Source organism: Sarcophilus harrisii, chromosome 4, assembly GCF_902635505.1.
Source record: "Sarcophilus harrisii chromosome 4, mSarHar1.11, whole genome shotgun sequence".
NCBI lineage: Eukaryota > Metazoa > Chordata > Mammalia > Dasyuromorphia > Dasyuridae > Sarcophilus > Sarcophilus harrisii.
Genome location: NC_045429.1, coordinates 203,922,370 through 204,057,011, shown reverse-complemented (window position 1 = coordinate 204,057,011; position 134,642 = coordinate 203,922,370). Strand labels below are relative to the sequence as shown.

The 134,642-nt window shown below is 34.0% G+C and overlaps 2 protein-coding genes across 6 annotated transcripts; one reads left to right on the top strand and one right to left on the bottom strand.

Annotated features, from left to right (window-relative positions):
• Positions 1-27,708: 27,708 nt before the first annotated feature.
• On the bottom strand, positions 27,709-101,519 carry USP45 (ubiquitin specific peptidase 45). Of its 3 annotated transcripts, none has more exons than XM_031964487.1 (18): positions 101,418-101,519; positions 93,004-93,113; positions 82,068-82,237; positions 80,970-81,073; positions 80,109-80,209; positions 68,150-68,298; positions 67,403-67,498; positions 65,442-65,572; positions 49,845-49,932; positions 43,564-43,645; positions 41,712-41,803; positions 40,343-40,399; positions 39,925-40,068; positions 35,821-36,511; positions 32,263-32,360; positions 30,273-30,359; positions 29,413-29,563; positions 27,709-28,273 (listed from the first exon to the last, which is right to left on the bottom strand). In XM_031964487.1, the coding sequence occupies exons 2-18, from the start codon at positions 93,101-93,103 to the stop codon at positions 28,143-28,145; spliced, it is 2,472 nt and encodes an 823-aa protein (XP_031820347.1). In that variant the 5' UTR covers positions 93,104-93,113; positions 101,418-101,519; the 3' UTR covers positions 27,709-28,142. The 3 variants fall into 3 exon arrangements, with proteins under 3 accessions (XP_031820347.1, XP_031820348.1, XP_003769359.1); XM_031964488.1 differs by having other exon boundaries at positions 82,068-82,234; XM_003769311.4 differs by lacking the exon at positions 101,418-101,519 and adding an exon at positions 94,117-95,353.
• An 8,297-nt stretch (positions 101,520-109,816) lies between these two features.
• Positions 109,817-121,210, top strand: TSTD3 (thiosulfate sulfurtransferase like domain containing 3). Of its 3 annotated transcripts, none has more exons than XM_031964486.1 (4): positions 109,817-109,862; positions 119,653-119,832; positions 120,010-120,169; positions 120,496-121,210. In XM_031964486.1, exons 1-4 carry the CDS (start codon positions 109,832-109,834, stop codon positions 120,560-120,562), a joined length of 438 nt encoding a protein of 145 aa, XP_031820346.1. In that variant the 5' UTR covers positions 109,817-109,831; the 3' UTR covers positions 120,563-121,210. The 3 variants fall into 3 exon arrangements, with proteins under 3 accessions (XP_031820346.1, XP_003769360.1, XP_012404686.1); XM_003769312.4 differs by lacking the exon at positions 109,817-109,862 and adding an exon at positions 114,075-114,364; XM_012549232.3 differs by lacking the exon at positions 109,817-109,862 and adding an exon at positions 114,322-114,555.
• The last annotated feature ends 13,432 nt before the right edge of the window (positions 121,211-134,642 follow it).

The window sequence follows — 134,642 nt, the reverse complement described above, 5'->3', positions numbered from 1 at the left end:
AAACTTTTGGGTTCATGAATTCTTTCACGTTGAACTTGTGCCGACCAAAGAAGAGTTCCTACAACTCTGTGTGCTGCCACTATCCTCATCATTTGGTTCCCTAACCTCATCATTTCCACTAACAAAGTGGTTATAAGATGGTCACCTGCTTGTGTTGAACAAAAGAGAATGGTCCAGAAATACAAAAATAAATTGAAGGATTTTCCATGCAGTTGACTCACCTCCACCACAGTAGGCTTGGTCACTGTGACAAAACAAGGGTGGAGCACCTTTAATTAGTTTCCTATGATTAAGCAAGTGAACTCATAATCTGCAGAGATCACAGCTCTGTGGCCTAACATACAGAATTTATAATCACTGACTCTATAGAATCAATAGGGTTTTGTTTTCTCATCCAGTCCATCACTCTTTTTGTTTTATTGCATTTATTCACATTTAAAGTTATGAGCATTACCTTCATATTCTCTATTTGTGTCTAATGTTGGGATGTTTTCAAGTTCTGTTTTTTTTTTTCCTCCTCTTTTCCTGTAAACATGTTTCTTCAATTACTTTGCTTTTCTTTCCTTCTTCTTTATTTCCTTCCTTTTAAATGGATATAGTTTATGGAGCCCCAAAACAATTTCAATAGTAATATCAAAGATCATTGATCACAGATCACCATAACATATAACAATAAAAAGTTTGAAATATTGTAAGAATTGCCAAAAGAGACATGATGTAAGTACGTGCTTTTAGAAAAATGGCACTGATAGGCATAGATCAGCATCTCACTCTCTATACCAAGACAATGTCAAAAGGAGTTCATGATTTAAAGCTATACTATGAGCAAATTAGGAGAGCAAGATATAGTTTACCTGTCAGATCTCTGGAGAAGGGAGGAATTTATGATCAAAGACATAAAGAACATTATAAAATGTAAAATGGATAATTTTGATTCCAATAAATTAAAAAGGGTTTACACAAACAAAACCAATGCAGCCAAAATGAGAAGGAAAGCAGAAAAGCTGGGAAATAATTTTTATAGCTAGTGTTCCTGATGGAGAACTGACTCAAATGTGTAAGAATACAAATCATTCCCCAACTGACAAATGGCCAGAGAATATGAACAGACAATTTTCAGATGAAGAAATTAAAGCCATCTATAGTCATTTAAAAATGCTCTAAATCACTACTGATGAGAAAAATGCAAATTAAAACAATGATGAAATGCTGAAATACCACCTTACACCTATCTGATTGGCTAAGATGATAGGAAAAAATACTGATGAATGTTGGAGGGGATGTGGGAAATTGAAACACTAATGCATTTTGGGTGGAAGTTGTGAACTGATCCAGTCATTCTGGAGAAAATTTGAAACTATGCTCAAAAGGCTTTTAGACTTGGCATACCCTTCGATCCAGCAGTGTCTGTATCCCAAAGAAATCATAAAAAAAGGGAAAAGGATCCACATGTGCAAAAAATGTTTGTAGCAGTATTTTTGTGATGGCAAGGATTGAAAATTGAATGGATGCCCATCAATTGGGGAATGGCTGAATAAGTTATGGTTTATGAATATCATGGAATATTATTGTATAAGAAATGATGAGCAGACTGATTTTTTTTTATTAAAGCTTTTTATTTACAAAATGTATGCATGAATAATTTTTCAACATTGGCCCTTGCAAAACCTTCTGTTCCAAATTTTCCCCTCCTTCCCACGACCTCCTTCCCTAGATGGTAGGTAGTCTGATACATGTTAAATATGTTAAAATATATGTTAAATCCTATTTAATAGCTAAAAGATTATGACTAGCTGAATGCTCAAAGGATGATTAGCATTTTTAGCAATAATATTTTAATTAAGATATGTATGTGTATAGATGTGTGTGTGTGTGTGTGTGTGTGTATGTGCTTGTGTATGTGGTTTTTATTTTGCTTTTTTGCTGAGGCAATTGGGGTTAAGTGACTTGCTCAGGATCACACAACTAGGAAGTGTTTAAGTGCCTGAGGCCCCATTTGAACTCAGGTCTCCTTACTTCAGAGCTGGTACTCTCTCCACTGCGCCACCTAGCTTCCTGATATGTATATATTTTTAAAGACAATATTATTGCACATTACTTAATGGACTACAGTATAGTACAAACATAACTTTTAAATGCACTAGGAAACCAAAATATTTATGTGACTTGCCATTGCAGTGATCTGGAATGGAACCTGAAATATATCCAAGGCATACTTGTATACATATTTCTCAGCACCATATGGAACTTTTACAAAATAACCAAATAGCCATCTGCATCCAGAGAGGACTGTGAAGACTGAGTGTGGATCACAACATAGTATTTTCACTTTTTTGTTGTTTGCTTGCATTTTGTTTTCTTATTTTTCTCCTTTTTAATCTGCTTTTTCTTGTGCAATATGATAATTGTCGAAATATATGTAGAATTGCCATGTTTAACATATTACTTGCTCTCTAAGGGAGAGGGTAGGGGAAAGGGAGGGAAAAATTTGTTACTCAAGTTTTTGCAAGGGTTAATGTTGAAAATTAACTATGCATATGTTTTGAAAATAAAAAGTTTTAATATAAAATTGACCAAATATTAGGATATAGAAAGATTATAAATATTAAAATTCAGAAATAGTTAATATATCACAGACAATAATGCAATAAAAATAATTATTGATTCAAGGTCTACAAAGAAAAGATAGAGACCCAAATGGAGATTGAACAATAAAATTCTAAATAGTGAATGGGTTAAAGAACAAATCATAGGCACAATAATTATATGAAATAAATGATAATGATGAAAAATGACAAAATTTCTGGATACAGCTAAAGCAAGTCTCAAGGAGAAAATCCCTAATGTGGCTATTGTGATTGTCTTTCACTGATAACTCATTCTTTCAGTCTTATTTATTGAACTGAGATTTGTGTTAGGATAGGTGTATTACATTTGGACACATACAGATATTGGTCCTGGTCTATATTCTATGGACTCTTGCTGCTTCTTTCTCTGGATACTGATTACTTTTTGAAGGATCTCAGTGTTGGCTCAAGCCACAAAACTAAGTGATTTGATCTGGGACATAATCTGATTATTGATCTAGATGGTTAGAAAAGCAGGATTACCTTTGATCCAAATTCCCTAATTTTTTTTCCTTAGCTGCAATCCCCAATTTGGGTTTAAGGGCTGAATTTGAGAGTCTGCTATAGGTTCTGAGTAATAGAGCTCTAGCTTATCTTGTATTCTTAATTCCTGCCCAGTATTCAGCCTTTGGCCCTGGCTATGCTGGAGCCTAACCCCTTCCTTCCCCACTCCCCACCCCCCACCTCCCGCTCTAGGGTTTATCCTTATTCCACAGTGGATCCTTGAATAATTTCTGAAATCAGAATTGGCTTCTATTCTCCCTCCTTCTATGAAGCCTCAGTAGCCGTCCAAGCTGGAATTGTGATCCTACTACTTGCCCTAGCACTAGACCCTAGTCTTATTCACAGCCAGATCCACAATCCTACTCTAAGGTCAGAGTATCTGTCCCTGCCCCTTTCTGGATACACAGCTTTAGGTCCCAGACCAGTTTTTGTAGTAGAAAGCTCTGTGTGAATCTTCCAGGCTGAACCTGTTTCATCTCAGTGCCTGAACATGTCAATCTGTCACCCTTTAAACTTAAGATAAAAATAATTCATTATGTTTTTTCCCTTGGATTTCCCAATCACTGATCAATCTGGTACTTATAAAATTTTAGTTGGAGAAATTGTGGGAGAGATGAGTGGTACTTTTCCTTATACACTATCATCTTTGGCAGACTTGGCCTTTTTTTTTTGTAATTTAATTTTTTTTTCTGTTCCAAATTCTTGACCTTTCTTTCCCCACCAAAAGAAAATGTAATATCAGGGAAACTGAGGAAAGTAGAGATTGATTTAATTTTTAAAATGGAGAGTTTAATAAGCTATCTGACTGATGGGACTATTGTCCAAAGCATCCGGTCCAGAGTAACTGGGGCACAGTGCTTATATAGGATTGTAACTAGCAAAGCAAGTGATAACAGAAGCAAGAAAAATATTTTTCTCACATAAAATGATGGAAATCAGCTTGGAATGTATAAAATGGTGGGAATGGGCTTAGAATATATACAATGGTGGAAATGAAAGCAATAACAGAATGTATAATGGACTTAATGATTCGAATGGGCTTAAGAGGACTTTTTAGGGTCAGTAATTATAGAGAACAATGATTCATTTTATTTTATAAAACTCCTTGCAGGTGTGATAAACCAAACCAGCAGAAAACAGGAATGGGAAGGGGTGTTCTTATACTTTTCATTTTGATCTATAGTGTAAGGAATGTCACAAATTTGGGTTCTCATGAGAAACCAGCAGGGGTCTTTTTTAGGTTCAACAAGCAAAGCAAGGAAACCAAAAGCTGACAATTCTATAATTTCTTATTTAACCAGTCCAGCTCAAGTGGCAGACGGTACTGGTACCTATTGTCTATCACACTATATCCCTTAGTGACAGAGTCCTGAGTATATTCAGGAGCAGAGATGTCAAATATGAGGCCTCCCTAAATAAGTCAATACATAGCCAGAAGAGAAACAGCTCAAATTCCAGCAGTATTAGTGCCTCTGGCAGTCTTCCTGCCCCAGCACAGGGGAACAGTTCTCAGATTCTGGCAAAGAAAGAAAGGTGGTCTCATAGATTGTCAATGTCCAGCTTGCAACAGAGGAAAATGGATCTCATGCCACAATATTGAGGTTCTTGCTGAATGTTTGCTGTTAAAATAATCATAGGCAAGGATTGGAGGGCGGCAGGGAGAGAGGCCAGTGCCACTTGTCAGCAGGACAAGGAGAAGAGAGGTTGGTAACTCCAGACTCCAGGATCCAGGATTCTGCTTGCCGCCTCTTTTACTTTTCCCACTAAAGACCAAGGACTTTAATTTATCCTGACTCTGGCTGACCCCAAGGCCCTCCAAGGAGCTAGCTTGTATTTTACACTTTGCAACCTCTTGCCTGTATTCATTGGGGTTTGTGAATTCTTTCTTGAAACTTGCCCCCGGCCAAGGGGATCCCATTGCTGTTAGGGGATCTTTCAACCCTCAATTCTCATACTCCATCAAGAAGATAAATTTGTAGGAAAAAAGAGAGCAGGTGCTTCATGTCACTGATAGGCTAATTTTATGCTTAGAGGTAGAATTGAAGAGTGGTCTTGAGAGATGGAATTGAAGAGTGATTTGGTGTTGGAATCTTTACAAAGTGTTAAGCCATTGGAGTTGATTTAATCTTAGAAAGAGTTATTTTGGGCCAGAACTTGAACTAGGTACTAAGTACAACTGATGGAAACAATGCTTGTGTTCACACCTTTAGAGAGCTCATAAGTATCTGAGTACTCAATGGAGTTCACATGTGTAGGGCTTAGTCCGAATTCACACCTCCCTTGAAGTTCTTAGGACCAGAGAGCACTCTGGGAGATAACCCAGAATCCCTCTCCCTCCAGAAGGTGGAGTTAACCTTTGGGAGATCACATAAATATAGGGAGCTTTTGAAGTTTGGTTTTAGTTCTTCTTGTGGGACTGACTGGAGTTAGTTACTTGAGAAGTTATTAGAAACTCTGGGAGCTCAAGAGAGTTTTACTTTGAGTCAGAGAGAGCTCTTGGAATCCAGAAGTCCTATCTTCGAGGCAAGAGATTCATTGCATCTTCCAACTTGGTGCTGGCTGGAGGCTGAAGAAAGCAGAGGCAGAAGCCAAGGACAAAGCTGCAAGATCTCTTGGAGCCAGGCAGAGAGATAGGCCTCAACTAACCGAGCTACTTTGGAAGGAGAAATAAATGTTTGCATTTTCGCCCAGCTGGCTGCGATTTTGGAGTAATTATTTATTTCAATAAGGCTGCCTCCAGAAAACCACCACAATTTGGTACATATCTCATTATTATCTTAGAAACTTTTATTACTGACCAACAGATTTGGCAGCTGACATTGGAGAACTACTGCACTTCCAAGGCCAAGTGGCCTTAGGGTTGCTGCCACATCTCCCCTGGAAGCGGCACCCTACCAACTACAATTGCTATGTCTGCATCAGTGCTGCTTCTTGAAGGCAGGGGACATTGGAAATGTTCTCAGGTCCCAGAATAGGGTAAAGGGAGCAGTGCTTAGACCCTGGAATAAAGGAACAGTGTTTACCCTGACAAGAGAGATAGCTGGTATCTGAGGTCTTTTTCCTCCATCCAGAGTTCTATCTCTTCCCCATCCCATTATCCCTTCCTCCTCCTCCCACCTTCAAGATCTAAGCACTGCTTCCTATTTACTAAAATTGTACTGGCTTTTAATATCCACCGGAACACTTTTTTAAAATTGTGTTCTACTCAAAGGAATATTAATTCCAATTTCTGAAACCTCACAAGATATTTTGTTTACAGGTTAGATTTTTTTTCTCTTCCCTACTTATTCTACCATCAAAAATTTTTCTTAATTAACTCTTATGACTTATGTAATTTCATTTATGATTTCTGCAAAAAATCAGGCTTCCATAAAACCTACTTGACCATGCTTTAAACCTAAATCACTCTGGCTCTCACAGATTACCTAACAATAGGTTTCAGCCCAAGTCTCACTTGGTCATAGTTTGGGTTTTGATGGCTCAGAGTGAGTATAAATTGCAATTGTTTCTGTTTTGGCCAGAAATCCAGAGAGAAGAGAGAAGAGAGAAGAGAGAAGAGAGAAGAGAGAAGAGAGAAGAGAGAAGAGAGAAGAGAGAAGAGAGAAGAGAGAAGAGAGAAGAGAGAAGAGAGAAGAGAGAAGAGAGAAGAGAGAAGAGAGAAGAGAGAGAGGCATAGCCCTGCCTCAAGACATCACCTTCCTGAAGTCTGGTCTACTTTGAGAACACAAACCATAAACAAAAGGAACAACATGATCTCATTAAATGACAGGAAGTAAAGGGGTTATGCCACAGTTCCCTTCTAATTGTCCTGCCTGTTTCCCTGAATAGTTCTTTCTCCATCCCCCTGGTTGCAACACTACCCCTCCCTCCTAAATCATCAGGATGTTTGATCCGGATAAGGAGAAAGACTTTCAATCTTAGATATCATGACCCCAGACCTTCCCTACTTATTCTAATGTCCGGTGCATCCCCCAACCCTGTCAGAACCGGATTGATAATCCGTTCCAGCTCTCGGTGCTCTGACTCCGCCCCTGTCTCAGTCTACCCCAGTCCCTTAGAGCCTCAGTTTCTCTGGCATTACAAGGTAAGGAAAGCTATATAGTTGTATGAAGTATAGGAAAGGTGTATCTATAAGCACTTGGTACCTATTTTCTTTTGTTTATTCTTTCCTAGTCTATACAAATGTAGATTCTGAATAGAGAGGATCCAAATGATTATGATATATATCATCAAAAGTCTCAATACACAAAAATTAATAGCCAACAAGAAAGAAAAGTGCCTGCAGATGCCACCCAAGGATGACAGCATTTCATGGATTCTGGCTTTCTGTGATGTAGAGAAGTGTTGGCTATAGACTCCAGAAAGACATCAGTCCTCTAAGCCTAGTAGATACTCCAAAAGGAAACCTTTCTATAAAGGGAAAACTGCTAGAAATCATAAACATGATTGTCACGTATTCTCTACAAGTGTGTCTCAATATCTTTTTATTTTTCAGTTTGAGTTTTGAGTCTACTTACCATAGCAATCTTATGTAGGGGGGATGGGTGCTAGACCCCCCCTTCCCCAATTAAATCAGAAATATCTTCAGGTACAAAGAGAAAGCATTTATTTAGTCCCTGCAAGTGGAGTCCCAAATATACCTGAGAAACAGCTCAGCTCCCAACATGTCCTGGTTGACCTGACAAGCTGAAAGCAACCTGTTAAATAGTAAAAGACCCAAGTCTTTTCATGGATAGATTAAAAATAACCATCCTTAACCAATGGTCACCAATGTTGTTTGTTTCCTGTGGGTCACATCACTTCCTGTCACTGATCTAGGGTCTCGGTCTTTAGTGATCTCTAGGCCTAGGGATCATGTGACTTGCTGCAACCTGGGCCCAAGACCTGATCTTCCAGTTCTGGGAATAGGGATTACATAATTTAGGCCTAATCTCATAAATTTCTTGAGAAAACTGCACCTGTCTATCTCACTCAGGTGTATAATATTGATTTCCCGTATCCACTGATACCTTTCTCTTCCATTCTGTGGAAATAATGTGATTAGTATCCCTTCCTAGAGTAGACTACAAGGGCAAGCAAGTGTGGGGTCCTGGTTTTGGAAAGAATGATTTTTGTAACTGTTCTGGCATGCTCTCTCAGTAAATCCTATTTGTAAAAGCTGGTAGAAGTCAATTGATTCTGATTGATGAGTATGTGAAGGCTTAAAAACAACTATTTTTGTCTAGAGGAAAGTAGTAGTCATTTAACTTTTGGAACCAAATATGTGAGTTTAAGTTGCAAGAGAACCCAGAAGCATTAATCATTGTTATTTTTCATTTTCTTTTAGAGTTGTTGCCTTTATGGAAAAGGCCATCTGCATCCTGAGGGGGAAATATGGAGACTGAATGCTGATCAAAGTATACAATTTTCATTTTTTTTTTTTTTTTTTTTTTTTTGCTTTTTTGTGTTTTTCCCTTTGGTTCTGATTTTTCTTAACATGACAAATATGGAAATTTGTTTTAAATGATTGTACATGTATAATTTGTATCAGATTGCTTACTGTCTTGGAAAAGGAGGAAATAACAGGGAGGTAGAAAAATTGGGATTCAAAATCTTACAAAAATAAATGAAAAATCATCTTTACAAGTAATTGGAAAAATAAAATACTATTGAGAGGAAAAAAAATTAATTGTTGCCTTGTTTCTCTTCTGCAAAAGCTTTTCTCATTTCTGAAACTTTGTATTCCCAATGTCTCTATGTTTCTACCTCTTAAGAAATTCTCCATTTTGAGTGCTAAATTATGTACTTCCTGTTTGGATGTTTCAATCATGTCCAACTCTTCATGGTCCCATTTGGAATTTTCTTGGAAAAGATACGGAATGATTTGCCACTTCCTTCTCTAACTCATTTTAGCTGTGAGGAACTGAGACAAACAAGTTTGAATGACCAATAGCTAATGAAGCCAGATTTGAACTCAGGAAGATAAGACTTCTCAAGAACTCCAGGCCCAGGATGAATATGCCCACTAGCTGCCTCTAAATTATTATACTGTTATGTTCCTTAATTTTGTATTGAGATATCTGATTTCGAACCTTTTAAAGATTGTGTCTTTCAAATATGTGTGTGTAGATATATACATTTACACATATATTTTGCTATTGTGCATCTTTGTAATAGGTTTTCTACTTTCAAGCAATGCATTTACATTTTTACCTTAGATTTTTGTTCTTCAGCCTCTTATATGCTAGTCACTTCTTTCTCGTCTACTCTCTGCCTCCCCTCTACTGAGGCGATTATGATCTCATGGCTACATTATTGCAATACCCTGCTGGTGGGTCTGTTTGCCTTAAGTCTCCTCCACTGAGCCATTAAAGTCATTTTCCTAAAATTCTGCTCTGATCATATGATTCTGATGAGGTCTTTAATGTCAGATGTGGTTAGCAGAGGAATTGATCCCTGAGGCAGGCAGGAGAAGGCTCTGATTGATATCAGTTTGGTTCCATTGCCCCACCCTCTGGGGAGGTCTTCCAGTCTGAAATCCAAGTTATGTTAAACCCCTGAGACCCAACCTCTGTAGAGGTCTTGAGCAGTCTCACCTTGCCATATTCTGTCAGAAATCCTAATTATGCCTCTAAGGTTAAATTTTCCCTATAAAATCTACTTACAGGCCATCTCATGGCTGCTGCCTTCCTTTGGGTCAGTCCAACACTACTACCCTGTGTTGTCTTTCCCCTTATCTTTCCCCATATCATGTGGTATCTCTCCTCATTTCACTATGCTTCCCAACCCCACTTCTCATAGCTAGCTAACTCTTTTGGAGTGTTATGTCCTTTTCAGGAATTTGTCTTTCATATGCTTTCCCAGTTCTATTTTATATTTACCATTCCTGGTGTCTATCGTATTTCTTCATTTTATCTACAACCTGTTCCCCTAAATAAATGTATCTCTTGACAAAGAGAATGGCCATTGTGAATTCACATAACTGAACCCCAACTTTTGGTGCCTACCATCATCTGGTGCCTACATCACCTACATCATTTTGGTCCTTGAACCACATTATTTGGTGCCAAACCCCACATCACAGACCACATCAATTCTTTCCCCTTATTGATAAACTCCAATAACTAACTCTTTATCACCTCCAACATCAAAGCATTCAAAGCCTTTCATAACCTAACCCCCTCCTACTTTTAGAATTTTCTTATACCTCATTCTCCAACACATATTTTTCTCACCAATGACACTGGCCAGGTATAAAACACTCCATTTCTCAGTTCTGGGCATTCTCTTTTGTTGTTTCATATCTGGAATGCTCTTCCTCAGTTTTACCTATTGGCTTCCTTGAAACCCCAACTTAAGTATCATCTTTTACAGGAAGACTTTCCCAATTCCTCTTAATTATAGTACCTTTCCTCTTAATTATTTCCAAGATAAACTGGAGATAACAGAGGAAAGGACTGGCATTAAGAAGACTGAGATTTGAAGCCAGGGAAACCAGAAGCTCAAGAGGTGGGAGAGAGTTCAAGATATAGGGGACAGCTAAAATCTGGAATGGGGAGAATCTATTTGGTATGAAAATCAGTAAGATCAATGCCATTGGAAATCAGAGGACTAATAAGGACTAAGGAGACTACAAAGTTAGAAAGGAGGTCAGCTGTTGAGGGCCAGCTCTGAGGAGTCAGAGGACTCAGGCCAGACAGCGTTTCCCTATAGCTTATCTGGAATGCAAAGGCTGTGTGACCTCAGGATATTCACCATTTCTCTGTTCCATCTCTTGAAAACCGAATTATCTTTTTTATAATTAGGAATCTAGAAAACAGCCAGGGAAAAGATCTCATGAGAAAGTTGCTTATTATGACTATGTCTAAAGATATAAAAACTCTTACCCTCAGATCAATAAAGGGAGAGTGTTCTTTACCGCTCCCACCTGGCCTGCGTGATTCTTTCTCTTTTCACACTCAGCCATCTTTCTCTTTTCACACTCAGCCAGTATTAAGTCATAGCCAACAGACAGGCATCCCTGGTAAGCCACTCATGGCAAGTGGCACCCGAATAGGGACTTGAAAGGAAGGCTTCCCCTTTGAATGGTTCTGGACGAAAAAAGGAGTTCCAGTCATCTAGAGAAGGTGGCTAAAGCAAAGCATGGTGATAATTTCTTCACATGTAGTTTTAGTTCACCAGGTTAAGTGGGCATTAAAGGAAAACACAAGATGCTTTTTGGTTTCTCCAATTTAAAGTGAAAGTAAGATCCACAAGTTGAGCAGTTCCTATAAAAACTGAGATGGGGTAGAGCTTGTCAACAGAAAAGAAAGACAGAATGTTATTTGAAAGTGTTAAAAACCATTAGTAGGAAGAGACAAGAATTTATTAACCACTTCAAAATAGTTGGTTGAATTTTTAGACATAGTAGAACAATGCTGTCCCCAGTCAAATGGGAAACAGTAGGTAAACAGTTGTTAATATTAACCAAAAACCAGAAGAGGTGCTTTGGGCCATAAAAGTAATTAAGGTAGAAGCTTCCTGTGGCACTACAGATTAGGAAGTAGTGGAAATGTTAAGGAATACAGAAATTAGAAATGAAGTATATGATAAAGAGAAGCTTCAAATTCCCCTTTATACTGCTAGTTCCTGAAAGTAGGGACCTGAGATTTAGGAAGATGGGAAATAATAGGAAAACAGATGGGACTCATCTAGGATTTTTAACTCCTTTCTTGGGGGATCCAAGCAGGTAGCTTTCTGCTTTCTGGTAGCCACAATTTCTGGTGGTTTTCATGTTTGGCTCTGGATTTGGACTTTGCCTTGAAAGAGAGAAGAATCCAAAGACACCTCAGGGTAATAAAATGGAAAGCCCTGACCTACTTTTCCTCTTTCTGAAATTGGTAATGAAGAATCAATATATAAAAGGGAAGAAAACTGGAAGGATGCTTGCAGGACTATTTGAGTATATCAGATGTAAATCTGTATGTAAAAGGTGAAAATAGAGTTCTGCATGTGTCTGTGTGTGTGTGTTTGCTTTGCATTCTGTGTTCTGTGTTAAAAGTTAGCAAGCTTATAAGAGATAAGAATTCAGCCTCTGTGTTGCAGGCTTAGAAAAATATCAGACTGAATTGTTGGAATTGGAATTCATTCAGAGTAGTAATTCTTTCAGAATGGTTCAGAATGTATTGGTCTTTGATCATGGTAAGGTAATTTGGGAGCTAATTTTGGGCTTCTCAAGATTAGGATAGTGCAAGGAAAGAACATTTTTTTTTTCTTTCTCTCCTTCTGCCTCTGGCTGACTGCAGCAGCTTTGCAGGAAAGAGGGAAAGAAGGGGGAAAATATATCTAATATAGTAATGAGAAATTTTAAGCATGTAAGAATGAGAAAAGCATAGATTAAAAGGGATTTGAAAGTTTGGAAACTTTTGAGAAAACAGAAGAGCAGTGTGCTATCACTTTAAAAACTCTTGTAAACAAGGACTCTATAATTGTCATCAGAACTTGAGCTTGTGGAATCATGCCAGGAAGAATCTCAAGGTCGAATGGAATATCTAGGTAGATTTTAGGAAATTTCACAAACTAAAATACTGGTTAATTTTAAAATAATTTTAAGTTTGTATGTGTGTTAAAATTGGAAATCTAACACAATGGTAGCATGTCTAATAAGTTAAATAAATGACATCTCCAACTCATGGCTCTTCCTTGTTAAATCATACACCAACCATATACATTATCCCAAGTAATATCTTCAATTTTTCAGAATGAAAAATGGCAAGGTTTTATTTCTATTTACACTGGTAAAATAATCATAGACCCTCTATAAAATTTCTTACCTTTTTTGAAAAATATCTATGGATATTCCCAGAGATAATAAAGAACTGTCCTATTGATTCTACACTTACTGCATAGAACCGATGGCTCCAGTTCAAGGAAATCAGGATATTATATAGATAAGAAATATGTCATTACAATTCAGCACAAAAGGCTGAAATCTTAGTAATAATTCTCCTCCTTAAAGATGTTATAGAACCCCTCAACATTTTTTGCGGGGGGCAGTAAGTATACAGTATATCTTTTGCCATTGTTTTAAGTGATTCTGAGAATAGTAGTCTATGCCTTTGTCCCTTTGAACATAGTTAATAACTGAACATGTTTTTACTATAGACTATAATTTGGAATTATTTTTATATTTCTAAGCAAAATTATTTGTGTAATGTTGAACTTAAAACCATCTACTCAGACATCAAAATAAGCTGTAAACTTTCAGGGATGAATCTTTTACTGTTATCAATGCAAGATTAAAATTTATGATCCTTGAGAGCTAAATCTACCTGAACCTTTAATTGGCGAAACTTGCAATTTAAAGGAAATTTCTTGAGATTATAACTAATATTGTTTGGAATTTTGATTCAAGTATGATTGCCTGATAGATCATTAAGTCAGCAATACACCATCTTAAGAGGCCTTCATCCATTAGACATATGGCAGATGGATGTCATTATCTGCATTTTGGGCATCTTCACTATATATATGTGATCATCAATACCTTCTCCAGGTTTTACTATGGCTACCTCCCAATCCAGAGAATCTGCCAACCATATTATTGATCATTTATTATTCTGATTTTAGTATTCTTCACATTCTGAGATGCCTTAAAACTTACAATGGTCCTGCCAATATGACTAACTTTATACAATTTTGTCTCACCTAAAATATCACTCATTCTACTGAGATCCTGTATAGTATAAACTATTGTCAAAAGATGCAATAAAAATATTAAGATCCACCTAGACAAACAGAAAAAAGGGGGAATAGAGAATAACATAAGAAGATTCAATCAGGTAATAGATACCATAAATTTTTGGCATTAGATGATCAAGGATTGAATCAAGCCACTCTAACCTCCACTCGCCCTGGAGTTTATTTTGGTCAGTGTTCAGAGATTTGTGGATCCAACCACAGCTTCATGCCCATTGTACTAGAAATGTCGACCCTAAAATATTTTAAAAACTGGTCGCACATAATGCAGGCCGTACATAATGTATGTCGTTACATACTCCTGTACAAAAACATTTTGCAAGACAAAAGAGCAGGTTGTTTGACAAACAACCAGATGTCATAGTAATGTGGAAGGATCCCAAAACAGGTAATTGTGCTGGTCCAGTAAAATTACTAATGTGGGTTTAGGATTATGATTATGTTCTTCCAGTAAATGCAGAACCATTTTCCTGAGAAAAACATTGGCATATGTCAACACATTAGCCATGAGGATGAAGACCCTGAGTAATGTGGAGTGCTTCAAGAAGGGACAGGCAGAAGAGCAAAACAAGACTATGGTGAAGAACAGGTGCTAGTACACTAATTTGTCTCCTCACAATGATATCTATCATGGGGGCTTATGGAATGGAGAAACTATTACACTGGACTTACATGCCTTACCCACCTTGGAGTAAACCTGTCACTTGATATAATTTGGCCCAGGTAACTGTAAATGATATTGATTGCCCTGCAGGTAAAGTGCACAACTTACATATTGTAAATATAAATAAAGATTATGCAGCTTTTTAGCAACAAGAGCCCCTATATGTTTTTCTAGTATTAATTTGACAAGTGATGGGAAACAGAATAACATGGACCATAGTCTTTTTCTTAATAACAAAACTGCAAAATTTTTTGAATATGTGCAGTGGTGGTCAGTGCAGAAATTGTTTTTTATAATATTCACACTTGAAAATCATGTCCATGTCACAGATTCCTAGATCTCCTTATCATATTTGTTCCCTCACCAATAATGTTACATGGCACTATTTTGCACCTTGGGGAAAATGTATTGTTCATCTTAACATAACTATATGTAGGGATGGGGAGGGGGGGAACTACAATGTTTGTATGGTCTGACACTTGAGGTGACGTATCTATAGGTCCTCTTACAGAGAACACAATTATAACAGAATCAGAAAAGATATTTGAAGATCTTTGGGGTATTTGAAGATCTTATGGCAGCACTAGGTTCTATAATTACTCAGAAACAAGTGTGGGAACAGTTATTTAGTTCCAAAGTTCATTATGTATAAGCCTGTATTGAAAATCCTTCAAAGTTTCCTCATGGTAACTTGTCAGTTCAAAAATATTATAATCAAGTTCTTAATATATCTTGCATAACATACTGTATGAACTGCTCTCTATCTAAATGTATAGATCCCACTTCAGGACCTACAAACCACCCAGTCATTCCTTGTTTTCAACAAAAGTGTTACATAAGTGGTATCAGTTTGCAAGAGAAGAAATCTTTGATATGGGAAATGAGTCTTGTAAAACTTAGAAGAAAAAGATTTCTTGCCACTTTAATTGTAGGAATTATAGCCTCAATTTCTATTATTCCTTTACTTTCTAATTACTTTACAAACCTCTATACAAATTGCTGTTTGCTAATAATTTAGTTCAGAATATGTATGAGGCTCTTCGATATCAAATTAAAGTAGATACTATGACGCAACAAGAAATGGATATTAGAACAACCAGTAATAGCAATAGCAAATTCTAAAACAGTAAGAAACTCGCTTCAATTTGAAATGTATCATTATTCTTTTATCTGTATAACTCCTTATGTATATTCAAATTGTACCAATTTAACTATTGAGGAAAATATTGAATAAGCTTCAAAGTGCATGGCATTCTGAAAATATTACATGAGAAATTAGTTGCTAGAATACAACATGAAATAGCTGATTCTCATATTGATGGTATTGACCCTCAAGAGATTGTAAACAATTAAATTGGACAAATCAATCCTTTAAAAAATATATTAAGCTTATCAAACTATATACCTTTGATCCAGCAGTGTCTTTACCTGGTCTTGCATCCCAGAGATCATAAAAAGGGGAAAGGAACCCACATGTGCAAAAATGTTTGTGGCAGCCCTTCTTGTAGTGGCAAGAAATTGGAAGTAGATACCCATCAGCTAGAGAATGGCTAAATAAGTTATGTTGTATGAATGTTATGGAATATTATTGTTCTGTAAGAAACAATCGACAGGATGATTTTAGAGAGGTCTGGAGACACTTATATGAACTGATGATAAGTGAGAGAATCAGGAAATCATTGTACATGGTAACAGTGAGATTATATAATGATCAATTCTGATGGACGTGGCTCTTTCCAACAATGAGATGATTGAGGCCAGTTCCAATAATCTTGTGATGAAGCGAGTTATCTACACCCAGAGAAAATACTGTGGGAACTGAGTATGGATCATGACATAGCATTTTCACTTTTTGTTGTTTGATTGCCTTTGTTTTTTTTTTACTTTTTGATCTGATTTTTGTGTAGTATGATAATTGTGGAAATATGTATTTAAGAATTGCTCATGTTTAACATATATTGGATTACTTGCCCTGTAGGGGAGTAGAAGGAAGGGGAGGGGGGAATTTGGAACACAAGGTTTTACAAGGGTGAATGTTGAAAATTATCTATGCATGTTTTGAAAATTAAAAGCTTTAATAGAAATGTATTAAGCTTGCTGTTGCACTTCATACCTTGAATATGTTTTGTATTAGTTTTGTGTTTTCTTCCCCGTTTTTTAAGATGTGCCCACTACAGCCAGCTTGTTGAGAGATTAAAAACCAAATACAGGTTTTTATAGTTGATCCTGGAGACATTAAAGAACTACTGAAGCTGGTTCATGCCAGGCTGAAGTCAGGAAAAACCTATCTTTCTGAGTTCAAATCTGGTTTTGGATACTTACTAGCTATGTAACAATGGATAATTCATTTAACTTAGTTTCTTCATCTGTAAAAATGACCTGAAGAAAGAAATGGCAAACTACCTCAATATCCCTGCCAAGAAAACCCCAAATGGGGTCACGAAGAATTAGACATGGATGAAAAACTGAACTTGAAATTGATTGAATAAATGGAAGACAGGTCAAACTTAAAATTCTGTGAAGATTTAAGCTAAGTGAAGGATGGACTGGAGTGGGGAGACCAACAGCCTATTGCCTTCACCCACCATCTTGGCTTGGCCCCCAAGTCTGTCATAATACTGCAGGTATGAAGCAATGACAGTCTGGACAAAAGTGGTGACAGTATTATAGAAGGGCCATGGTGGGTGGACAAACTGAGAAATCAAAGATGATACCCAGGTCACAAGCCTAGGTAAACGGGAGGATGCCTCTAGGTAAGGCTGTTTCCTGAACTTCCTATTGATGTGGTCTGTAGAATACTCTTAATAATAAAAAACCTCCACTGAACTTTACCTATGTCTTCTCCTTTATTCCCTGGATTATCTCACCTGAATGTGGTCATGAACCAAATCAGTGATATTTGCATAAGGTTAAATTTATGTCCTGGTATAAGAATGATTATTTCTTACTGTTTGGTATCCCTGCTTTGTGAATTTGTAGACTTTTGAGACCCTGGATTTTTTAATGATTCCTTTCATGGATTGTTAAACTTAAGGTTATTTTAACCACTATTCCTTCCACATTGTAACTACTTAATATCTAGCCTGGTAGATGTATATAGGGAATATTTTTCCTTTCCCTTCCTTTCAATTTAAAAACATTTTTGTTAGCTTCAAAAGACTCCAGGACAAATTCTTAGTAGGCTTTGTTAGGTGGATTCAGTTGCTGTCCAGGAAGCTGTCATTTGAATATTTTAGCCTGTGGAATCAAAATCTTAAAACACCGTTTTAACCAGAGGTTCACTTCTCAAATCTGCTTTTCTCTTTTGCATCCTTTGTCTTTTGACAGATAGCAGTGATACAACTAACACTTATGTCTTAGTGCTAAAATTTTAGCAATGCTCAATGGTCCTTTTTTGCAATTTCATCTATATTCCTGTGAATGAATAAATGGAGATAGTAATCATTTCCTTTTGACAAATCTTGGGCTTTGTTTTGGAAGAAGAAATATATATATTTTTGTACATTTGCAGGGCTCCTTCTGTGACATTTTTGCATCCTCTGATACATAATTTGATTTACATTTTACTTCTATGTCTCCTTGGTCTTTACACTAAAGAGCTTTTATACCCGTATTATTCTAGATAATACAGAATTCATACTCAAGTGAATTACCCTCTTTACTAGTCTGCACCTTAAGCATCAGTAGTGTTTGGTTGTGACAGAAATACAAACTTTCTTTTTGCATGACTTAATCATTATGAGCTTGTTTTCTCAATGGGTGAGGGAGGGGCTGTAAAGAGGCAGATAATTTGGAACTAAATAAAAATTAAGTTTAAAAAAACCCCACAATCTTTTAATTAATTTAATTAATTAATACTTTTAATTTATTACAAAATTCTACCTATTCTTTTTGTTTACTGGAACTGAGATATCAAGCTTTTGATTTCGTTGTAAATTTCCTTTTGAGATTGGCTAGGTCTTGTCCATGATTATAATTCTTTTAAAAAAGAATTTTCTTTATCTTTACTGCTCTGATCCTGTTAATCTCTCTAGTACCTAAAGTTTGAATCTAAGTTCTTTTCTCATCAATTTTCAGTGTAGTCTAGCATTAGCTTTCTCTGCTTTAAACATGCCTCATGTTTGGGACCCTCTACAATCACTCTTTTTTTTACATTATTTATTGAGGGCATGGACAACTTTGTTTTCGATCTGCAATATCTGGCAATCAATAAACTCTTTTAAAATGCTTGTTGATTAGATCAAACAACGAAGGTGAAAAAATCATGATGTGTTTCACTTTCAGACCCCACAGTCCTCTCTCTGAATGCAGACAGCTCTATCACAAATCTATTGGAATTAGCCTGAATCACTTCATTGTTGAAAAGAGCTATGTCCATCACAGTTGATCATCACATATTCTTCTTGTTGCTGTGTATGATTTTTTTTTGTTGTTTGATTTTTTTGGGGGGGGAGAGGGGCAAGGCAATTGGGGTTAAGTGACTTGCCCAGTATCATGCAGCTAGAGGTCTGAAACCAGATTTGAACTCAGGTCCTCCTGATTTCAGGACTATTGCTCTATTCACTGCGCCATCTGTTTCTAATGTTCTCTTTATGCCAAAATTATTTAGAAAGACCTTGATATTGTCTTGTATTCCTCCTTCTGACCACTATGTCGAATGCTTGCTTGTGTGAATTGTCCATAAAATGGCTTAGGCAGGTTTACATTTGACATTCATACAACAAGGCCAGTCCATCAGAGTTGTGCTCTTTGCAATAAACTTTGAATGCCTGGCAGTTCAGCTTAAGAAAGGACTTTAGTATGCTATCTTTCCAGGTTCTTCAGAAGCTTCCTAAGACAATTAAAATAAATGCCATTTAGTTTCTGAGCATGGCACTGGTATAGTGTCCGGGTTTCACTGGGAAACAATGAGGTCAGCACAATAGCTCACCTGTAGAGCTTCAATTTGATAGATAGCATAATACCTCTTCTTCACACATTCTTTTGGAATTTCCAAATGATGTGCTAGCTCTAGAACTATGTGGTAGACATCTAGATGGACATCACTCTCTGCCAAGGTAAATTAATTTATTCAAAATTTATCCATCTGCTGTAACCATGGTTCTACGTATGGCTGGTGTAGTGTTGGCTAACAGAGAACCCATTTTCTTGATGTTTATTGTCAGGGCAACATCTGCACAAGTGGCAGAGAATTACTGCATACTTTTGTTACATCTACAACCACTCTTTCTGAAATCTGCTAGGAATGTTTGCTAGAAATTCCTACTTCTTTTTAAAAAAAAAAATACAGCTTTTTATTGACAGAACATATGCATGGGTCATTTTTTACAACATTGTCCCTTGCACTCACTTCTGTTCTGACTTTTCCTTCCCTCCCTCCCCAAGATGGCAGGCAGTCTTATACATATTAAAGTATATCCTAGATACAATATATGTGTGCAGAACCATACAGTTCTCTTGTTGCACAAGAAGAATTGGATTCAGAAGGTAAAATAAACCTGGAAGAAAAACAAAAATGCAAGTAGTCCACATTCATTTCCCAGTGTTCCTTCTCTGGATGTAGTTGATTCTGTCCAGCATTGATCAATTGGAACTGAATTAGATCTTCTCTTTGTTGAAAATATCCACTTCCATCAGACTACATCCTCATACAGTATTGTTGAAGTGTATAATGATCTCCTAGTTCTGCTCATTTCACTCAGCATCAGTTAATGTAAGTCTCTCCAAGCCTCTCTGTATTCATCCTGCTGGTCATTTCTTACAGAACAATAATATTCATAACATTTGTATACAACAATTTACCGAACCATTCTCCAACTGATGGACATCCATTCGTTTTCCAGTTTCTAGCCACTACAAAAAGGGCTGCCACAAACATTTTGGCACACCTAAGTCCCTTTCCCTTCTTTAAAATCTTTGGGATATAAGCCCAGTAGTAACACTGCTGAATCAAAGGGTATGCACAGTTTGATAATTTTTTGAGCATAATTCCAAATTGCTCTCCAGAATGGCTGGATGTATTCACAACTCCACCAACAATGCATCAGTGACCCAGTTTTCCTGCATCCCCTCCAACATTCATCATTATCTTTTCCTATCATCTTAGCCAATCTGAGAGGTGTGTAGTGCTATCTCAGAGTTGTCTTAATTTGCAATTCTCTGATTAATAGTGATTTGGAACATCCTTTCATATGAGTAGAAATAGTTTCAATTTCATCATCTGAAAATTGTGTGTTCATATCCTTTGACCACTTATCAATTGGAGAATGGCTTGGAAAGTCCTACTTATTATAAAACTTCACTAACTGAATGAAATCCTACTGGTTACAATATGAGGTTAAAAAACCCAATTAGGTATGCCTTGTGAAACTCTGGTTAATACAAAATGTGACCAAGTCACATTGGGGAAAGAAAATCGAGCCTATTATATATAACATGTGTCATGTAAGAGAAGTCCCTTTCAAAGGATCATTGTTTTTCCCCTTTCTGCCATGATCTCAAGATCACTGTACTCAAGGCTCCAGATTATCCCTGCTTCCTTTGGATTCTGTCTATATCCTCATCTCATTGGTTTCCAGGATCTTGTGCTTTTTTCAAATCTAACTGTGAAGAAAGAGTCACTTACAGGGCAGTTAAAAAAGCCTAGGTGAGGAAGTAGTAAGGCACCCTGAGGGAGTGATAGGAGGAAGCATTTGCTACACAAGTTAAACCACCACTACCATCTTCATCACTTATCTCCCTTCAGATCTTCAGATAGCTCAGGGTTCTGAACCCAAAGGTCCTGAGAAAAACAAAGGTTCCAGTGTTGAGGCCTCAGCCATTACTCTGGGAAGCACCTCCTGTGGAGAAATAGCTTGGCAACTATGATACTGTTAAGTGCCATAAAATCTCATTTATTGAAGACCCAGAAAAGTTTTGTCCTTGGAACTGTCAAATTATTCAACATCAGAAATTGCCATCATTTTCAGTAGTTAAATCTGCTTTATTATTGCATTTTAAAGAACATGGGACCTTTCCATCTGACTTGTAGCCGAAACTTTCCATATGCATTTGCCCTACCATTACAATGTGAGTTTCTTGAGAATAGGGACTGTCATTTTAATATTTATATTCTCAGTACTTTGCACAAATTAAGTACTTAATAAAGAGTTTTTTTTTTCACTTACTAATTCTTCATGGCCTTGGTTGTCTCATTTCAAGCCACAAGATTTCTTTTGTATATAAAAATGCACCCATATTAAAGATCTATTGCTTTCCATAAAGGTATTATTCTTTTTCTTCTGTTCAAATTCAGTTTCAGCCATAGACTGAAGTACCTGACTTTACAAGTATGTTCTTGGCTCTTCTTTCAGGCTATCTTTTTTTTTCCTTTCAGCTTTAGTTTTTCTCCTCCTCAGGTTTCTCTTCTTAAATCCCTTTTGAATTTATCATTCTCCCTTAATTTTTCAGTTCCTTCTGAATTTCTTTAGTCAAGTCCAGTCTCTGGTTTTTACGATTTCAAAGTCTTCCAAAATGAGGGGCAGAGGCTAGATGGCAGAGAAAAGCCAGGAAGTTGTCTGAGCTCTTTTCAATTTCCCTTGGAAAGAGTATTAAATCAAGCTTCTAAACAGATTCTAGAGCAAAAGAACGCACAAAAGGACAGAGTGAAACAATTTTCCAGTTTAAGATAACTTAAAAGAACTTCAGGAAAAAAAAAAAGTCTCACTTAAGTAAAAGGTAAGCACAGCCTGTTGCAAACAACAGTCCAGGCAAGCTGGTGGGAGGCTCTTAACCATAGCATAGATTAGCAACAGAGGCCCTTCAATCCTGGTTCAGTAGGCCAGCTATGAGGCCCTTAGTCTTGTGCAGAAGGCAAACTCTCAGGCCTATAATCCTGGCATTACAGGAACAATTAGGCCAGGCCACCCCAGCATGGTGGGCAAGTTGCCGGCACCTGAAGCCCCATCTTGGAAAACCAGTCATCGGGTGCTGGCCCCCAGTAAACAAACTTGAGACAGTGCCCCCTATGTTCCAGAATCAGAGCTCAAATTTTAAAAATGAGCAAAAAAACAAAAAGAATCTAACCACAGAAAGCTATTATGACAACAGGGAAGATTTAAAACACAAACTCAAATCAATGCTAAAAGCAAGAAGTAGAATGAATGGAACACATAGTAATGATGGGCTGAAACTAAAATGCTGCAAATTAATACAAATGAAGTACTGAATTTAGGTTTCAAAATTAATTGCACCAATATAGATTGGGGAAGACCTGACTTAATTTATGTGTGAAGGACCTACTAAATTCAACTGATGACAAACATTATGAAAAAATATGCATTCTCATATTGCAGTATTAAAAGCATAGTGTCAAGCTGAAAAATATTAACTGTCACTCTGAACCCATCAAACCATATCTAGATGATGATAGCCACATGCCAGCATCACATTTTTTGAATGACACTGGCAAATCTGAAAACAACTGCATAGTTAAAGGAACTGAGGATGATTTATCTTAAAAAGAGAAGACTTATGGATTTTTCCAACAATCACAGATAATGTGATTGTTAAAAATGGCTACCTAAAGGTGCGAGTGAATGCTTTATCATTATAAAGACTTGAACACTAGATGATCATTTCTTAGGGATATGTTAGAGGGGATACCTGTACCATGTGAGAAATGGAACTAAATGACCTCTAAGATTTATTCTAGATTATTTCAGGGTAGGCTAAGTATTTCCATAGGTTTTTGAAGGAAAAAAAAAAAAAAAGGTTAAGTGAAAGGCCTATAATATAGTCCTGGATGGACACTACTAGAGAGGATTTATTTAAAGATAAGAACCAGAATTACACATAATGAAGAATAATGTTTTTGGGCTTGTGATCATAGTAGACAAGAAAATGTCCACAGTGATGAAATTAGGGATCCACCAAAGTAGTAAAAGCTTCCTTTGTAACAAATATGAAACACTGGTAGCCAAAAATATTTCCAACAATGTTCTTTGCAAAGCCAAATATGTTCCATCAGTCTTAAAACATATCAAATTAACCAATATTTATTAAGAATGTACATGTTTTTCCCAATAAAATCATTATGTTAAATCAGATGCATGATCACCTTTTATAAAACGCTGCAGAATGTTTTAAATTACAAGTATAATGAAAGATATGAATTTATAACTAATCTAAAATATTTTTGAAAATTAAAAATATATTCTCATTTCACCTGTCTGTTGTATTATAAATACATTTCCTCTTGGCAACTTTACAATAACAATAAGCATTTCAAATAACTAAAAATACAATCAATTTGATGATGTATTAAGTATTAAACTGAAGGCTCAGTTTTATTGCACATAAAATACAAATTCTGCTAAGATTATTCAATAACAGATCATGCAGAAGAGATTATTTGTGTGAAAAGGAACTTAAAAAAAGGCCGAACACTTAAGGATACTATTAAAAAATTCAGAAATTAGCTCAATTTTTACTTCTCACATTAAGATATATATTGAAGCTATATTCAGCATATATGTATTTGAGTCCTGATATCAATAATCACAGATAGGATGCAAGCTATCAAATATACAACTAAATAATTGTTTTCAAATCCAAATTCACAGAAAACTTATCCTTTGTGTGTATGGTTTATCACAATCCATCTTCTAACTCACACCTGTTTCTGGTCATCTAAAAAAATAATGTCTGAAGAAAATATCTTTTAAGTTTTATTTTAAAATGGTAAAATCTTGAATACAGTAAGCAATACTGTTTTTTTCTAGCAAATATATGTAATTGATACTGTCATAATTTTACCACTGAAATACTAAAAAAAATTAGGTTAGGGTGATAAAAGCACAGTCAAGCATATATTATAAACTAATTTTTAACCCCAGTTACTGAGGCTTTCATTCAGCTAAGGGCAGAATTCTGGACTATGGCAGGTGAGTCAAGTATCTCTAAAATTTCCAATTACTTGTCCTGCCTTTTGGAAGGGGGGGGAGGTACAGGAAGGGATGTCCTTATCATAATGTCCTTCCACTTTTACTTAAGTATCCTTGAAGGTAAATATCTTTTAATTGCTAAGACCGCATGGAATAAACTTTGGCAAAATTTAAAAGAAAAATTACATTTAAAAATGTACTATTTATGATAAATAGAATAAATACATGCTTTCTCTGTATAAAAGCCATTACCAGCATATTATATTCTTAATAAAATAAGATCTTTTCTATTCAGAAGATGAATATTCTGGACACTGCATAATAAGAAAAGAAAGTTCCTAAACTCAAGGTTACACAGACTAAAGACTTCATAATCAGTTAAAAGTTAAGAAAATTAAAAGTGAACTGCTATTCCATGTTATTTCTGGAATAATAAATAAAACCCACTCAGGCTTTTGCATACTAAAATATCTGCTAAGTCAACTATAAAAAAAACTAGTTCAGTTTTCAGAATATTGAGGTAAAATGTCAAACCCAGAATACATGGGTAAATATGCAGCAGGGTTGAGTAGAAAGGATCACAGGGAATTCAAGTCATGAGAATTAGGTCCTGGTTCCAGCTCTCCCACTATAAAAGTAACCCAGAACAAATCAATTAAAATCAGTTAATTTCTCATCTCTGTCTCTCTCTCTCTCTCTTTTTTTTTTGTCTGTAAAGTTAAGTAGACTGGACTACATCAGGGATCAATACCCTTTTAAGGGAAAAGACCCTTTTTTATTTTTAGAAAATAACTTTTTAAAAATATTTGATGTCAAAGATTTTACACCAACTTCATGTTCAATTTACACATTTTTAAATGGAAGATGGGCACTGGAGAACTCCTAAAACTTCTTCCCATTAGCATATATGTACAAATTTCTTAAAGTAGCTGTCAAAGGCAGAGATCACCTGGCTCTGAGGGAATGAGGTATAAGACAGGAGGAATTACAGATAGTGTCAAGCCAAAAACAAATCCTACCCATTCCATTCCTATGTTGAATGAGAGCCTGACTGAGAGTAGCTCCTTAGAGTAACCCCTCCTTTTGGGACACTATGATTCCACAATCTCTCCCCTCAAGGGCTATGGAATATAAAAGTTCTTAAGTTCAGTAATTCATTATTCCTAATAATTAAAGCTTTTGCCTATTAATGAGTCAAAACACTAAAAGCTGCATAAAAGTAAATATCTATGATGGCCTTGGCAACCCATGGATCAAATCATTAAAGCCTCTTTTAGCTCTAAAATTCTATGATTATAAAATGTATGCAATAGTAATCAAATCAATGCTTGAACGATGAATTTGATGAATTAATCACTAATACTAAGTAGGAGCTGGAAATTTTTTATTCTCTGTACTTACTTTGCTTCATCTGGCTGGGAAGAATTCTTCATTTCTTTAAGCTTTTGACCTTGCTGAGATAATCCATTACTATCTTGGGCTTCATTTGTATAAGTGAATAGATATAAAGTAAGAAAGGTTGCCTCTGGTTTTCTTTAAAAAATTCAACCTAACATAGTAGGAAATAACTTTTCAACAGAAATTCTATAGTTACTTATCTCTTGAGAAATGTGCAATTGCTAGTAATGGTCTGGTAGGTTTAGAAATAGAGATAATTGATACTTAGCATCATCAAAAAGAAAGCTATGTCAGCAAATAGATAACATACTAATAATTAAACTAAATAAACCCACTACACTTTCTTAGTATCTCCTTGTATTAGGATGTATTTTACTGGATCATAATTTTGATAATTAAAAAAAACTTAGCTTTTCCAGATTATGCATGCAGCCTTCTCTCCCATCCCCCAACCAAATATTACATGTGTATATCTACCTCTCAAATGACTAAAAATTCAGAACATAAAGATGCAATTGAAATGTAAATGTTAATGCTTTATAAGAAAAAACAAATTGTTAAAAGTCTGTACTATTCAAGCCCTATATCTTGGATTCTATCAAAAGCTTAAAAATTAACCATAACTTTAGCAGTCAGTAAGTTACTAAAAGGTCTATTTCATATTTCTTTGTCAGAGTCATGGTCTAAAGAGGTAGCAGCCCAATTCACAACTATAACTTTTTAACTCATATTTTTCTCAATATTTCCTACCTTTCTTCTCATAAAGAGAAATGTTTTAGAAGATGAACATTTAACAGATTATCTGGATAGTGACAGCTATTAATTCCTTATGTATTTGATTAGGGTACTCTAATCTTATATAATTGGCATCAATGACATACCATTAAAATGGCTGTGTACAGCAAAGGGAATTTAAAAGAAAACACTACCTTAACTTACTTCTATTATTAGGCAAAGTAAAATTTTGACTTGTCAGGTGCTATATGAATGTTTTTTTTGGTGACAAATCATTTTATTGGAAATTAATGCCTTCTAGTTATTGAATTTTTAAAAGTAAGAGTGAAATCAAATTTTTATAATTAAATGACGATTATGGGCTCATTTGTAATAAAGAAAATTGTGTACAGCATTCCTGTGGTTGGTTAAAAAAAAAAAAAAAGTATCCTGAATACCTTAAAAAAAAAAAAAAAAAAAAAAAAACTAACCCTGAGAAGTAATTTTAATACTTTTCAGGTCAAGGATACAATAAATAGATTTAGTTTTACTTATATTTTCTTTTTGACATAGCTATTATTTGCATTTATAAAAAAGAAGAAAAAATGCAGTACTTCCCAGTAGTCACAAGGTCAAAGAAAAAACTATTCCCAAAATACTTGTATATAAGAAACAATCAGAAAAGCTAACATTAAATTTAATTAAATTAAAGTTAGCCCAACTTGAATGTATATGATATACTGAGTAAAGAAAGGAATTATGATCTCATAACTCCTCTTGCTAAAAGCCTAAGTCAATATTTATTAAAATATAAGACTACAAAATTTTTGTAGAGAATACTATAAAGAATACAATTTTGATAACTTTAAAATGTAACCTAGCAATTTTCCTGTGGTACTAAATGAATTGACAACTATCCACTGGGAATCCATTACAAGTTGATGACATATAAAATTTTGCTTGGTGATCCAAGTATAGGATATTCTTCAAAATCTATCACATGTTGGCTGAGAACATAAACTTGGACAAATTTTTTTTCTATACTTTTAGTTCTCAAAAAAATCAAAGCAGTAAGCCAAGTACTTGTTAATAAACCTACTACTAAAAAAAAGTTGAAACCATATACAAGATTTGGCAAAAATGAAGGCATCTAAACTTCATGTTATGTTTGTTAGATTTTACTGTTAGTAGTTGTGTTATAGGATATAGTAATTTCAAAAAATCTAAATCTATGTAATAATGAAACAAATTCTAGTATCATTAAATTATACTATCCAAGAACTCAAGGGCTGCAGGTACCAAGGATAATTGATTTTTTTTTTTTAACATAACTTTAGAAAAAGCAGCTATTATGGATTTGATTTAAGGAATTGGAACAATAAAGTTTTGAGGGGAAAAAAAAAAACTTGTTTTAAAAGGGAATAAATGGCAAACTTTTTAGAAGTTCAGGTCTATCTAAGGGATGCAATAAATTATATGAAAGAAAAAACATAATAAAAATACACTACATATTCAGTTTACCCCTGCAGCATTTAAATAAATGTGGTCTAAATAATCATTAACTTTTTTTTTTTAAACAATTATGAACAATGATCACTATAATATCCTTTCATAAAAAAGAAGGTACGCCTGTGCATTAAGTGCTCTGGATTCTGGAACCATTTGCACATGAGTATCACTAACATGCACCCACTGTCCTGTTGATGCTCCCGTTGTTTCTTTTAAACCTATAATACAAAAATAAATAATATTTAAAACATTTAAATTCTTTTTTTTTCTGTCAGCTCAAAGAACAATTCAAATTTTGGACTAAGATATCTACAAAGATTTTTTTTTTAATAATACATATATAGGAGAAAAGGAAGAGAATATTATTTTGATAGTTTCAATAAAAACCACAAAACATTAAGAAAAACACATGATTTTAAGTTGCATTCAACATTTTAAATGACCAGTATTTGACCTCTACTCTAATATCTTCTTGTTTATAATAATTAAAAAAAAAACAACTGTAAAGTTTACAATAGGAATCCACTATTGTAAGGAATAAATTCTTGTATATAAACTACTGTCTTCTAAAAATGACAACCAGGTATTATTTTACACATTTACTAAAGTTTTTAAAATTCAAAGTTGACAAAAATAGGAATCTTGAACTCACAGTATGACATAATGTTTTTGGGATATAATAATTTGAGATACTTTTGTTCCTAATCCAACAGGTTATATTCTAAAACCATTAGCATAGAGATATCCCTTTACTTTGAGCTACATTCATGCTTAGACTATTATTGAAATAGGAGTCTCTCTTTTCTTTCTTAAAATTTCTAACAGGTGATGCTACAATTTCTCTTACTGAGTCAAGAAACTTTTCCTAACATTTATCTTTTTTCATTCATACCAAAGATGATTAATATATTTTGATTACTATAACATAATTAAATAAGAACTCTGTGCACCACCACCACCACCTATCTCTATTTATTTCTATATATAAACAAGTTCCTTCCTAGGTATGGCATCTTCCAAAGTTGTACTTTTTCAAGACATTATGGTAACTGTAATAAGATGGTTATCTGTGTAATAAGGTAGACATATTATACACTCTTAAAAAAGATTTGTGTCATCAAGTCCAGCATTATTTCAATCCAAGAAATATACCTTTAATTACCAAGGATATTTAAGTAGAAGGACACTGTCCATTATTTTTAACAAAGACTATTATCTAGCTACAAATTTTCCCATTTAAAGGAGTATTTTTACTTAGTAGTAAAGGGAAGAAATTAGATTTCAATTTATTTGATATACATATGAAGCAGTAATTTTAACATCTGATGGATAGAAGAAGCAAGTAATTATAGCATACCGTGGATATTTTTATTTCCAACAACATGGTCCAGTGATTTCTTGGAAGTTCTGACTTTCACAAAAGCTGTATAATGGCCTCCTCTCATTGAGCCACTATGTTCCACTATTCCATAAAGACCATAGAGAACTCTCTCCCCACTGGTTACATTCTTTTATTCAAAGAAACAACAACAAAAAAAATCCAAATTAGTATTTTGTAGTAGTAAAGGATGCTGAAGAAAGTTCTAAAGGATGATTAAATTCCTAATAAGTCACTAAATATATAATAAAATTTGACTATTGTAGAATTTATGTAAAACAGGGACTAAATCTACTCCTTTAACAAAACTGGCAAGAAATATATAATATGGAAAATCCTAATTTATTTATTATCTAACAGCTTGTCCTTTTAGGATATACAAAGAATTGTACCAAGATTAGACCCAAGTGTCAATGCTATGTAAACCAATTTTGGGGATAGGATCATTAAATTTAAGTTCATTGCTTAATATGAACTTCTCTGTGGCTTTACTTATAATCCTGAAGGTTTTATAGTCATCATGTGATACAAAGGAAAGAAGATTAAAACCTTGTTTTAACAATAATTGGGTGGCTTGATTCTTTGTGGACCTGTGGACCTTCACCAGTGTCTTTTACTTTTGGAGATGCTGTGAATATTTATGTCATGAATAATAATTACTCAAAGATAAAGATGGGAGGATAGAAAACAATATTATTGATATGTTGATTTAATTAAGTAGTTATGTATTTGCTTCAGGGGTTTAATACACCTTTTTAAAAAAGTGTACAAACACAGTGTACAGAGTATACTTGACAGCTATTATCATAAAAGAAAATAGTTCATTTTATATACTATACCTTGCAGGTAACAGAACAAAAAGGTGCTAAATCTAGCACAAGTGGGAAATCCACATGTCTGTTGACTTTTCGGAGACTCAAACCAGCCTTCAAAAAAAAAAAGTATAAAAAATGTTGAAGTCTATAGAATGAGATTTTGCAGATTTGCAGCCTTAACTCAACTGCTTTTTATCCTACAACTTCTCTTAGTATCTGGGATCGCACCTGGGACTATCCCTCTGCCAGGCTGGCCCCTCCTCCTACTGCTGAGGTTCCTTCTAGAGCTACCATTCTGGAGATAGGTCAGGCCAGGCCCAATTCATTGTTCTTCCACTGTTTTGAATCTGTCATCTTTATTGCCCTACATTGGCAACTCACGCTACAGCCCCTGCCTTTTATATGTTCATCCCCATTAGTATGAAAGCTCCTTGAGGGCATGGATTGTATTTCCCTAACTAGGAACAATGGCATGTAGTAAGGCTTAATAAAAGCTTGTCACTGACCTTAATCACAGTACTTTTACATAAAATCCAAAAAGTGAAAAAAAGTAAAATTATACAAAACTCATTTCCTACAGAATGCAAAAAATGTAGAAAGGCAAGATGGAGAGGTGGATAAAGGCCCAATCTTTATGTCTGAAAGATAGATTTCAGTTACAACTCTTGATAAATGGCTCAGTGATCCTGAATAAATCTTGAATATCTTAAGTTTCCTAGGCAACACTCAAGACTATAAGTTGTGCAGTTGTTATTCATTAGCATAGGGAGTTTCCCCATTGGGAGGTCCCCTATAATGAAATTAGAGGCCAGAGCAAAAAACAGAAAAGTAAAAAAGGTAAGGTGAACTTATAAAACATTCTAGAACTGGCATCTGATTAACTTAATATCTATACTTGAAGATGCTACTGCAAAGATATTTATACAGATTAGTGAGTTTTTAAAAAAATGAATATGAATAAGCATGTGATTTTGTCACTTTAAAAATAAAATTTAAAGAAAAAATTTTAAATCCATATTATTACATAGTAAAAAGAACACTGGAATTTTAATCAGAAGACCCAGGGTTCTAGTTTACTTGTGTGACCTTGGCCAAATTTGTAAACAACTAAATTTCTTCTGTAAAATAGCTGAGATACTTCACAGGATGATTAAGCCCCTCTTCAACTGTACAATTCTCTATTTAATGTCTTATTATAAATAGAGAAAAAAAAAATTCTCAATAAAGTGCCAAGAATAAGGAAGTTATGTGTCTAGTATAATCAAGATTTGAAAGAAATAAGGATGCATCTATTTAATGGTCTCTATCTCTTATTTTGATATTAGGCTTCCATGGGATGGCCAAAGGGGGAAAAACTATATTGGGACCTCCAAATTTGTCTCTAACTTTTGCTGTTTTTTTAATGGGAAAAGCACTAAATTATAACAAGAGTTCAAGACAGATGTAGTCTTTATTTCTGATTTATGTTTTCAAAAACAGGTTTTGTCTTCAGTTCTTCCTGTTAACCATTTCTCCTAATTAGAGCGAACTTCAATTTTTTTGGTCTGGGCTTCAGGTATGTGGGGGAAAGAGAGAGAGAGGCATTTACATGTGAAATTTAAAATGTAAAATATTTTTACTGGAAAGGTTTATTTAAAGATATTTTAAAGCAATTTTCTATTATAAAAAGATTATTATTTTTTTTTTTTGTCATGCAAGTATATGATTTTATTGCAGAATCTCTAGCAGTAACACATGGGATTTGAGGTTCCACTTAAAAATTCACTATTTCATTCATTCAATTGAAATTTTTTTTTTCAAAGTACTGTGCTAGACATGGGGAGAGAATAATGATCTGCCTTCATGAAATTTATAATCTGTAGGACATGCAAGAGAAATACCACTATCAAAGAGCAGTAAGAAAGGTACAAAATGTTTTGTGGATTTTACAAAGTTTAGATTATGACCATAAGCTATTTTTCAGTTTAATTTTTCTATCTGTAGTGGAATTAATTACATTGATGTGTACTTTTACCTGATGAAATCTTTTAAGATGGAGAATAAGAATGGCTGGAACAGCAGAAATGAGCAACTGTTTCCTTGCATTGGTATATACACCTTCTGGCTTCTTTTCTGCATGACATACAATTTTTGAAACATATTTAAAGTAAAATTACATCAAACTATATAACATAATTACTACTGCACTGGTTGTATAGTATGTTACATTAACAAAAATTTTAAATGGGAACTGGAAAGATACAAGTGTTACGAACCAAAAGAGTAAAATTCATAATGAACAAAAGGTAAATTAAGAAAACAATAAAAGACAACAGAATACAGGTGAAATACAACAGCCTGTCTTAGTCCCAGATTAACTGAGATTAAAATACTTTTTTTTAAGAAATGATGAACTCATGATGATCAACTCTGATAGATGTGGTTCCTTTCAACAATAAGGTGATTCAGGCCAATTCCAATGGATTTGTGATAGAGAATACAATTCACATCTAGAAAGAGTACTGGAGGGACTGAATGTAGGTCATAACATAATATTTTCACCTTTTTTCTTGTTCTCTTGCTTTTTATTTTTCTTCCTCATTTATTTCCCTTTTTGATTTGATTTTGCTTGTGCAGTATGATAATTGTGGAAATGAGTATAAAACAACTGCACATGTTAAACATACTTGGATTGTTTGCTGTCTAGGGAAGAGAGATGGGGAAAAGGGAAGGAGAAAAATTTGGAACACAAGGTTTTGCAAGGGGGAATGCTGAAATGTATTTTGAAGATAAAATGCTATTATAAAAAATAAGAAATGATGAACTCTAAGAACAGAAAGTGTTATCAATAAAAACTGCTCTATTAGATAACTTTGTTTAACTTTTTTATGGGAAGGAAATATGGGAGTATTGTTCCTTCTGAAATGAATGTTAACAAAATAAAATACATAAAAAAAATTAGAAAAATACAAACACAAGAGAAGAATTAAGTAACATCAGCAAGAAACGCTTAAAATCAAGTTCTACAAATATCCAACTGTTTCACTCTGACTCATGGTATGAAAACTATTCACAGAACATTTTATAAATTTCACTTTTAATTTCTCTTAAAACAAAGCAATATTTAATTTTATCTTTAAATAGCAAAAATATCACTCATTGTTTAACACATTTTCAGAAATGTAATATTTCTTACCTGAACTCCACCGTCTCCTGAAAATTCCACCTTTTGTGCTATTCAATATGAAACTAAATACATCTATACAAAACTCTAATCAATATCAGTTCATTCTAGTACCCAAAAAAGATCAGTAAAAATTTAACTATGGCTACAGTCTTAAGGTCCAAAACTACTACCTCCCTGGAAAACAGAGACCAAGTATAAAGATCAAAGGACCCTGGTGCAAGGTTCAAACATCTAGTACCAGGATCAACAAACTATAATGTAAGGGCTTTGTTTAAATGTTTAAAATACCCTTATTTTGAAAAACAAAGTTTCATTTCATTGTTACATTCTTAACTCATAGGCCTACACATTCTTAACTCAAAAGGCCTACAAAAATAAGTAACGTTGGATGTGGTTCTTAGGCCACAGTTTGCCAACCACTGATCTAGTACAGCTTAGAACTACACCAAGATATTTGTGTATTCTTACCAATACTTAAAAAGATTGTGATCTCTTATGTCCACTGGAGACCTTGAACATGCAACTATAATATATACTGCTTGATTTATCTCAAACTATCTAAATGTTAATGTTATGCAACACAAAATTCTCTGGCTTGAAAATACTGTATATTTTAACACAGCAAAATATCTGGCACATATTTGTTACTTAATAAATAAAAAATATTAAGAACTCTTGCTTTCAGAAAAATTTGTAAAGACTTACATGAACTGATGCAAAATGGAAGTGAGCAGAAACAGCAGAGAATTGTATACAGTAAAAGCAATATTATATAACCAACCATGAATAATGATTCAGCTAGTCTCTTCAATACAATGATGCAAGACAATTTCAAAAGACTCAATGACGAAAAATGCTATCCACTTCTAGAGAAAGATCTGATGAAGTCTAAATGTAGATCAAAGGATACTTTATAAAAAATTTTTCTTTAATTTGAATCTGTTTTCTTTTATAACATGATTAATGTGGAAATGGCATGACTACACATATATAATCTATACCAAATTGCTTGCTTTCTCCTTGTGGGAGAGGGAAGGGAGGGAGAAAGAAAATTTAGAACTCAAATTTAAAAAAAAAATGTTAAAAGTTTTTACATACAATAGGAAAATAATTTGAAGATAAAATAAATAAAATTGTGAACTGAAAACATTCCTTTTTGAGATTCCTTTTACACAGTAAATAGTTAATAAAATCTGTACTACAGAAGACCCATCTCTTTCAAAATGGCTGGACAGAGCCCAAGGTTTATCAACAGAAAAATCATAAAGAAATTGTAGTGGAAATTGATTTTTGTGTTCAGGTTATACAAACACAAATGTGTTTAAAAGGGATTGTTTAATGTGTTTAGAGGATGATGTTATACTAGTAATTGCAATGTACATTTTAGCCTGCACTTCAATAGAACAGCTGTACACCCTGGGACCTGCTACTTAATAATCCACGTTTATAAATTTATTTTTTAAGCAACCGAGACAAGAGTTCTTAGATTCTTCACAGACTGATTCACGTTAACTAACCTCGTAAGAGATTTATTAGAAGAACGGCCAATTCCAGTTATCCTATTTTGCAGTCACCTAATCCTCTTATCAATAATGCACTATCATTTGCATGAGGCATCTCCAAATTTTTGGTAAACTGATCCAATCAGAAAATCCAATCACAAAATTTAGAAAGATATTTATATTTTAAAATATAAGTGCCAGTTAATTAGAATCAGAACAGTTTCCTTACTCAGTGATGAAAATATAATGCATATTCTTAATTTTCAAATTCTTATTTAATTTTTTTTGGTGTTCACTAAAATATTTGGTTATTACTTAATTTGACTTGTACTTTTCAGATTTGTTGTGATTTATGGATTTAAAGTTTTCTTATGTTGGTTTATATATTAAAAGGGTCACAGAATCTAGAAATGGAATGTCATCTAGTCCCAAATCTTCATTTTGCAAATGAGAACAATGACACCCAAAGACAAAAAATTGCTTGTCAACAAGAAGCAAAGCCAGGATTTAAACCTGCGTGTTCGAATTTCGAATATAGGGCTCTTTCCATTCATTATATCTATTATCTTAATAAGATTTGGTAGGCACCTTAAGGTGATCATTTATATATTTCCCTATAAATATCTTCCCAAAAGTAGACAGCTAACTCTACTGTATATACAGATTCTTATCTTTTAATATATACTATATTTTCTGACTCGGAATACAAGTCTTCAGGTTCATTCTCTTTGATGAAAGTAATTCAGTTAATTTGTTTCAAAAATTATTAACAACTGCTAATTATAGAGTGAAGGCGTGATAAATGTAAAAAAAAATAACGATGTTGTTTTTTCCTTCAAGGAGTTTATCATCTAGTACAGGGAGGAGACAATAACGTTAAGAAATAATTAGATCAAGAGTTTACCTGTAGAATTGATTTTCTTTTGGTACATCTGTTTCTTTTCGGTACAATTCTCACATAAAAGCTTGTTGTTTCCCATTAGTAATTCCACAGATGTAAACTGGTAGAGACAGGACTGAATTGAACATTCTTTGGAAGAAGGTGTATAGCTCTGAGAAAGGGTTTGGAAAGCATTCTGGGGACCATGGGATAATGTATACTTCTCCACTGAACATAATGAATTACTTGAAAAATTTAATGGCTGATGCTCATTGTTAAGTTCTGTACCTCTAGTTACAGAGTCAGTTAAGCTGAGTTTGGCAATGGCTTCAGTGATCATTTCCTTACCACTCTCATTGGCAACTGCAAATGGAAGTTCAGGGACTATTGATGAATGGGTAGGTATACCTTCATGCAAAAAAGATAAACTATTGGGTCTAACAGAAATGGTTTGTTTTGAAGTACTTTCACATTCTGAAGCCTCACTGTCAGCATCAACACTGCTTTCTGAATGGCTGACTTCTTTCTCACTTCCATCAGTCTGACTTGCATTTGCTGTAGTCTCAGACACCCTACTTGTGTCTCCTATGGACAAAATTGAAGAATTCCCATTTATTTCAAGGTTTCCATTTTTCTGATGCATGATAACAGGAATTTTCTCTTCTTCCCCAGATGATGATTTTCTTACAAGTCTTCTTTCATAATTTAGCTGATTCTAAAAATTGATATGATGTTTTCAGAGAGAGAAAGGAAAAAATGGACTTAAAAATTAGGTTCCAGTACTAGTTAAACTTTCTAAAATTATCTGCTAACATCTTAGTATTCTCCAACAAATACCATTTGCAGCAACTGAAATTTCTAAATTTGAATTCCCTGATTTTTTAGAAGCTCAATATTATCATTTTAAGATATATATGAACTTACCAAGCATAAGTCAGCAAAATGTGATATAAAACAATTTAGTTCCAATCCAAAAGTGAAAAAAAGAACATCACAAATCTTGCTGACTACCTGACAGAATTCAGAGAGAAATCTGTATGTTTCAAGTTTTGCTAATGAATTACTAATGTGGCCCAGAATATGAAAAACAATTTTGTTTATTGTAGCAGTGAGTGACAGGAATAGAAGAAGCAAAATCTACCTCAAAATTCAAAATGTATTTAACCAAAGGCTTTACCCATTTCAGTGACTTTTTCTCCTTTTTTTTTCCCCAGATCTAATCTATGACTATGCATTGTGACATATAAAAAAACAAACAAAAAATTTCACAACGAAAGGATGAAGAAAATCTACAAACTGAATATATCATTCTAATTTGGATATTTCAGTATAGTACTTTTTCCTCTATAATGTTGTACTCATAATTATGCACTTCCTTTTAATATTTATGCATTCTAGTTAATAAATACATCTAGAAAGAGTTTTCAGTACACTAAACAATAATAATAAACTGATGATAAGGATTTTTTTTTTTCTCCATAAAAAAGGGGGAAAGTGAATGGGAAGAAACCACAATTGTGATAAATGTTTAATGTAGGCCTCAATGTTTATTTCTCTATCTCTTATTCTGTATTAATAATTTTTTGCCTTACACCATTTTCCAATTTAAAAAATGTGCATTTAAATGGTATTCCTTTGCTATTTTTGCATTTATTTCTTATCCTGGAAGTACTTCTTCCTTTCTTTCAATTACCTTTCCACTTGCTTTTTTTCCTCCCTTACCCTCTCTCCTTCCTTCTTTATACATTTACATTTCTAGCTTAGCTTCATTTATTCTTATGTATTTCTTTAGTGATGCTTCTTTGTCATTTTTCATATTAGATTTCATAGGATTTTAAAAGAAAAAGCTGTAGTGAAATTTAGGAGGTTAAAAAAAAAAAAACTCTGGAAAAAAAAATCTAACCATGAAAAATATTTGTCCTGTTTATTAATTTTTTTAAGTTGCTAGGAAAAAATTCTTGCCAAGTAATTAAATAAGAAGTCTGATATCAACAAGTATTTGAAATCTATGAAGTTAACAAAAAAATGAATAAAAGACAACAAGAAATTTAATTCTTTCCTATTATTAGGTGGATTTTTTTTTAGGCATTACAGAGAAAGTATCATCAACTATCAGTCTAGAGATAACAAAAATAAATATTCTTTCTTACCAGAATTATATAATTTGTTAAAGACAGAAGAAATAGTTATTGGTCAATTAAAATAATGAGGCATATTTAAATGATTTAATTTGAAATTAATATCCCTTTAAATATTGATAGTTTATAATTCTGCCAGAGATTTCACAGGTAATTACAGATTATCAAGTAGACTAAAAGGTAAAAATGTGATTTCATTAGTGTAGTAAATTCCTAGTGAGGAAACTTACTCTACCAATACAAAATAACAACTGATCTACAACTAAAAGTGTATTAAGAGAATTATCTGTGGCATAAAGAAATCAAGGACCTTGCCCGGAAACACAGAAAAGAAAGTATGTGTCAGAAGTGGATATGATAAGCAGTGTATCCACTAGGCCACTTCTTTTTATTATCATCTTCTACAATAATAGAGAGGCACTAAGGTTCAGAACATAATCCCTCATACAGAAGACATGCAGTAAAAACTTAATTAAGTCAGTAAGCCACAGTCAAAAAAACCAAAACCAAAATTCTTATGGGATGATGTAATTTAATCAGATTTCTGAGTTTCTAGGAAATTCTATAAGAAAGATTTTTCCGCTGATTACTTATATTTGCAGAGTTCTTCTTTGTTTGACTTCTTCACTCCTACTTAAGTTGTAGTCAATTTTCTTAAAAGCTTTGGGTTAAGAGGTAATCGTTTAGAAATTAATTTTTTCCCCTTATTTTTAAACTCTGTGAGGTTTTATTAGAATTGTGGTTTATCTTTGCTGATTTAATTGAGAATGCTCTCTTTATGTTACTTTACTTGTTTTTCTATTATACAGTCATAGATCAAGTGCTAGAAGTGACTTCATAGATCACATGGTCCAACTCTATTCCCTCATTTTGCATGTGAAGAAACTGAAGTCCAGGGTAGTTAAGTGAATTATCCTGAGGTCAGTAATAGTAGCAAACAAAAAAGGCAGTGTCTGACTATCAATCCTGACTCTAGAACCAGTACTATTTCTGCCGTAGGATACTGCCTCCCAGTAAATTATTATATTGGAGGAAATTTATGAAAAAGAATCTTTTTTCTATTTACATGAACTTTAATTAAATGTGTTAACTTTGTACTTTAATTGGAAATACTCTGAAGTTAGATATATTTTAAAATGTGTATGTATATGTGTGTGTGTGTATACATACACACAAATGAAAGTTTTTACAATATCAGGCAAATTAACAATAATCAGCTGATCAACATCACAAAGATAACACGTATAAATACAAAATACTGATTTTAACCACTATCTGTGGCCCTCTACAACTAAATAGTGCTGCCTCTTTTAGCTAACACCATATCACCTATAATTAAATCATGAATAAAACTTGGAGGGCTAAGAAGTAGCACTAGTTATCAAATTATTAATCTATATGGAGTAACTGTTAAGCATATCTAAATATACAGAACTTTCCTATAATTAACATTTTAACTACTATATTTCACATACTATAAAGATATCAATGACAATTTCAATAAGAGGTCAATAAGGGTTGGTTTTTTGTTTTTGTCTTTTTAAGAAAAAAGATAACTTTGAAGTCCATGCATGTTACATTAAAGAGATGTGGGGAGGGAGAGGATCTAAGATTTCATCAGTATAGGGAACTCCGCGATCTTCAAAAATATTCCAACAATACAAACTCATTAGTAATTGCTCATCTTAAAGAGATGCTTGAGGGGACTGAGAAGCTAAGGGTCTTGCTTAGAGTCAACCAGGCCTTCCTGAAACCTGCACAGCACCAAGTGCCTTATTGTTATGAGTGAGCTGGAATGAAGGAGAATGCTGTGGATCCCTCCTCCAGCCCTGAAGAGTTAGTACCATGAAATTATGACTAGATAAAAATCCAATAATATGCATGCTTAGCAAAATTAATAAAAATAACTTCCTCTAAAATACCTTAATTCAGGTAGATTTTAAGTGAACAATAAAAATCTACATATTAAATGCACATAACCTCAGCTTACCTTATCTTTAGTTAAGGAGTGTTTCCTAGTACTTTTTAGATGATTATTCATTGTAGTAGCAGTAGTACAGTTGTACTGATCTAGGTCTGCCTCTTGTAAACTCTTACATTTATTCGTTCTCCCCAATGGAACAGGTTTTGACACCTATGTAGATCCACATATAAACAAATTCTATAGCAAATAACTTTTTAAAATACTCATTTTCTTCTTATACTAACTTGAAACAAAATTATCCCTTTTCTTACACACCAACTCCAATCATTTAAATAACAAGCATAGTGGTTTTTTAAAAAAAAATCCTTAGCTATTAGACATTAAAGTTTTTTTTAAAAATACCTTCCATTTTACTATTATTTCCGTTAGGCAATTCAATAACAAAATGTTACTTAGGAAATCTAATAATTTTCTTTTTTCTTACCCTTTCTTCTATTATAGGAAGTGAAAGATCAATGAAAGGCTCTTTCATGGCTGAGATCTTTGAGAAAAGAAAAGCAAGAGAAGACTAAACAAAGTATAAATATGGTAAAATTACTTAGCAGTTACTATGAGGTTTAAAGAAATTTAACTTAAAATTATGTCATTCATTTGAAATGAATTAAAATAAAAAAAAAATTATCTTTATATGTTCAGAATGCTAGATCAGAAACATAACAGAAAAACTTTTCCAAATGATGCAAAGAGTTTAAAATGTATGGCACCATAAAGTTTTAATGATATCTAAAGCTATTTCAAAGGAAATAACATTTAATAAAATTGATTATGTGGGAAAATTCAAAATGCCCTTGATTAAAATTGTAGCAAAGAGAAATGTATTTGGAATCAAAGAAAATATAGCCAAAAAAAATTTACTTCAGACAATTTGCTTTTTCTTTCAAGAATATTCATAAAATATATACTAAAAATTTAGAATGATACCATAATAACACATTAGACCTAACTGTGACAGAATATCACAGGATAAAAAATATAATACCTTTTAAGAAGTAGGTAGAGAGAAAACACATTGGAAAATATGCCAGCATTTTTGGCCTATTCTGCCACTATAAATCCATACCAATTCAAACCTCTAATTTTTCAAAGTTACACAATAACAATAAAATAGATCTAGATATTAAAATAAGAATTGGCAAGCACTAGGAAAATTATGAGATGATTTAATAAAAATTTCCCCAGATGAAAAACTAAATAAGATATTTGAAATAAAAATGCATACCAAATCCAAGTGATGGAATTCAATGGAAAAAAAAAATCAGTTAAGGTGGATTGAAATAATAAACAATTTTTTATGTCAGTAACAAGTGCTTATTACAGGTTAATAGAATTTTATACTTCAATGGAAGGACATCAATACATTATACTTTAAAATTAATGTTTTATATTAATATTACTATTTTAAATTAATATTTTATTTTAGGTTATTACAATAGTACCAGATCTATCTTCATGAAATATTCTCCCCACTCCAATTCAACAAATAAGTTAATAGTATTTCCTTTCCCTACCCTTATAGGTTTGTGAGGATCAAATGAAAATAACATATAAAGTTATATAACAGTAAGGAAAAAGCAAGTATTTCTATGGGTTTAAAATGATTTTTATCCTCTAGAAAATAAGATAAGACGTAGGAGTGGATAATACCACATTTTAGAAGAAACTAAACTATTATTATAAAGTTATTCTTGTTTTAATACATTCTGCCAAGTTATATTTTAAAACAAAACAATGATAAAACCATTATGTAATTGTGAGCTATTATTCCATATTGAATTGCATTCCAAAATACCTACGTTTTCACATTCCTCACACATGACTGTGCTAGTCAATTCACCAACAAAGATCCTATCTATGAAGTTCATCTTCACACCCTCTCTTCCATATGCTGCAAAAACAGTGCTTTTTTAATTTGAAAACATGTAACATTAATAATAAAAATGAAACATATAACTTCATTTAAATATAATCAGAACAGTATATTTACTTTATATACTAAATACATATGATATACTTTCTTCTCCCATATTTATTCTCTCCTCTCAATTATGAGAGAATCCTAAACCTTTGGAGGGTTAGTTACAACAGACAAAAGATTACAAACTATATTTAATTAAATTTATTTGCTGAAAATGATGTCACATTATTTACTATCCACATCTAACTCACTATTCCCCAAATTTCTGAATTTATTTTCCAGTTTAAGCAGTAAAATATTCAAGTACAATTACAATAGTAAATAAAATATTATTAGGCACCACACATTAAAAAAATTTATTATAGGCAAATTTCTCTACCTATGTTTCTATTTTTCCAGGACTCATGCCTTCCATAGTTCACATAAACCTTTAAAACAGTATTATATCACGAAAATAAACTTACTTTTAGGATAATTCTTTGAGAACTCTTAGAATAAAGAAGACAGTTTATGTGTGCTACATGAGAAACTTATCTAAAAATGGATGTCTCATATATACATGTTTTATGTAGACAGACATACAAAGAAACATACATGTAACTTTAGAGACAAAGAGAAACAGATATATAGAGACAGATATACAAAAATACAAGTTGATAGAGATTTGATTTGGATCTGCAATTTCATTAGTATAAGCTGAATCCTGGTATGCAGATTCTTTCCAATGATACATATTAAAAATTTTCCTCTAACTTTGAGTCTTATAAAAAGTTCTTTGGGGGTATTGAGAGGTTAAATGATATGGAAAAGATTACATATAAATAGTATGTTCAGCAACCAAAAATGTGAATTCAGGTAGTTCCAATTACGAGGACAGCCTCTCTTTTACCCGCTAGGCATTAAAATGCAAGGGCCACAAAAAATGATCCCATTCTCCAATGTACTCTGAACCATATTAAAACATAACTGAGAAACATTAATAAAATAAAGTTTTAAAAACTACCAACAGCAATAATGTTAATTTGTGGTTTTCTAAGTGAATACACAATTTGTAGGGATCCGTTTCTATTTGAGTTTGATAGTATCACATTCACTTGCTTTTTATATACACAAGTCATTTTATTTAGGAAATATATTAGTACTAAAGAAGTGATAAATGTTTGGAAAACAACCAAACTGGGCAGCTAGATGGCACAGTGGATAGAGCACCAGCCTTGAAGTCAGGAGGACCTGAGTTCAAATCTGATCTCAGATACTTAACACGTCCTAGCTGTGTGATCCTGGGCAAGTCACTTAACTTACCCCAATTACCTCAGGGGAAAAAAAAAAGAAAGAAAAAGAAAACCAAATTACCAACAGTAGAAGATTCATAAATTAGCATCTAAAATTACTTGAACAATTATCTCAAAACTTGTAAAATTCATCTCAATTAAATTTCAAATATGAAGGTGATGATATTATGGGTTTATAAAGGTGTAACAAAAGATTTCAGAAAAAATCATTAAGAATTCAAAAATTTTTCAGCAAAAAAATGAACTAAAAAAAATTAGTCTGTTATTCTATTCATACACCAGATGGCACTATTCTAACACAAGTCAGATAATATGGAGATTTAGTCATTACAATAATTTTAAAAGGAAATTAAAAAAAAAAAGAAATTCTGAGGAATGAATTGTTTTCAAATTAAAGCTATAGATTATATAAATCTGTCAGTAGAAAAATGAACATACCTTTGATTTTTTTCCTAGTTTCCTCATCTGCAGTTTTAGTAGTTGGATTATTAAATGCTTTTAAAATGCCAGTCTGTATTCTCTGTAAAACAAATTCAATAAGTATTTTAATAAGATGATAAAATGTAAGGCTTGAATTTTCTGAAATAAGATACAATTTAGTTTATTGTACTACAGTATTCTTTCTTCTGAATAAAAATATATTTCTCCACAGGGGCATCATTGTATGTCAAATCTGTCAGAGATCCATAAGCTCTTTAAACTTTTCACCCATCCAGTAAAAGGAGTCTCAAAAGACAAGTCATAACGTCTCAGAACTTCAATTTCTTTATATGCAAAATAGAAAAGTTACATTGTGATCTCTAAAGTGAATCTTGAGTTCTAAATTCCATGAACCCCAATTTTTTCAGACCCCCAAAACAACATAATTAAGTTTCCTTCTGGTTTAAAAATGTCAGGGTGGTTCCACAAAGTTATAAACACATTCTCTTATTAATTTAAAACTTTTGGGCTCAGTATTTAAAGTGAGTTATCATTTGTCAATAATGGCTAAAAAAGTTTATGTACATGTGTCTATATACATACATACATACATATATATATGTATGTATGTATACATATATATGATGAAAAAAAATTTTAAATTCAATTTGAGACAAGTTATTTTACAATTTCTTCACTTTGATTCCTAGCTATATAAATTCTTCTAAAACAATGTTCAAACTATTATGCTGATTAGTGTAAGTGAAAAACAGGATATCAACTGTCTATAAAAAGAAAGAACAATTAAAAGTTTCACTAATAAGGATTTAGTGTATGCTTAACAATCATGAATAATTACTTATTGGTGTTGAGATGTACTACTTAAATCTATTGCTGGCCATCAAATAAAAACAATAATGTTTAAATTTCTACACATTTCACATTTTCCACACTAATATATCAATTTCACGCATGAAAAACTCTATATATGGGGGGGAGTAGGGGGGAGAGGGAGAGGGAGAGATATGAAGCTCTACAGGAGTTTCTAGGACAGGGTTCAAGTGAGAAGAAAGCTCTCAGGATAAGGCATTTGGCTGACTTATGGACAAAGGAGTTCTTAAACTGACCAAAAACTTCCCTGACTGAATGAGATTCATAGGACTCTTTCCCTCCTAGAACAGCCTATTTCTTTAATCCCTTTGCTGATCTATAATACACTTACAAATTGGCCCTTGGATCAAGTCCCAGCAGTACCATCAATTTACATAATTATGACTCTGCTAATTCCTAGACCAGATATTAATGTGAAAATACTGGAAGGGTTTGATGTAAATATAAATTTGTGAAAAAACATTTTTATTTAATTAGTTTAGTTATTCCATCTCTGATCTGACACTCAAAACTCCTGCCTCAGAAACCTGGTCTGATTAGTTCATTTCTATTACGTTACCTAGCTTGAATCCAAATTAATCATCTTTATGCTGCCATATTATTGCACTCTGGCCTCCAACCTTACCTACACAGGCATTCCAACCTCCCTCCTTGTCACTCTGAGCTTTTGATAGCTGAGTGCTTGCTCAATTATCATATGTAGTTTACATCTGAGTCACCATGATTCTTTCCAATCATATTTATGTTTCTATGTTCTACTACAGACTTTGCCTTATGTGTTGTTTCCGCTATTGCAATGTAAGCTCTGAAGAAAAAAATTGTTTGCTTACTTATATTTGTATCTTCTGCATCTAGCAGTAGATGCTTAATAAATGGTTTTCTAACCCATTCTCCTCAACTAATGAATGCAATTCACTAGCAATTCATAACTACTACTCTTTATCCTGGGCAATTTGGACCATGTTTTCTCATACAGAAGTTATTCAATATATTGAAGGGTTTCTTCTTATTGTGAAATTGATTTTCATTTATGAATTGCAGTCAATAACCTAAAACAAGACTCTATATAAATCTCAGTTAATAGTTTCCCTAGAACTATCTTGAAGATCATAACTTTTTTTTTTTGATGAGGCAATTGGGGTTAAGTGATTTTGCTCAGGGTCACAGAGCTAGGAAGTGTTAAGTGTCTGAGATCACATTTGAACTCAGATCCTCCTGACTTCAGGACTGGTTCTCTATCCACTGTACCAATTAGCTGCCCTTGCTCATAACTATTTTAAGGCCTATTTAAACACAATTCTGAATATATTAATATACTACCTGGAGAGAAGTCCCTATGTCAAAGAAATTTTTGACATAGTAAAAACTTCACTTAAAAATACTTTTTAAAATTTAAACTACTCATTAACTTTTCAGAATGTCCAGTATATAAATTATCAAGAACTAGTTAAGATCTTATAATTTGATCAAGCTATTTAGCTATGTAAAAATAAAAATAATCTAAGGTTTGAAATAATTTCAAATTAAATACATTTATCCCTTGAGCATGAAACAATTACTACTCTCTTCTCTGATCTTTAAAAATCAATTATACACAAAAAATACTAATCAATAGGAAATTCACTAAGCTGGATGTTATAATTACGTTCGCAGGGCTATAAGCAACCCTTTTTGTTGGGAATCTGTGCTTTTGAAAGTTAAGTTAAAAAAGGACATAGTATTTGATCAAAGTATTCCTGACAACTCTAACATATTGATCTGTTAGCAACAGTATTCAAATTATTTTAAAGCCTTGAATTTAAACAGTATTCAAGTAACAGAATAACTGCTAAATATAATTTCAACTGAGTAACTGTCAGTTCCTGACTACAAAATATTCATTTGGAGAAATACATACTTTCAGAAAATATAGAACTATTGAAACAATGCTGGTAAAGAAATTACATCTATAATCAAAAAACAAATGGAAAATTTAAATTCCTATTGAAAGAAAAATTTTAACATGAAACCCTGACAATTTCAAATATAAGAAAACATTAAAAAGATAGCAGGTAAAATTTTTCAATAAACGTCAATATGCTCCAATCTACTACTAATTTTAAAGGAGTCACTTTTAAAGCCATAAATGATTTCCTTCAATTATACAGTTCATATATTAGGGTTTTTAGAAGTATTGAGCCAAAGAGAGCCTTTGCTCTCCATGAATATGATTAGATTGTTCTGTGCAACTGTTTTCCAAAAAATTCTTCCTACAATGCAGGAACATTCACTTTAACTTGGTATTCAACAGGATTACTCTCCTAAACTTTACATTTACTAGAAAACATTTTATAAAAATAGCCTGAAAGAAGGCCAGTAGCTGTAATTATTTCTAAAGGATTCTGGTGGCAGACATATTGCTGTAGGCTTTCTTCAATCAAAAAACACATGGTAGTGACACTCTATAACAATAGTGCGATTAACAGCTGTGGAGTTCCCAGGCTAGACAATGCTACTACTGCTTGGGTACTCACTGTATCTGACTGGCACAACTGTCATTGCTCACAAGGCTGAATAGATACTCAGACTTGACACTCCAATTTTGTCACACTAGCTAAAGGCCCGAAAAGATGGGAAAAAAAAGCTTTTTTTTTAGTCATCTTACTGAACTGTTTGAGGTGATTAAGTCACACACACCATTCATACATATATCATTAATAATAAAAGAGTAATTGTTTAACTGCAGGAGATTGGACCAAAGTTCATTAACCCAGTAATACAAAGGACAGAAATAAGTATCTGTATTTTTATATTTGTATTAGAGACAGGCATTAAAAATTAAAAGTAAATCAGCTATTGTAATTTAAAATGAAATACGTGAAGTAAATGTGCATTACAAAACCAAAAACAACAGTTCCTTCTGTCAGTATTAATTAATGATATTTTAACCAACAATTTCATTATCTATGGGGAAGTAGACAATACATTATTTTGACTATCTGATATGTAACTTTCATAATGTCTCATTCAGCTATCCTTCCTCCAATATTAGTTACAATGATTACAAAATATCGTACAGTACTATAGTAATTTTACTCTGACAGACTTCATGCTTTATTAGATAATTTCTTAAAATTGTTGGTTGCTAACTTCTGTGTAATAAAATATTAATAATAAAGTTCTATACTAACAATAACTGCACATTTTAATTTTTTGTTTTTATTTTCAAAATATGTTAATATATAGTTTTCAACATTCATCCTTGTAAAACGTTTTCCAAATTTTTTTCTCTTCCTTTCTCCACCCCCACCTCCCTTAGACAGCAAGTAATCCAATGTATGTTAAACATTCTGCACAGTTTAAAAATTTCACTCAGTAGGATTGAAAAATGGCTTAAAAAGAAGAGAATAGTTACTGTGTGGAAAAAGCACAGTGAGAATCAACTTGAAGACCTATTTACTGCTGCTCATCTCACTTTGAAATATGTGGATGATAAGAGTAGTAGTAACTGATGCTTTTCTAGTGCCTTACGGTTTGCAAAAGCATGTTAGACAAATTATCTCATTTGAACCTCATAAAAACAGATAAGTTAGCTTACTATAGGTATTATCTCCATTTAGTAGAAGTAACTGAGGTTTAGATGTATAATCCTGGATTTGAATCCAGTTCTTCTGCCTTCAATATTATTGAAGCCAGTACTTGTGACTTAGTGCTATTTCTACTACATTATGCTGTCTCTCACATAATGACTCGCTAACATCTTAAAAGTTTTCAAAGCACTTCCATTAACATTAGGAGATATGAATTTCAGTCACCCTATTTTATAAATAAGAACACAGGGGCTCATAGAGATTAATGACTTACCCAAGGACACTATTAATACTCTGTATAGGTCAGTGCCTTGACTCTAAATTTATTTGATTTTTCCACTCATGAAGGAACTAGCACACATGCCAAATCTTGAAGAAAAGGACTTTAAAAAAATTTTTTTTCCTATTGAATTTCATTTTCCAAATGAATTATATTTCATTTTTGCAATTATGTGTAAAGATAGTTTTCAACATTTATTTTTACAATATTTTGATGTCCATTTTTTTCTACCTTCCTCCCTAAGATGGCAAACAATCTGATACAAGTGCAATCATAGTAAAAATATTTACATGAGTCATGTTGTGAAAAAAGAATCAGAACAGAAGGGAAAAAAAACCACAAGAAAGGAAAAAAAGTAAAAAGAAAAAAACTTCAATCTGCATTTAGACCCTATAATTCTTATTTCTACATATGCATAATATTTTCTAACAAAAGTCTTTTGGAATTTACTTACAATAGCATATTACTGAGAAGAATTAGGTTTATCAAAGTTCATCATTGCACAATGTTACTGTTACTGTGTACAATGTTCTCCTGATTCTGCTCACTTCAGCATCAGTTCATGAAAGTCTTCCAAGATTTTGAAGAAAAGGACTTTAATAAGGAGAAATATGAGATGAATTTGATTCAGTGTAGGAAGTGTTGTGTAAGTGTATGATAAGCACGGGGTGTGGGTATGTAGAGAGTGAGGTCAGAATAAAACCACAAAAGAGCTAATAGGTCAGGGACAGTTGGAATGCTAGGATACTCCAAGATTTTGAGAGTGATTAACTGGGAGGATGTGATACCATCAATGTTGTGTTGTTTCTCAACTGTTTCAGTTTAATTCTTCATGATCCTCCCCCCCCCCCCCTTTTTTTTTGGCAAAGATACTGGTGTGATCTCCAATTTATTTTACAGGTGAAAAAATAGACAAACAGAAGCCCAAGATCGTACAGCTAGTAAATGTTTGAAGTCAAATTTAAACTCATGAAGCTGAGTTTTTTTTAACTTCAGGAATGAGCTCAACTGTGCCAGCTAGCTGCCTTGACACTATCAACAGAAAACAGGTAAATTAGAAAGTCTGCATATAGATACAGAGGCAGAATCTTATAATAAATAGCTGAAGATGCTCTATCTATAAAATAGAGCTGCAGTATTTCAGTTCATAACAATAGAAATGGAAGGGTATAAAACTTAAGGGATAATGACTTTTTTTCTTTGAATGATATGGCTGCTTTACTGCATACTGTTTTTAGCTTAAATATATTATTTCTTATGGTTATTTTGTAAAAATGTTATTCTATATGAATGAAGAAGGAAAAAAAAGAGACTGAAATGTAGGTTCTTTTAATACCAAAGTTATGAGAAATCAATGTATTGCTTTATGGCCAGAAGTTATATAGTTGTGCTAAGAGTGCTAGAAAAATGATCTGGATGAAGGAAATGAAAAGAACCATTTATAAACATGAGCTCTTCTGAAATTCTATCTCTGCAAGTCACTTACTACATTATGGAAAACTGCATATTGATATTTAAATATACATTATATTTAAAATAATAATCTTAAGAAACTTCACCTTTGTTTCTTCTATTCTCATTGCATCCAGTAAATAATGTAGAAGTTCCTGACTGTCCTGCTGTTGGAAACCTTTAAATCGTGGGGCCCTATGATATAAAAAAAGAAAAAAAAGGGGGAAAAAACCAATGATACACAGAACTTGTAAATATTACATGAAAACATTTGAAAATAACAATACCACAAAATAAAAGCTTCAATAAATTTAACATTTGGGGGCAACTAGGTGGCACAGTGGATAGAACACCAGTCCTGAAGGCAGGAGGACCTGAATTCAAATCTGGCCTCAGACACTTAATACTTCTTAGCTGTGTGACCCTGGGTAAGTCACTTAACCCCATTGTCTCAGCAAAAAAAGAAACAAACAAACAAAAACACTTTTCACATACTGACTCAAAACTTTTCCTTGGTGTCACATAAAGGTAAATGTGGGGACATAACGAATATTATAATAAATGAGAAACCATTAGGATATATATTAACAAAAAATGAATAATATTTAATTTTACAGTACCTAGAGAGAACTATGATTATAAGCTTGCTATACTGCAGACTCCAAAAAGGCAAAGGTAGTACTTTAAGTTACATTTCTTGTCCAGCACCTAGAAATAGTACTCTGAACAACAGATCTTAATAGATATTCATTGAATGGAAATGTCTCTATATTATCTCTTGCACAATGAAAATATTTTCTTCAAAACTGCTACACTTTGGAAGACCTCCTTATAATGATTTGTCTAGGAATGTGCTTTAGCTTGCTGAAATTAACAAAAAGGACCTAAAAAGCAGTCTCAAAGCATCAGAGTGCAATATTTTCAAGAGGTTCCATTGTTAAAATGTAAATTAATTGTTTTCCTAGACAGCTCAGGAATTAAAGTCATGGACATTCTGAATACAGTTATAATAATAAAGAATTTGCATAAACATAAGAACTTAAAAATTTTGGATATCATGCCTGGAATAATTTCCCCATCTAGACTTAACCAAAGATTATCTAGAGTCTGTAATAGGCATATGTTTTAAGAAGCCAATTTTTTTTTTTAAGTTATACTGGGAATAGAAATAAAAACAAAAAGAAGACTGTCTCTGTCCTCAAGGACCTTATATTTTAATGGGAGAAGACAATGTTAATCAATAAATATTTAAGTGTCTACTATATGCTGGCATTATGCCAAATACTAGAGATATAAGAACAGGCAAAAAAAAAATACTCTTTATCCTCAAGGAGCTTACATTCAAACAGGGGCAGCCAACATGGAAACAAATGTATACAAAGTGAGTTACATACTGAATAAATAAGAAGTAGTAGAAGAAACTGTAATCAAGAAGAGTTGGGGATGACTTCTTATAGAAGTTGGGATTTTAGTTGGAATTCAAAGCCAGGAAGGTCAGTGCTCAAGACTCCAGGAAAGAGAACATATTGTGTATGGGAGAAAACCAGAGGGAATATGTGGAAGATTTATCATGAAGATTTGTTCATGGAATAGCTAGGAAGTCACTGGACTGAAGAATGTAGGAAATAAAGTGTATGAAGATTAGAAAGACAGGAAAGGTTGGGTTATGAAGGGATTTGAATACTATATTTAGTATATTTAGAAAACATAGTAAAGTGTTTTGTATTCGCTCCTGGAGGCAATAGGAGGCCACTGGGGTTTATTAAGGGGCGTGGGGAAAGTAGGAGAGGTATGTGTAATATGAATGGACCTGCTTTTTAGGAAAATTAGTTTAGTGATCATATAGAGGATGGGCTGAAATTGAGGCAAATTGAGGCAAGCAGATCACAACAGTGGGCCATTGAAATAATTTAGGTGATGAGGGACTGTAGTGGTGGCAGTATCAGAGGAGAGAAGAATTGTTGATATTATAAAAGTAAAATCAAAAGGCCTGGAAGTGGGGGCTGGGATGTGGGAGATACTGATAAATCAAAGATGATTCTTAGGTTATAAACCTGAGGGACTGGGAGGATGATGTTGCCTCTAAAGTACTAGGTTAGACAGAAAGAGAAGATTTAAGGGGCAGGAAATAATGAGTTCTATTTTGGACATAGTGCGTTTAAGATGACTATTGGACATCCAATTTAAGATGTAGAAAGCCATCTGAATATGGGAGAATGAAGTTCAGCACATGGGGACAGGAAAGGAAGGTTATTAGCATAGCGATGATAATTAAATCCGTGAGAACTTATGAGATGACTAATCAAAATAGCACAGAGAAAGAAGAGTCAGAACAGAATCTTGCAGGACACCTACTATTAGAAGGTATGACCTAGAGAAAAATTCAGCAAAGGAAAGAGAGAATGAACAGTCAGACAGTTGAGGGAAACTCAGGAGAGTGGTATCCCAAAAATCTAGAGGATCTAAGAGAGAATGATCAAAAGTGCCAAAAGTTGCAGAGAGATTTAGGAGAAAGAGAACTGCGACAAGGCCTTTGGATTTGTCAATTAAGAAATCAATGGTAAGTTTGGAGAAAGTAGATTCGGTGAAATGGTGAGGATAGAAGTCAGACTGTAAGGGATTAAGAGTGAAAAAAGAGAAGGGGGGGACACCTATTATAGACAGGCCGAGGAGTTTAGCTACAAAAAGAAGATGGGATAGAGAATGATAGAAATGTCAAGTGAGGGTTTTTTCAGGATAGGGAACACAGGAACATGTATACTAGCAGTAGGAAATAAGCCAGCAGAGAGAAATATTAAAAATACATGAAAAAGTGGGAATGACAGAGGAAACAATCTCCTGGAAGAGATGGGATGGCACATGATTGCTTTAACAAGGAGAAGTGTTAAGTCTTGGTGAGGAATAAGGCCACTTCATCATGAGACAGAATAGAATGGCAAAAGTTATCTGTGGGGCAAATGAGAAAGAGTGGAAAAGGGAGCAAGTGGCCTCAAATTTTCTGTAAAATATGAAGCGAGGTTCTCAGCTGAGAGAGTAGGGAGAAGGGAAATCATAACATGTTTGAAGATTTTAAAAGTTTGGAAGAGTGGCTGTAGAAAGTTGGGTGGTGAATTGATAAGGAAGATATAATAGGATTGTCTAGCAGCAGTGAGGGTCCAATTGAAGTTTATGGAACAAATTTGTAGCAATACAGTTCAAATGGTGAAGTGATTTTCTCTACCTTCATTTAATCAAAACAACCTAGGTTTTATTTAAAACCTAGCATCTTGAAAGTGTGAAATATTAAAGATAGTAACGAAATGGTTAATCAATAATACTGTTTAAGTTGTGAACTAGTCCAGATACTCTGAAAAGCAATTTAGAATTATTCTTAAAAACTACAAAATATTTATACTTTGACTAAAGATCCCACTCTATATATACACTCCAGGGCAGCCAACAAACCAAAAAGATCCTATATATGCCAAAATCTTCATGGTAACACTCTGGAGGGGTAAAAAATTAAAATCAAAGTATGCGCTCATCAAGTATTAAATGATTAAACTGTGGTACATGAATATAGTGGGATAGTACTACTCTGCTAGAAAATAATATAAACCGAGACTATATAAAATGTCAAAGGTACTGTCATCCTCCTAGTCATTCAAGCTTTCGATTTAGAGATTATGCTCAACTTCTCATTCTCTTTTACAACTCTCCGCTGCCATGGTTTCTACCTTTCTAATAATATTTGTTGTTTATACCCCATTCTCGCCTCTGATGATGCTATGCCCTTGGAGGCATACCTTACCTACTAAAGGCCCTGCTCCCCCTCTACACTCAGCTATCAGAATGATCATCCTTAAGTACAGGTCTAACTATGTCATACCATTTAATAAACTCCATTGGCTTCCTCCTGCCATCATAATTAAACATAAAATTCTCTGTTTGGTTTTTATAAGTCCTTCCTAATCTACCATTTTTCTTAACTCTTAACTCACTCCCATGGACTTTGGCCTTCTTGCTGTTCCTTCCAAACACTTGTCTCAAAGCATTTTCACTCTTAGAATTCTTTCCTTCATTCTTAACAATGAGGCTACCATCAGATCTCAGCTATATACCTTCTTCATAAAGCCATTTCCAATTCTCCTAAATTTAAGTGCTTTCTTTTGAGATTCTCTCCAACATACATGTCTTGTTTCCAACCTGTATAGACAGTGAGTTCCTTGAGCACAAGCCTTTGTGTATATTCTTAAAACTTAGCACAATGCCTGAGACATAGTAGGCACTTAAAAAATGCTTGTTGATTGACTAAACCTTGTAAGTGGAAAGAGAAGAAAATAATAACAAACTGAATACTATAGTTATAATGACCCAGAGAATCAAGGACTAAGGGCGGCATGGAAAATATCAGACTTGGTTGAAGTATGTATGGCTTTGCTGCACTGCTTTTTCTGCTTTCTTTTTAAAAAATCCTTTGTTTAAAAATTGAATCAAGAAAAAAATGAAAGGTGACATTAAAAAAGAAAATCCAATAAATTTTTTTATCACACCATGACTTGAACAAAATTTTTTTTTAGCTATAATTATCTTTTTGTGACTTACAGAATTCAACCTGCTCCCATACTTCACTGCTGGCACCATACAACAGGTTTCTGTACATTAGGACTAGCTTCCATATGTCATCACATCTGTGAATGGTCAACACAACTTACCATCTTAAGAGTCCTCCCGATTTTGCCAGAAGCATATTTTCAGAGAGACAAACAAATCTTTTAGCTGTCAGATTTGTATGATCAATGTGATCTAATTTTTTCTTTACTTTTTTAATTATTATTTTCTCCTGATAATAATGCTTTACTTTCAAGATAAACTACAAGATATTTTTTGTGGAGAAGGAAGGGAAAGCAGTGAGAGGTGAGGGAAGAGTGGGAAGAAAATGGTAAGGAATGAAAGATCAATAAGATTACTTTTACAAATGACAGAACTGCTCTCAATTTTTTGGAAATAGTGCTTTAGAACTATATGAGAATTTCTGAGAAGTATGTAGAATGTTACATTCCAAAAAAAAAAAAAAAAAGGAGGGGGAGAGGATGGGAGAGCTATAATTCACATTTATATAGCACTTTATAGGTGACCAAAATTCACTTTAGAAATGATTAAGATTTTGTAAACAAAATAATTTTGTTTTACATTTAAAAAGCGACATTTCTACATTTCCAACATCTCTTGTTGACATTCCCTTCTCCCCACTCTAGTAGTAATCACTGTGGATCAGGTATTTATCTAATCTTCACTATGGAAAGCAGCCTTCTAATTAGCTCCCTATCTTAAATCTCTTCCTATTCCTAATCCATCCAACCAAATACCCGGGAGTGATTTTCCTAAAACCTATTTCTAACCATGTCACACCACTTACTCATTAAATAAGGAATCAACTATTCCCTATTTGCTTCAGGATCATATATATGCTGATCTCTTTGACATTGAACCTTGTTTCACAACCTGGCTCCTTCTTACTCTGTGGTCTGATCACCCTGTCTTACTTGCTTTATTTCTTCACACATGAAGCTATCTCTTTTCACACATGTCTCCATGCTTTTGTACTTGTCCTCCACATCTTGAATGCTATCCCTCTTGACCTTTGCCTTTTAGAATCCCTGGCTATCTCTCAAGATTCAATTCTAGTGCCATTTCCTCAAAGTAGATCTTTCCAGGTCCCTTCAGCTTCTAATACCTTTCCCTCTAAACTATCTTATCAAACCCATTTGAAAGTAAAGAACTATTTTTTGCCTTTTTTTTTTCTTCTGTATCCCCAGTACTCAGTACCTGGGATACACGTGCTTAATAAATGCTTACTGACTAAATGTTTTCCTTAAGTACAAATCTAACCAAGTCTTTTCTCTATTTAATCAACTTCAACTTTCTCAACTCTTAAGATAATATATGAACTCTTCTGCTGTTTAATTTTTAAAGTCTTACACAAGTTGGCCCCAACCTCTTTCTAGCTTCAGTGGACCAATTCCTTCTGCACTCTGCAATCTAGCCAAAATGGCTTTTCTCTCTTCTTCAGACAATTTGCCTTCAGTCTTTCTGGGCTTCTCCCATGTCTAGAATGCCATCACTCCTCACTTCTGCATTATAGATTCCCTTTCTTCCTCCAAAATGCACTTCAAACAGCAACTTCTACAGGACACCTTTCTTGAAGCCAATTGTTAGTGTTCTTCCTCTCTAAATACCTTGTATTTATTCTGTAAATACTTACATATGTACATACTGTCTCCCCTGATAGAATGTAAGCTCCTTGAGAGTAGAAATGGTTTCATTTTTTTGTTCTTTGTATCTCCAGCATCTAGCTTAGTGCCTGGCAAAAAAGCAGACACTTAATAAATAAATTCTTGTTGACTAATAATTGAACATATGCAGATGACCTTCAATCTTTATGCCTAGTTCTAGTCTTTCTCCTGAATGCTTGCTGTACTTCTCCAACTCCTTATTAAATATTTAACGCTGAATGTCTTACAGACATCTAAAATTCAACAAGTGCAAAACTGATTTCCAACCCCATCCCCAAACCCAGACTCCTTAAATTCCCTTATTTAATATTGAGGGACTACAACCTTTCTAGTTGCCCAGATTTACAACAACACTATCATGCTCTAGTTTTCACTCTCCACCTAAATATTAATTAGTTGTCAAATTTTGTCATTTCTACCTCCACAAAGTTTGCATCTTCTCTGAACTCACATGACCACCATCCTTACTCTTTATTATCTATCAAATAGATTATAGTTATGAACTCCTACTTGTCTCTCTCCCTCAAACCTCTCTTCTGTCTTCTAAAAAGCTGTAAAAATAATGTTTCTAAGGTGTAAATTTGACAATATAAATTCCCTATTCAATAAACTACTTCAATGCCTCCCTATTACATGTAGGATAAAATATTAATTCCTTTGTTTAGTTTTTTAAAATTCTTTACATCCTTGATCCTTCAAAAACCTTTCTACTAATTATTAACTAATTACTCTCTCTCAGGCAATCCAGTTTACCAAACTGGTCTTCCCATTTCTCACACACCACATTTCATCTAACATTTCTATGCCTTTGCAACAGTTACAATACACTTGTACTAATACACAAGTGTACAATACACTGTTATCTTTTAGTCTCCTTTCTTTCCTTCAAAACTGTTAAAGAAATATCGCCTGAATTGATTCTTTCCTGTTAGCATCATCAATCAGTTGTTAATATCATCCTCCTAAAAATAACTTTATATATACCTGCATTAACTTCTCTATATTAATGTTGTTTTCCCCTTAGCAGAACACAGTGAATGTTTATTTTTGCTTTTTGTTTAGCATTTTGCCCACGATTTAATCTTTCCTAAGTGAAGCTTGTTCAAGCTTTGTTCAGTTCAACGGCTGTAAGCAGTAACTTTAGATACAATAAAAAGTGTATGGATTTCATTTATAATGGTATTTGAAACAGTAAAACCAACTTTTGACATCTACAGAATGTACACTGCTCAATTCAACCTCCTCAATCTCAACCTTTTGAAAGACATTTGAAGTTAAAACAATTTTTTGTATGTACATTTCCTAGTTTATAAGCCCTACATTATTTATTTTTATTCAAAATAAATCTTTGCAATGGGGAGTTCCTTGTTCTTGCCAAGGTCAACCTCCTCATATGTATACTTGAACTTCCACTTTCCCCTCTCACCTTGTTCCGCAGACTCCATCTTCAACCATCCCTACCTCTATCAAATCTTCAACCTCTTTCCTTAATGCCCTCTTAAAAATGTCTAAGTATCCTCCATCTAAGCAAAACAAAACAAAACCCTTCAGTAGAACTAACCATCTATCTTCTCAAGCTAATGTCCTATAGACCTCTCATCCCTTACTCAGTCAAGACCTTGAAGAAACTGCTTAACTTGAGGCCTCTACTTCTGATGTCCTCACTTAATCCATAACCTTTTTGGAATCTGGTTTCTAACCTCATTACTCAAATGAAACTATTCTCCCCAGTTACCAATGATCTTTTAATAGCTTGATAATCTTTTCTCAGTTTTCAACCTTCTTATCTATATGACATTGGGGACCAAACATCTCTTTTTGGATACTTTCTCCTGTATTATTACTTAATAATTAATTGCCATTTCGAATTAGGAAATTCCTTCAAGTCTATTTCATTCTTTATATTTTCCTGACATATAGTAAGCTATTAATACTTTTTGAGTGATATAAGAGGAATAACAGAGAAAGGTGTACCATACAGAAATTTTAACTATCCCAAAATGTTCATTAAAACAATCGTTTTAAAACACCATTGTTTTAACATCAATACTAACCTAGTGGTGCTATATGGCTTCAAATGTCATATTTAATATATTACTCTGATTAATGGAATACCATAGAATTACAAGATCATAGCAGAGAGTGTAGCATTGCAGATATGGCAATAGAATTGGATCAGGAAAATCTGGGTTGAAATCCTGTTTCGACATTTACTAACTGTGCGATACTGGAAAAGTGAGTTACCTTCCCTGTGCCTCAGTTACCCAATCTGTAAAATGAGTTGGAATGATCTGACACCCTTTCCAGATCTTCAGCCATAACCCTACAATCCTCTAAAGCATCAAAATTATAGGCGATATGAAGAGCATTCAAGACTAAGACTAAGTAAACTGCAACATATTTTCAATAACTTATAAGGAAGAAGTGGCAAAAGATGAGATCCAGGGAATGTGTCATTACCTCTCTACCTCCTCAATTAATGCTTTCATGACTTGGGCCCTAACTATATACTTACACATATAATCTCTTTCTAAGCCAACATCATTCTTCAGGTTGTGCTCAGAATCAAGTGAATATACCTCCACCCTCTAAGAGGTATTTACCCATTTTTACATTGTTTATTTTATAGGGATTAATCAAAATTCCTATAAAATGCAAACAAAACATTAAGAGAATTTAAAAACAGAAAGCTTGGAATCATTTAAGTTTTTAACAAACTTCACTGCCAGAAATAATGTATGGTATATGTTTACAATTTGAATCCATGATGAATCACAACATTTTGGGGGAAAAAATTAATGGCTATTAACTGACAGCATAATAAAGTAGAAATATGGTGAACTTGAAGCCACAGGACCTGAATGTGAAAGCCAGCTTTGAAACTCATTAACTATATGATTTCATTTAGCCAATTCACTTAAGCTATATGGGCCTCAGTTTCTTCACCTGTAAATTGTGGATATTGGACTCTAAAATTGCTTCCAATTTCATATTTCTGATGATCTAGCACTAAGAAAAGTGCCTAGAATACAGTGGCACTTAATAAATGCTTAATGACTGACAACTTAATTGTTCCTCTTATAAAGTTAAAATCAATCAAGTGTAGTAAAATAAAACTTATTCTTTTAGTGTAGAAATTTAGTGAGTCACAAAATCTCCATATAATTTAACCTTCATCAGATTGCTTCCTATCTACCAATCTGCAGGAGGGTGGTAGAGAAGGGAGGAAGAAAAATTTGGAATACAGTCTTTTAAAAAAATGAATGTTTAAAACAATATTTACATGTGTATAGAAAAAGTCTTCATGTAAGTCAAAAGTCTGTGATCTTAATATCCAAAATAGTGGAAAACAAACAGAAGGCCCCTGTAGCTATGTTCACAATCTGGCCCAACAAACGCTTGACAGCTGCAACACTAACAAAATTAACAGTGGATGAATTAGTACCAGACAACAAGCAGTTGTTTTGTGAAAAATTACTTTTTTTCCTTTCAAAAAGCTCCCTTATATTTCTTGTCCATATATGTAATTCAGCATATGCTAACAAAGATGCACTTTAAAAACATTTCAAAAACAAGTGCCATAAAAAAAGGACAAAAAGAGGTCACAAAGACGACAGGGACTATGCTAGTGATATTATATACAGGGTACTCCAAGTCTTGATGCAGTTTTAAGTTTTAGTAACTTACATAGATTTAGTAGCTTAAAATGGCCTCAGGATTTCTGGGGCATCCTATATAAAATCTAACACTATAAATGTTTAAGCTTATGGAGAAGAGACATGAAATGCTTTGTCTTGTTACTTACTAAGTATACTATTGTTTGCTATTTAAAATTCTATTTGCTCTTTTTTCTTTCAAAGTATTTGACATGCTTAATTTTGATTGATTCAGAAATCCAAGAGAAATTCTACAGATAGCAAGAAATATCAAGTGGTCTTGTGTTTGAAACAGTTGGTTAAACATTACATCGATTCTTTTCCATTTTTGTTACTATAAAAAATAATGACATAATCAGTGTTCAAGATTGCTGAGGAAATTAACAACAATTCTAATACTGTAAAATTGCCTACTTCCTACTCCATGAAATATTCCAAGGTAATAATGGTTCCTGTATTTATTCAGTGAGATTCTCTATGATTTCCTTTATTTTGTATCTCTGCTACCATTTGAGCTAGAGATGAACAATTCTTTTCATTAAGTATATTATCATGATCCAAGAAAATAAGGCAATTTTGATTTCTTATTCCTTATTCTCTGATAGAAAATGCAGGTAAAAATTTTACCCATCCCTCTATGACAAACAAAAAATATATTACTTGATAATCAGTGATATCAGCCTTATAAATCAAAGAGTGCAGGTATTATTACCTCCATTTTTCAAATGAAGATACTGAAATAAATAAATGATCCAAATCATAAACCTGCTTAGTGACAGGGCTGGTATTCAAATCCAATATCTTGTACTCATTTCACACTATTTTTCTGCCTACGTCCAAGTATCTGGTGTATCCAGAAAATATGGTTACTTCTTTAAAAACATTTTTTAAAATTTTGCTTTTCATGCTACAGGCACTCTTTATGCCCTACTAAAGAATTATTCCCTTGTTAAGAAAATTTTAAACAAAAGTAACAGATGTAACTATTTAAAAAGAAGAGCATGTAACATTCTGTCATCTTAAGTCACCAACCCTTTTCCAAATATGAAGGAAGTATATTTCATTATCTATTCTTCATAACATCAATCTTTCAAGGAAATTAAAAAACAAACAAAACAAAAAAAGTGGGCATAAGAGGATGGAAGATTGGAAGGAAAAAATGATAGGACAATGTCATAGCTTCCAACTTAAATTAACTAAAAGTTTAGAGAAAGATTTTAGAGAATTACACAGAAAATTCAAGAATAAAAGCACACAGCTATAATGCTTAAGTGTTGGGTGGAAGCCCTTTTAGCCAAGAGCTCCTCCTATGTTGCTCACCCTATCTCCATTCATAAAAGAAGTGCACAAATAGTAGAAAGGTCAAGCCCTCATATGGAAGAGTACAGTCAGCCAACAAGCATTTAAATGCCTATTATGTGATCAAGTGTTAAATGCTGGGTATATGTCAGAAGACAAACTCTGAAAAAACTTGCTTAACTGTTACATTCACTTTTCATCTTTTTTCATTTAAATTTTATTTAACTATGTATAATTTTCCTTTGCTCTGCTTAATTCATTCTGCATATAGTTCATAATCTAATAGGGGAAACAAGAACTATCCCATAATATACAAAACAAACAAGATCTATAGAAAATTAGAGATAATTACAGAAATAAGGCACTAGCATTAAAAAAAAAAAAAAGAAATCTTGTAGAAAGTGTAATTTTGGGGAGGACTTGATAGAGACCAGGAAGTCTGAAAGTAGAGATGAGAAAGCAGAGAGTTTCAGGCATGGGGGATAACTAGTGGAAATTGTCCGGAGACAAGAAACAGTGTCATATGTGACAAACACCAAGAAAGTCAGTATCACTGGATAGCAAGGAAGGAGCAAGGTATGAGAATGGAAAAGTAGGGCATTTGAAGAACCCTTGCATGGATTCCCACTTTTTAAAATCAGGTACTGTCTAGTGCTTCACTTTTGCTTTTAAACTTAATGAACAGCAAAATTTAAATGTGAACAGTTGAAAGGAATAAAATGGGACGGGAGATTTATCTAGAAATCCATTGGAGCACTGCTTTACTCTTTTTAAAAACAAGTTTTTGTTGATGCCTTCTGTTTCTTATATTATTATAGTTATTGCAAGTATCTTTCTTACTTCCCCTCTGAGAAAATCATCCTATATGATACTTTTTTTGAAAAGAAAAAAAAAATCAACAGAAACTAATATACTGAAAAAAATCCCAACACACATGTAATGTATAACACCTATGAACCTCCCACCCCCACAAATGAGTGCATTGGAAGTGTCTTCAAATCATCTCTCTTGCTTAACTGTTCACTTTTCATCTTTTTCATTTAAATTTTATTTAACTATGTATAATTTTTCTGTTTTGCTTAATTCATTCTGCATATAGTTCATACAGATCTTTTCATGCTTCTCTGTATTCAATACACATATTTTCTTACAACACAGTAATATTCCATTACATTCATGTATCATAATTTGCTTAGCCACTCCCCAACTGATGGACATTTTGTTTCCAAATCTTTGCTTTTGTAAAAAGTGTTATTATAAACATTTTGATGTACATAGGACCTTTCTTCTTATTGATGACTTCCTAGAGGTAGAAGCACAGATGCAAAAAGTTTGGACATTTTAATTCTAAATTGTTTCTAAAATGGCTGAAGCACTTTAGAGCTCCACTAATAGTGAATTATTGTGACTATCATTCCACAACACTCCAATACTGACTGGTGTCATTTTTGCCTATTTTCAGAATATGAAGTAAAACTTCAGTGTTGTTTTTATTTACTTTTTTTTTTTTTTTAGTGAGTGATCTGCAGCATTCTTCCTTGTAATTGTGAATATTTTGAGATTTTTCTTTTAAGAAGTTTGCATAGGGATATGGGAAAATTGGGACACATACACCTGTTGGTGGAACTGTGAATGGATCCAACCATTCTGGAGAGCAATTTGGAACTCTGCTCAAAGAGTTATCAAACTGTGCATACCCTTTGGTCCAGCAGTGTTACTAGTGGGCTTATATCCCAAAGAGATCTTAAAGGAGGGAAAGGGACCCACATGTGCAAAAATGTTTGTGGCAGCCCTCTTTGTAGTGGCAAGAAACTGGAAACTGAGTGGATGTCCATCAGTTGGAGAATGTCTGAATAAATTATGGTATATGAATGCTATGGAATATTATTGTTCTATAAGAAATGATCAGCAGGATGATTTCAGAGAGGCCTGGGGAGACTTACATGAACTGTTGCTAAGTGAAATGAACAGAATCAGGAGATCATTGTGCACTTGTACACATTGTACAACAAAACTATACAATGATCAATTCTGATGGACGTGGCTCTCTTCAACAGTGAGATGATTCAAACCAGTTCCAATTGTTCAGTGATGAAGAGAGACATCTACAGCCAGAGAGAGGACCATGGGAGCCGAGTGTGGACCACAATAGTATTCTCACTCTTTCTGTTGTTGTTTGCTTGCATTTTGTTTTCTTTCTCAGTTTTTTTTTCCTTTCTTGAGCTGATTTTTCTTGTGCATCAAGATAACTGTATAAATATGTACACATATATTGGATTTAACATATATTTTAACATAACATGTATTGGACTACCTGCCATCCTAGGGAGGGGGTGGGGGGAAGGAAGGGAAAATTTGGAACAGAAGGTTTTACAAGGGCCAATGTTGAAAAATCACCAAGCATATGTTTTGTAAAAAAAAAAAAAAAAAAAAAAGCTTTAATAAAAACTAAGAAGTTTGCATATATCCTTTGGGAATGGCTATTATTAGTCACATATAAATTGAGTGTAATATGGCATAGATGCTAAATGCTTATCAGGAGAAATTTGAAAACAAATCCCCCTTCTCCCCCCTTCAACCACTTCTCTTCTTATGCTAGATGCATTAATTTTGTCTATGTAGAAGCTTTTTAGTATTATGAAATCAAGTTTTTTTTTTTTTAAACTGCCTTTAGCTCTTGTTTGATTACGAATATATTTCCTACTCATACCTAGGATAGGTATTATGGCCTCTTTTTCTTCTAATTTTTTTATAGTGTGATCTTTAGTAGTAAGATCACAATCATTTAGAATATAGTATGAAATATAGTGTAAGGAAGGAGTTTTTTCCCCTAGGTTATTTGTTTTCCACTTTATCAAGCCATTAATTATTCAGTTCCACTGTTTCTCTTCTCTAATTTGTTCCATTAAACTATTTTTTAACCAATACCAGATGGTAATGACAACTGTTGATTTATAATGTAATTTGTGGTCTGGAAGTACTATTCCTCCTTCATCCTTATTTCTTTTAATCATTTTTCTTGATATTCTAGATCTTTTGTCTTTTTCCAAATTAACTTTATTATCTTATCAAATCCTACAAAGTGTCCCCTTAGTGATATAGCATTAAAAGTGAAGATAAGTATTGTTATTTTTATATTAGTATGGCTTAACCATGAGCATCAATTATTTCTCCTATTTTAAGTTCTTTATTTTTTTAAAAAGCACTTGTACTTGAATTTATACAAGTCTTGTATATACTTTGGTACATCAATCTTCAGATATTTTATGCATATTTGTATTTGTAATGAGATTTATCTTTTTTTTTTTACTTATTTGTAATGAGATTTATCTTTTTTTTTTTTACTTATGTTTAAGGACCTGCAATAATACATTTTCTACATGAGTGGAGAAAAGAGGAGGTATATGGGAAAGGTTGTGAATTTAGAAACAACTTTTGGGAATAAATAGTATATATGAGTAAATGTAAGTGAGAAGTTGAGGATGACCTTTAGATTGTAATACTGATATTAGAAAGGTGATGTTTCTTTCAACAGAAAAATTTAGAAGAGGGGAATGTTTGAGGATAAATATGAAATCAATTTTTGATGTGCTGATTTTGAAATGTTTATTGGCTATCCAGTTTGATTTCCAAAAGAATAACGGTGATATAAGACTGTGAACTCAAGAGGGAGATTAAGACTGGATATATAGAACTAGGAATCTACAAAGAAATGATAACTAAACCCATGGGAGCTGTTACAAGATCACCAAGTAAGAAAGTACATATAAAGAGAGAAAAGAAGAGTATCAGACAGGGGACTGGAAGATACCCACTTGTGCACTAAACCTCAAAGAAGAGCAAATATAGAAACAGAAAAGCATTAGTCAGATAGAAGAGACAGAAGAAAGCAGTATAATGAGAGTATCTCAAGTATCTAAAGAGAGAACATCAAGGAGAAGAGAATGATTCGCAAAGGTCAAAAGAGGCCAGATTTAAAAAAAAAAAAAAAGGCTAAGATTGACAAAAATACAAAAAAAAAATAAAATAAAATAAAATCCATTTAAAAGTGTCACAGTAACTTGATTAGGATCAAATTAAATACAACCTTATACACAAAATAAGTTTGAGTCTAAAGTTTTAAACCTTTTGTATATTTATGTAATTCAATTTCATGTTTTAATCATTTTTATTCTCGAGTGAAATGATAATTAGAAAGGTTCAAGTAGGATTCCTTAAGTGGTTTGTATTCTTAAAGTCATAGGAGTTATTTTAATGTATTCCTTTGTGCCTCAGTTTCCCTACCTATAATATGAAGGTGATTAGATTATATTTAAGATCCCTTCTAGTTTTAAAATGTTATGATTATAAAGCATTCAACACACTATGTATTAACAGCCACATTACTGTTTGAAAAAGCTACTTAAATTAATAAATAACACATGTTCTTCTGACAGTATTTCTTTGTAGTACCAACAAAGATATTTATACCTACTTCTGACAAAGCTGGTTAAAGAGGACTTTAGGAGAAAGTGGGCCTTTCCCAGGCTCCTTCATGCTGTGAAGGAATAGGAACATAGCTGATGTCAGAGTTCCAGGACTTGACAGGTTTACCACTAGTGGATCCTGTAATAAGAAATTTAATTTTCTTTCAATAAGATGAATATCCAATAATGAACATAATAAAAAAAAAAGTTACAATAGTTTGTTTAAGCTGTTTGGCTTAATTTAAACTAGTACAATTAAAATTGTGCTGTGACTTTTAGAACACTATTGATTAATGATTTTCTCAACTAGATGGCTCAGTGAGAAGTCCTCAGCCTAGACCTCAGAAAGACTCATCTCCCAGAGTTCAAATCCAATTTCAGACATTTACTAGCTGTGTGACCCTGGACAAATCACTTAAACTCCACTTGCCTCAGGCCTTCATCTGTAAAATGAGCTGGAGAAGGAAATGGCAAACTACAATATTTTTTTCAAGAAAACTTCAAATCAAGTCACGAAAAATTGCCATGATCTTTTCAGTTAACTATTACCAGCATAGGCTAAATTTGTTCAAAAGTCAAGATAATCATCTGAAGTACTGAGGACAAGGGATCAAAAGGAGGGGGGAAAGCAGGAAAAAACTTGGTGCAGTTTTTAAATATGATTTTTAAAATGTAATCATATAATTTTAGGGAATTATGATTATTATTAGCATTATCCATATAAAGTAAGTGTCAGAAAATCTACTGCTAGGCTAATATTAGAAAAGGCAAGTTGTGTTTCTTCAGAATTTTTATATGTGAAAAAGGCTTTCCACTTGAATCGTAACAATATAAATTAAGAGCTACTTCTAAGATCCTAGAAAACAAATCATAATGACATATGTCACTCCTCTATACACATAAAAACTTCAGAAGTTTATGTAAGAAAAACCCTTAACATAAATTTGAAAGTAAAAGTAAGTATGCAGCTTTCAATAAGTTATTTAAAAGGGGCAATGCAAAGAGAGTAAAGAAATTATATTTCCAAGGATGTAAAATACTGGAAAATAACTTCATTTCAAAGAACAGTGATAAAATTTTTTTGTTGGTGTGCAGTTGTTTCAGTGGTTTTTGATTCTTTGTGACCCCATCTGGGGTTTTCTTGGAAAAGATACTAGAAGGGTTTGCCATTTCCTTCTCTAGGTCATTTTACAGATGAGGAAACTGAGACAAACAGGGTTAAGTGATTTGTTCAAGGTCATACAGCTAGTAATTTGCTCCAACTCTCACACAGCTCAAATAAACAATAGGGCTACTGCTGAATTTTTATTCTATGACTTTTGAAATTACTTGAACTTACAAAGAAAAAGTAAATTTTCAATTATTTATCAGTGTGCTAAGTGACTTTAACCTGAAATGTTATGCCATTGCTTGGTCTCAGAACAGCCCAGAAAAAAGAAAAATCTATTAGACTAATATTAAATACCATACTTAGAGATGAAGGGAAAAAGGAGAGGGGTAGAATTCTACAGAGAAAAAAAATTTTCTTCCTAAAAAAGAAGTAATTTAGAAAGGATATCACCTAAGGTCAAGACAAAACTATAAACATATGCTAAAAAAGGAAATAGTTGTGTAATGTTTTGTTTAAAAAATTTAGTCATACTATTTAGATCTATATACACACGCATACTTCACATATGTGTTATCCATCCATAAGATGTTATTTTCTAATTTTATGATATATTTGAATTTCAACATCCCCAACTGGACAAGTTTTTATAGAAATTGGGTATTTTCTGTGTTTTATTTTGTTTTACAAAAATCATTTTTTAATCAACAATAAAAAAATATGTTCTAAGCTCAAACTGTTTTTTTTTTTGTTGTTGTTGTTGTTTTTTAATTTCTTATCATTGTCTCCTATCCCAAGTAAGGAATTTTGAAGGTGGCTCATTCTTGTATAACTATGATTTATACAGATATATTTACTTACCAATTGAGGATCTGAAGTGTGAAAAATTTTTAACTTTGTCCCCTTTTCCTTAACCTCATACATCAGTTCATTGAGCATGTGAGTCTGAGCCAAGTTCTAAAAGAAAACAAAATTAAACCCTTATCCCTTAAGAAACATATCACTAACTTATATAACATATGATTTTTTCACTTTTAATTCTGACTGAGAACTACTGCCTAATTAACTGGTTGAACAAAAAGTATTACTTTAGCAATTGCCAAAAAAAGCAAACAAATTTCCTTTGAAGTTGATTTTGTCCACAATATTTTTCCAAACTTAAATAATCAGTACATCTAAAAAATCCATGTGAAAAAAATATCTCAAGGATTCTATTGCATTTTATGTCTGTGACAATTTATACAATATTCTTCATGTTAAATGTTTTTTACTTAGCTATATCTGAACAAAGAACACTGCAGTAATATATCATTACCACATTAACAATAAAATTCATTTACTAAAAAAAGGATCTGTTAATTTAGAACTAAAAGCAAAGTTGGCATGTTTCAAAATATGAAAATGGCAATAATCATATTGCGTGAAAAGTTTGCATCTGTTAATATAAACTTATTAGGAATATTCACTTTATTCTGAATAGTTGGGCTCAATTACTTTTTCTTTCCCATTTCATGAAAAGACCATTTCCCCAAAACAAGCAAATATTAAAATAATTCTAAAACATTTTAAATTAAATTTAAAAATTATAATTTTTAATGTTTATCTTACCTGCATGACAGCATTAAAAAAGCAAGTGTTTCCCAAGTTATTAATTCCTTTTACAGAAGCTGGTAAACTGCTGATTTGGCATTTTCCTTTCCATATTTCACCTGCTTCACATTTTTCTTCACAAAGCCTTATTACTTTGGAAAACGAACCTACAAGAATAAAATCCACAAATTATTTAAGATGTATGTAATAAAATTAGAAAACGTATTAAGCTGAACATGGAGTTCATAGGCCTTTTTTGGGCATAGTGATAAATCTATGGAAAAATAACTTATATGAAGAAAACTATTAAACTACACAAGACAGTACATAACCAACGGTAAAATTATGTGGTACCTTAGCACAGTGCCTGGTACGTAGTACACATTTAAATGTTTATTAACTTGATACTTAGTGATGAGGGGAAAAAGGAGAGGGGTAAAATTCTACAGAAAAAAAAAAATAATTTTCTTCTTAAAATGAAGAAGTACTTTAGAAAGGATATCACCTGATTCACTAATTGTTATACTTTTTCCCTATCTTTCCTTTTATAATACCTAGAATTAAACCTATTATTTTTCTAAAACTTATTTATATGAGTATTTATTTCCTCAACACCTCCCTAAAAATTTTTGAAAAGAAAAAAGGACCCCTCCTCTCTAAGTTAATACATATAATCCAACAAAATAAATCCCTACATTGACCATGTTAAAAAAAAAAGCATGTCATTCTGCAGAAAGTTTATCACTTATTTGCTAGGAAGTGAGTGATGTGCTTCATCCTCACTATTATGAATTCTTTTGTATATTCAAGTAAAGATCAGATTTCTAAAGTCTTTAAAAGCTGTTTTCTTCTACCATGTCAACATTTATTTTTCTACTCCTGCTCACTTATGAGTAAGTTCATAAAGATCTGCCTAGTTCCCTCTGGAGTCCATTCTCATACTTACTTATTTTCTTCGTTGTTGTTGTTGTTGAGGTAATTGGGGTTAAGTGACTTGCCCAGGGTCACATAGCTAGGAAGTGTTCAAGTTTCTGAGGCCACATTTGAACTCAGGTTCTCCTGACTTCAGGGCTGGTGCTCTATCCACTACGCCACCTAGCTGCCCCTCATTTTCATACTTTCTTACAACAACACAATAATATTGTATCATCATATACCATAACAGTCTAGTGGTTACCCAAAAGGAAAATGTAAATTTTATTGTAATACCCATTTTGTTGAAATACAATTTATAATTCCAAATTGGCCAATTCTAGTAACACAAGAAAACACAAAAAAATTATAAACTGAAAAATTTAAAGGACAACTTTTTTGAAATTTGAGGCCTTTTGCCATGAGCCCCTTCTTCCTTGTCTTATATCACTCATTTGCTTTCTGCCACCATTTCTTCTTTCTTTCCTCTCACTCTTTAAGCCCTTATGATCTGGCTTTTCAAACTTAGCACTTCATCAAAACTGCCTTCCAAACTTACCAATGATTTCTTAGTTGCCAAATCCAGTGGCCTTTTCTCAATCCTCATTCTCCTTGATATCTCTGCAGTCTCTGCCACTGTTGATCACTCTCTTCTCTATAGGTTTTTGTAACACTGCTCTTACTGGTATTTCTATTTATTCAACTAGTCCTTTTTCATCTCCTTTGATGTATCTTCCTCTAGCTCATCATCTCTAAACACAGGTGTCCCACAGAGTTCTGTTCTGGGCTCTATTCTCTTCACCCTCAATACTATCTTAACTGGTATCTCATTAGTTCCCTACCGTCTTTATTCTGGTAAGTCTCAAATCTATCTATTTTGTCTTAATTTTTCTGCTAAGTTCTAATCTCACATCTTCAATTGCTTTTAGGCATTCAAAATGAATGCTTAATAGATGTCCTGAAATCAACATATAGAAAATGGAACTCATCTTTTCCCCCTAAACTATCTTCTATCTTCTCCATTATTATCAAAGGCAATACCTTCCTTACAATCTGTCAAGCCAGCAATCTAGAAGTCATTCTTGGCTCCTCACTAACTTTCATCTCCCACATCTAATCTGTCTGTTGATTTTACTTTTGCAACATTTGGATACGAAAGTGAATTTCCTAAAGCACAGGTCCTATCATGTCACCCTCCTTCCCCCTCCAGGCATTTTCTCTGACCATCATCCAGGCCTAGAATGTTCTTCCTCATCTCTGCCTATTGGCTTCCCAGATTTCTTTAAATTTCAACTAAAATCCCATCTTTTATAGGAAGCTTTTCCTTAATTTTTCTCTCCATTGCCCTCTCACAATTATTTCCTATTTATCCTGCATATAGCTTAATTTTATATATTGCTTTGGTGTCTCCCCACTTAAACTGTTGAGTACCTGGACAACAGGAATTGTCATTTTTCTTGTTTTATATTCACAGAACTTAGCACAGTACCTGGCATATAGTAGAATCTTTCCTGTCTAATCTGTTCTACCAATCTCTTTTTCTGTTTTGAAATAGTACCAAATAGGTCATATATACTTATTGTGTATCTAAATTATATTTTAATATATTTAACATCTACTGGTCATCCTGCCATCTAGGGGAGGGGGTGGGGGGGTAAGAGGTGAAAAATTGGAACAAGAGGTTTGGCAATTGTTAATGCTGTAAAGTTACCCATGCATATATCCTGTAAATAAAAGGCTATTAAATAAAAAAAATAAAAAAAAATAAAAAAAAATGAAATAGTACCAAATAGTGATATTACTGTTTTATAAAAAGTTTTAGATCTAGAAATGTTGGAGGACATCAGTGGCCATCTAGTCCAAACCATTAGTGTTATACAAAATTAGATCCCCCCACCCCCAATACTCTGTACAGAAAAAAGTCTGCTTTGCTAGGTGGCTTGCATGTCTTAGTGTCTGTGAAATCATGCTTAATTTTATGTAACTGCTAGTAAAGTATGCCTTCCTATCTCTCATTTTTAAAAATATCTCAGCATTTTTATACCTATTGAATGAACTATTGCAGAATATTTCCTAATAAATATTTCCTAAGTTGTCTTTATTACTTGACTCTTAAAAAAAAAAAAAAAAACTTTCTCTGACATATGTGGAAATAATTAAACACCTGAATAGCATATTTTCCAAATACAGATCAAATACAAACAAATCTACACATAAATGATAAATATAAACTATTTATAAAGTTATTTAGTTATATCCTTTATCTGATATTTTTTACACTGTGCTATCAAAACCTAATAGTTTAAATATCACCAAATTGATCATTTTAAATTGATAGTGATAAAGTGGCTGAGTGGTAGTACAGATGTTATTTATTTTAGGAACTTTTCTAAAAGAAAGTTGTCAATTTTCCATGTCATTCATGCAAAGAAATCTTTAAAATTAAAATGTGCAAATAACTGTGAATTAGTATACTATATAGTTGTGTACATATGAGTGTTCAAAAACATCTGGGATAGCATCTTAAAGTAAACAATGTTCACCAGACCATCTGGACAAAACTGCAGGCAAAAAAAAAAAAAAAAAAAAGCATAAACATATGGAAAAGCAGATTTTTCCTTTCCCTTTAGCAGTAAGGGATGACAAATGTCAAATCTAGATAACTGCACGCTTCACTGTTCAATGCTTTTCAGCACCACCTGGCTCTCCATGCACAGCCACCAAATATGGACAGCACTGCCACAGTGGACCTTATCTTCAGGGCAAACTCAATAAAAGTATTTTATTTTATGGTTAAGTAGCAACTTCACACAAGTAGCAAAAATCTATTTGCTGAATTTCATATTTAAATTAATATACAAGTTCAATTAAGCTGTAAGACTTCAAATTTTATTTTTTGAGATCATATATTACAGACTGTAAAGATTTTTTTGTGTGAATCAAATTTTTAAGTGCTGTATTTTATAAAAAAGGATTCCTAGTAGTTTCATATTTTCAAAATACAACTGCTAGAGTACCTACAAAAGTGACTTCACTCAAGAAGACTACAAGAATTCACCATGTTTTTCAAATAAATTATATTACTAGCACACTTTGCATTCTAAGGCTTGTTTTTACCATTACAGCAACAGCAACTAACATATAATAGCACAGAATTGTAAGCCTTCAAATAGATAATGTCAAGCATCTTAAATGTCAGTGTAGAAATCAACCATGCTGTTTGAACATTTAAAGATTTAGAAACTAGTCTGTGGATCATTTTATTCAAACTTAAGATAACATCAATTTTTATTATCTTGGCATAAAATTGAATGTTTTATCAAAATAACTGAGGTAACTTTGAAGTAGGTCTTGTTTAATAAAAACACAATAATTTATAATGTTATTATCATTTACAATAAAAGATAACTACCAACTGTTCTCATTAAAGCAGACCACAATTTTTTATCACAAAAAAACTGTCTTAACTATCTTTCTTAAAGAGAAAATTATTTAATTTTTCAATTTAAATAGGCACAGCAACAAGTCTTTCTATTTCTGGCATTTTTTCAAGTTATCAGCAATATAATTTAGAAGAAAAGACTGACCTATCAATAAGAGACTTGTTTAATTATACTCAATTTCTATCTTATTTCTTAAGACGTTTTTTGTTTTTGGCTTGAAATATAAAAGCCCAAAATATATGTTCATATTTTTAAAGACTACAGATATAGCTAAATATCTCTAAAGATACACACAGACACACATCATTCACAAATAAAATAAGAATTAAGTTATATTACTTTCCACACAGTGAACCAAAAATATTCTTGAGTAACACTAAGAGTATAAATAATATACTTACATTCAGCTTAGTTACAGAACTGTAAAATTTTTTTTTAAAAATTAATCCTCAAAATACTTCTTAATTTTTTAAAATTTAGTTTGAACTTAAGTATAAAGACCAAAAAAAAGAGAATATTTCCGTGTACACAGCACAACATAAATAGAGAATTCAATATAAAACCAGGAATTTTCAATTTTACACCACTGTTTTGTTTTTTTGGGGGGAGGAGGAACTAAATGTAATAAATACTATATATTTTTTCAAAGTTACTCTGCTTTTCTGTGCCAACTCCTAAGTTCTCTTTTGTTCTTTGCTGTGCACTTTTTTTTTCTCCCTCCTTCCCCCACTCCACCAGAAGGCTACCATTAGACACAAATATGGAATCTACATAAGATAATGAAGAATATAAATCAAAATTAGAAAAAGTATACAGGTATATATAATAGCTTGACTTTTACTTTTCAGCTTACCATATAAATCCACAGGTTAACTTCCAGGCTTAAAAAAAAAAAAGTATACAGATATTGGACTTTGAATTAATTAGGAATAAAAAAGCTTAGTCAGCTGGGAGTCAGACCATTTACAAAGTGCTCTTCCTATACATATTGTAAAAATCTCAGTAATATAAGGCTATCAAACTGTCCAAAGTACCTGAAAAACAACTGGAATTATTTTCTGAACTACAGTGTCTCTGGTTTAGCTTAGCTAGCGCAATTCACAAAACAATCTACCATACTTTACATGCCACCATATTCAATTAACCAGAGCCCCGTATCACTTTAAAGGTGGGGCAAATCTCCTTTATCCATATATGATTATATTTAATTGCTCAGATAATGAGTAAATAGTAAGAGACAAGATAGTACAGAGGAAGATGAGTTATAATGAGAAGGCAAAGTTTTGAATAATGCATCTTCTACTTCTTCCATCAGTAACCCTGTACAAGTCTAACTTTTATGGACCTCAATTTCTTCTTCAGAGGAAGAGGGGGTTGTCCTTCATAATGTCTGTCTCTTCTAGCTCTAAATTTATTATCTCATTTTGCACAAAATAGTTTCACCTACTCTCTTCTAAATATAAGGCATGTCTAAAATTAATTTTATTTAAACAAAAATTGTCAACAATGAGGTACTCCTTTTGTATACTGTTGCAGTAAATAAGTGAAGCTCATCTTTAAATAAGATTTAAATTCAAGATTGCAGACTTTAGATCATCTTCCACAGCCCTTATACAATATATTAAACACAGGAAGTGTTCACAGGGGAAAAAAAAAGAAAAAAAAAGATAAGGCTAGACATAACAAATTCTAGGATCAGATGTGAAATTCACACAGCTGCAAGCATTCTTTTGGGAACCCAGCATTGGGGCTCATCTCAATTGCTTAATGCAATTACCTAAATCAGTCATGTAGTATTAATGTAATTTGTACATATTTTCAGCTTAAGAGAAGTTGAGTCTTTATAAGAAACTAAGAAGTAGTGATCTTGTTGCCATTCCATTCTACCCAGCTAGTACCAAATAAAAATCTCATTTTTGCTTTTTCTAAAAATCTATTAATTTTATCAACCATCATGCTATAAAATACTTGTTTAAAAACAATTTATATGCAATTTAACACAAAGGGTGATAACAGATCCATACCCATAAACTTTAAAATGCATTTTATAAAAGAATGTCATTAATACTGGGAGACACACAAAAGACATTTTTTCATCAAGAAAATCGACTATTAATAATAATATATTTCATTAAGGTTAATGAGATGACAACAAAAACAAAAACTATTGCCAAACCAAAACACTTAAGGTTTTATTTATTTTTTAATAATGATATTTTTTAAAGTATGACTGGAAATTACTGAGAAAATTTAAGTATAAATTCAAATTGTCCTTGTTTTCTTAAGAAATATATATTTTAAATAGTATTTTATTTTTCCAAATACATACAAAGACAGTTTTCAACATTCATCTTTGAAAACCTTACATTTACTATTTTTCTCCCTTTCTCCCTTCTCCTCTCCCCAAACAAGCAATCTGATAAAGGTTTAACATATGAAAATTTTCTAAATATATTTCCATATTCATCATGCTGAGCAAGAAAAATCAGATCAAAAGGGGGAAAAAAACAAGCAAAAAAAACCAATCATAACACAAAGGTTAAAAAATCTATGCTTTGATTCACATTCAGTCTCCACAGTCCTTTCTCTGGATGTGGATAGAACTTTCCATTACAATTCTCTTGGAAGTGCCTTGAATCACCTCACTGTTAGAAAAAAAAAGTCTATCACTTAACCTTGTTTCTGTGTACAATGTTCTCTTGGTTTTACTCACTTCACTTAGCATCAGACTGAACAATAAATTTATAAAAAGAAATTTAACAATATTCCAATTTAGAAAAAACTAGCAAAAAAAACTAACAAAATTATCATTTAAGTTTTTGTGCATCATCTATTTTAAATTCAAAATTAATTAGTATTAAAGAGAAAAGAAGCAGCATAACAGTAGTAGAGATGACCTCAATGTTAGAAAACAGTTCAACAATGAAATGATTCAAACAAATTCCAGTTGTTCAGTGATGAAGAGAGCCATCTACACCCAGAGAGAGGACTGTGTGTACTAAGTGTGGTTCACAACATAGCATTTTCATTTTGTTGTTTGCTTGTATTTTATTTTGCGTCTCTCTCTCTCCCTTTTTTTTAAACTGGTTTGATTTGATTTTTCTTGTGCAGCATGATGGTTGTATGGATGAATATGCATGTGTTGGATTTGACATGTATTTCTACAGTGTTTAGCTTGTATTAGACTGCATGCCATCTAGGGAAGGGTGTGTGTGTGTGTGTGTAATTGGAACATGGGATTTTGCAAGGGCTAATGTTGACGAATTGTCCACAGTATGTTTTGAAAAGTGAAAAGCTTTAATAAAGAAAAAAAAAGGAAAAGGAAAAAGGAAATGTTTCAAGTCTTGCTTCTGACACATATTGATTTACACCAGTGGAAAGGATTTCCTCAACCAATAAAATGAGACTGGTTCCAGTCCAAAGGACTAAGACTTATAAAAACAAGAACATTCTTTTAAACAAATCTACTAAGTAGCACTCTACTAGAGCTCTTGCTGGTAGAAATTTAGAATCAGAGAAATTCCTTTTCCCATTGCTGAGAAGAGTGTGATGTTGGTGATGAGTGGAGATATGATTAAAATAAAACACTAGATCAGGAATCAGAAAAACCTTGACATTTATACTCAGAAGTTTATAGCACTATACTGCTATTACAAAGAGTCATATTTTTATGACACCATATTTCTGATAATCCATAAAGAATCACTGTGGCATGAAGGTGACCTTGGTTTATCAAAGGCAATTCTTGTGAAATATAAGATTTGCCAAGTGCTATAGAAAGCAAGATTTTGAGTGTAAGCCAGAGACACACTCATTTAAAGTCTAGTCTAGCTAACTTTGGAGATGGTTTCCACCAGAGCAGCCACAAGAGCTCCCAGAAGCCATTTATTACATAAAGCTATGAAAGGCTACATGCTCCCTGCAAAGATCATCTGTGTCTTCAGTAAGAATACTCGAATTTTATAGCAAGGAGACTGAGAGACAGTTGCATTATCTGACCTCTCCTCTTTCCTCTGCCTCCAATTTATTTCATTCCCAGATCACAAGCAACACCTGTGTCAATAAAAGCTGCTTCGCAACTCCTTCAAATGTTATGATTCACAGCTGTGAAAGTTCTCGGAGATTTGACCTGCCCTTTCACTTAGGCATGGTCCCTAACAATTCCCCATTTTTTGTTTTAGACGCAATTATTTCCCCCCCCCCACATCATGATCAGTAAATTTGTGCACTTGCTGTTAACTGAATCTGCACACTGAGGAATGCAAGCAGCATTATCACCTCTGAATGGTTGTAGGGTGAAATATTATAGTAGGTGTTAATTTTGTGAGATGTCATGGAGGCAAACTTTCAAACAGAGAAGAGGACTATAGTCAGAACAGGCATTTAAGTCTCTCATCAGTCTCCTGGCTCAGACCTTTGAAGTGCTGGCCCATTTAATTACCCCGAATAAAAAAATCTTACCCAGTGTAGTCTCCCTTTCCTTCCCCGCAGGTTATGGAAGAAACTCTGGGGGGATCCCACTCACGAAACTCTCAAATGCTGTTAGTTCTTTTTGTAATTCTTATGTCCCACTTTTGGGCACCATATACTGGAAACGGGTGCCACCTGCCAATGGCTGCTGGAGATCTAACTCAGACCTGTAGAATGGATCTCTTCATGTGAGAGAATGATGACAAAAGGATACTGAGAGGCAGTTGCATTGTCTGATCTCTCTCCTCTTCCCTTTGCCTCCAATCTATTTCATTCCCAGTCCATAAACAACACCTGTGTCAGTAAAGGCTTCCCTGTAACTCCTTCAAAAGTTTTTGATCCAAAGCTGTGGAGGCTCTCGGAGATTTGACCTGCCCCTTTAACTAGGCATGATCCTTAACATAAAACTCAAAGACTAGACAGTGGAGAAGGTTTCAGAAGCTCAGCTTATAAGCTTATATTTATCTTCTATCAAGTGCAAATTCCTTAACTTGCCCACCCCAAATAATTAATTGCCACTAATTCTATTTTGGGGGAAGCTATTTGCTAAGATGTTGCTGAAAAGAATAATCTTATCATTTTGTTCCCATGCACTGACATGCACTTGGTATTTCAAATAAAAGAGCGAGACTGTGGTATTCCATGATTCACAGCCATATAGCATTACCGGGAGACTATCAGTATTAAATACATCGGATTTTGTTTCAAGAAATATTGCAGGTTGAGATCACTGTACTGCACAACTGTCCAAATAAGGTCTAGCGGTCTCTGTTGTAAACAATAAGGAGTATCCAAAAGAATGAGCTACCACAAGTTGTAGATTCTCCCTTTAAGAAGCAAAGACTAGGGACACTAATATATTACTGGAATTGTGAAATGATTCAACCATTCTGGAAAGCAATTTAGAACTAGGCCCAAAAGACTACCAAACTGCATATTCTTTGATCCAGAAATGTCATCATTGTATCCCAAGGAAATCATAAGGGAGGGAAAAGGCCCCACATATGCAAAAATTTTGTAGCAGCTTTTTGTGGTAACAAGGAATTGGAAAATAAGTAGACGCTCATCAATTGGGAAATGGCTGAATAAATTGTGGCATATGAAGGTACTGGAATATTATTGTTCTATAAACAATGATGAACAAGATGATTTTAGAAAGGCTTGGATTTACATGAATTGATGCCAAGTGAAACAAGCAGAACCAGCAATATATTGTACACAATAAAGGATGTGTGATAATCAACTATGAAAGACCTGATTCTTCTCAATGGTTCAGTGATCCAAGGAAAGCCCAATAGACTGGATAGAAAATGTCATCTGCATTGGGAAAAGAACTATGGAGACTGGATGTAAATAAACACATGCTATGTTCACTTTTTTTTGTTCCATCCCCCCCCCCCCCCCCCCCCCCCCCCCCCCCCCCGCCATGGTTTTTCCTTTTTGTTCAGATTTTTTCTCTCCAAACATGATCCATAAAGCAATTTGCACAAAAAATAAATAATTAAAAAACAAAAAGACAATTTTGTATGTTGATTAAAAAAAAATTGTTATTTAGTAATTCAAAGACAGTGACAGCAATTCTACCCTTTGTGACTTTCCAAAAAGGTTAACCAGAACTGACCTAGTGTATATATAATTCATACATATGACATATATATATGTATATATTTTAAAGATGAACAAATTCTAGAAATTAGAACAGAATTTCTAGCAAAATTGTAGAATGGTATGGCATATACCCTTGTGATGCAATACTATTGTGCTGTAAAAAATGATAAAGCAGGTGCCAAAGAAACCTATGATTTTAAAAAGGCACAACAACAAGCTATTTTAAAAAATCAGTTCCTAGTTAGGTAGAGGAAATTTGGCCATTATTTTAGCCATTATTTTCTCATATCATTATAGAGGCTCTATTATCACTCAGATAAAGCAGATAGATGTTACATCATATTTAATTTCCACATTCTTTGAAATTTCCACAAATACTGCTAACTTACAGTAACTTTTCTTCAGTGTTCTAGGCCCTAGATTCTTAAAATCTTCTTCATGACCCCTTTTGGGATCTTGGAACTGAATATAGGGGTCACAAAATTATGATTTATTACCAGTAAATGTTTGATTTCTATATCTATTATTTAAACACATACACACCCACCCACATATCCCCAAGGATACATAAAAATTTCTTGGGTGAAAAGGGCTCACAAGTGGAAAAAGTTTAAATAGCTCTGCTCTAGAAAACTCTCAAAGCCTAAGTTGCTGATGAAGTGGTGACATACACTAGTAAGGAGAATTTCTACAATCAAAGATTCCATTCTGTAAGGTATTCTCTAAGTGTAAATCTATTAGTTAAGTAAATCATGCTTTATATATGCTCTATGATGCTTTTATCAATGAAATTCAGGTCCTATTTCCATCCTTACATATACAGAAAAATGACACTACACTTTAGGAATCAGTGACTTTATGCTCAGAGGCATACACCTATTATTTTTATGGCATCATTAATACATATTAACCAAACTCTATTGCATTATTTTGAAGTTCTACTCTCATTATTCGGTCAACTACATAATCAAGTTATCATACTCTCAAAATAGTTTCATTTCCAAGCATGGACTTCCCTTGTGTACATTTGACTTAAAAACCCTATTCGCTGAATCTTACAGTGAAACTTCAAGAAATTACATTAAGGATAAAGTATCAAACTATTGAGCACAGCTTGGACTAGATTAAAATATAATTGGGAAACAGATATTGTAAACTTGTGGCTCTTTGTCAGTGTTTCTACTCCACATTTAGTTCTCTGTGAGGTACCTCACAGAGATACTCATCTTGAGCTTTTACAGTCTAAATTTTAGTCATTTAGGAATACATGTTTACTTCTATGGAACTTTCTGTATGTGGAACTTATCTATGGCCCTAATGTTATATTTCTGTCAAACTTTTATCCTGTAGAATTTCTTGGTGAAGAAACAACTCTTAATCAATACTTATGAATGAAAATGAACAATAATAATTACATTATGTGGCATATGCCTGTATTCAATCCTTTATTATTATTATTCATATAATTGTGTCTAAGGTGTCACATACATGTATGAATTACCGTGTTACTGCATCACAAGTCCCTGTAATAAGCCATAACTTACTTGCTTCTGTTTTAGAAACATGTTTCTGTAGAAAATCAACTATTTGAGCCAAAACCTTTTTATTACGATGTGTTGATAATTCTTCATCACATTCATAACACCTGAAAAAATATAAAATTTAAAATGCAGTTGATAAAAATATTTTAATTTGTGCAATTTGAAGAGAAAATAGATAAAAAATGAAATTATTTTTTAAAAATGAAAATTCATTTTAAAGTCCTTTCAAGTGAATTAGTGAATTTATTGTGCTTTCAATCCTAACCTAGTAGAGGTATGGGAGAAAAAGCACTAAATTTAAAGTAAAAAGGTTTAGGAGCTGATCATGACCATTTCTAGCTATCTTATCTATGGGCAAATCACTTAATCTCACATGATTCACTTTTTTAAATTTGTAAAATGGAAACATCTCAAAGAGGTTGTTTAAGAGATCAAAAGAGAAAACAGATATAAAGTTCTTTGTAATCCAGAAATGTTAAAATAATAACTATTATTATTATAATCCTGATCTAACTTCAGTATTCAAAGAAAAGCACTTACAAAGATGATGTAGATCAGTAAAAAGATTAGTGGATTTGAAGTCAGAACATATAACAAGTCCTGGTTCCAGTACTTACTTTATGTATGACCTCAGTCTTTTTTGCCCTTAGCTTTTTCACCTTTAAAATGGAATAGTAGAATGTGGACTAGACCTTTAAAGTCCCTTGTGATTCTAAATCCTGTGGTTCTATAATACTAATGCAGGTTCATTCTAAACCAATAGATAGCTTATTATTTTCCTTCAAGCTTTAAAATAATAATACTCAATATAATATTATATACATAATATAATAAAAATAAAAATACTCAATAAGCTTTACTTACCATATAATCCATGTGCTAAGATTGATGATAATACAATGAGGCTCAGTGCGAGAAGTCTGGAAATGTTTCAAAGAATGCTGATCTTCTGAATTTTGACTACATCCCTAAAGGTAAAAGAATTTCATTTTATTATGTGAATTAAGGGTCTTGATTTCAAATCAATTTTACTTTCCATCAGATGTAAATTAAGTGAGATAATTATTTTTCTTATACAAAGTAGGAAACTACTTCAAAAAATTTCTTATTAAACTTTACTTCTTACCTAAAGATTAGTCTTACTGTATTAATTACCTACTATATGCCACATACTATGCTAAGTATTTAACAAAGATTATTCCATCTGATGTTAAGTTCAATTTAAATCTCCAAATATAGCCAAGTGATTTAAAATTTATATTCTAAACTTCATCTCCAAATTTCATTAACTACAAACTCCTTAACAAAAGAGTCTTATCACAAAAGTAAATACAGTAGAAGCAAATAAATGCCAAATAATATATTTTTAGAGCTCAGTATTGAAGATAGTGAAGTGGAAAAAGCTGATTCCATCTACTGGGATATATGAAGTTGCATAAACAAAGCTCAGAAAAAGATTTCTTCTAGAGCAGGAGTGGTAACCCTTTTTCCATCAAGGGCCATTTGGATATTTCTAACATAATTCTCAGGGCCATATAAAATTATCAACTTATAGAACTTGATCAGTGGGAAATTGAACTACCTAGCTTTCAGGTTATCATTGCCTGAAGTTAATTATGCAAATGTTTTCATGGACCTTACACATTCCCCATCCCTTCTCTACAGAAACAAATGAAGTCTGATTTTTCTGTTCCAGGTACAATCCTGGAACTCTCTGTGACAGTATTAACATAATCATAAGTATATTTCCTCTAAGCTTTTAAAAAGCACACCTATCATTTCATATTGCAAAATGTTTTTCTAGACCCAAAGAATTTATTCTGGCAAATTTTTGTTTATAGAAATATTAAACATACCTTGAGTCTTATAAAACTAGTGATGGGTGCTAAATACTACCTGATTAGTCAAATTACTAAGAGAATAAATAAAAGACCATCTTCCCATATATGTAACTTTTCTCACCTGAAAACCACACTTGAGGCACAACCAAATATCTGGTTTTATTGACTCTCCATCACAAAGCCTTCTTTCCTTTAAACATTCTGAACAAACTGACCACAAATTCTGAGCTACTGCTCTCTTCACATGGTGGACACTAACAGCTTGACTTACATGTTGGCAAGTTAAACCTGCTAAAAATAAATATATTTATTGGATATGAATATTAAAAAACATTTTTCCAAAGGTAGGCCTTTGAGTAATTTTTAAAAAATAAAATCTCCACAACAAGCAAAAGTTGATTAAATTAAAATATCTAGATGTATTGGTTAAGATTTAAAAGCCTCCACCCCATTCAAAACAAACTTGTAAAATCTCATTGCAAAGAAAGTTTCTGTATAAGACATCTACTGATTTTATTATGGGACATGACAAAACTGAGATAAATGAACAATTTGTATAGTATGATATAAGACTTTTGTTATCTACAGAAACAATTTTTATAACTAAATGCTTTCTTTGATCTTTGTTCTTAGACTTTATCTCTTTTGTGACTGCATTTACGGTTTTCTTGGCAAAAATATTGGAATGGTAGGCCATTGCCTTTTTTTCCTAACAGATGAAATTAAAGCAAAAATGGTTAACTGACTTGCTCACAATCATAAAGCACATGTCTTAAGTGTCTGAAAACGAGTCTTCCTTACTACAGGTCTGACATTACATCCACTGTACTACCTAAGGGCCCTCTTTGATCCTAGTCACATTAAAAAGTCAATTCTGAATAGGTTAAGTGAGTTCCCAACCACAAACAGATATTGATTAATTAAATTCTCCCAAGTTTATTTTTTAAAATTATAACTCTTTATTGACAGAACATATGTGCCTAGGTAATTTTTTACAACATTATCCTTTGCACTCACTTCTGTTGCGACTTTTCCCTTCCCTTCCTCCACCCCCTCCCCTAGGTGGCAGGCAATCTATCTTATACATGTTAAATATGTTACAGTATATCCTAGAAACACTATATGTGTGCAGAACCATATAGTTCTCTTGTTGCACAGGAAGAATTGGATTCAGAAGGTAAAAATAACCTGGGAAGAAAAACAAAAATTCAAGTAGTCCACATTCATTTCCCAGTGTTCCTTCTCTGGATATAGCTGATTCTGTCCATCATTGATCAATTAGAACTGAATTAGATCTTCTCTTTGTCGAAGACATCCACTTGCATCAGAATACATCCTCATACAGTATTGTTGTTGAAGTATATAATGATCTCCTGGTTCTGCTCATTTCACTCAGCATCAGTTCATGTAAGTCTCTCCAGGCCTCTCTGTATTCATCCTGCTGGTCATTTCTTACAGAATAATATTTCATAATATTCATAGACCACAATTTACCCAACCATTCTCCAATTGATGGCATCCATTCGTTTTCCAGTTTCTAGCCACTACAAAAAGGGCTGCCACAAACATTTTGGCACATACAAGTCCCTTTCCCTTCTTTAGTTATCTCTTTCTTCCAAGTCTTTATGCTGCTATTAAGCAGAAATCATATTTTAATTTTCCTCATGGTTCCCCTCATTTAATATCCCAATCACAAAATTCCTAATCTATTCACCAATGTTAAACAAAAGATCCAGGCACTTAGAGGAAGTCTATGATTTGAGAAAGAAATAGAAGTTTTATGCAAATGACCTTTCTCAACTAGTTCAAAATATTTTTCTTTCTGATTTGCTAAGAAGCTAAGTGGTATTTAAAAACATTTATTTATTTAAAACTTAAATGTAAAAATAAGAAAAATAGAAAAAGATGGAAAAAGAAAAATTGACATATGCCCAACAGAACATGGGAAGGATTCAAAATATGTAACAATAGATATCCATTTCAAGAAAGTATATATAATAATAGAAGTCATTGTATTTATAACTATGCAGATTTTCTTTGCTTCCTTGTAGGTTTTCTTTTGTTCTCCACTGTGTACTTTTTATTTTTTTTTCCCTTTCCTCCCCCTACCTCCCTAAAGCAGGCTGCAGGTAAGCATGGATATATATTTATGTATGTATATGTATACACAAATATGTATATAACACATATCTGTATATAAAGTATATACACATACATATATATACACATATGTATGTACATATACATCTAAAACATTAATATAGCTGATATAATAATATAGATTTCTTTCTTCATTAAATCTTTTTAAAAATTTGTCTAAGATCAATGATTTCTACTCCTACTAATTTTCTAATTTATCATTTTTGTGTATATCTCTTATTTCCTATTCCTATTAACCCGTCGACTTTACTTTTACCCATTAATTTGCCTTGCCATTACTTCACCTCCCTGATGCCTCCCCATCTTAGCCCATTACTATTAATCTACATACCTTATCTCACTCCAATTAATCTGAACATTTTTCTGTACCCCACCTTATTCTATTTCCTCTACCCTTATTTATAGATTTTGGAAGGTGCTATACCCTTCTTGGTGTATATTTGTATTGTTCCTTCTTTAACCCATTCCCAAAGCAACTAGGTTTTCAGAACTACCAACCCTCTTCCCTGATCTAATTCTTTTTATGTTGGTTCTTGCTATCGCACCTCATTTGTATAGCTTAGTAACTATTTTTTTATCTTTTCCTAAACAGTTTTGCTGTTTATAGAGTCACATACATACTCAGCTTCACTCCAATCTTTCTTTTGGACTACCAAATTACTAATGTCTATTTTAGACATATGGTTTACATTTCCACATATAAAACATAAAACAATTTATCCTTGTTGAGTCCCTTGAAATTAGTCTGTGATGTTGGCTCTTCTATGCTAAATTTACCATTAAGTCCAGATTTGTTGAAGGCAGAGTCCTGAAAAATCTGAAAGTTCATTGAATATCCTTTTTTTCCTCATTAAATATTACACTTAATTTTTCTGGATATAATGTTATCATTCAGCTGAAATCCTAGTTCTCTTGCTTGTTAATATAATATTTCAGGACCTGCAGTCTTTTACTGTAGCTACTGATAAATTCTATGCAATTCATATGGTAACTTCAGCATATCTGAATTAGATTTGTTGTTGTAGGTGCTTGTAAAATTTTCTCTTTGATCTGATGCTTTTGAAATTTAGCAATGATGTTTCTGTATTTCCCTTGTAGGATCTCTTTGAAGCAGTGAGTGGTGTTTTTTTTTTTTTTTTTTCCTATTTCTACTTTGCTCTCTTGTTCTATCACTTCAGGACAATTTTCTTTATTTCTTGAATTATTGTGTGCTGGAAAGGGAGGGGGAGAAGGGAAAATGATGCCTCTGGCTTCAGGTCTGTCTTCCATTTTCCATTCTGACCTGGAACTCAAAACCAAGAACTCTGCTTTCCTGTAAGTGCATGGAGCCAATAGCTACCCTGCCACACAGCTTCTGCACTCTCCAGGTGTGCTGGTTTCTTCTTGCCCAGGGCCAGCAACACAAGTGGGTCTAGTGTTCCTTATTAGCAGAGGTTTCCTCAATCTTCCTGGATTCAGATTCTTGACTCCCCATGCAGTCTAGGAGGTAAAAGTTCCGGTTGTTCTGTCTGAGACCACTTCTGAACCCAGCCAGCTCCAGGACTCTTGCTTTAGCAGAGGTAGATTGGAAGTTTTCACACTTCACATTAGTTAATCCTCTGTTCTGGGATCTTCCTTTCTGAGGTCTTCTGGGCTTCTCAGGTACTAGCAGGACTCCAGTTCTGCCCCAAGTGGTATTTGTTTTTTTGCCTCTACATTAGCCCCGAGGTAAAATGTTATTTTGTTTGTGGGGGAAATGTGGAGCAATTGGAATTTTCTGACCTACTCGTCCATCTTCCCACAATTTTTTGTAAAAGCTAAGTGCTTTAACCTTTAGTCAATGAAATGGAACAGACCAGAGAAAGCAACACTAAAAAAGGCACAGATACAAGACTAGGGAAACTAGTAGTAAAGAAGAGGATTGTTAGGTGTAAGAGTGGATGTGGAAAGGAAAATGTCAAAATTCTTAAGAATAAACTTTATAAGTTTATTTTAAGTTTATAAGATAATAAATAAGACAGTTTGCCTAACTCAACCAGATTCCCAAAGCTTTTTTGTCTTTTAATTGCAATTAGTTGCTATGCAAGAAAATGGCTGTCAAGAGAATTGATTCAACAGTTTTCCTTGGTCTAAGAATCCATAAGCTTTAAGTCCTTGAATCACCTGCCCATAACCTGACCAAACTGACAGCCTGAATACTAAACAATTTTTAAAATTTTATTTTTTTAAAAATAAATATAAATAAAATAAAATAAAAATAAAAAATATTTATTTTAAAAAATTATTTATTATATGTGGAAATTTTTTTCCCCTGTAAAAGTCAAGAGATTTTATTTGCCAAGTGCTACAATCCCAAAGTCTAAAAATATTCAACTCTTTTTTTTTTCCTTTATGGTATTTTTAAAAAATATAAAGATTTTTATTTTCAAAACACATGCATTAATAGGTCAACATTCTATGTGGAAATATGCTTTAAAAAGCTGCACATGTTTTAATTAACTTATTTTAGATTACTTGCTGGGGAAGGAGGGAGAAAAATATGGAACACAAGGTTTTGCAAGGGTGAATGCTGAAAACTATCTTTGCATGTATTTTGAAAAATAAAAAGCTATAATTTAAAAAAAAAGAACTTTAAATATCTTTACTAAAGTGTTAAGACATTTCTTTACAAAATGTTAAAGACATTGGAGTTAATTTAATCTTAAGAGTTATTTTGGGCCAGAACTTGAAACAAGATACTAAGTGGAACTGATTGAACAATGCTTGTGTTCACACCTTTAGAGAGCTCAAGTATCTAAATACTCAATGGAGTTCACAGGAGAATTCAGGGCTGGCTTAGTCTGAATTCACACCTCTCTCAGGACCAGAGAGTACTCTGGGAGATAACCCAGAATCCCTCTCCCTCCAGAAGGCAGAGTTAACCTTTGGGAGATGATATATATGGAGGAAGCTCTTGGAGCGAAGAAGAATTTCTCCGGAACATCAACAGGGCTCTGAGACAGAACACTCTGGAAGAAAAGACTACTTGCCATAAACTGGAGATTGAGAAGCCACGAGTCGGAGCTGGCTGGAGGCTGAAGAAAGCAGAGGCAGAAGCCAAGGACAAAGCTGCAAGATCTCTTGGAGCCAGGCAGAGAGATAGGCCTCAACTAACCAGGATAATTTGTAAGGAGAAATAAACGCTTGCAACTTTTAGCAGCTGGCTGCGATTTTGGAATAATTATTTATTGCAACTGAGACTAAGGCTGCCCCCCAAGAAAACCTTCGCAGCTGAGGAGTCTCTATTTCATTCTAAAGATATGGAAAACTTCTAGAAGTTTTCTTAGCAGGGAAGTGACAAAGTCAAACTTGTGCATTAGAAACATTATTTGGTAATATGTGAAGCACACACTAAAGTAGAAAAACAAGTAGCAGGGATAGGGATGCCAATTAAAGAGCTATTACATTTAGGCCAGTAAAAAAGCAGCCATCAGGGATGGAACTATGTTGGCAATCCTAAAAATAAAGAGAAAATGAAGTCAAAAGACCTTGTAAAGATAAACCAGATAGGATGACATCTGTTTGGATACATGAAGTAAAAGATAAGGATGATCCTAAAGTTCACCATAGAAATTGCATCGGGAGAAAGATGGTGCTGCTCTCAAAAGGAATAAGGGAACTTTTGGCCTAGATGGTTACTTGCTTAACTTCCTCACACATAATCCATCAAAAAATTGAAATTCATATCAGAGCAAATAATGATAAAGAAATTTATCTTATTTATTGCTGAGGCAACTGGGGTTAAGTGACTTGCCAAGGGTCATACAGCCAGGAAGTGTATAGTGCCTGAGATCACATTTGAACTCAGGTCCTCCTGACTATAGGACTTCTACTATACCATCTAGCTGCCCCAAAGATAAAGAAATTTAATAATAATAAGTGACTTCTTCAGGGACAATGCAAAGTTAGCCAACAAACCACAAACAATAGAGCTAGTGCCCACAGCCTCCAGAATCAACCAGAGAAGGACGAGAGACATATGTATTCTGAGGATTTCTCTGTTCAGAAGCAGTAAGATGGCACAAAAGCGTGGTGAGAGCATGGTCCAGGATAATTAAGAGGTTCCCAGATTCCTACAACTCCATTCTGAGATGCCTGGTGCTCTGAAAACCCTCTGAACCTTAAAGATTCCAGTTGTACCCAATAAGGACATCAGAGTAGGAACAGAGATGACCCAAGGCAAGACAGAGCAAGAGGAGCCAGCTCCAACCAAAAGTTCAGTAGTAAGAAAACCTAGCCTTGGCACAAAGACCCTTTTCATTAATTTACATTGGAGAAGCAATGACAATGACCAGAAAAACAATCTAGAGGTCCCCAAAAAGGACATAATAACTCCATGAAAAACTGCAAGACCTCAAAGGAAAAAATTAACTTTAGGAATGACTAGAAAATAATGAAGCGAGAGATAAAAATGAAATAAAAGTTCCAGAGAAAAGAAATAGATTAAATAGTTTAAGGTTAACCTGACCTAAGAAATCCTAAAAAATTCAGGACTCCCTGAAAACTAGAATAGACTAAACAGAAATTAATCACTCCATGACACAATAAGAAACAGAACAAAAATCCTAAAATTGGGGAAAAAAGTAAGAAAATGAGTTACCTGATAAACCCCAATTTTTGATTTATGGCCTAGATGCCCTATTTCAAGATATCAAAAATTTAAATTGCTCTGAATGATTAGTATCAGAGAGTAAACAGAAAAACTTCACAAATCACTTCCCCATAATCCTTCTAGGAACCAAAAGTACCCTTTTAAAGTACCAAAAGAAATGTCATAGCTAAGGAAAAATATCGTCAGCAGCTTAGAAACAAAGGGTTCAAGTATCAAGTGATAAATCAAACCCTTGATATCAAGTATCAAGGTTACAGAATCAAAACTTACCCTAAAAAGCCAAGTATAAGACTATAGTATTTCCTATAGGGGAAAAAAAATTAAGACTTGAAATGGAATAGAAAACTTTCAAGAATTCCAGATGAAAAGACTAGATCCAAGTAGGAACTCTGAAGTATACATGTTAGACTTAAAATAATCCTAGGAAGGTCTTTATGACCAAAGCAGAACTAGAGATCATTACTGACCACAAAATAGAAAATTTTGATTATACCAAACTGAAAAGTTTTTGTACAAACAAATCTAATGCAGACAAGATTAGAAGGGAAGCAATAAACTGGGAAAACATTTTTACAGTCAAAGGTTCTGATAAAGGCCTCATTTCCAAAATATATAGAGAATTAACTCTAATTTATAAGAAATCAAGCCATTCTCCAATTGAAAAATGGTCAAAGGATATGAACAGACAATTCTCAGATGAAGAAATTGAAACTATTTCTAGTCATATGAAAAGATGCTCCAAGTCATTATTAATCAGAGAAATGCAAATTAAGACAACTTCTAAGATACCACTACACACCTGTGAGATTGGCTAAGATGACAGGAAAAAATAATGATGATTGTTGGAGGGGATGTGGGAAAACTGGGACATTGATTCATTGTTGGTGGAGTTGTGAACGAATCCAACCATTTTGGAGAGTAGTTTGGAACTATGCTCAAAAAGTTATCAAACTGTGCATACCCTTTGATCCAGCAGTGTTACTACTGGGATTATATCCCAAAGAGATTATAAAGAAGGGAAAGGGACCTGTATGTGCACGAATGTTTGTGGCAGCCCTTTTTGTAGTGGCTAGAAACTGGAAACTGAATGGATGTCCATCAGTTGGAGAATGGCTGAATAAATTGTGGTATATGAAAATTATGGAATATTACTGTTCTGTAAGAAATGACCAACAGGATGATTTCAGAAAGGCCTGGAGAGACTTACACGAACTGATGCTGAGTGAAATGAGCAGGACCAGGAGATCATTATATACTTCAACAACAATACTATATGATGACCAGTTCTGATGGACCAGGCCATCCTCAGCAACGAGATCAACCAAATCATTTCTAATGGAGCAGTAATGAACTGAACTAGCTATACCCAGAAAAAGAACTCTGGGAGATGACTAAAAACCATTACATTGAATTCCCAATCCCTATATTTATGCACACCTGCATTTTTGATTTCCTTCACAAGCTAATTGTACAATATTTCAGAGTCTGATTCTTTTTGTACAGCAAAATAACGTTTTGGTCATGTATACTTATTGTGTATCTAATTTATATTTTAATATATTTAACATCTACTGGTCATCCTGCCATCTAGGGGAGGGGGTGGGGGGGTAAGAGGTGAAAAATTGGAACAAGAGGTTTGGCAATTGTTAATGCTGTAAAGTTACCCATGTATATATCCTGTAAATAAAAGGCTATTAAATTTAAAAAAAAAAATAAATAAAATAAAATAAAATAAAATAATCCTAGAAAGGTAAATATATTTAAGCATTTGGAAGCTGATGTTGGGCCAACATTCTAACAGGAAAAGAAGATTAAATGAACATCCTGAACTTTAATGTTCTAATAGGGTCTGTTTTTTCTTTTTTAACTTTTTAATAGTATTTTATTTTTCCAATTGTGAGTAAAGAGAGTTTTCAAAATTCATTTTTGTAAGATTTTGAGTTCCAAATTTTTTTCTCCCTCCCTTTCCTCCCTCTTCCCCCAAACAGCAAGCAATCTGATATAGGTTATATATGTATGATTGTTTTAAACATACTTCCATATTAGTCATTGTGAAAGAAGAAATCAGAACAAAAGGGAAAAACCACAAAAAAGAAAAGGCAAACAGACCAACAAAAAGGTGAAAATAGTATGATCTGCATTCAGACTCCATAGTTCTCTTCATGCAGATGGTGTTTTCCATCACAAGTCTATTGGAAAAGTCTTGGATCACTTCTTATTGTTAAGAGTGAAGTCTATCATAGTGGATCATCACATAATCTTGTTGTTACTATGTACACATAATGTTCTCCTGGTTTGCTCACTTTACTCAGCATCATGTAAGTCTTTCCAGATTTTTCTGAAATCAGCCTGCTCAACATTTTTTATAGAAAATAATATTCCATAAAATTCATATACTATAACTTATTCAGCCATTCTCCAACTGATGGACTTCCTCTCAATTTCCTCAATTGCCACCACACACACACACACACACAAAAGTTGCTACAAACATTTTTGCACATGTAGGTCCTTTCCCCCGTCTTCAAAGAGTTTTGAGGAAACTAAGAACAACTGAGTTTTGGGGGATAGTCTGGGTTCTGTTCTACAGGTTTTGAGAGGTAAAAAAAAAAGACAAGTGTCTGATATAGAAAGATATAAAACTTATTTCTCTTAAATAGGATGCACAAGAATATACAAACGGAAATGGAAGTGGAGAAGAGGACAACAGATGAACCATATTCTATCGCAAAGTGTGTAAATACTGAACACATAAACACAGTTTGGTGTAGAAATATATCAAATTCAATAGCTGGCAAGGTAGAGAAGAGGAAGAAATATATAGGCGGATAGTCATAAGCAAAATAAACTTCCTGATTCTGAGGAATAAAAAAAGGCAAGAAAAGGAACTGGAATCCACATGGACACATTAGATGACCTCTTTAGGCAACTGGGAAATGGCAAAACAAACTGTGATATGTAAATATAATGGAATATTATTATGCCCTAAGAAATTATGAAAGAAAGGAGAGGGGCAGCTAGATGGTACAGTTATAGCACTAGCCCCGAACTCAGGAGGATCTGAATTCAAATCTGGTCTCAGATATATAACATTTGCTTGGTGTGTGACCCTGGGCAGGAGGAAAGGGAGGAGAGGGGAGGAGAGGAGAGGGAAAGGGAGGGGAGGGGAAGAGAGGGGAGGGGAAGGGAGGAGAAAGGAAGGAAGGAAGAGAAGGAGGGAAGAAGGTTTCAGGGAATTTTACGTAGGATGAATTGATTGTAAGCCAAGTGACCAGAACCAAGAGAATGCTTTATGCAAGGACAAAAATATTATAAAGGAAAACAACTCTGAAAGACTTTAAGACCTACCATTTAAAGCAATGATAAAGCAAAACATGTTACCCTTCTTCTGAGAGGTGATGGATACAAGGTACAGAGAATATTTGTTTTTGAACACGGTTATTGTGTAGACTGGTTTTTCTTGCTATATTTATTTGTTACAAGGTTTTTTTTTTTTTCCTCTCACTTTATTTGGAGAGGAGGGAACTGGTAATAGTGATTCTATTGATAGCGATAATGAAACCCTCCCAAAGAAGAGGACCAATGTAGCACTTCTAAAAATGTAGAGAACAGAAAACAGTTCAGATGGAAGCACAGACAAGGAGGTAACACAGGATGTGTACATATTTTCTTAAATCCTTAAATTAAATCAAGAAAATCGAAACATTACAATGTAAAATTTTAAATTTTCTGTTAACAATTAAAACAACTCATAGGCAACAGTTGCTACATTTTAGTGAAATGGAAAATATATATATTTTTTGTATATAAAATGTCTAGTGTTCTGAGAATAGTGGTAATAATCCCATAATCATATAATTTTCTATGTACGCATAATAGAAATACATAAAACATGAAAAATATTGTTCAAGTACCATCAAAATTATCTTTGGAACATTATCTTTATTTCTTGAGTGCAATGCAATAATTTGTTAAAACCAAGTTAATCAATTTTCAAGTGCAACCATCCATTACAATTTAAATGTTTAGCTTTAGAAGTAGTAAAACAAGAGACAGCTAGGTGGCACAGTAGATAGAGCACCAGCCCTGAAGTCACTTAACACTTCCCAGTGTGACCCTAGGCAAGTCACTTAACCCCAATTGCCTCAGCAAAAAAAAAAAAAAAAAAAAAAAAGAAAGAAAAAGAAAAAGAAAAAAAAACTAATAAAACAAATAATATTTTTCTCTTTCCCTCTAATATTCTTTGATTCCAAATGTCATAAATTACCAGCAATGTCATCTGAAGAGTCTTCATCTGGAGGAGTATTAGGCCTTCTGTTTCTTTTGGTTTTTTCAGAAACAGCCCTGGATGGATCTTTCACCCGCATCTGTTATTTGCTGAGAAGGGGAGAAAAAAAAATTAAGCTACTCACATTCAACATTTCTTCTCTTCTATAAAAAGGAGTTAAAATTTTCAGGCCTCAGTAGGGTTCAATTACAAATTAACTCTATTTTTTCTGGAATCAATATGGAGGTTAGTTATTATACCCTACATGAGGTTTTTAAAAAAGGCATATTATTAAAAATATCTATAACCATAAAAGTCTTTAAAATGCTCTCTCTATAAATGCCCTAACTTTATATATGAGATTTCCGCTCTGCAGATATGGGGGTCTATAGGTTATTCTGAATATTTCAATTCCATTTTACTAAAATGAAAGCTTTAAAAACTTTGAATTTTACAGATAAAAACTCCTTAGAACATTTTAAAACTTTCTGAAAATTAGCCAAAAATAGTTCTTATATCTTTTTGATCAAAATATTTTATTTCAGTCATCTTCCAGTATCTAAAAAATTTGTATTTAATTTCTAAAAACTATTGTCATTGCTCATGTAATGACAATGTAAATTATTTTTCATTTAGAATTCTAATTACTCATGTAAAGATGCAGATCCTTCCCTTTTTTCTTCTACACTGCTCTATTTAATATTTTCTAAATATACAGTATAAATACACAGAAATGTATTTGAAAATCAGGCTTCTAGACATAAGCTACTTATAGTCAATCTTTATAAGATATTCTTCGATATGTCATTGTAATATATTTCCTTGCCAAAGCCTTTATCAGCACAGCAAAATATAAGGAAGCATATTTTCAAAAGAATGGACATTTAATCTTTTTAATCTTTCTAGCCAGAGCAACCTCCCAAATAGATATCAATTAATAATCAATTAATTACAAAATGAAAATTCCATAGTATCAAAAATCCCAGTGATCCTAGTCTTCATTTTTCATTTAAAAGATACAAATGTTTTGCTTTTTACAATTCACAAATGTTTTTATTTTTAATTGTCCTGACTTCCAGTCAAGATGAGTAGGGAACAGCCCAACATACATACTTATATTCCTGATATAACGGTCCTCTTGGAAAACCAAAGACAAACAGCTGCCCTACTGAGGACCCAAGTAGAACTGGCCAGTTGGGGCAACACACTCCTTTTTTTCCTTTTCTTTTCTTCCTCCTTTTCCTTCCCTTCTCTCTGTCCACACGGTATCATATTCAAAACAAAAAACAAAACAAAACAAAACAAATCTGAACACTAGACCAAACGTAGATTAAGAAATACAAAAAATAAACTAAAAAAAGATTTTTACCCAGGTCTGTGTTGGCTAAAGAGGATACCCAGGACTTCCTCAACCAGAAGGCAGTACAGTCAGAAGACCCTATGAAGTGAGCTCACTGCTGGGTGGCCTTCTAGCTCCAGCCAGAAAACTCCAAGGTGGTGATGCAGAGGCAAGGGAATGAAAGAAACTAAAGTGTACTAGCTAAAAAAGTCCTAGGGCTATTGGCTTCAGTAAAGTTCTGACTCTCAGTCAGAATTTGGGAACTCTGAAAGTATATAACAAGCCAATATGAGTTGCCCTGATGGCTTTGAAGAGCTCAGCACAGTTTCAAAAAGATTCGGGGAAGCCTGGCACCTGCCAGCACTTTTTGCTGACAGGGCCAGCAACAAGACCCTAAACAATGATTATGAGGACCAAATATTCCACTGAGGTATGCAGGCACAGTTGGAACCTGGTCCAAACAGAAAGTTACAATTCAGCACTCAAAGCTGGGATTATAAATATGCAGAAGACGACATCAACAATCAAGAAATTTTATATAAGTGGGAATATCCAGAATATAAGCCCAATAAAAAAAGAGTAACTCCATGGCTGCTACAAAGAGAATCTCAGAACCACATTTCAAAATATCATAAATGTAGATAGCCTAGGCATATCAGAAGAAAGGGCTAAATGAAAATGTGAACAATATATATATATATATATATATATATCTCAGCAACCTCCTGAAACCTAAAAATTAAAATTCCCAAGGAAGACACTAATCAAAATCCAGTTTTCAGGTGAACGAAAAATATACAAAGTCCAAGCACCAAGGAACCACAATAGTCAGCTATCAGAATTTGATAGTTATCAAGTAAGGACCACAGATTTTATAATATGATCGTTCTAAAGGGAAGGGTTGGGGGAGAGGAGAAGAAAGCTTACACTCAAGAGTAACTTACCCAAAACAACTGAGTACAACTCTACAGAGAAAAAATGGACTTTTATGGAGGATTTCTAAGCATTCCTGATGAAAATACTAGAGCTGAACAGAAGTTAAAAATACAAATAAGAATTAAGAGAAACCACAGAAAGAAAAATATATTAGAGCAACTACAAGGGAATGAAGTGTAGACATTCTAATAAGAAAAGAAACAAGTGTCCCTTCAGTTCCCTAAGGTCTTTAAGAATCATAGAGGGAGTTAAAAATCAAAAAATAGGGCCTGGGAGTGATTTTATTCTGTCTTGAAAATAGGTAAAGAAAGTAAAGCAAGAACCACTGGGTTGCTTTTATTGAGACAGTAAATTTTAGTTTGTGGATTTTGCACAAGAGGTGCAAAACTTTGTCCATGCCACAAACTCCCTGAAAATCAGAATGTACAAATAGAAGCCAAGGACTCCATGAAACAAGAAATATTAAAATAAAGTCCAAAGACTGAAAAAAGAAAGAAAACAATGTATCACATAGTAAAAACAAAACAAAAAACACAGAACTGATATTTAAGAACCATTAGACTATTTGAAGGCCATGACCAAAACAAGAGCATCAGGGGTCCTCAAACTTTTAAAATAGGGGGCCAATTCACTGTCCCTCAGACTGTTGGGCCAGACTATAGTAAAAACAAAACCTTTGTTTTGTGGGCCTTTAAATAAACTTCATAGCCCTGGGTAAGAGGAATAAACATCCTCAGCTGCTGCATCTGGCTCGCCGGCCATAGTTTGAGGACCCCTGGCACAGATACTGTATTTTAAGAAGTCTTCTCTCCTAGAACCAGAAGACAAAGTAGGAACGGAAAAGATTCACTGGTCATCTCCTGAAAAAAAAAAAAAACCCAAATCAACATTCTCAGAAACATCAACACCAACCCTAACCCTAACTCTCCTTCCTTTCTCTCTCCCTCCCTTCCTTTTTTTTTTTTTTTTGGGGGGGGGGGGAGCTGAAGTAATTGGGTATAAGTGATTTGCTCAGGGTCACACAGTTAGGAAGTGTTGTGTCTGAGGCCACATTTGAACTCAGGTCCTCCTGACTTCAAGGCTGGAAAATACTGAATTTCAAAATCCAAATTTCAAAGAAAAAATACTACAAGTAATCATACGGAATTTAAGCATCAAGGAGCCACACAGTCAGGATCAGAGAAAATTTGGCAGTTTCTATTATAAAGGAGCTGAGAGCATATAGCACAATATTCCAAAAGACAAAGGAATGTCAAGACAAGAATTAATTTAACCACCAAAACAGAAATGTTACGACAAAATAATGGTCCTTTAATGAAATAGAAGATTCCATGTATTTCAGAAGATCAGAGTTGTATAGAAACTTGATACTAAAACATAGAAATAAAGAGAAATATGAAAAGGTAAACAGCAATGAACAATGTCAAAGATTAAAAGATAAGCTGCTTACATTCAAATATAGGGAGATGTTTACAAGTCCATTCTAAATCCTATCATAAGGAGTCACAAATAGTAAAATTAAACAAGTTTTTGGAGAGGTTTTGTTATATCTTCATGATCTTGGGGGGGGGGAATACAATGGGAGGTAGGAAAGGAAGGTTAGAGAAATTTACTTCACATAATCAGGATGTAGAAGTAGATATCTATACGAAAAGGCAGAGGTATGCAGGGGTGGCTGACACAAACTTCAGTTTTCATTTGAAACAGTCAAAGAAGAGAACACACAAATGAATAAAGAGTTGGATACAGAAAATAGGTAAAGAGAAGGGGGAATTAAGAGAGAAGATAGATGAAAGGATTTATTTGTACTAAGCAAAACAAACTCTAAAGATGTACAAAAATTTTTATAGCTCTTTTTGAGGCAAAGAATGGAAATATGAAGGATTGTTCATAAAATGGGGAATGGAAGAACAAGCTATGGTATATAAATGATAGAATATTATTCTGTTCTAAGACAGATGAGCTCAAAAAGAAAGGAATTCCTGAGTACCCCATATTGACTTAACACCAAAACTGCTTTTTCAACTTATGACTCTCATTATGTACTTAAATATTTCATTGTCCTGTAACATAGAAGTAGCCTCATGTTTTATAGCTGTACTGTTTTATCCCTACCACTAAAAGCTTAACTACTTCACTCTTGTGTGTTGTGTGTATATATATATATTTACAACTTGTCTTTGTTCACTGTAAAGGTCATTTCTTATTGCTCTCACTGCATCTTCGCTTTACTGCACTTCCTCTTCCCTTTTAATGTGCTACTTTTAATCTAAGGGCAGAAACCAAAAAACTAATCTTGTTACAACTATCTTGAAAATAGGTTTCTAAGCAAGGACCAGTAGGTTGCATCTTTTAAGACAGTAAATGAATTTTTAGTTCATGGATTGTATGATCTCTATTTCTGCCACTCAGAAGAATAAATTTCAGATTTCTGAGTTCTTAAGCAATATTGTAGAAAGCTGAGATTCCCAAGTACTACATTAATAATAATTGCTTCCTTTGATAACACTTCAACAATTTTCTTTAATATTTCCATGTCATTTATCTACCAATACTTGTTTATGGAACAGCCGGGAGGCCAGCGTCACTAGACTGAAGAGTATATGATGGGGAGCAAGTTGTATGAAGACTTGGAAAGGTAAATGGGGCTAGGTTATAAAGGTCTCTGAATGTCAAACAGAGCATTTTGTATTTGATCCTAGAGGCAATGGGGAGCCACTGGGATTTATTGAGCAGAAGGGATAAAATGGCCTGACCTGTCTTTAGGAAAATCACTTTGGTGGCAAAAAGAAGGATGAATTGGAGTAGGAGAAGACTTTACAGAAACAAACATAAGTTTATTCCAATAGTCAAGATATGTGGTGATGAGGGCTAGCACCAAAGTAACAATAGCGGAAAGGGAGAAAAGAGGGAGCAATATATATTGCAAAGTTGAAATCAATCAGCCCTGGCAACTGAGAGAGAGATAACTAGGTTGTGAACCTGTGGGATTTGAAGAATGATGCTGTTCTCTACAATAACAGGAAAGGTAAAAAGGGAAAGAATTTAAGAAGATAATAAATTCTGTATTGGACATAATAATTTAAGTTGTCTAAAACAGAGATGCATGCTGTAGGTCAGGCAAGACAGGGAGATTTGAGAATATCAGCACAGAGATCATAATTAAACCCATGGGAACGGATGAATAAGTGAAGTAGTATAGAAAAAGAGGACAAAGAACAGAATTTGGTGGAATGCCTACAGTTAAAAGAGTGTGATCCAGATAAAGATCCAGCAAGATGAAAATCCATGACCAGAGGAGTGGTCAGATAGGCAGGAGAACTAGGAGAGACTGGTGCCCCAAAATTTAGGGAAGAAAATATCATGGAAAAATGAGTGATGAACAATGTCAAAGTCTAGAAAGAGATCAAGAATGAGAGGGTTGAGAAAGGGCCATTGGATTTGGCAATTAAGAGATCACTGGAAGGATCATCACAGGTGTCAATAGATTATGGTGAGATAAGTGAATATAGGAACTTTTGATCAAGGTGATGCATTTAAGGTGATGGTAAGATCAAGACTATTACATGAAAGGACATAAAAACAGATTTGAGGTGTAAAACTCATGCTACGTAAGGACCACGAGGGGTTATTATTGACCCAGGGAATGTTAAGTATGAAGTTTAAGTTATAGAAGAGCTGGGTTCAGGAAAGGCAAAAGATACACAGGCAGAATAGCACAGTGAAGGAACAAGGTTGTATAGTTTGGTTAGAGTATAGTACATGTTCTTCCTTTACATAAATTTGCATTATGAAAATTCAACATTACAGAAAGATTCTGAAATGTACATTCCAAAAAAACACCTACATTAACTTTGTTTTGTTTCTCTCTCATCCTGCTGCTAGGATGAGACAGCCCTCTCCTCTCAACCTGCCTCCTCTGCTCCCTCCCCCCCTCAAAAAAAAAAAAAAACAAAAAACAAAAAACAACAACCCTCCAAGTCAAGGCAAAAGATCAGAGGTTGAGACCACCACTGCCGCCAATGAGAGAGGAGACCTCAGCTCCATTCCACCCGTCTTCAGAGAGTACATGCCAGGGTACCACGTGTCTGTCCTCTCCTCTCCCATCTGTGTCCAAGTACAGACCCCATGTGTCTCTCTCCCCACCCTTCTTCCTTTCTGTTCAGATCAGGCCCCCATCTGGTTGTCCCCCTCTTCTTTCCCATTCTTTTCCCCTCAGCCTTCCCTTTCTAGTCCCTGCCCAATATGTCCATGAACCTTGTGCTAGCCCCCTTCCTCCCAAGGCAACTCCTCTACTCCTTGGCTATGAGCAAACTGGCATTAAATAAAAACTGCTTAACAAAGAGGCCCACTAACTTAAAGTGAGAACTGTCTGTGTAGTAGTGTTCAACTGAGCTCAACAAATCTAAGTGCAAGATATCACACTAAGGAACATTTCTGTCCTGCAAGAACTTCATATTCTCCTAGGGGGATCTAGTATTTACAGATAATAAATACAATGTAATTTGAGAGAGTTAGCTAACAACTAAGAAGAGTAATTCTCAGAGGGCAGAGAACCTGAGTTGAGACATTGTAAGAGGTAAGAGCACATTTCACTGGGAGAGAGAAATATAAAGTAAGGCTAACAAGGGAGGATATTCAGTAAAGTACCAGAATGTAGAAGGACAAGAATGCTTAAGCATCAGGAGTTGGACAAGCAGCATGGGCCACAAGCAACATTGTTGGATTTAGCGATAGAGATAGTGTTCAGTTTGGAGAAACCACAGGTCATTCAAAGGAAAATGTCCAGAGGATAGAGGTCTGAAGCTCAGGGAAGCTAAAGAGAAAATTTCAGATTCATTTTTGAAGATGTGAAGATAGTTAAGGTGGAATTAGACTATAACATTAAAAGAGAAGAGACCTGAATACCATACCATGAAGAACAACATTTAAGAGGCTGACAAGAATTAGAAAAGACTATGATTTTATCTGCAAAGGAATACAAGTATTTAAAAACAAATACAATGATGAAATTTAAATAGATCCTGTAGAACTATTTCTCCTCTATAATTTTCTAATTAAGCAATGCCAACATAAAAAATTTCAGCCAATTACTCTAGTTATTTATTCAGAAAAGCCTGATGATTCATTCGCATCTAGCTTCCCCCCTCTCCTCCCCCCCCCCCCCCCCCCCCCCAGTTTGCCCTTTAGGCTAAACACTTAAGAAAATCCTGTCAGATGTTTATTAAAGTTCCAAACATGCATTCGGTTAGTTTTTAACCTCCAATTTCTCTACCTGAATTTTTCAGGTAATTTTTACTTCTAATTTCTCTACCTAGATTTTTCCAGACAACTAAGATTTTCAGCCTCCACACTACAATTTAAAAAAAAAAAGTCAGCCTATGCAGATTGCTTTTGCGTTTCTTAAAAGGGGTCATAAAAACCCAAACTAAAAGACACTTGGAATATCGGTTTTTCACTATGATAAGGGGGGGTTCTTAAAATATTTATGTCATGCATCGCTTTGGTATTCCGATATAGTCTTAATGCTACTGTAGTTTTTCGTTTATGTTCGTAGAAGGAAAAGCTACATTTCAATTAGAGACTGATAAAAATGTTTTTTGGGTTTTTTTTTTTTTCCAAAAGAAATTCAGAGAGTCCTTGAAACCTATTCATGGGCACCTTTCAGGATCCCGGGGTGAGGAATCCTTGTTCTATGTGTTGTGCAAAAAGACAAGGGAACCTCCTCCAAATCAACTCGAGCAGCAGCAAGCCCGCCCGTCCCGACTCTCGGCAGGACGGCCCCCGCGCAGGATTGGGTTCAGCGGCCCGTGGCCTCTTCCAAGGCAAACGGGGAGCTGAACTGGCTGCAGAAGCCTCGCTGCCATCCCCGTGGGTGGCCCAGCCTTGCCTGGTCCGACAGCCGCACCGAAGTCGTTGGACCGCGACCCTGGAGCAATCGGAGGCGGGTAGGCAGCGGCCGGGTCCGGGGCCGGCCGGGTCCGGGGCCCTCCGTCCCCGGCTCGGGGTCAGGCCCCGGAGTCCGCCGGGCTCCGTTTCTTCAGCCCGGCCTGCCGAACCAGCCCCGGGCGAGGCCAACCTGAGACCGGGAAAAGGTCGGACGTCCGAAGCCTGGACAGTGACCGTGTAACGAACTCACCAGAGCCGGCCGAGCCCGCTGCAGCTCAAAGCCCTTCAAGCCTCCGCGGCCGCCGCTGCCCCCTCGGAACACGAGACCGGGACGACGTCGACGTCGCCACGCCGGGGTGGGATTGGGCAGGGGGTGGGGCGGGAGCGAGGAGGGGGCGGAGACACGACTTGCTCCGCTCCCTCGCGTCCCGAGGGGGCTTGTTTCCTTGGGAAGGTGAAGCCCGATGAGCTCTACGGAAGCTGAGGAGGCCAGCGTGTGTTCTGGACGAGCTAATGGAACCGCATTAAGCTTTGCAGTGGACTGAGCTGGGGTTTTTTTTGTTGTTGTTTGTTTGTTTGTTTGTTTGTTTGTTTTTTCACAGTCAGGCTATCTAGCCTACTTTCCTCCCTTTCCACTCCTCTTCTTGCCTCTTTTGTCTGGCCAAACTGGACCAGGCTGTTCCTGGAACTTGGCAGTCCATTTCCAGCTTCCGTGCTTTCGCCCGGGCCCTTGTTAATTTCCATGACTTAAGGAGTAAGAGGAAAGAGGACGAAGGAAACTATGTATCTATCTACACAATAAACAAGATAATTTGAAGCTGTCTAAAAGTTGAATGAGATGGTTTTGGGCTCCCCAATTTGGAGGGCTTTTCATTCAAGACTGTCTACTTGCCAAGTATATTGTTGCAGGATTCTCTTAATATAGATTCTTAGAATCCTTCAAAAGTTAGCTCAAGCCTCACTTTGCACAGGAAGCCTTTCCCGATCCCACTTTCAGACAGCTTTTATAGATACGAAATTGATGCAGGTGGGGTCCCTTTAAGAATTGATTCATTCTTTCTGATTCCCGACCCCTCCTAGTTGCTGCATTATCCATTCAGGACCTTTTGATTCACAAATCCTGGTTCTTTTGAATTCCAAAAGAAGATCCAGGCCTGTCCCAGCCCCACCCAGATCTGAGCCAACTTGGGACTCCACCCACAGCCCCCTCTAGCTAAATCTCTCATTATAAAAGAGCCAAACTAAAATCCTCTCTTTGCCTAGGTTCCAAACATGTCAGCTTTATGCCTGGCATGTCAGGGATCTCTGTCCACTGAAATCCTGTTTCTGGTGCCCTCTTTCCTTAACTATGCTTTAACCTTATTTCCAAACCCCATAATAAACCTCTTTTAGCAATCTAGTTTTTCAGGCCAATAAATTCCTTTACCATACCGCTCTCCTATTAGACCTCATTTAACTCCCTATCCTTGCACTGAACCCAAAGGGGCTATAGGGGAGCTCTATTTGACTCCCTGTACCCCAAACCTGCCACTAGACCTCAATTAAACCCTAATTTCATTTAGGTACCCCATCTCTAGATCTCATCAAAATGTTTTACTTACCTAAATATTTCTTTTCTTGCCACTCAAAGTTGCAACCGGTTTAAAATTATCAGCCTTTTTTTTTTTTTCCTAAATTCTTTGTCTATACTGCTAATGTCTTGGCCAGATAATAAGCCACCAATAAGACTATAAAGTAACTCAGGATATTGGAATGCCCTTCCTTTTCTGCTCTGTTTATTTAAGGCCTACACTGACTTCAAATATTCACTTCAAGACCAACTTCCAAGATAACCTAGCCACTACTCTCATTTCTTTTCTCCTTTCAAGCCACATAACGCCCTCCCCTTTGGTAAGGCGTTCCCCTGCAATTTTTTAAAGAGATTATTTCCAAATTGGCTCTATCAAAAATGTTTGTCTTTTTCTGTATCTTGATTCCATCACCTGTCAGGAGATGAGTAGTATGCTTTGTCATCAATCTATGGAATCCTAGTTGGTCCTTGCATTAACTGACATTCTTAAATCTTTTCAAAGTTATTGTATAAATTTTTCTGATTTTATTTACTTCACTTTTCATCAGTTCAACAGATGTTTACAGTTGTCTCTGAAATTATATCCCTTATCATCACTTACTGTTATGAATAAAAAAGTTGAGAGACAGTTTCTTGGTAATTAACAATCAATTTATTGATTAGGCTAGCTAATCAATAAATTGATAGCTAGTGGATAACCAAAGGCCATGCTTTAAATACTTTTGTAAAAGAGAATGACCATAAAAAAGTGAAAATCAATCCTAATTAATGAATATTTAATGAAGTTATAGGCTAGGAATATTCAACTCCTGCTGAGAACTTGGTCAAGAAACTTAATGGCTGTGAAGGTTTTCTGGAGGCAGATAACTCTGGGTTATCTCCCAGAGTGCTCTCTGGCCCTAAGGGAGGTGTGAATTCGGTGTTTCTTTCTAAACCCTGAACTCTCCCGTGTGAACTCCATTGAGTACTTAGATACTTATGAGCTCTCTAAAGGTGTGAACACAAGCATTGTTTCTATCAGTTCCACTTAGTACCTCGTTTCAAGTTCTGGCCCAAAATATCTCTTTCTAAGATCAAATCAACTCCAATGGCTTAACAGTTTGTAAAGATTCCAACAATGCCTTCAGCAATCTAGACAGGGGAATCCATTTCTATTGGAATCCATATTCTAATGGAAAGAATAAAGACTTGCTAGTTAGGTGGGATCTGGACCAAGAGCACATCAGTTAGCTCTGTTCTTCAGAGACAGATTGACCTTCTATAAGGGCTAGGTTCTAAATTTTAAAAAGTAAAAGTCTGGGTCCCAATTTAATAATTACCAATATAACAGCAAAATAATTTGTCTTTATAGTACATTAGTATTGTATTATATTCATTTACCATAATTTGTTCAACCATTTCTAATTTATTGAATACCCCCTTAGTTTCAAATTCTTTGCCACTCCAAAAAGTGACTACTCACATATTTTGTACATATGAGTTCTTTTAGTTTTTTTGATTTCTTCAGGGATGTAGGCCTAGATTAAGGGGATATATATATATATATATATATATATATATATATATATATATACATATATATGCACAGTTTAAAGATTTTTGAAACCTAGTTCCAAATTGCTTCCCAGAATGGCTCTATCAATAGTGCATTAGTGGGATATCTACATTTAACAGAGAGATGCAGCAGGGATTAGAATATCTCTGCAAATGGACTAATAGGGGCCATCCCAGAGTTTCCCTAGGAAACTTTTGGGAACTCTAGAGACAAATATGACAATGCTAAAGATTCCATGATATGAGATGAAGCAATCTCCTTGTCTACTGAGCAGGAAAAGCACATGGCTTAGTGGATCTTTAAATGGGAATAACTTGCTATCTACTTTCTTTTCTTCTTGTCCTGCCAGGAGTAGGGGCCACAGAAGTCCTGAATAGATATCAGCTCATCTTGTTCAGGTGAGCCTGAGACTGATCTTGACAAATTACTTCCTCTGCTTTATATTTCTTTCCTAAGTATTGGTGACCAAACAGGAATACCAAGATGGGTGTGTCCAATTTTGGAGGCTACCTTCTGAGTTTCCTATGAAGTGCTAGTGCACACTACCTGCATTAGGACCTATAGGCCCATTCCTTGCATGCTTCAACTCCTATTATATATATATGTATTGTCAGTCCAGTGAAACCCCTCCCTCAAAATGTGAAGGAGTCCAAGCTGGGTTGAAAGCAGAAAAATTTTATTAGGAGGAAAATCAGATACTAGTGCCAAGGCTTTCAGGACAAGGTATAGGGAATGCCCAGGAAAGGCAAAGAAGACCTATATTTGGAAACCACAAAGGGAATTTCAGTTGAAGTTTGAGGAAAGGAATGGACAATCTTTCCTGAGAACAGATAGACATAGAAACAGGATGTTTTGCAGGAATAGGTGACTACAAGGCTGATTTAGGATAAGTTTGATTGGGGTTTTTTTTGAGGAAGGGGTAAGAAGTGCTCAGCAATGTCAGCCAGCAAACATTAATAAAAGTATCTGGCAGTGAACAAGACTGTGACTTATTGCAGACTCCTAATTGGCTCTTTTCAGCATTATTCTATGGCTTACTCAGTGTTTAATGTGCACCTGCCTGGCAAGGTTAACTCATAGAAAACAAGACATTAATTTCAGCAGTATTTCCATAATGGATAGAGAGAATATATTATATACTATATATATATTCTGTTGAATGAAATACTGATTAGTTTATATCTCAGGATAAAAACTACAAGTTAGTACCTTAAGTTATAAAATTCTAAGAAGTAAAACCATATCCTTATGCGTGTAAGAAAAAGTAGAACGACAGATAGCATCGATTATAGAAAATATAATAGTAATTAAATCAGTTAGCAGCATTTATTAAGTATTTAATACTTCCAGGCACTAAGCTAAGTCCTGGAGACACACAAAAAAAATTGATTCTTGTTTTTGCATAAACCCATTCTAATGGGGGAGAAAATGTATAAATTTCCAAGTACATGGAAAATATATACAGAATATATTATGGTAATATTTTAAAAGGGCATTAGTAATTGGAGGGAGATGGAGCCGAGAGCAGCAAGGTCATTCTGTAGAAAGTGGGATTTGACCAACTCTTAAAGGAAGTCAGGGAAAGTAAAAGGCAAAGTTGATGGGATGGAGAAGATAGAGTACCATTTTCAAACATTGCGAATGGGCTACTGGAACTGGAACACAGTGCATGCAGGGGAGTATGGTAGAAGGCTAAAAAGGTTAGGAAAGGGCCAAGTGATAAAGAGCTTTAAACAATGAACTGGTGAGCTTATATTTGATCCTTCAAGTGACAGGGAACAACTAAAGTTCTTTGAGCAAGGAGCTGTCATAGTCAGACCTAAAAATATCACTTTGGCACTTGAGTGAAAGATTAGAAGACTATTGAAGTAGTGAGACATTACCAGGGTTTGAACTAGGATTGTGCCTGCATGACTGGAGAGATGGGGAGATACACCAGAGATGCTATGGAGAACCAGTTTTGGGAATGTCAGCCAAGTGAGAGTGAGAGACTTGAGATTGACAACGAAATTTTGGGCATGGGGTGGCTGGAAGGGTAGTGATGTTGTCAATAGTAACAGGGAAGTTTAAAAAGGTGGTTTGGGGGGGGAAAGATAAGTTCTGTTTTGGACATGTGGAGTTTAAGATGCCAATAAGACAGGTTGAGAGACCTAGGAGACAGTTGGGAATGTATGACTAGCTCAGCAGAGAGACTAAAGCTATCTATAAACCTGGGTATCATCTGCATGGCCTTGATACTTGAACTAACAGGAGCTGGGGAATTCAAGTATTGAGTGAAAAGAAATGGAGGTCCAAGGCACAAGCTTGAGTTAAAGTCTGTGACACGATGAGGAATCAACAAAAGAGATCAAGAATGAGTGATTGGACAGATAGGAGTAATAAGAGAGCAGTCATTAAAAACTTAAAAGTGAACATCTAGAAAGAGAAAGTAATCAACAGTTGTCAGATGCTATAGAGAGGTCAAGAAGGATCAGGGTTAAAAAAAAGGTCAATAAAATTAAATATTTGTTAACTCTAAAACAACTGTAAAGTGCCATGTGTCAATTATTATTTTGAGGGTTTTTTTTGGTGGGGTCTTAAATATATTTGAATGTATGATGCATATATTTACCTATGACAGTGATGGTCCAGAGAATATGGGAGTGTCTGGAACCCTTTCAGAGGGTCTACAAATTCAAAATTAATTTTTTCTAATATATTAAATATCTATAATTATAACACATATAAACAAAAACTCTTTGGACAGATCAATAAATTTTTATTAATATAAAGAGATGCTGGGAACAAAAGTTTGAAAACTACTGATCTATGAGTTATTAATTTTAACTTCTATTAAAATGTTCATGGATACTTCCAATAAATCTTAAACACTCTATGCAATGTCTTGAAAATAAACTTCTGCAACTAAACTACATTGCCTTGGTATTCTGTTGACTTTTAAAATTAATAAGAAGTTTCTCCTAAATCCTTTTCTAGTCTTTGATGCATTGAGAAACTCTGCATAAGCCCCAAATCATCCAGTATTAAGTGAGTCTCAAAATTTCACAACTGCAGAGGATTGTGGAAGACCAAACTAAAGATTAGAATAGTATATTTTATGAACTCTACTATTAGATTCTTAATTTTCTATAGAATATTTATTGAGTTTGGTTCAAACTGAATCTCTATATTTGAGAGTTATTTTGCAGTTAATTTTGTAGTTAGTAGCATATTTAGTTTTTAATACTTTCTTGAAAATAGTTGTATTTCAGCAACAGCAAGATTATTCTAGGATCAATTATGATAGATTTGGTTCTTCTCAGAGGTTCAGTGATCCAAAGAAATCTCAATAAATTTTGAATGGAAAACACCATCAATATCCAGAGAGAAAACTATGGAGACTGAATGTAAATCAACACATGCCTTTTTCAGTTTTTTCCTTCTGTTGTTTTTTTTTCTTTTCATGTTTTTCCTTTTGATCTGATTTTTTTCTCACAACACGATTCATATGGAAATATGTGAAAAATGAATGTACATGTATAAACCCCCCCCCCAATGTAGCTTTATATATAACTGAGGATAATAAATGAAAAAAATTAAAAAGAAAATAGCTGGTTTTTTTTCTTAAGTTCACCTATTTTATAGGACTAATGATTTTGAATTATTTTATGTTGGTGTTATAGTTTATATGATGAGAAGTCCCCAGGATTTCATTTTTCATGATATTTAGGACCTAGAGAACTTGCTCATGAAGAAATTCCCATGCCTTTCCCATGAGCCCATTTCCTAGGGAATTCTAGACATAGTAAAATTTAGAGGAGTTGATAAAGACTATAGAACATGAAATTCTACTTGGGACTTAAAAAGAAATCAAGGGAGCCGGTAGGCAGAGATATAGAGGGAGAACATTCCAGGCATGGAGCCATAGAAAATTCTGGAGCAGAAAAATGTAATGTTTTGTTCATGAAACAGCAAGGAGGCCAGTGTCATTGCATCAGAGTACCTGGTGAAAAGTAAGCTGTAAAACTGGAATAGTGGGAAAAGGCTGAGTTATCATGGGCTTTGAATGACAGAACCTTTTGTATTTGATCTGGGAATCAACAGGAGCCACAGGAGTTTATTAAATGGGATGGAAATGGAGATGACATGGTCAGATCTATACTCTAGGAGAATTTCTTTGGTGACTGAAAAGTGCAGTAGAGAGAGACTTCCCATAGATGTGAGGCTAAATAGTAATTGGACTACACTCTATTAATATACATGCTTGGATAAAGAATGGCCCCGCCCACTCTCTGTGCAAGTCCTGATGTGTTGTATAGGATATGACGATTTTAGTGGGTGGAGGCAGAGAGACAGGAAGAGAGGCGAGGAGAGATTGAGCCTGGGTTCCATGGTTGTAGCTGCTGGTGGTGTGGTTGTTGGTCTAGCTAGCTTCTTGACTCAGCTGCACACATTACTATCGCCTATTCCCTTCAACCTCGGATCTTTCTTCACTGAGAATAAAGATTGACGATTTTCCCCTAACCTGAATTCCTGACTCGGCTGATTTTAAAATACACGGTCTTCACAACTTTTTCTTTCTTTCTTTTTTTTTTTTAAAGTCAGTCTTGACTTCATCATCTAAAAAAGAAATCAATTTCTCTTAAGATATCATTCAAACTGAGTCCATGTGTATATGTCCATGGATTAAAAAACAAATAAATGGTAGAGTTGGAGGCAAATAGAGGAGATTCTCATTCTAATTGATGTGATTACCAATTTGGAACACAAGACAAACAAAAGCTTTATATCGATAGATAAATAATATTATAATTCAGCCAAACAAGAGAAAAGATTAAAATTATCTGGATGAAAAAGGAACCCAGGCACAAAATTGGATCAATAGTAATCTGGTGGATGGAGGTTAAAGAATTCCCTTAGAATTATGTAGACTATCTGCATCAGTTTTCTCAGAGCTATGGACTAGGGCAACTGCTTTCCTTTTGTGAAAGGCAGGTTCAGGGGAAAAGTCCCAGGCTCCACCCAGGAGCAGAGTGGAGGTGCTGACAAAGGGAAAGTCATTCCTTTGGGTATGTGGAGAGAGAAGCTGGGAAATCATTATTCTTCTCACAGGTGGATGAGGTTCTGAGAGTGAGAGTTGTTAGTAACAGCTCCATATTATAATTAGAGATACATTTACAATTCAGTAGTTACTGATTAGACATATTTTTGTGCATTTTTTATAATATTAATAAGATTGTGTTTTTTTAAATTCTTTAGTTAATATAGTTTGTTTTTTGTTTTTTTTTTTTGGTCTAGGTTGCCTTAATCAAATCAAGGATTTTAAATTCTTTAACCAATCTTGCAATAAATCTAAATCTTTAGATTTAAAATCAGAATCAAAGTATTAGAAGCTACAGCTCTATACCAGCATTATAGGTAACTAGTGTTATTGTTGTTTGTATACATATTACCCAGGAGTAAATCTATAACCCATGGATGGAGTTGAATGATATCATTTGAGAATAAAAGATCCCAAGGTGTGTGATGAAATCTGAGAGCAAAGTTGAAGCAAACTGAGATGAATTACAGAGAGTGCAGCCAAACACCAGGTAATTCATAAATTATTTAATCTTTAAAATGTGTAACTGGACATAAAACTAGTAAATAAAATGTATAATTATTGATGCTGCAATACAGAAATTAAAATATTAGCAAGACAGATTTTAGAAAAAACTACACACATTAATAAATGTTAGGAAGAATTTAAAAATAAGCAAAGAAATCGTAAACTTTATTAAAATTTACTTAGTTCTAACTTACTTATTATAAGATAAAGAAGAAAAATTCTCCTGAATTCATAGCAACTTATTTTCAAAACATGAATTATTTTGTCATTCTTCCAGGAGCTTTGCTTGTTTCTTAAATCTCTCAGTACTACATATAATATATATGATAACTTAATAGATTTGAAGGGTGTGTAATATAAATAGAAAAAACTTGTTCCTTGATGATTAGATTACGTATGCATTTAACTCTTGGCTCTCACAATTTCTAGCGAAGTGATCCTGGTAAAATTGATTCATTTTTCTGAGTCTTCATTACCTCACCTGAAATATAGGTATAATAATATAATTTTGAAAACACTATCTATTTTAGAGGGTTATCCTAAGGAATGTACTTTGTAAACCTTAAAATATATATGAATAAGTCACTGTCACTCTATTGCACTAACCCAGAGGTGTCAAATATGTGACCCTTGACCTGAACCCAATTAAAATGTAATTTGGAAATATATAATAGGATTTTAAAAAATATTTTTGAACATAAATAATATTACATTTTAAAATATGTCACTATGTGGCCCATGAGGATCTTTATGTATGGATTAGTGACTCCATTTTTATTTGATACTATGTGCCTAGACTATAGGCCTATTATTTGCTATTGATGACCATAAGTTTTATTATAGATATTAATTCTGGATAATTTTACAAATGGAAATTTTTTCCTCTTTCTTGGGTATTTTCTGGACATGGAATTAACAATGGTTTAGCTATGGTGGGTCAGAGTCCCCACTATTTAGTTTCTTTTTATATATTATTCCAAATTGATTTCCAGAATGGTTGATGAACCTGGAATTCACAGTGAGATTTTAAGGAATCTGTGAACTAAATGAAGAAAACTATACAATTATTTATACATAACATGTTTCCTTTGTGATCCTGTGTATTTTATTTTATTCCTCCCAAAATCATTCTGCTGAGATAGGACCATAGGTGTCTTCCAAAGGGTCTCTATCACCTAAGGGGGGAAAAAAAAGCTTAAGAACCCTTTCTTTATATCATAAAATCAGAGGTAGAAAGGATTTTTGAAATAACCTAATTTAGTCCCCTTATTATACAAATATGGAATCTGAGAATTTAAAAAATGCTATACATTCTTATGGGTAGCAAATAACAGAGATCTTTTACTTCAGGTTTTCTTGACATTTCATTCATAGACTTTGGAGCCATTCCCCAACTAACATATTGGATTCTCTAGGCAAGGTTACCTGAGGCTCAAAATACTCTGAGTCTATACTTTAACTCATAGCCCAGGCAGATAAGTCCCCAGCAATGTATTCTCCTTTACTAATCTGCCAGAGTACATGATTAGTTCATTGGAATGGCTTATAATGAAATATTACAAAGTAAAGAAAGTAGCACTAAAGCATCTCCTTCCAAAAGCTAGGCTGTATTCTTTTAAAAATATATTATCATTGGGAAGAATAGACATACTCAGAGAATATATGTTACATGTGTTCCCACAGAAGACCTAACTTATAAAAAACATATGTGGCAAAAACAAACAAACAAACAAACAAACAAAAAAAACCTAACCCCACAACATACAGAAGAGCAAATCTTCTACATTCCACATGGTCCCAATTCTACAGTTCTGTCAATCTCTTCTGATTATATCATTATGCTGATTTCACAGAATTTGCTCCTTATTATCTCAGCAAATTGTACAGAACCTTAGGGCTGAGAGATTACTAAATTGTTTAAGGAAGGGTGAATAGGTTTAGATCAGAAACTAAGCATATTAATGTTCCCATGGGATTGGCCTGTGAGTGGCTCTGTATTTTCATCCTAGGTGACATAGGGAGACTTGTTTTGGGGTCTTTTTTTAAAGTAACTGAACCAATTATTTACAATTTCAGCAAATTTAAAGGATATATAATAAACCTACAAAAAAATCAGCCTTGCTATCTCTTGTTACCCACAAAATAGAGCAATAAGTGATAAAAAATAAATTACATTCAAAATAACAACAGAATAAGCAAAAGAAAAAGAAGGAAAGAAATAAGCCCTACATTACCAGTTTCTGCAATTATACTACAAAGCAGTATCAAAACTATTTAAGTCCTCATTTAAAAAAATTTAAAAGTTTATCAGCAGAATAGATTAGGCACACAAGATCCAGAAGCAAATGAACATGGTAGCAATTTTAAAATTTTTTCAGTGAATAAAAATGTATTTTCTCTCCCTCCCACATCCAACAAAACCCTTATGTCAATTCAATTTTTTTTAACATTTAGACAGTTCTATAGCAAAAAGTACTGTGCTATGCAAAATCAAGCAATAAAATCCACAGCTTATGGGGAAAATAGAATTGGGACAAAATGATCAAAACTTCATTAGTGACATACACAAAGACAGGAACCTAATAAAAAATAAATAATATGTTATAAATAATAAAACAAATAAATTAAATAAATTTAAAAAAAAAAATAGAGCACTAGCCGGGAAGTCAGGAGGACTGAGTTCAAATGTGACCTCAGACACTTAACACTTCCTAGTTGTATGACCCTGGGCAAGTCACTTAACCCCAATTGCCACAGGGTGGAAAAAAGTTAACAGTTTTTTTATATGTTAAATGATTAAGAAATACATAAATATGGTAGCATCCATGACTTTGGGCTGCTCCTCAGCCTGTATCAGGATTCTCAAAAGCTTTCTGCTTGGCAAAGTCTTAAGAAAGTTGGACTCAACAACAGGTCTCAAGGGTGGAGGCCCCAGGGTGGAGGCCATAGCAATAGTGGGTAGGGCTGACGTGGACCAATCCATAGCTACTACTTACCAGAAGATATGCAATAAATATAACAAATTTACAAGTTTGCTTGTAGAAGTATTAGAAACACTGAAGCTATTATTTTTCTGGTTATAGTCACTTCTCATCATTTCATGCAAGTTTTCCCAAGTTTCTGGGAAACAATTCCTTGTATCATTTCTTAGAGCACAATGGTATTTCATTACATTCATATAGTATTTCTTTAATTAATCCTCACTTGACAAGCACTCCCTTAGTTTCTAGTTTTTTGCAACCATTGTTGCAATTGAAACAGAATGTTCAAAAACAAAACAAAACACAAGAACCCTAAATATAGGGGTAACGACTTACTATTTTTTTTTAATGTTGGGAAAAATGGAAATTATTTTGATAGAAATTAGGTTAAAACAACATCTGACATTATATAATACAATAATCTAAGGAAGAGCAGAGAGTAGAGAGAGAGATACTTTTCATCACCCTGGAAAGGAAATGAATTCCTGACCAAATAAAGATTAGAGAAAATCACAGGAAATAAAATGGATAATTTTGAATACATAAATAGGAAAAGTTTATGCATAAATCAAGTTATTGCAAACAAATTTAGAAGTGAAACAATTAAATAGGAGAATATCTCTTCAGCAAGATTCTCTGGAAAGGTTGTTATAGCCATAATATAGATATAGGAAATTTATTCAATATATAAAAACAAAAACCATTCTCTAGTTGATAAATGGTCAAAGGATAGGCACAGGTAAGTGTTCAAGGGGAGGAAACTATCAACAATCAGGCCCAAAAAAAGTATCCGAAAGGAGAATTTGTAGTTCCATATGATGTACAAACCCTTTTCTGTTCTTTGCATATGGAAATGCTCATGTCAATTTTTTAATGCAAGTATAAAATAATAAAAGCATATTAATTTTGGGGTCCCAAAGACCTGGGTTTAAATGCCACATCTTTTGCTTCCCATCCTACTTAGGCAAAGAATCAACCACTCAGGGCCTCAGTTTCCTGATCTGTGAACGAGAGGGAGAATGGATTAGATGGTCTCTGAGGATACTTTCGGCTCTAGCTCGTTGAACCTATGCTATTGGGGGTAGGGGGAGGCAAGGACCGATACAATAACTAGGAAGATGCCCACTCTCGCCCTAGAACAGGGCCTGGGCAGGGCACTGGGCGGAAAGCGCGGAGTGGAGAAAAAAAGGGTGGGGATGAAACCGTGGCACCGCCTCTTAAAGCGGAGGCTGAGCCGGGCCGGCTTAGGCGGAGAGCGCCGGTGGGAGCGGGCGAGGGTTAGATAACTCACTCTGGGGGGAAAAGACCTACCGAGCCGGGCAGAACGTGCGGGGCGAGTCCGTGTGCACCTCGTGGAGACGCCGGGCCATGGCCGTGTCCTCGAGGGCGCTGTGGCTGTTACGGAGCGCGGCCAGCGCTGGCCAAAGCTCGGGGGCTTGGCGAACCCCCGCTCGCGGTTCTCTGGCGCCCGGGACATCCCCCGGCTCGGCGGCCGCCTGGAGGGGTGAGTACCCGATCGGGATGTGAGAGCTGGTGACCGGAGGATGGACCCACCAACTCTAGAACCAGGGGAGGCGGTTGGATTGGCTTCGAAAGCAGGAAGAAACCCAGAGCTTGTTACCTTCCCCCAGCCAAGTGGGCGGAATCCCCGGCTTCGGGGGTCGCTCCGGAGATGTGCACTGGGGAGAGAAGAGGGTAAATAAAATGCTGAGGCCTCAGTTTGTCCTTGGCGCACAGAGGGTAAATCCTGGGCACCGCAGAAATGACTTTGGCTACAGCCTCTACTAGGGGGAGGAGGGAGGCGGGATCATGGTCGCAGTTTTGGCCTTAATTCAGAACGAAGTGACTCCCTCTTCTCTGACATTAGAGACTGATAACGGCACTGCAAGGTTTTAGCCACATTCTACCTCTCCAGTTTAAGATAGGTGGTTACAGGCCGAGGCTGTCTTGTCTTTGTCACTTTTGGTTGGTTTGGACTTTGGTTCTCCCGTTGTAAATAAAGCAAAACTTGAATATCCTTTTTTTCAGCGTCGCCAGAAGCACTGCTATATCAGTCTCTAAAGAGCTTATAGGTTTGTAACGATTGTTTATTGGATCCCAGATGTAGAGTTAGAAAAACCATCTAGACAAGCCTCTTTCATTTTAGAGATGAGGCCCTGAGAAACTAAGGTGAAGTATTTGAGTTCATGTAACTAGGAAGTAGCAGGGCTGGGAGAAGGGGCCTAGGTTCTCCTACACCAGATCTGGCACTTTTCTAAGCCAGCGCAGTGGTGGATTGCAGACTGAGGCTGCCAGCCAGAATCTTTAAAATTTTACCTGATTAATTTCTCAGAAATTTCTTAGGTTTGTGCTTTGGGAAAGCAGTTTTTCACATATTCCCTTGCAATTACCAGTTGTTTAAGATGGGGGGTGAGGGGAGAAGAGATATTTTTTTTTGGAGGTGAAAAGGGAAGGAAATTGTTATTTTAAGGGCTTGGGTCAATAAATCAAACTATACTAAAAAGATAAGTCAAGTTTAATTTTTTTTTTTTAAATCATTAACAAAAGAATCCCATCTTCCAGGCCTAGAATTTGGAACTTTGTCTCTGCCTTTTAGATTGTTCTCTTAAAAATCCAGGTGAAGGCCACCTTCTATATGTGAATCCTTTTCTTTCCTTCTACCCCCAATTATCTGGTATTTATTTATTTTAGCATACTTTTATATATCTCTTCTCCCTCTTTCCTGCCTGCTCCCCAGGTAAGCTTTGTGAGGACAGGGACAATTTTATTTTGTTTTTGAATTACTAGCCTTTAGGTAGGAAAATGGTAAACAAGCATTTGTTAAGGCACTGTGCTAAGCTCCATTTTAAATTAGTATCTCATTTGATTCTCAGGACAGCACAGGGAGATGGGTGCCATTATTAACTCCATTTTACAATTGAGGAAATTGAGGCAGACAGAAGTTAAGTGACTTGCTCTGGGTCACATAACCAGGAGATATATAAGATTAGATTTGAACTCTGGTCTTCCTGACTCCAGGAAGCACAATGTTTAGCACATAGGTGACTAATTTGTATTTGTTGAGTGATCAGTTATTGCTCATATGCTACCCTGGAGGCAACAAGGTGATTAAGAAATGACCTAGGAATCAAAAAAGACTGGGTTCATTGCTCACTTCTGATACACATTGACTCTATAATTTTTTAAGTTGCAGAGCAGATGCTAATTTGCATAGAGGGGTGGGAGGCATTCTTCATTAGAGTTCCCTAAGTATCAATGAAATAAATACCATATTTATTCTGAAAAGAAAATACCATCATACTGTTAAAGCTCCTAAAGCTTTTTAGATATATAATTATTTTTTCTTTATAATAATGCCAGCTAGGGGGCAAAGTGGATAGAGTTGTGGGCTTGGAGTCAGTAAAATCTGAGTTCAAAGTTGGTTTCATACATTTTCCAGATAGGTGATCTAGGTAAGTCACTTAATCTCTGCTAGCCTCAGTTTCCTCAACTGCAAAATGGGGATAATAGTAGTATCTACCTCTCAACTTTGTTGTGAGGATCAAATGAGATAACCTTTGTAAAACACTTAGCCTATCACATAGTAAATTATATAAACATTAGCTAATATATTGAAATAGCACAAATAAATTTTGCAACATTATTCAATTTTTAAAAAACTAATATTAATAGAAGGCAACATATATCAACAAATGTGAATACTTAAACTTCATGAGTCCCATTTATTTGTTCATGTAGCTTTTACAGATCAAAACATAGTCAGCATCTTGCTTGAATAACATGATGAAAAATATTTTTCGAAGAATGTTGTCTTCAACTACAACTTCAACTACAAAGTTGAACTTTGTAATTTAAAAACTTTTTAATTTCATATTTTTTTGATGATTTCTTAGAACTGTGTGACAAGTGTAGATTCAGCAAGGTTGGTTCTTTATAATAATTTGTAAGAAATTATGGAATAATTTTAATGAAAAAGAATTTTCCTAATGAAAATAAATATATATTATCCAGTTTCAATTCTAGTAGGGAAAAAGCCAGGTGGGGGGTCTGGAATTTTGAAAACTGCATTAGATTCTTGTACTTCATTTTGGCTCATAATCACAAATCAAGGACAATATCATATCTTTTAATTTTTCAAATCACTCTGTAAGGCAAATATTTCTAGAGAACATTATAGAGGTTATAATTCTGAATTAAATCATGAACACAACTTTACAATTAAAAGCAAAAGTTGAGAAATTATAATCCAACATTTGTTGTCCCATTGTCTAATTCTCACAATGCATAGGATCTCTCCTTTCATCTGGAAGAAGGATTTTGGGACTTCATCACCTGCCCTGATACTTTCCCCACTAGAACCTAAGTACTATTTGGCCTTTCCTTCTACCAGTGAACAATACCATGTTCATTGAATATGAAATGAGCCCTTTTTTGTGTATTGTCTGCCATTTGAATGTGAGTTATCTCAGTTTTATTTTTGTTTACCCAATGCTTGGCACATAATAAGCAGTTAATGCTTTTCCATTCTATTCCCCAACCTTCACCTTCTGAGTCATCAAATAACAAGAATAATTTGACCATCAAGGCAAATTGTCCTATAGAAGCATTGGCATAGTGCACTTTTTTTTTAGTCATTAGAGCCCTCTTTATAGAAAGGTAAAACTTTAAGATTAGAAACACATTTTTGAAAGAGGCCAATCAGCTTTTCAGTGCTATAGATGACAAATGGACTCTTTGATAAGGAATGTCAATGCTAGGAAATCACAATAGGTTTCTTTTCCCACTTGATAGAATTTTATTTTTTCCAATTATATGTAAATACAGTTTTCAGCATTTACTTTTACAAGATTTTAATTTTCATTTTTTCCTCCATCTTTTCTTTTCCTCCCCTTCCCAAGACAAAAAGCAATATGATAAAGATTATATATGTATTCACTGATCTCGTGATGAAGAGAGCCATCTACACCCAGAGAGAGAACTTCGGGAACTAAGTGTGGAACATAACATTCTCATTTCTTGTTGTTTGTTTGCATTTTGTTTTCTTGTTCATTTTCTTTCCTTTTTGATCTGATCTTTCTTATGCAGCAAGATAATTGTACAAATATGTTTATATCTATTAGATTTAAACTTGTAAACATTTTAACATGTAAAAAAGGTTATACATATGTTATATTATTAAACATATTTCCATATTAGTCATGTTGTGAAAGAAGAATTAGAACCAAAGGGAAAAACCATGAGAAATAAAAAGTGAAAATAGTGTCTTTGACTCCACATTCAGACTCCATAGTTTTTTCCCTGCATGTGGATAGCAGATCACAATAGTTTTAAATCTTAGTTGTTTCCAAAACTCATTGCTCTTAGAATGACTTCTAAAACTTCCCTTGCATTCAACTAGCTAATACTGAAAGGGATTAGAGGGGTGGAAGCATACTTAAAAATAGAACCATAAATTTAAAAAAGGAATTTAATAAATGATATCTTCCTCCCTTATGTTCAGGTTGTCAAGAGGATCAGATGAGATAGTGAGACATAATTGCTGCTGACAATAATTAACCAACAAACTTGTTTTATTTGTTTTGTTTTTGCTTTGGAATGATTTCATTAGTGGGTAGGAAACTAAATCTAGATAATTTTTAAGACTTTGTTCTTCGTTCCTAGATAATAAAAATTAGTATTCAGTTTATCTGCCTGTTTGAGGCTAATCCCTTTTTAGTTTAGTTTCCCATATTAGAATGAATGAGACAATAAAGATAGCATTCAAAAATGCTACAAGATGATTTAGCTGAATGAAGCTCCCCTTTCCTGTTGCTTTTTAGTTCATCTTCATTCAAGTCACAGTGAGGCTACATAGAGTTCCTCATGGTTTTTTTGTATTCAAGCCACCAGGAAGTGATATCAATCGATATTGAGCCAATCAGCAATCTTGAAAAGTTTCAGTATTTTAAAAACCAAACTAATTTACATGGGTGTGAGGTTAGGATATTTCTCTTAACCATATTTTAAGGTGTAAAGATTTAGTCTTGTAGTTTAGAAGAAAAGTGGATTAGATGTTGGAAGGACTGCCTTATAGATTTAGGGGTCTAATTTTGAGGAGGTAGAGAGTTTCCCTTTTTGAAAGTAGTGACTTCATTCTGACAGAATTATGCTTGGAGAATGAATTAAGATAAAACTTTGACAACATTGTGGGGGCCTGTTCCATAGAACTGGATCCTGACAGTGAGAGTTTTTAGCATTTCTTTTAAGTTTTTGGGATTTGGCTTAGATATTTGAAAGTAGATGCAGATGAGGAAACAGCATGGAACTGTAAATTTGCATTGAAGTAACTTGTGAAATTATCCATAGAGATCTGTGAATATTATCATATTTATTATGGACACTTATAACTGATCCCAAAGCCTCACATTAGGATTTATTATTTATTTATTTTGTATAATGGTTAAAGGATTGACCTCAAGAGCCAGGAACAGTTTGGTACAAGTCCTGTCTTTGTTATCCATTGTCTTATGGATGGACAGGTTGCCCTTGGGCAAAGTTCTAAGATTATAAATTAAGGACAAGTTTCTGATGTGCCTCAATTCAAACAATTTCCTCAATGGAAATACCTTACACTTAAGAAATTACTGATCTGAGATACAACTCAAAGACTTTTTATAGATAACTATTTCACTTTACATTGTCTATTATAAGGAATTCTTTCCCCTTTAGTTAGTTGAAAAGCCACTCTCTTCTCATAGATTCTCCACAATGTCTACAATTCTGGAATAATTTATATTTTGGGAATTTTTTTAGAATTGAGATCATCAGAGGGAGGCCACCATCTCTTCTGTACTGCTGCTTCTCAGAATATCACCTACAAAGAACTGAAAAAATTGCTGCATTCCAAATCCAAATCCAATTTCTTGATTGATGTTAGAGAGCCATGGGAAATTCTACAATGTGGACAAATCCCAGGGTCTCTAAATATACCATGTAAGTATTGCCTTACTTAAAATGAAATATAATGTACTTAAGATGAGGGTGTTCCAAAAATCTTAGTGCAATTTTTAACCTTTAAACTCCACTAAGACTTTGCAGATTTCCTATATGGTATTTTCATTGTGAATTATCCCTATAACTCATTTTGAATTCTTGAATGTTTTCCTTTAGTGGGTGAAATAGATCAGGCTCTACAAATGAATTCAGAAGACTTCAAAGAGAAGTACAATCAAGATATGCCTTCTAAGTCTGACAACCTGGTGTTTTGTTGTCTAGGAGGAGTGAGAAGCAAGAAAGCTCTAAGTACCGCCTTATTATTGGGTTATGAAAGGTAAACAAATATTGCAGCAGAGCTGACTCTAAAATGTGTATGTAATTCATCGTTTCAGATGAATTAATTTTCAACTGGGATTTACATTAGTTTTCCTATAATTATTTTGGCAATAGTATGATGGGTAAAGATTTACTTTTTAATTTATGCAGTTTTTTCATCATATAAGTATGATTTACCACAAGCTAAAAGCCCATTTATTGGTTCTTGTGATATGAAAAGACCTTGTGATGATGTAGGTGGTAGTTATATGTCATTTCTCTCCCATAAATATTATTGTTTAATAACAATGTCAGTAGTAGTTATTGTTCCATGTCTATTTTCAGTGCTCGGCACTATCCTGGAGGTTGGAAAGAATGGGAAAGCTATGAATATCCAGAGAAGAAAAAATGACACGACAATGAATTTTGAAATCCCAATTAACTGTTTTGAAAATTATTTTACAGGTAAATTATGTTATATAGATCTGGGTATTCTAGTTCTAATTGTGTAACCTGAGAAAATTCACTTTATCTTCTTTGATCCAACATCTTGGTTTGTAAAATATGTATTATGATATTTTCTGTAATTCCTTGAGGTTGTTATAAACATCAGCCAAGATAATTTATGAAAGACCTAATGAATTGTAGATGTATAATAGTAAAAGTAATTCCACTTATACATTTTAAGAACTTAAAACAAATATTGTCTTTTTCAAAACTGAATTTGAACTTTTGGAAGAGGAAAAAGGGAGAATTAATAAAGAAGTAAACTTTCTACTTCAGCTTTAAGGTCATTTGTCAAAAAGAGATCAATGTGCAGAGAAAAGGTTTAACATAATTAGCTAGTTATTCTGAAATGGAGATTTAACAAATTAAAAGCAACTTTCATATCCATGACATTTTGTGATAAATTTTTGACTAATAAACTTCTGTATAATGTTTGTGTGCCAATGAGACCTAATTTGGGCATGTCCCTTTCATTGCAGCCATTTGGAGATTTAATGGGTTTTCTCCTAAAATATCAGACAGACTAATAAATGTTTAAAGCAGAAAGCCCTTATTTCTGCATGTTTGTTTGTTTGTTTTTATCTTGGGCAAAGGAAGACTTAAAATCAACTGAGTGGTGCAAAGGGTAGATTCTGGATTTGGGGTCAGGAAGACCTAACTTCGAATCTAGCCTTGAATACTTGCAAACTGTATTTTCATAGCAATTAATTTGACCTCTGTTTGCTTCAGTTTCCTCATCTGCAAAATAATACCACCACCTACTTCCTAGGTATGTTGTTAGTATAAATTGAGATTTGTAAAGTGTTTTGCAAATTTTAAAATGCTATGTAAATGTCAGCCAATATTATTATCTTGAGGTGGGAACATAGAGTTAGGGATATCAAAGAACACATGGCAGTAATGTGTCTTCCCTGTCCTTCCACAGCAGGACCTTAACCATAGCACTTGGTGAAGCAGAGAGATCTATGGGTTTTATTGGAAGGGGACAGGTTCTTTCTCAACTGCTTGATTGAGTAACCATCTCTGTCATTTGATTGTTGAGAGATACTGGGGATTAGCCAGTGAGGCCTCAGCTATCCAGACACATTAAAAGTTTTCAGATATTGAAGATTATAGAAAAGGGTGGGATATTTTGTTTAGAGTGAAAACAACCTGCTTCCAGAGATCTAAGCCCCAAAAGCCAAAATTGTTTTTTAGACTGTAATAGAACTCAGCCTGTATTTATTAATCTCTTATTTATGTATGAGGCATTCACTGCTCTAGTGCTGAGGATTAAAAAAAAATCCAGTCAGTTAGCCAGCAAACATTTATTTAATGCCTACTTTGTGGCAGGCAATTATGTACTGAACAGTAGGGATACAAAGAAAGGCAAAATACAGTCTCTGCCCTCAAAGAGTTCACAATCTAGTGGGAGAAAACAGCACATAAAAATAAAGTGAAGAAGTTGGAAAAGGAGAGGAAATGTTAAGACCTGATGTGAGCTAGGTGGGAATTGCTGCAGTGGGCCCCTACCTTAAAAAAAAAATAGATTGGAAGGTGCTTTCTGATATCTAGCCCTCTTCTCACTCCAGACTGAAGGAAAGGTCAGAGTTAATGTGATCTTGCAGGAAAATGAATTAAAGGAGATAAACGATAATGAAGTCCAGGAGATCAGCCCAGATGGGAAATCCCTTCTCTTGAGAAGATTCTAGTCTGCTAGAGGGTATTTTGTAGGTACACAGACAGGTATAATATAAGGTAGGAAGTGAAAGAAAGCAAAAGAGATATCCAGACATGTACTTTAGAAACAGCTGAAAGAATGAGGGAAGAGTACATTGGGGAGTTAAAACTTTGAAAGGAGATAAATATTATGAATGTCAGAAATGAGGAGAGGAGTCCATTAAAGGTATGTGTAGGGTGCAACTTAGAAGAGCATCTGTCAAGTTCAGAAAATATTTAGTAGTCTATTTTGTTTGATATATTGAGTACATGAGCTAATATGAAATTAGCCTGGTCAGTAGGTTGGAGGAAAGCTAAGAAATTCTAATTTTGTGTTAGGTAATAAGGAGCTACTGAAAGTTTTTGAGCAGGGGACTAATATTGTATGTTTTGGGCAGTTGTATGAAAGACAGATTAGAGAGGGGTGTCTAGAGACAAGAAGAAAATATGTAAACTTAAATAATAGTCCAGGTGCCTTATGGTGTGGGCTTGAAACCCCATAAATTTCATTCCATTGCAACTTTTTTTTTTTTTCAGCAGATTAGCCCTTTCTTACTCTAATTTTTTAATGATTCTCTCCTAGTTGCTTCCCTGCTAGCAAAATATACAAGTATTTCTCCTTCATCTTCTAAAAAAATCTTTATCCTATCATCCTTATTAGTTATTAGTTACCACTTTATTTCTCCCCGTTGTGGCTAAACTCTATGAAAAAGTCCTCACTTGTTGCTAAATCTTTTCCACTCTATTTTGATTCATTAATGCCTTCATTACATTGAAACTATTCTCTACAAAAAGAGAGCTCTCTAAAAAAAAACTAGAAGAGGACAATAAAAGTGAAAGTCAAAGGAGAAAAGAATAATTAGGAAGAGGGAGGTAGTCAATGTTGTCAGAAGCTCAGAAAGAGCAAGGCTGATTGAAAATGATCATTGGGTTTAGTAGTAGGAAATTTACTAGTTACCATTTGAAAGAATAGTTTTAGTAACATGGTGAGAACAGAAGTTAGATTTCAAGGGTTCATAGAGTGACTAGTTGGTGAGAAGTGAAACGTGAAAAGAAAAAGATAAGAGAATGGTTAGGCCACGTTTAAAGATTGGAAAGGCCCAAGGATGTTTTTAGGCCATAAAGAAAAGAGCTGATTTAGAAGAAGGAAGGAAGAATATCCTCTGGGAGAAAATAAGAGTTGAAATAAAAAATATTAGCCTTAGCAAGAATTGTTTTCTCAGCCTTTGAAAGTTGAATTGAGTAGAACAAATGAAAATATAGAATATAGAAATGTAGACTAGGAGAGTTAAAGGAGCTCACAAATTATATATGTGATTTTTTCAGTAAAGTAGAAGGTAATATGTACAAATTATAAAAGTTGAGGAGGGAGGGAAATATAAACAACTCTGGAAGTGTGAGGGATTTCTGGACTGCCACAAAACATTTCTCACCTTCTTAAGGAATGGGACAAGGATTCTAGAGCCAATTACCAGTAGACTCGCTACAATTCACAGCAGCAAGACAGGCCAGCCAAGTGAAATGTTATGACTGAACTTTCTAATCACTTGTGTTCACTGATTTGCTTGGATGCATATCTCCATTGGTTAGTCTGTGTTCTTCTTTCCCTAACCTCAGTTCTCCATCTCCCTCACCCTTAACTATTCAATGTTTTATTTCAGATTTTCCTGATCCATGTTAAAATTTTACTTTCATCAAAACTTATTTCTTTTTATTTTGGCATTCACTGAGTTCTGACTTCTCTATACTGGTTTATATATTTTAACTTATATATAAAGTTATATACTTATTCCTTGGATTCACTAGTAGAGGTGGTAAGAGTTGTAATCCTTCATGTTCCTGCTTGACATTTTCAGATTTCCCTTTTATTTCCATAATCTCACTCACTCTTAAACTTTGACATGGATTCACCCCAAATTTATCATCTAATCCTTGATATTCCTTCAACTTTTCTAACTTCCTGGTGCCTCAATCTACTCAGTTCCCATGATTTAATCTAGATCAGCTACGCAGATGATTGTATCATTCATCTTACCATTATTTACAAGTATTCTACTTCCATATTCAGGAACTTTGAATTTCCTTTATTGGCTCATAATCTTAACTTTCCATCTCTCTCTCTCTGCCTTATTCTTCCTAAAACTACCCTTTGTCTTCACTGTGAATTACAGTCCCCTAGTACTCAATACTTTGTCATACTTTCATCCTGCTCTGGCTATACTCCCCACCCTTTGCAAATATTGATCTTTTGGTGAAATAGTCCAGCTCTGAATCCTGTGGTCTCTTATCCTATCACCAATCCTCCTTTGCCAAACTTCAACCTCAGATTATTTCCTAAGTCTACCTCCTCCAATTCTGTTCACCTACTATTAAATGAAACTGAAGGAATCATGAAACATTGTTGATTGAGTCTATTATGAAGTTAACTCCCTAGTCTTAACTGAGTACTCCCTATAGCAAGGTAATCCCACTACTCTCTAATTGATTTTCTTTTTCATTCATAATAGGACCTGTTTTTTTTCCTCTTCAAGCCTCCAAAGTCATTTCCTTCCCCTAGTCTCTCTACAGAGGTCCACACCTTATACTTTGCCCTTTTTCTCACCTTCTTATCTCATATTCCTTAATCATTAACCAACACTTTATCTTCCTTTATTCCAGTCTCAGAATCCTGTGATTTCTGCTTGCTAAGACTAAACACCTCTTTAAGTACTCTTGATCCTATTTCCTTCTATCTTTTCTAGCGGGTTGCCCCAACATTATCCCCATTCTATCTAATCTTTGATCTTTCCCTATCTGCTTTATCAAACTCTGATGCCTAAAATACCCAAATCTCTTTCATTCTTAAAAAAAACAAAACAAAACAAAACTACCTTAATCTTACTATGCTACTGGCCTTAGCTAAATTGTTTGAAAGAGGTATAAACAGGAGACAGAGTTTCCCCTTCACAATTCCTTTAAATCTAGGAAATGTGCCAGACTATATTAAAAATCAAGATCAAACCACAAATTCATTAGAGAGACTTGGAAGTTGAGGGGAGGGGTATCAAAAATGTGTGGTCTGGGTGGAGAGTGTGGTCACAAAGGGAAGGGGGGGGGGTCTTGCTAATTGTGGTCACAAGAGTTCCTGGTCCGATCTCCAAGACAGAGGGATGAGCTGAAGCTCAAAGTCATGGGAAGGACTGCCGGGAATAGGAGCATTTATGGGGACAACATTGCTAGGAAGGATGGAGGGAAATATCCCCAGATAAAGTTCAGAAGACAACAGTATGAAACATCATCTTCAGTACCTCAGCACTAGAGCCCCATGCTAACATTAAGTTAACAGCCAAAAAATAAGCTGTTTTAAAAAATAAACAAGCAAAAGAGAAAGAACTTGACCATAGATAGCTACTCTGGTGATAGAGAAAATCTGGGTTCGAATTCAGAAAGACAGTGAAGTTAATAGCTACTCTTACTTCAAATTGGCCATAAGCCTAAAAAGAGTTATTGTAAGAACTTTAAAAGGACTTTAAAAACCAAATAAGAGAGGCTGAAGACAAATTGGGGGTAGGGGAAGAAATAATCAAGAAAATTGTGAAAAGAAATTGCCTGGAAAAAGATTCATAAACTTACAGAAGAAAATAACTCCTTAAAAATTGGAATTGGGTAAGGATAAGCCAATGACTAAATAAGACACCAATAAATAATAAAAACAAAATCAAAAGAATGAAAAAATAGAGGCTGTAAAACAAAAAATAATTGACCTGGAAAACAAGATTGAGGAGAGACAATATAAGAATTTTTAGACTACTTAGAAATTAAAATTTTAAAAAAGGCCAGACATTAAATTTCAAGAAATATCAAGGAAAATTGCCACAAAGTTTTAGAACTGGGGGAGAGAGGGCATAAAATAGAAATAGAAAAACCCTGGCCATTACCACTTGAAAAAGGGACTAAGATGAAAACTCTTAGGAACATTAAGTTTTGAAGCTGAGAAAATATTACAAGTTACAAGAGGAAAAAAATAAAATACTGAAGAACTACAGCCACAAGATTTAAAACACAAGATTTAGCAGCATCTACATTAAAACACTGAAGGGAATGGAGCATGATATTTTGAAGAGCAAAGGTACTGAATCTGCAATCAAGAAGAACATATCCAGCAAAGTTAAGTGTATTCCTGAATAAAAAAAGGCGGATATTTAGGACTTTCAAGTATTTGTGAGGAAATTACCAAGACTGAACAGAATCTTGACCAGTAGATTCAGGAAAAACTTATAAAAAGGTAAACTTTATATTAAAGTATAAAGGATAGAATAAAGTCAAATTTCTTTTTTGAGAAAATGTTTTTGTAATTTTTAACACTATTATCATTATTAAGGTAATTTGAAAGAACATATATAGAATCCTTAGAGTTATTGAGTATGATAGGATGATCTTAAAATAAAATTGGGTAGGAAGAGATAAAATGGAGCAATTATTTCATACAAATGAGGTGTGAACATAAGACTTAAAATGGAGGGCAAGAGGGAGTTGAGGGCCGATAATTCTGGAATGTTCTTTTCATCAGAACTGGGTTAAATATAACATATAACATACATCTACAAGAGTGTAAAAATCTTATAGAGAAATAGAGTGCAAGGATATGATAAGGGAGGGAGGTAGTCTTAGGACATGCAGATGAAGAAATAACAGGTTAAGGAGAGGCATAAGGAAGGGACACAGAAGGATGGGCATTAAGGAATAGGACAATAAGGGAGAGATTTTTAGAAGAGGTGCAGATTAGGGAAGCAGAGGTCAAAAGTAAATTAGATGTCAAAAGAGGGATAGGGTAAAAAGATTAAATACATCTCATTAAATGAGATGTAGGGAAATACATGACTAGTAATTATAATTGAATGTGAATGGGAAAAACTGCCACAAAATGGAAAATGGATAGCAAAATGGATCAAAACCTAGAATCAAACAATATGTTGTTTACAAGAGACAAAATTTTAAAATGAGAGCTATATCTAGAGTAAAAATAAAGGGCTGGAACAGAATTTTTTATGTTTCAGCTGACACAAAATTTAAAAAGCAGAGGTAACAATAATGACTCAAACACATTTAAAGCTAAAGTAGAATTAATTTAAAAAACAAACAGGGAAATTAAATTCTGATAAAAGGTACTATAAAGAATATCAATACTAAACATATGCCCCACATACTATAGCACCCAGATTTTTGAAGAAAAAGTTATTATAGGTAGAAATAAATAGCAAAACTAAAAGGTTAAAACCTTCAAAATTTAGATAACTCTAACCAAAAAATAAGGAAAAAGTCAAGATGATGATAAATCTTAGATAAGCTAAATATGATAGACATCTGGAGAGAATTGAATGGGAATAAAAAAGACTATATCTTTTTCTTAGAGGTACATCACAACTTTACAAAAATTGACCACATCTTAAGGCATTAAAAACCATATAGTCAAATGCAGAAAAGAAGAAATATTTTAAGATAATAATGCAATAAAAATTATAAAGGGCCATGAAAAAACATTAAAAATTAATTTGAAATGAAATACCTTAATCTTAAAGAATGAGTGGGTCAAAAAATAAATCATAGAAACAAATATTTTTATTTAAAGAAAAAACAGTAAGACAATATACCAAAACTTATGGAAACCGATTAGTTCCTTTTAAAATCCTTAAACACTGATGGATAGAGTACCAGCCCTGAAGTCAGGAGGACCTGAGTCAAATCTGGCTGGAATTAAACTCAGGTCCTCTTAACTTCAGGACCAGTGAGCTATTTACTGCACCATGTAGCAGCTGCCAAAGAAGGTTTTTTTTAATTTTTTTTTTTAACAAAATATAACACTCATTCCTAATTTTTAAAAAAACCACACTGTAAAGCATAGATATAAGTGAATTTTTCCTCAAAATGATAAGCAACAACCTAAAACCATAAAAAAGTATTATTCATAAAGGGGATAAACTGAAAGTCTTCTCAATAAGATCGAATGTGTGAAACAAAGATGCATATTATCACCAATATTATTCAGTATTGTATTGGAAATACTAGCAATAACAAAAAAATCAGAATTTAAAACTAATACAAAATAGAAAAAAATTGCCATGTGCAGAGCAGAATATAAGAGGATTCAAAAATATAAAACAATAAATTTCCATCTCAAGAAATCCTATATAATAAATACTACACATTGTGTTCAGAGCTGCCTATCTCTGCTTCCTCATAGGTTTTCTTTTGTTCTCTGCTGTGTACCTTTTATTCTTAACCTTCTCCTTTACCCCTCCACTCTCATGAAGGCTACAATACAGCAGGTATATGCATAGATGCATACATATATACACACATTCTTACATATCTAGAATCTTATGCATATACATTAATATACATGTATGTAAGACTGTACTATGCTTGTTTGCCGTTTTCTAAAGGTGAATAATATCTCATAAATCCAAATCTTTCCATTATTTTCTAAATCTGCCCACTCATAATTTTCTACATCACAGCAATATTCCAACCTTATATTGTCTAGTTATCTTAAATGGTCTTAAACAGTATTGATTAATATGGCTGATATATAGTATAGTTTGCTTAATTTTCTCCTTAAGTCTCTTTTAGCTTTAACTTCAACCCTGCCATTTTATCTAGTAAATTATATTCCCGATCTTTATTATACGTGCATATATCTCTCCTTTCCTATCCTTCCTTACTCCTTTGCTTTATTCGTTGGCCTCCTATTACTTAATCTATTCTCCCTCTAAAGATCCCTCTTTTATCTTTCTTTCCCCTTTCCTTCCTCTTTATACTATTGTGGTTAATCTATATACTCTTCTATACCCCCTCCCCCATAATTTTATTCCCTTCAATTTTAGATTTTTATTCCCTTCTAAATGTGTGTGTGTGTATATATATATATATATATATTTTTTTTTCTCTCTTTAAAGATCAGATTTCTGATCTGATGTGAGTAGGGTTCTCTATAAAAATCCCTCTATCATACTCTTTTCTCCCCTCCTCTTACTGCTTTTTGAATTTAGAAGGTTTTTATAATTGAACTACCAACCCTCCTCTCCCATCTAATTCCTCTACATTTCCTATACAGTTGTGTTTTTTTTTTTTTAAATCACATCACACTCACCTCTACCGCATTCTTTTTTTTAATGGTCTTTTTTATTTTTTTTTATTTTTTTATTAAAGCTTTTTATTTTCAAAACATATTCATGGGTAATTTTTCAACATTAACTCTTATAATACCTTGTGTTCCAATTCTCCCCACCCCAACCCATCTCCTAGATGGCAAGTAATCCAATATGTTAAACATGGTAAAAATATATGTTAAATCCAATATATGCATACATATTTATACAATTATCCTGCTGCACAAGAAAAAGCAAATCAAAAAGGAAAAAATTGAGAAAAAAAACAAAATGCAAACAACAGAAAGAGTAAGAATGCTATGTTGTGTGCCACACTCTGTTCCCATGGTTCTCTCTGGATGTAGATGGCTGTCTTCATCACTGAACAAGTGGAACTGTTCTGAATCATCTCATTGTTGAAAAGAGCCACATCCATCAGAATTCATCATCATATAATCTTATTATTGCCATGTATAATGATCTCCTGGTTCTGCTCATTTCTTTTAGCATCAGTTCATGTAATTCTCTCCAGGCCTCTCTGAAAACATCCTGCTGGTCATTTATTACAGAACAATAATATTCCATAACATTCATATACCATAATTTATTCAGCCATTCTCCAACTGATGGGCATCCACTCAGTTTCCAGTTTCTTGCCACTACAAAAAGGCTGCCACAAAATTTTTGCACATGTGGGGTTCCTTTACCTCCTTTAAGATCTCTTTGGGATATAAGCCCAGTATTAACACTGAGGGATCAAAGGGTATATACACAGTTTGATAACCCTTTGAGCATAGTTCCCTATTGTTCTCCAGAATGGTTGGGTCAATTCACAATTCCATCAACAATATATTAGTGTCCCAATTTTCCCACATTCCCAATCTTTATCTTAAACTATCAAATTATTAAAAACAATCTTAGAATTGTTTACATTTACATATATAAGACATAAACTGTTTGTTCTTATTAAGTACCTTTTAATTAGTCTTTGATGTTTACCTTATATTTCTCTTGGATATTATATGTCAAATTTTCTATTACATTCAGATCTTTTTGCAACAAAATCCTGGAAGTCTGGCAATTCATTGAATGTCTTTTTTTTTTTTTTAAACATTCAGGATCATAATAAACTTTGCTGATATTTTCAATTGCAGCCCCTGTTCTTTTTGCTCTTTTGATAATATCAGTGTACAAAGACCTGTGGTCTTTTAAAAACTACTACTTTTTGCAAATGATATGATGATGATCTTGGAAAATCCTAGAAATTCTACTAAAATGCTAATCAAAACAAAAATTTTGGCCAAGTAGAGGACATAAAATAAACCCACATAAATTGACATAAAAAAATGTATCACCAATAAAATCCTGCAAGAAGAAATAGTAGAAAATACCCCATTTAGAATAACTATAGACAGCATAAAATATCTGGAAATAAAATGACCAAAATAAACCCATAAACTACTTGAGCGTAATTGTGATACACTTTATACAAATAAAGTTAGATTTTAAAAACTGAAGAAATATTCATTGTTGTTGGGTGGACAGTCAAAAAAATAAGTAATTCTACCTAACCTAATTTTTCAATGACACCACAATTAACAAAGTTTCATTTTATTGAGCTAGAAAAAAATAAAAAAAATTAATTTGGAAGAACAACAGGTTGAGTATCAAAGGAATTAATGAAAAAGAAAGTAAAGGAAGGAGGTTTAGCAGTACTATAGATCTTAAAACTTTTTATGGTGGCAAAGAATGGGAAATAAGGGAAAGACCATCATTCGGGGAATGGCTGAACAAATTGTGGCATATGAATATAATGGAATCATATTCTGTTACGAAAAGTGACAAGCAGGTAGATTTCAGAAAAACCTGGAAAGACTTGCATGAATTGAGGCTGAGTGAAGTAAGAATCAAGAGAATATTGTACACAGTAAGTAACATTGTGCATTAATCAACTATGATTGGCTTACCTTTTCTCAGCAAACAATGATCCAACACAATTCCAAAAGACTCATGATGGAAAATGCTAAAGAACTGATGGAGAACTAAATGCACATCAAAGCATACTATTTTCACTTTTTTTCTTTTGATGGTAGTGATTTCCCCCTTTTGTTCCATTTCTTCTTTCACAACATAACTATTGCAGAATTGATTTTTTTTAACTTCCAGGAATATTATAATCAAAATCTAGAACTACCAGATAAAGGAGAAAATATTGCAAGCAGTTGGAAAGAAATAATTCAAATACTGTGGAGCTGCAATCAGGATTGATCACACAAAGTTTAGAAATTATCACTTTGAAGGAGCAAAGGGTATAATTTATAATATGATGCTCCAGAAGGCAAAGGACCTAATATTATAACCAAGAATAGCATACTTAACAAAACAGAGTACAATCCTCAGGATTATATATGTATATGCATATATAGGAGAAACATTTATTTGATGAACTAGAGAACTTTCAAGCATTTCTAATCAAAAGACCAGAGATAAATATAAAATCTGGTATTCAAACACAAGACTCAGAAGCATAAAGAAGTAAATGTGGGTGAGAAAGCATAAGGATAGTAAATAAGGTTAAACCGTTTACATCCCTATAGGGGAAGATGATAGATGTAACACTTCCAAATTTTATTAGTAGGGCTGGTAGAGGGAGTATATTTAGAGGGCATAAGTATGAGTTTGTTGGGATCTCAGAAGAATGGAAAGGGGAGAAAGGGCTGCAATTGGAGAATAGGAAAAAGAAAGGAAAATGGGGGAAATTATCTCATAAATGGGGTACACAAGGAGTTTATACAATGGAGGGTAAGATGAAGGTGGGAGTGAACAACAAACATCATTCTCAACTGGTTCAAAGAGGTAAGAATATATATTCACACACAGGTACAGAAATTCATCTTATCAAATAGGAAGTGAAAGTTAAGAAAAAGGGGGGGGGAATTAGAGTGGGAATAGATTAGGGAAAACTGGTCAAAAACAAAAGAGATTCTTGGTGAGAAGATAAAAAAAAGAAGGAAAAGTATAAGAGAATTGGATAGAGGCAACATTTAGTAGTCATAACTATAAATGGGATAAATTTCCCCATAAAATATAATAAAAAATGGGTTAGAAACCAGAATACAATATGTTATTTCCAAGACACACACTTGAAATAGAAAGATACACACTGAGTCAAAATAATAGAACAGAAACTATTATGCTTCAGCTGAAGTAAAAAAAAAAAAAAGCTTGCATAGCAATAATCTCAGACAAAGCAAAACCAAAAATAGACCTAGTGAAAAGAGATTCTCAGGGAAACTACATTTTACTAAAAGGTTTCTAGATGATGGAAGTAATATCAATACTGACCATAATATCCACCAAACAGTATACCATCTAAATTCTTGAAAGAAAAATTCAATGAGTTATAGGAGCAAATAATAAAACTATATAGTAAGGGGAACCTCAATTTACTACCCTCAGACTTCAATAAGCCTATAAGATAAAGAAATTAAGGAGATGAAAAGAATTTTAGAAAAGTTAGATATCAGAGTCCTCTGGTGACTACTCAATGGGAATAGAAAGAAGCATATTTATTTCTCAGCTGTGCATGGAATGTTCACCAAAATTGACCATGTAATAGGATATAAAACCCTCACAAACTAATGCAGAAAGTCAGAAATAAATGTATCTTTAAAAAGAAACTTATAATGCAATAAAAATTACATCCAACTGACATCTCATCACTTGCTACTCATTGTCAATGTCAAAGATCCCTTAAGCCAGAGAAGGAAGCAGTTGATGACCATAGGCAAAGTACCCAGACAAGTTCTGAAGCAAGTAGCAGAAGTATAGCTAAGATTCCAGGAGTAGAACAGGGTTCTAGATTCAAACCCAGTCTGAAGACTTCAGCAGAATCCTATCCAAACTAGGAGAGCTTCCCATATAGGTTTTGCAAAGATGAATGTTGAAAACTATATATTCTGAAAAAGTTATAAAAAAGAGAAGGACTTCAAAACATATACAAGAAAAGTCTCAGAGAAAAATACAATGTAGCTACAAATTCAACTAGAATTTCTAAAAGAGATGAAGCAAGGATTTTTTTTTTTGTTTTAAGGGGAGGGGGAGTTATAAATGGAAGTGCTAAAAGCAAAAATTGGAAAAGAAATGTAAGAACTGGAAAGAGAATTGAAAGTTTGGTACAAGGAGTACAAAATCTTGCCCAAGAAACAAATTTCCTGAAATTTAGAACATATAGAAGTCAATGACTCCATGAAGCAACAAGAAATATAAAGTCAAGACTGAAAAAAATAGGCAATGTAAGGTGTCTCATGCAAAAATATTTGACATGGAAAAAACATCAAAGAGAAAACGTATAGAAATCATTGGACTACCTGAAAGCCATCACCAAAACAAGAATTTAGACAATGTACTTTAAGAAATCATAAAAGAAAATTGGCTAGATCTCTTCGAATCAGAGAGCAAAGTATAACTTAAAAGCAAACTTCTGAAAGAAAACTCAGAATGAAACTCTCCAGCAATATTATAGCCGGAATTCAAAGCTTTCAGGTCAAAGAAAAAAAGTTACATGTAGATAGGGAAAAAATTTAAAATAGTAGTAAAATGATCACAATCTATTAGTTATTACTCTGAAAGACTGGAAAGTTTGGAATACAATATTTCAAAAGGGAGAAGATATAGGCTTACAGGCAAAAGTAACTTATCCCTCAAAACTGAGTATAATGCTACAAGGAGAAAAATGGATCTTTAATGAAATAATAGACTTACAAGTATTCTTGATGAAAAGATCAGAATGGCATAGAAATGGCAAAATTCTAGACCAGTAGAAATGAGAAACCAAAAAAAAAAAAAGTTCAATTGTGAAAGGAAAAAATAAGGAAAAACAGCTTTACTCTAATATGGGAAGGTAATACATTTGTATTACCTCAATGTATCTTATCGTTGTCAGAAGCTATGGAGGAGCTTAATCAGACTGACAATGATGAAGAATCAAAGGGAGAGTGGATTAGGAGATTAAGGATTTGACCTAAGCAAACTCTTGACTAAGGAGGTATAAAAATACTTATAGATCCTTATGAAATAGCAAAGAATGGGAATTTGAGGGGCTGTCTATCCATTAGGTAATAGCTAAACAAGTTATGTAATTGTGATAGAATACTGTGA

Coding starts and splice junctions, on each gene's coding strand:
- USP45 (XM_031964487.1), bottom strand. CDS start 93,103: ATGCGGGTGAAAGATCCATCCAGGGCTGTTTCTGAAAAAACCAAAAGA. Junction 80,210..80,969: donor CTTAGCACATGGATTATATG/GTAAGTAAAGCT, acceptor ATATTTTTTCAG/GTGTTATGAATGTGATGAAG. Junction 32,361..35,820: donor AAAGAAAATCAATTCTACAG/GTAAACTCTTGA, acceptor TATGTCATGCAG/AAAAGAAGCCAGAAGGTGTA.
- TSTD3 (XM_012549232.3), top strand. CDS start 114,405: ATGGACCCACCAACTCTAGAACCAGGGGAGGCGGTTGGATTGGCTTCG. Junction 119,833..120,009: donor AGGGTCTCTAAATATACCAT/GTAAGTATTGCC, acceptor GTTTTCCTTTAG/TGGGTGAAATAGATCAGGCT. Junction 120,170..120,495: donor TTATTATTGGGTTATGAAAG/GTAAACAAATAT, acceptor GTCTATTTTCAG/TGCTCGGCACTATCCTGGAG.